This window comes from Eurosta solidaginis, chromosome 2 (genome assembly GCF_040869045.1).
Source record: "Eurosta solidaginis isolate ZX-2024a chromosome 2, ASM4086904v1, whole genome shotgun sequence".
Classification (NCBI taxonomy): domain Eukaryota; kingdom Metazoa; phylum Arthropoda; class Insecta; order Diptera; family Tephritidae; genus Eurosta; species Eurosta solidaginis.
This window is the reverse complement of record NC_090320.1, coordinates 296972148-297091801: the sequence shown is the minus strand read 5'-3', so window position 1 is coordinate 297091801 and position 119654 is coordinate 296972148. Positions and strand designations below refer to the sequence as shown.

Sequence of the window (119654 nt, the reverse complement as noted above, 5' to 3'; positions counted from 1 at the left end):
CACGCCCACTTTTTCGATATCGAAAATTTCAAAAACCGGAAAAGTGCGATAATTCATTACAAAAGACAGATAAAGCGACGAAACTTGGTAGATGAGTTGAACTTATGACGCAGAATAGAAAATTGGTAAAATTTTGGACAATGGGCGTGGCACCGCCCACTTTTAAAAGAAAGTAATTTAAAACTTTTGCAAGCTGTAATTTGGCAGTCGTTGAAGATATCATGATGAAATTTGGCAGGAATGTTACTCCTATTACTATATGTACGCTTAATAAAAATTAGAAAAATCGGAGAAGGACCACGTCCACTTAAAAAAAAAAAAAATTTTTAAGTAACATTTTAACAAAAAATTTAATATCTTTACAGTATATAAGTAAATTATGTCAACATTCAACTCCAGTAATGATATGGTGCAACAAAATACAAAAATAAAATAAAATTTCAAAATGGGCGTGGCTCCGCCCTTTTTCATTTAATTTGTCTAGGATACTTTTAACGCCATAAGTCGAACAAAAATTAACCAATCCTTTTGAAGTTAGGTAGGGGCATAGATCTTATGACGTTAACTGTTTTCTGTGAAAATGGGCGAAATCGGTTGATGCCTCGCCCAGTTTTTATACACAGTCGTCCGTCTGTCCTTCCGCATGGCCGTTAACACGATAAATTGAGCAAAAATCGACATATATTTAATGAACTTAGTTCACGTGCTTACCTGAACTCACTTTATCTTGGTATGAAAAATGAACGAAATCCGACTATGACCACGCCCACTTTTTCGATATCGAAAATTACGAAAAATGAAAAAATGCCAAAAATTCTATACCAAATACGAAAAAAGGGATGAAACATGGTAAGGTAATTGGATTGTTTTATTGACGCGAAATATAACTTTAGAAAAAATTTTATAAAATGGTTGTGACACCTACCATATTAAGTAGAAGAAAATGAAAATGTTCTGCAGGGCGAAATAAAAAACCCTTAAAATCTTGGCAGGTATTACATATATAAATAAATTAGCGGTACCCAACAGATGATGTTCTGGGTCACCCTGGTCCACATTTTGGTCGATATCTGGAAAACGCCTTCACACCACTCCTTTTAAAACTCTCATTAATACCTTTAATTTGATACCCATATCGTACAAACTCATTCTAGAGTCACCCCTTGTCCACCTTTATGGCGATATCTCGAAAAGGCGTCCACCTATGGAACTAAGGATTACTCCCGTTTAAAATACTCATTAACACCTTTCATTTGATACCCATATCGTACAAACGCATTCTAGAGTCAACCCTGATCCACCTTTATGGCTATATCCCTAAATGGCGTCCACCTATAGAACTATGGCCCACTCCCTCATAAAATACTCTTTAATGCCTTTCATTTGATACACATTCCAGGGTTTCCCTCGGTTCATTTTCCTACATGGTTATTTTCCCTTATGTTGTCACCATAGCTCTCAACTGAGTATGTAATGTTCGGCTACACCCGAACTTAACCTTCCTTACCTGTTTGTTTTGAAATTTGATACTCTTATAATTATATGTTCTTTTATTATTAGAAATAAATCAATAAATAATGCACAATCGGAAGCTGAGTGGAAGAAGTGAAATTCCTGTATTGCAGTAAATTTTATTTTTTAAGACAACGTATCAGTTGGCCAAGTTATCCATTGTGGACAAAGCAACGGTTTCAAAATGTTGAGCACCTCACTGAAACACGATTGGCTAAGACCCGACGCCCTTTTAAAATACTCATTAACGCCTTTCATTTGATACCCATATCGTACAAACATATTCTAAAGTCACCCCTGGTCCACCTTTATGGTGATATCTCGAAAAGGCGAACACCTATAGAACGAAGGCCCACTCCCTTTTAAAATGACTCATTAACACCTTTCATTTGACACCCAATCGTACAAACAAAGTCTAGAGTCACCCCTGGTCCACCTTTATTGCGATACCTCGAAAAGGCGTCCACCTATATAACTAAGGCCCACTCCCTTTTAAAATACTCATTAACTCCTTTCGTTTGATACCCATATTGCACAAACGAATTCTAGAGTCACCCCTGGCCCACCTTTATTGCGATATCTCGAAACGGCGTCCACCTATGGAACTAAGGATTACTCCCTTTTAAAATACTCATTAACACCTATCTTTTGATACCCATATTGTACAAACAAATTCTAGGGTCACCCCTGGTCCACCTTTATGGCGATATCTCGAAACGGCGTCCACCTATGGAACTAAGGATTACTCCCTTTTAAAATACTCATTAACACGTTAACACCTTTCGTTTGATGCCCATATTGTACAAACAAATTCTAGGGTCACCCCTGGTCCACCTTTATGGCGATATCTCGTAACGGCGTCCACCTATGGAACTAAGGATTACTCCCGTTTAAAATACTCATTAACACCTTTCATTTGATACCCATATCTTACAAACGCATTCTAGAGTCAACCCTGATCCACCTTTATGGCTATATCCCTAAATGGCGTCCACCTATAGAACTATGGCCCACTCCCTCATAAAATACTCTTTAATGCCTTTCATTTGATACACATTCCAGGGTTTCCCTCGGTTCATTTTCCTACATGGTTATTTTCCCTTATGTTGTCACCATAGCTCTCAACTGAGTATGTAATGTTCGGCTACACCCGAACTTAACCTTCCTTACCTGTTTGTTTTGAAATTTGATACTCTTATAATTATATGTTCTTTTATTATTAGAAATAAATCAATAAATAATGCACAATCGGAAGCTGAGTGGAAGAAGTGAAATTCCTGTATTGCAGTAAATTTTATTTTTTAAGACAACGTATCAGTTGGCCAAGTTATCCATTGTGGACAAAGCAACGGTTTCAAAATGTTGAGCACCTCACTGAAACACGATTGGCTAAGACCCGACGCCCTTTTAAAATACTCATTAACGCCTTTCATTTGATACCCATATCGTACAAACATATTCTAAAGTCACCCCTGGTCCACCTTTATGGTGATATCTCGAAAAGGCGAACACCTATAGAACGAAGGCCCACTCCCTTTTAAAATGACTCATTAACACCTTTCATTTGACACCCAATCGTACAAACAAAGTCTAGAGTCACCCCTGGTCCACCTTTATTGCGATACCTCGAAAAGGCGTCCACCTATATAACTAAGGCCCACTCCCTTTTAAAATACTCATTAACTCCTTTCGTTTGATACCCATATTGCACAAACGAATTCTAGAGTCACCCCTGACCCACCTTTATTGCGATATCTCGAAACGGCGTCCACCTATGGAACTAAGGATTACTCCCTTTTAAAATACTCATTAACACCTATCTTTTGATACCCATATTGTACAAACAAATTCTAGGGTCACCCCTGGTCCACCTTTATGGCGATATCTCGAAACGGCGTCCACCTATGGAACTAAGGATTACTCCCTTTTAAAATACTCATTAACACGTTAACACCTTTCGTTTGATGCCCATATTGTACAAACAAATTCTAGGGTCACCCCTGGTCCACCTTTATGGCGATATCTCGTAACGGCGTCCACCTATGGAACTAAGGATTACTCCCGTTTAAAATACTCATTAACACCTTTCATTTGATACCCATATCGTACAAACGCATTCTAGAGTCAACCCTGATCCACCTTTATGGCTATATCCCTAAATGGCGTCCACCTATAGAACTATGGCCCACTCCCTCATAAAATACTCTTTAATGCCTTTCATTTGATACACATTCCAGGGTTTCCCTCGGTTCATTTTCCTACATGGTTATTTTCCCTTATGTTGTCACCATAGCTCTCAACTGAGTATGTAATGTTCGGCTACACCCGAACTTAACCTTCCTTACCTGTTTGTTTTGAAATTTGATACTCTTATAATTATATGTTCTTTTATTATTAGAAATAAATCAATAAATAATGCACAATCGGAAGCTGAGTGGAAGAAGTGAAATTCCTGTATTGCAGTAAATTTTATTTTTTAAGACAACGTATCAGTTGGCCAAGTTATCCATTGTGGACAAAGCAACGGTTTCAAAATGTTGAGCACCTCACTGAAACACGATTGGCTAAGACCCACTTCATGGTCCTTTCCGACGCCTTTTCCCTATGCGAAAAAACGAAGATATGTACACAATTTTACAATTAGTGGAACTCCAAATTTTTGATTCAATGGTTGGTGGCGAGGAGTGGTAAGAATAACTAGCAAATATTAGAATGCCGACTTGTTTAGCCTGTAATATTGGCGAAAACTAATTGAAAAAAATTAACTTGTTATTCAAAAGTGGTGAAAATAGTAAATTTTAGCTTACAGTGAATCATTTAGCTCCAAAGATTTAGAACTGTCCCTTAATTGCCTCCGAACCGCTTTCACATTTATGTATATTCTCCTCACGCTCAATCAATACCAACCTAAGTGCAATACTAAACGTTATTTTATAAATTTTTTGTTTCTATTTTTGTTGTATTTTAAGGAAATATACATATGCTTGGTTACAAAATTTAAACAATTGTAAGTAAATTATTTGTTCACTGCCAATTCGCAATAGAGCATCAGCTGTTTCGAAGTGAACTTTTGTTCACCCGAAATTGTCGTTAGGCGGAAAAAGTTCACCCGAACAAAAGAAGTGAAGGCGAACACTTTTCCGCGTGAACTTCGCGATAAGTGTGAATATTTCAGTTTTTTTATTAATTATAAGAAAGAGTATGTATATATGTAGGTTAGGTTTGTGGATGCCCCCCATGTGTGTGTGTATGCATAATATCTGTAGTGGCTAATTTAGTTTTTTAAAGCTTTTTTGATGAAATATTTCACATGAATTTGTCTATTTCTAAAATAACTAAATAAAAATAAACTTTTTAAAATGGTATAAATGAAAATACATAATTTACTTTGCTGTTACCCTACCTTTGAATTGTACACTAAGTTGTACAGTGATTCTGTATTCAGAATTGAGCACCATTCTGTGGGTGCTCCACCTACACTGCCGATTACAATTGCATAAATGTACACTGCAGTGTGTTGACTATACTTTACCACTTCGATCACAAGTACACGAATTGGTGTAGTGGCTGTATTATAAGGTTCCTTACCCTTTAGAAACCGTGTATCGTTATGTGGAGTAATAAACATCCGAACATTGTTCGGAGATCCTTTGCTTACTCCATTACCAGTAATTATGTAAGTAATCAGTTCTGTCCACAAAGCGGTCATGCTTATGGAAAAGTAACATTGATTGTAATTGATTCTGGAAGGTCAGCTGCATTCGAAGTGTTTGAGAAGTATTGGATTTCGTAATGCAGACTTTCGCCGCTGGGATATCTCTGGCGTATAAATCAGATTGCACACTCTCAACTGTATACACCAAAACCAAAACCAAAATAGAAACAATGTCATATATGAAATTAAATGCAACGGAGGAGAGAACAACGACTGCAATAAAATATACATTGGAATGACAAAAAGACCACTGGGAGTGCTATTACAAGAACACGAATACATAAGAAGAAACAAAAGTGGTACAGCTCTTGCGCATACTAACACATGCGCATACAGCTGATATACAAAACGCTAGAATTTTAGACACAGAGAAAAGAGATAGAACAAGATACACACTGGAGAGCCTACATATATTGAAAAACAGAGAAAAAGCAATGAACAAAAAGGAAAATAGCGACGAAATCGCGGCAGCATATTTGTGATGTTTATGATAACAAATCAGTCTGACAAATGTACCTGACATTGATGGTACAGATAAATTATGTTATAAGTGACTCAAATTTATAAAAAAACAATTTTTTGGTATTGTTTAATGTTTTTATATTATATTTTTTCCAACTTTTTCAATGTACGTGACACTTATACATGTTTTTTATGATATTGTAACGAATTTACTGCAATTCCCCTTATTTGCAATCTTCTGCTAACATTCGAATCACTAAACTGTTGAATAAATAACTCCAATATTGAATAATGGAAAAATGGCCTTTATTAAAGTACTTCACAATAAATAATACTTCTTTTGCTCGCCAGATAGCGTCTTAATCAAAACTGCTTGTAGCGCCTCTATTGTTGAGGCCTTTTATACTCTTTGATTTCCTCGTTGCATCTTCTAGGCGCTTCTGTTCTAGAATCTACTAGTTGGTTATCTGTTATAATTATAACTACAGATGTACGTGTATAGCTCTCATATGCGTGTGTGTTTGTGAGCGACACTTCCACAATTATAATTGCATATCTCAGATAAGATATCTGCATGTGTTTGTGCGTTGCTGTGAGTACGTACATACATATGTGTAGGCATAATGATTGAATTATTGATGTGCATTCACGTCACTGTTTAGCATCGGGTTAGAGATGGCAGTACCCCTTAGTGTTGCTAATATTCGTAACAATATTGTCGCTTATATTTTTATTTTTACCATCATCAGGGGAATATTTATTAATTTATCTGTTACAAACAATATATAAAAATTATCAATTAGTTTCACAAAACAGACATGAAAACAACAAAGGAAACAATTTGGTAAATAGTTCAACATTTAACAAGATAAACTTACGTTATTTTGTCATTAAAGCAATAAACACTGTTGTAAAAAAGATTAAAAACATAAATCATACCAATATACTCAGTAACATCTGACTATCATGGTAGCTTTGTCAATACTAAAAATCTTGATTTTGTAAACATAACAATGTAAGCGGCCGCTATGTTTTCCTTATCTTCGCGTTTATTGATCGTCTTTTATCGTCTTTTATGATTGTATTGCTTTAATGGCAAAATAACGTAAGTTTATCTTGTTAAATGTTGAACTATTTATCAAATTGTTTCCTTTGTTGTTTTCATGTCTGTTTTGTGAAACTAATTGATAATTTTTATATATTGCTTGTAACAGATAAATTAATAAATATTCCTCTGATGATGCTAAAAATAAAAATATTAGCGAAACGTTGGGAAAACAGTGGAATAATTTAGTTTTATTCGCACACAAAAAATATAGATTGGAAAGCCTACTTACATATATATTTAATATCAAAGAAGAACCAATCGGAATATATATAAAATTGTCGCTTATGTATTATCTTTGTTTGTGTCTTATAAAATACAGATCCTGCCCCTGAGGATGCCAAGGAGATTGGCGAAACGTAGGGAGCCAAGTGGAGAAAAAGTTTTCTTTTTTGTTTTCTTGCACTAGCGCACATCAGACCGCATCAGCTTATTAAAAAACTAACATAAAAAATCCATAAAGCAGTCAGCAAATAATTTAAATTACTTTAATAATATGATTATTATAAATGCTTACTACAAAAATTTATTTATAACTTGTAGAAGACTATAATAAATGCTTTTCGCAAAAAAGTTATTCTTTTCCATTACAAACCATCATATTTGCTTTTGATTTATTTACTTCAATCTCAATGCTTACCTATTCGAGTTATTTAACAGCGCTTTTATTACCTTGATTCAATTTTATTGTATATATATATCGGCAATATGTATATAATACTTACTTAATAAATAAATAAGTACAAAGTTTTAAAGTAAAGTATTTGAAAACCAGTTTGATATGAGTAATGTCTTAAAAATATTCAATATCAGCGAAATTATTTATAATGTCGCGTCTCAAGAAGTCTCAAATCTGTATACACAAAAATATATGTATATTTTTTCAGCTTTAAACTTTTTATTCGATTTCGAGAGATACGATTTTTTTAGGGAGATACCTTTTTAACGATATGCCTAAAGAAAGCCATTTCCAACAAAACTCTTCAGTTGCGACCTTCCATTAGTTTAGGTCGATATGCACTTAATATTATTGATATAAAAGCATTCATCTTGTATGTATATGTATATTATTTACACGTTTACGTAAATATATATGAATGTAAAATTTACATTTATAGACATTTATTTGAAGTTTACGAAAGAAGAATAGATGCAGCTTTTTATTAATAAATATCTAAAAACTAATTTATAAGTAAGTATATAAACTGCTTAGTGAAATATCACAATCGGCTGCCGTTTCGAAAACGCCCTATCGCAGAAACTTTTGAATAACGGCCTATTTCAGAATTTTATTTTTTTTTTTTTTAAATTCCCAGTATGAGCGCAAGTCTAATACATTTTTACTGCTGCGTTTATGAAGAACAGCTGAAATACGGCATTCTTCAACCGAGTTCTGAGATGGGCCGTTTTGGAATCAAATTATGAAATAAGGCGTTATTCAAAAGTTTCCTTAAATAACGAATTTTTGAAAGAGCAGCTGAGATAGTGTGATATTCCACGCAGCAGTCGATATGTAGTTTAATTTTCTTAGAAACATGGGAGATGTATTTAACTTTGAACCATATGTATGTGTGTTAGACAAGGTCGATTTCAATACGAAATAAAAAACTTGCGAAAGACAGCCCTTAAATTTGAGATTTGCATGTATTTTCATTTTATTTTAACTTGGTTAAACTGTACAAGAATTTGAGGGTAAATGTTGGCGTGCGTATTAATTCCTGATGAGGGACCGAAGTACATTAGATTAGGCCTCAAAATAGTTTTGCATTGTTTGGCCGAAATTCTTTTCAGTTGTTATTTTAAATTTGCAATATTTTGCTTAAGATAATTTTACTATAAGTGAAAATAATAATGAAATAATTTTGTAGTGAAATACATAGTAAAGATTCATAGATTTGAATTTCAATATTTGTGCAACATTTTAATCCTTAAAATGTTTTACTAAGGGTACTGTCTGATAAAATCTTTAAACAAAGAGCATGAAAACGCTGAGACAAAAAAGGGCATTTGCGCCTTGGAATATGCAACGTATTCTCTGATTATACTTGCGTTCACTCTCTTTTCTATTAAGGTGTAGCAGTGATTAGACATGTCCCAAACATACATACCCGCAATGTTTGTTGTAAGGAAAATGCAAATTAAATAAAGCATACAAAGCTGTAGCATACTTCAAGAGGGTGAAATACCCTTTTTCTTCTTAGTGGTCTTCCATATTCTTTGTACAAAAATGTTTACCGATATGAGCTATCTCTCAAATACGTTTTATGCGATCTTCCTAAAAAAGGAGGCTAAAAAGCCTATCCTGAAGGGGTTAACGAGCCAAAATATTCTACAAAATCATTCGTCATAAAATTTTACCACTAGAACCATTAAAAAATTACTTATCAAAAAATATATTTTTTTAATCTGTTGTTGTTTTGTGCCAATATTTGGTAAAATGGGAAGCATACGTTAAGGGGTTACAACGCGTTAACAGACAAAATGACGTAAAAACTATTTAAGCACTCGAAAGAGCATTAAGTGGAAATATAGATACTCTCAAGACCAAAATTACGCTATATCAATTTTGAAAGACGAATTTCAAACTACATATTGTGCGAAAATACCGGTCTTCACTTTTTGAGTGATTCTTATACGAAATTTAACGCTCTTTCCACAACATGCAGTCTTCTATCTTTCTTTGTTTTTTCACAAATTGCTTTTAAAGCCAAATCGGACCTCAAATTCGATTTTTTTTAATTTTTCGATCCATGCGCCACCTATCTGAGCTTTTTTTTCTTATTATTGCATTGGTTCAAGTTTCAAGGTTGTAGTTTAATGGGAAGTTAAATAATTAAATTTTAATTTTCGAAATTCGTTCATAACGGCCAGCCTCTACACAGAGTCAAGCTAAACAAAAATTTTACACGCGTTTTTCTCGAAAACTTGTTTTCGCACAGTAGGGTCGTTTCATGATTCCAGGTCACATATGGTAATCGATTAATTAAATTTTATTGATTCTTTGCTATGGATCAAAAGGTTGACTTGTACACAAAAAGAGGGAAAAACAGTGAAACATTGATTTATTTGTTATTTACGGACAGTGATTAAGGAATCACTCTTGCAAAAGACTGGAAGATAATCGTATTGCTCGTTCCAGAGATGATTGGGCTAGTACCTTAATGGTGCTTTGTTACCGGAACGTACCGGATCTATATCCGGCAAAGGCCAATAACACTACCCAAAATATTCGGGGAGTGTTTTTGTTGTTGTTGTAGCAGTGCGTCGCCCCATCCAATAGATGCGACCGATTACAAATAGTCATCAATATCCTCTAACGGCAGTCCAAGGAAACTTGCTGTTTCAACAGGGGTGGACCATAATGAGAGGGGTGTTAGAGGCGTTGGTTCCACATTACAATTGAAGAGATGGTTCGTGTCATATGGAGACACATTGCAAGCAGGGCATACATTTTGTATGTCGGGTTTGATTCTGGATAGGTAAGAGTTTAACCTGTTACAGTATCCAGATCGAAGTTGACCTAGAGTGATTAGTGTTTCCCTGGGGAGTGTGCTTCCTCTTCTGCAAGTTTTGGGTAGTGTTTTTTGAGTACTGGATTCACCGGGCAATTCCTGGCATAAAGGTCTGACACTGCGTGAGTTTTTTGGCTTCATACGGCTGAGTTCTCAGGTGTGTCTTTATCGTTAATACAACAATAGCAACAACAACAACAACATAATCGTATTACGGATTACGAAACAATTTACTTTTCAGCTAAATTAGGTAAAAAAAACACAAACGAGAGGTAGGAAAATAATAACTTATTGGGAATATGATGCAGGCGGTAACTTAGTAAGCCCATTTGCAACAGTTTAATACAAAAAAACCTAAGCCGCAATAATAAAGTTTCATTTTTGCATAATAATCTATCCACTGTTATGAGTAATCTTTACACACTCGAAAGAAGTCAGTGTTAAACTCATTAACCACTGTTACGATATCTGCATCCTTTCAAAAATGAACTGGAAATAGGCACCTAAGAAAAATATAAAACTGCCAAGTGTAAGTAAAAAAAAGCTAAATACATGGAGCACAATATTACTTGTAATGTAGGCGACAACAAAGTTGTGTGAACACAATTGAAAAATTTGTACTACAATGCAAGTTACAAAAAAGACCCCCTTATGTTAAGCCTATAATTTGGGGGATGTAATTTACAGTTTTCCGACCTTGTCTCATGTACATATGTATGTATTTTTTTTTTTTTTTTTCCTTTTTTTTTTTTTTTGTATGTTCTAATGAGCAATTTGGCTAATTGTTGGACGTTTCACTGATGCGTGCATTTGTCCTTGGATTTCTTTTTACGATCGTCGCTCGAATTTGATCGGCGCGTACCTTGAATCGGCATATAAGGCGGAGTGGGGCTGGAGCTTTTATCTAAAAGAAAAAAATACAAAAATTAGCAAAACAAATTGAACGCGTTATTAGTTCTTCGATTTTTTATACATATATACCAAAGGTACTCGATTGAGAGTAGTTCATGCGTGTAGCCAAATCCTGTTGACGACTTAATGAATCATGCGAATCAATTGAATAGTTTTCAGATCTGTAAATAAAAAAATGGAAATTGGCAAGGATCAAAATCAAAAGTGTTGCGCACACTCACCTGGTCATTGAATTATGTTGTAACAAATGCGTTTCTGCTGTTGGACTTATATTTAATGACGCCGGGCGCTGACCTGGACGACAACTATCCACTGGCAATGTATAAATATCATCATCACCACGATTTAGAATGCCATTATTGCTGCTATGGTTGCTGCCATTTTGTTGTTGTTGATTATGATGTATGCGTCGTCCACCTTCACGTGTCAAACTGCCATTGGTTAGTGTTCCATTTTGTTGCTGTCGATGCTGATGATTATGTAGCACATCAATTGGATTCGAATACGCTTCTACATCGATGATGTCCACTTCCTCCTGCAAGTTGGCTTGTATGTTGGAGTTGGTAACGGTTGTTGGAGAGGGTGTTGTATGCGTTGATGAAGAATGCTTGCCAAAGGAAAGGCAATCTTGTGGTAGCGGTAGAAGCGGACCGCAATACAGCCCATTTGATGAGCTGCCATTGGAAGAGCAAAGTGTGGTGTTACCAACATCCTTTTGTTGGTGCTTGCGTAGACGAGCTTTTTCTTTAGCACGTTTTACTTTGGCGCGCTCCTGCGGAAATTTGTTTGCCAAAGATAAAATTAGTATTTAGTTTGAAAAAAAAAAATAAAAATTATACACTCTTACCCGCTCTTGCAACATTTTTGCTAATTCTTTGTCTTGCGCTTCAATCGCTAATAGTCGATCTCGTTCTTCCTGTGTCAGCCCATCATGCGCCTCCATTTGTTGCAATCGACGCGCCAACAACTGAAAATAATTTTTATGAATACCTATGAATTGTGAAAAATCTCAAAATACTTTTCGAGTTTTTTTTTCACCTAAAAAATTGTTGAAAAACTTGACTTAGAAGAGAATTTTCAAAACTCACCTCATCTTTCTGCTCCTGCTTAATTTTTTTGCTCATCTCTTTAATCTCCTCCATTGGCAGTCCAATCTCTTTCAAACTCGCATAATCACATGGGTCCACATAGAGCTCAATATCATCAGCATGTTCTTGCATATGCTGCTCAGTGGTGTGGCCACGTCCACTGCCATCATTACCCACCAGCTCGTCATATTTATCCGGTGAAAGTTTCTGAAATTTTAGGTCATTTCTAAGCAAATTTTCATTTGACACCGAATGTAGACGATTGCTTAAGGCAACATTTGGTAGTTTGGATTGATTATTACTGACGAAGGAGCTGTGTTGTGATGGTGATTCAGGTGTAAGGCTGCCACCACTACCACCACCTCCACCACCAGCACTCTTATTTAGTTGGCGTATGCTATCAACCACATCTGAGTACTCAATCAGTTCCTCAATTGAGTGCTGACGTTGGTGTAGTGAATGATGGTTTACACCACCACCAAGTTCATTTGGTGTTTGTGTTGGTGATTGTTCTTGATTAGTGTTAGATGCATGTGCAATATTATTTGGTTGCAGTGCTATTGGATTTTGAATGTGATTGTGCTGGTGCATGTGTTGGTGTGAGTATGGGTTTGGCAGTACCGATGATGCTGATGGTGATGCCGTTGCTAAAGTTGCTGCTGCTGCTGCTGAAGACGTCGATGCTGACGACCCAGATGAAACGGATGATAGTGAATGTTGATGCTGATGTAAAAATTATATAAATGTATTAGTTTGTTTAATAACTGCAAAATTTTTGGTATATTTTTATGGGAGCGATTTAAATTCAGCTCAGGATATAAGAAAAAACTCCGCTAGAGCACTCTTAAAAAATGGAAAACATATTAACACCTGATAATGTTCTCATCAGCGGAAGACCTTCTCTGTAGAAAACTCAGTAAGCTTTGTTTCTGGGAGTGTGTTAAGATATGGTATTTGTAGATATGCAGAAGTAGTTAAATGTTGCATACTTTTAGGTATATGTTTGATATTGTTATTGGTGCTTTTACAACTATTTTAGGTATTAAGTCTATATTAGTATTTGTACGACGGTGTCATTTTCAAATGTAATGAGCATAATTTACGAATGGCAGACCTACAATCCGAAGTGCTACTTAAAGTAGTTTGAGGATCGTATTACAGCCTTTTACTCTAGTCGTGTGGATCGTAATGGAGATCCTGCTGTCAAACGTTAGAATCGGTGGTGTGGACAAGAGTTCGAGTACCGTATCAAAGGCTTTTGACAGGCTTATCGTGCCGAAAGAGGACGTTTCGCGTGCTTTTGTCATTGAGTCCGCCGTTTATGTCGGTATTCATCACATTTTGCGCTGCAAGATGGGAAACTAAGGGAATTTTCTGGTATTCTACCAGCGGGTATGAAGCCAACCCAGTTCGAACCGATGATCGGGAATTAGTAGGAATATGAGCGTTTCGTATATGTTTGGAAGGAGTGCGCGACTCAGCTGGTCAGGAACGGTAGGTGGTGAAAGGCTTGACCGCCTGTACTGTCGTCATCCTGATACCTGCGAAACACGGATACTCGGGCCTAAAAGTATGTAATATTATTTCGGTGCGGCACGTATCACAGGCCGCCTCAGGTCGCCAACGGCAAGGAACCACAAATGTTTCGAAAAATCGCGGAAACGACGAGACACACGCGAGAGAGTGGACGTCTTATATAGATATTTTTCATCCAGACGCACCAATAACAGTCCCTGCTATTTAGTTTTTTGAACTCCATTGGTATTGACTCTCCTCAGGCATCAAATATTGGACTTGGCCTGCCATCGAAAATGACTAGATCTGTCCGCGGGATCTATCTTTGACAATGGTTTACATTTTTAATTGAATTATATTATATTCGCAGACGCTACAGCTGGAGCTCTACCGTTATTTGAGACACGCAACATTTGAAAGATAGGCAGGCATTCAAAACAAGTTTTTAACGATGAAGCTAAGGGATGGTTCTCGGATGCTAAAGAAATTTCAAAATGTGTTTTAAAAGTAAAAAAAAATTGGTTAGTGATCGATTGATTTAAACTCACCATCAAGTGCCCACCATGAGCAGAGTTGCCACTATTACCTAATGTATTTGAGTGTGATCTCGATTGTTGACGTGAGGACGATGTTGGAGGAGTTGATGAAGTGTTTGCAGAAATTGTTGAAGTAGATGCAGTTGTAGGTGAAGGTGTCTTTTGTACAGTTAGGCCAACATAAAAATCAGTTTGTGAAAAATGTTTTTGTTGTAACAGAAATGGTGTAGGCGATAGTTGTTGTTGTTGCTGAAACTCGTATTGATGCATATTGGATGGCAATTGCTGTACTGGTGTGGGTGGCGATTGTGACAGTTGCTGTTGTTGGTTTTGATGATGATGATGGTGATGATGATGATGATGATGATGATTTGGGTGTTGACTATTGATGTTGCTACCACTACTACTACTACCAAAATATCTACCGTTCGATTTTGAGGGTTCATTTGTATTCTGTTGCAAGATACTTGCTTTAGCTGGACGTGGAGGTGGCTGATGTGCACCCCTTGCGCGTGATGGTGGTGGCAAATTCACATAGAGCTCCTGAAAGAAGTAAGAAAAAAAAATTAAAGGAATATTGTTGGTATATACATGCATCACAGCTCACCTGCATTTGTTGTGCTACTTCTTCACTTTCTAGCAGTTCCCTTTCTCTTTGTTCCTGCAGGTCACGTTCCAATTTATCCGCAATCTCTTTTGCTACACGTTTATCATACGCTTCCCTATAACCATATCAAAATTTAATATGAGCTCCCTACACACAAAACTATTAATCCATATTGCGCTTACTGTTCCAACATTCGACGCCGATATATCTCCACTTGCTTCTCCGCCTCTTCTTTCTCTTTGATTTGTTCATTCAATGCGGTGGGAAAATCCTCACGTACCACAGCATTGCGCTGCCGATTGCCTTTGTAAAAGTCATTTACTAAGGAGGAAAATTAATGTTAAAGGATAAGATGGACATGCATTTGAACTATAAAGGATTGTTTTTAATTTTTGTACGGTTGTGCATACATACATGTGTTAGTTTTTATGTACTTTTGCAACTTACTTTCTTGAGACTGCAATTTATAGGCGAGCGCGCCATCTTCACGTACCAGCCATTCTTTGCACACTGCAGTGAAATGAAGAAATTGATGCTTATAAAAAATTTAATACATTTTTAAGAACTTAAGATATAGTGAAATGTGAAATAAGACCACAGAACTCATGGTTTGGAAACTCTTGTTATAGGTTTTTAAATATATTTCAACGTAGTTTGTGATTCAAAATGTCATCCAGTCCTTTGAATCTGAGATTGTAAGCAATATATAAAATGATCCCTATAAAGTTCCGAATCCCAAAATAGACCAATTAAAAATTACAAAACAGTCTCGAAATGATCTATAAATATTCGCAAATGATAACGCAAACAATCGCCAAAAAATCCGTAGATAGCCTCAAAATGATTCATAGATGGTCCTGAAATGAACTCGAAAGAGGCAAAGACTATCCCAAAACTAATATTTAAATGATTTAGATATTGGCCCGAAATAGTTCGCAGAAAGTTCAAGATTGGTCCTGAAATATCCCGTAAGCAATCCCAAAATTGTCCTGAAATGGGCGCGAAATTATCTTCAAACCTATCTTGAAGACAATCCAATAACCTGTAAAAAATCCCGACAAGGCCTAATAATCGATAGGAAAATAGTCCCCAAGCTAATTCCTGTTCTAATCCAGAGATAATCCCGAAAAGTTTTGGAAATGTTTCCGATATGAAACCGAAAACGAATTCTAAATTATCCTGAAATAGTCCCGAAGTGTACCAAATGCTCCTTTCCACTGGCAGGCTAGTGGAACTGTACACTTTCCCAAAATGTCTGGATCGATATGGTACATATGTATATCACATATACTTGGCGTAAGTCACATTGACTCACTGCCCACTTTCATTGATCAAGCAAAATATACTTAAAATTTTAACGATTCAAAATAATTATAACGTCCAGGAGGTCATAGGCCTTATGCACCCATTTTCGAAAAAAATATAGCCATTAGTGTCTTCAATTCCGTGAAACCCCTTTTTTCAAAACAATATAGCCCATAGATTCTTCTGCCAGTCAAATTTCATCGAAAACTGTTTCGTGGCGTAATTGAGTCACATAGACAAACATCCTTACATCCACACTTCCCCACATCCAAAACTTTCATATTTATGTGTAATATTAACGAGCGGTCCCGGCAGACTTTTATTCACCTTTCACGTATTTTAAATTTGTATAAATTTTAAATTTGTCCTTCTCCTCGATCATCCCCCACTCTTTCTTCCTACTCTTTTATTACCTCCTACACCGGCAGATGTAGGAAGTGCGGGTTAGAGGAGGAAATGATCGAGCACGTTTTGTGCTCGTGCCCTGCGCTTGCCAGACTAAAACTCCAGCTATTAGGAGTAATGCAGCTGTCAGATCTAGAAGCAGCAAGTAGCATAGGTCATACAGTTAACACAGGCACTGGGTTTTGATAATTTTATTTTGGTCGTTAAAAAAACTTCTGGTAGCACCTCGGCCTCATTCAGTCTATGTGAGGTCCTCATAGACGGGGCAGATCAACCTAACCTAATCTACTTAAGATTTATCAGACGTTATCCCCCAACAGACAAAAAAACTATATACATAACATTAAGAGCATATTATTAGCTCGAATTCAACGAATATGATTATAATGATCATTAACATACGTAATTAAAAACCCAAGAAATAGTTAAGGTAATTTACATACTTACGTTTCCCAGAAAAAGTAGCAGAAAAACAAGAGAAAATGAAAGCAATGTAAAGAAAAACATAAATATGAAAATTTTAAGGGCACCTCAAAGCCAAATAATAAGCGGTCTAGCAGCTTTGCGTCAGTGAGTTCACTCGAAGGATGATTAAAAAACAATGAAACACTTACTATTCGTCATTGGACAATTACAATGAATTTCCGTCAAAAAAGTGCGAGGCGGTTGAATGTAAGGAATTTATACATGTTTGTTACATTCTTTAAATTGTAAGTGGAGTAGGAGAAGAAAGCGTTAAGTAGTTGTAGATGATTACCAAATGATTGTGGTAAGATGAGCGCTGTAAGCTAGATGAGTCATTCGAATGCAGGAATGACATTAAAAAAGTTGGTTGTTGGTAGCAAAAGAAGCTATAAACATGCATTTTCGAATCGTAAATGAGGACAGTAAATCAGACAAAGAAATTCTTGAGCAATGATGAATAGAGCAGAGGATAGAAGTACGTACGTATGTATGTCGGTATGTTGGTAATACGAATTGACATAAAGAGAAAAACAAGAGAGATCGAACTATCAAACCAATCGCATGAAGTGACGCACCATGATATATAATCTCCATTAAAATGCATTCATTGGTATGTGAATATGTGGGCAAATCCACCTAAACTTAAATTATCTGATGAGAAGAAAATTGCAAGCGCGTATACGGCTTAAGACCCGAAGATATGAAATCAGGGTGAATAAGTGCGTAAAGTGTTTCGTATGTGCTCCACATCAGGAAGGGAAGAGGTTATGCAAATTATAAAGTCCAGTTCATGTTCGATTCAAACGAATTTACAAATGGACAAGATGTTGCTCAAATCAAGAAAACTTGAGCAACCCAGGGAGATTACCACTTTAAAAGAGTTAAGACCGTAACACAATGACATTTTTCATATAGATGCGTTTAACACAAGCTTATGCATTCCAATAACATCGCCACAATCAACCAAGATGTTGTGTTTGTAAATAAGAAGGAACTTCAGACTTGGCAATTGAAGTTTATTACGCCTTGCCCACACACATCCAAATTTCGCGTAGCACTGTTATAAACATTCTTCCTATACAACCAAAATACTTGCTAAAATATTTTGTGTCGTATTCGATTGTTATATTGCAGTTTTTAATTGTGAAAAATGTTAGAAAATTTACCAACCAGAGGGAAAAATAATTTCACTTGCAAAGTGTGCCAACACCCTTAGCCAAAGCAAATGTCAAATTCTTCTTCTTATGATTTGCTTGGAACAAAATTGGGGAGCTGGCTACTTTGCAATATCATGTGGCGCCAGTGTCGCTCATTCTACCATTCTTCATAAAAATACGTGCAATCTACTCATAGTGCATAAGCATGTGTTAAACTCATCTATATGAAAAACTGCTTATGTGTCGGAGCTATTAAGTGAATATTATAATAAATACATACATACATTAAAACTATGAAAGCAGAGGTAGAGGGCGGCCCCCTTTCCGTTGGAAGGACCAGGTGGAAAACAATTTAAACTCCCTTGGTGTGACCAATTGGCGCCGGTTGGCAGAGAGAAGGAGCGACTGGCGCGCCTTGTTGAACGGCCAAAACCGTTTAAACGGTTAAGCGCCAATTAAGTAAGTAAGTTATACTTTAAAACTAGCCCTCTAAGAAATTCCAAGGGCAAAGCAAAGCAAGCATGGTGAACCAAAGACCTAGAGATTTTTCGGAAGCAAATGAATAATATTTTTAAGCTCACTCTTGTTGTGCCGCGCGAGAAATGCTGAGAGGATTAGAGGAACTTTTGAGAATCTGTCATGGAACGATTGACATGATTGACAGAGGGAATACTTTTGTAAAGACATCGCATACTCTAGCAAAACAGCTAGATTAATAAAAGTCCAATGTAAGAGCGAAATGGTCGAGGGACACTTAATAGTAAAGAGACCGTTAACGCGTGATGGAGGACAAGGGATTGGAGATGTTTTGAATGCTTTATAATCTTCCATTTTGATTAGTCCTGAAAAGTATCGATAGTTGCTGTGTTCATCGGTTATAAATCCCTTCCCACAACAATACTAAAACAAATATATTTCACAAATAATATTGTTTATAAGAGCTGGAGTGGAGGGGTTGTAAGTGAACTAACATGAAATAAAACAAGATAAATATAGAGAAAGCCTTGCCCTACAAGGATTACATCTTATAATGTCTTTTTAACTCTAGAATATCATACTTATTTTTAATACGTAAACATCATACTTCGTCGAATCGACTACGGTAATATTTAAAAGGGTACGAAGGATGTCTCCTGTTTAAAAAAGATGTTTAAATTTGTATTAATAAATTCTTTTTAATGTATTTTAATGAAATAAGACAAAAACAGTTTAGCTTTTTAATATTATCTATGCAAAAAATCAGCAAAAAACAAGTAAGGAAGGTTAAGTTCGGGTGTAACCGAACATTACATACTCAGTTGAGAGCTATGGTGACAACATACGGGAAAATAACCATGTAGGAAAATGAACCGAGGGAAACCCTGGAATGTGTTTGTATGACATGTGTATCAAATGAAAGGCATTAAAGAGTATTTTATGAGGGAGTGGGCCATAGTTCTATAGGCAGGGCATTTTTTAAGGATTTTTCACTAGGTGGCCAAAAGAAAAATATCTCCTCGACATGACTGACCATACCGGTCAGCTTTTGAATATTGCCATTTTTGGTCAAAAAAAAAAAACATGCTGTGGCAACCGTGGTTGTGACTCACTCATACCAAAACATTTGCAATAAAACAAGTAATCCCAGGAATAGTTATTTTTCATATCCAACTTATTACATACTTGGCCAAAATTTTTTTATTATATGCTGACAAAAAACCCTCGAGCACGTGCAGAATTTGTAGAATTTATATATGTCACGGAAGTCGTGAGTACCTATGTTCTTTTCCATATAAATCCTCATTGATAGTATATTTGATGAACTATCATTAGAGTTGGGATTCTATCGGGTGTTTACCATTTTTATGGGTAAATACCGGGAAAATACCCGGAATATTCCTTTTTTGTATCTTTTTTTGCGTATTTAAAAATCGTTTGAATCGAGGCTGCTTGGAATTACAATTCAGCAATTAAATTTATACGCCATTTGAATTTAAAAAAATTTCGTTTTTATTTTAAACAAACAACCCAGCAAACACTCGGAGTCAACAATTAGTCTGAAAGGAGTCCAAACTTTGCATCGTTTGCACTCGTTATGAACTCATTTAGGAACCTGAAGCGAATGCTATATGCTTATATTTTGCCTCTAACATAAGTCTTATACAGACCTTCTTCCGATATCATATATGAGCCTTATTGGCGTCATATACTGCTAATTTTGAGCCTTTTAATGACACTACTTCAGGGCTTTTAGGAAGAATTTTTGACATATATCCGAAGCGGAAAACATAGGGGAGAATGTGATAAAACTCACATGAGGATAAGATAGAAATGAAATAAGTATTAGTTGAGTTAATTATTTATTTAGAATAAATTGTCGCAGAAAAATTTCAGAGTTTTTTTCCGGAGCTGCCTAGTTTACTAATTCTAATATTTTTCGTTTGTTTATAATTTCATCAAATCGGAGTCATAAAAGACTCTAAGGTGATAGCATTTTTGAAGCTTTTGAACCATATTAAACTCCAGAACTGTAAGAGAATATTTATAAGGGACACATATTTACCCAAACAAACAGGCTCACGGCGCTCATAATTTAAGAATCCGAAACGAATCCAAAATAAGTGGGCAATATAGGAATCAGAAAAGCGTCGAAACGCGTAGGAGGGTAAAAGAAAATTTAATTTTTGCCTTTTATTTAACGGCCTAAAAGCTCCTAATCTTGCATGCAAAAATTATCATTTATCAACTATTTATGTTCGTCACAGCGAGTTTGGAAAAAATTTTGAAACTTTGTTACGATCACTGTTCATTTTAATACAAAATGAATTACATTTGTACATTATTTTTACCCTTCCTATTCTTTTATTGTATAATAGGCCGGGTCGATTTATGGGGAGGCAAAAAAATCGCCCATTGATCTGTAAAAATCATATTCTAGGGATCAAAATAAGAAACTTTGCCGAAGGAACCATACCTCTAAAACGAATTCTGATGCCCCCCCCCCCTTTGGGTCGAACTTGCAAATTTTGAAAAATCCCACTTTGAAATGCCTATGTTTTTTTTTCTTTTTGGAGTTTATTTTTCTCTTTAGAAATTTATTTAGTCAGAACATATGTAAATGAAAAAATGAATTTAACTTAGTAATAGAAAAGAAATTAAAAAATTATTAGAAATTAGCGTTTTTACAACCCCCTTTTAAAAGCAAGGCATCACTGTGATGCATTTGCATGTCGTAAACATAGTTGTGTGGGTTTTTTATTCAACCGTTTTAAAAAATGAAGGTATCACTGTGATACAATTGCAGATCGTAAAATTACTTGTGTTGTTGTTTTTAAGCCACCACAAGACACAGCAGGTAGAATTAAAATTGCCCCTACCCAAAAGTTCGACCCAAAGGGGGGGACATCAGAATTCGTTTTAGAGGTATGGTTCCTTCGTCAAAGTTCCTTATTTTGTTCCCTAGAATACGATTTTCACAGAGCAATGAGCGATTTTTAAATCGACCCGCCCTATTGTATAAGCATCTTTTTTAGGCTCAAATGATTTACGTTAATAGGCTCATATAGGACGACCATTGCAAGAAGGAAATACATTGGTTTCGGCCTCCCAAATGAGCACATACCGGCTGTAAAGGCTTCAATTTAGATATTTTTCCGACTCTTTTTCGACTCAAAATGTTTACTGGGTAAACTTAAATATTTGCAACGGCATGCATTATTGGCTAAATATTTTTGAAAAACGCTGGATTACAGATTAAAACTAATTCAACCGATAGCATAATGGATAACTACCCACCAATATAGGACAAATTGGATACATTTTGGAATGAATTTGTGTGTTGGTTTGCCATATTTTCCAAAAGATTATTTTTACCCTTAAAAATAAATAAATAAATGTAAGGCGCGATAACCTCCGAAGAGATCTAAGGCCGAGCTTCTCTTCCAATTTGCGTCGTGCTCCTCTTGATTTTCCCTACAAATTGGCCGGACGGGACCTACATGATTTTATGCCGACTCCGAACGGCATCTGCAAGGCAGATGAGTTTTCACTGAGAGCTTTTCATGGCAGAAATACACCCGGAGCGCTTGCCAAACACTGCCGAGGGGCGACCCCGCTTAGAGAAATTTTCTTCTAATTGAAAAACCTTATTTCTAAAATGTTTGATGTTGCTTTGCCCGGGGTTTGAACCCAGGGCATCCGGTGTGGTAGGCGGAGCACGCTACCATCACACCACGGTGGCCGTCGTGGGTATTTATTTTGGGTAAATATTTGGGACTTACCCATTTTTACCATGTATAACCAATTTACCGTGTATTTACCATTTGGGTATTTACCCCTTTCCCATCTCTAACTATCATTCATTCGTTGATACATTTCTTCGATTAGTACCAAAAACTTCATTAGAATTAGCAAGTTATATATTTTTTGACATTTTGGGGAAATCATGTATGTTCAGAAAATTTCTGACATTATTTCAGTTAGGTGTTGTTCACGCATTTTCGAAATTTAGTTGTGTCCAGATTATGATTACTACGTGGCCACGGCGGACTACTACGTGGCCATTTGGCCACGTTCGTATTACTTAAAAAATGCCCTGTCTATAGGTGGACGCCATTTAGGGATATAGCCATAAAGGTGGATCAGGGTTGACTCTAGAATGCGTTTGTACGATATGGGAATCAAATGAAAGATGTTAATGAGCATCTTAAAAGGGAGTGGACCTTAGTTCTATAGGTGGATGCCGTTTCGAAATATCGCCATAAAGGTGGACCAGGGGTGACTCTAGAATGTGTTTGTACGATATGGGTATCAAATGAAAGGTGTTAATGAAGATTTTAAAAGGCAGTGGTGGTTGTTGTATAGGTGGTCGCATTTTCGAGATATCGCCATAAAGGTGGACCAGGGGTGACTCTAGAATGCGTTTGTACGATATGGGTATCAAATGAAAGATGTTAATGAGCATTTTAAAAGGGAGTAATCCTTAGTTCCATAGGTGGACGCCGTGTCGAGATATCGCCATAAAGGTGGACCAGGGGTGACCCTAGAATTTGTTTGCACAATATGGGCATCAAACGAAAGGTGTTAATGAGTATTTTAAAAGGGAGTGGGCCTTAGTTCTATAGGTGGACGCCGTTTCGAAATATCGCCATAAAGTGGACCAGGGGTAACTCTAGAATGTGTTTGTACAATATGGGTATCAAAAGAAAGGTGTTAATGAGTATTTTAAAAGGGAGTAATCCTTAGTTCATTAGGTGGACGCCGTTTCGAGATATCGCCATAAAGGTGGACCAGGGGTGACCCTAGAATTTGTTTGTACAATATGGGTATCAAAAGAAAGGTGTTAAAGAGTATTTTAAAAGGGAGTAATCCTTAGTTCCATAGGTGGACGCCGTTTCGAGATATCGCCATAAAGGTGGAGCAGGGGTGACCCTAGAATTTGTTTGTACAATATGGGCATCAAAAGAAAGGTGTTAACGAGTATTTTAAAAGGGAGTAATCCTTAGTTCCATAGGTGGACGCCGTTTCGAGATATCGCCATAAAGGTGGGCCAGGGGTGACTCTAGAATTCGTTTGTGCAATATGGGTATCAAACCAAAGGAGTTAATGAGTATTTTAAAAGGGAGTGGGCCTTAGTTCTATAGGTGGACGCCTTTTCGAGGTATCGCAATAAAGGTGGACCAGGGGTGACTCTAGACTTTGTTTGTATGATATGGGTATCAAATGAAAGGTGCTAATGAGTATTTTTAAAAGGGAGTGGGCCTTCGTTCTATAGGTGTTTGCCTTTTCGAGATATCACCATAAAGGTGGACCAGGGGTAACTTTAGAATATGTTTCTACGATATGAGTATCAAATGAAAGGTGTTAATGAGTATTTTAAAAGGGCGTGGGGCTTAGTTCTATAGGTGGGCGCTATATCAACATTCAAGTTGATACCTAAAAAATCTTTTATTTTGATCTTAAGTATAAAAATTTATTTTTGTTCACCTTTGAATTTAGATATTTTCCAACTAATTAGAATTTTCTTTTTTTGAAGTTATTCAAAATTTTAAGTTAACACGAAAACTCAATTAAAATTATTTTAAAAATTAAAGTAAAGAGTACAAAGTAGTTAACACTATAGGCGCCTTTTCGAGATATCGCCATAAAGGTGGGCCAGGGGTGACTCTAGAATTCGTTTGTGCAATATGGGTATCAAACCAAAGGAGTTAATGAGAGTTTTAAAAGGGAGTGGTTGTAGTTGTATATGTGAAGGCGTTTTCCAGATATCGACCAAAATGTGGACCAGGGTGACACAGAACATCATCTGTTGGATACCGCTAATTTATTTATATATGTAATACCTGCCAAGATTTTAAGGGGTTTTTATTTCGCCCTGCAGAACATTTTCATTTTCTTCTACTTAATATGGTAGGTGTCACAACCATTTTATAAAGTTCTTTCCAAAGTTATATTTTGCGTCAATAAACCAATACCATGTTTCATCCCTTTTTTCGTATTTGGTATAGAATTATGGAATTTTTTTCATTTTTCGTAATTTTCGATATCGAAAAAGTGGGCGTGGTCATAGTCGGATTTCGTTCATTTTTCATACCAAGATAAAGTGAGTTCAAGTAAGCACGTGAACTAAGTTCATTGTCGATTTTTGTTCAAGTTATCGTGTTAACGGTCATGCGGAAGGACAGACGGACGACTGTGTATAAAAACTGGGCGTGGCATCAACCGATTTCGCCCATTTTCACAGAAAACAGTTAACGTCATAAAATCTATGCCCCTACCAAATTTCAAAAGGATTGGTTAATTTTTGTTCGACTTATGGCGTTAAAAGTATTCTAGACAAATTAAATGAAAAAGGGCGGAGGCACGCCCATTTTGAAATTTTCTTTTATTTTTGTATTTTGTTGCACCATATCATTACTGGAGTTGAATGTTGACATAATTTACTTATATACTGTAAAGATATTAAATTTTTTGTAAAAATTTTACTTTAAAAAAAAATTTTTTTTTAAAGTGGGTCCTTCTCCGATTTTGCTAAATTTTTATTAAGCGTACATATAGTAACAGGAGTAACGTTCCTGCCAAATTTCATCATGATATCTTCAACGACTGCCAAATTACAGCTTGCAAAACTTTTAAATTACCTTCTTTTAAAAGTGGGCGGTGCCACGCCCATTGTCCAAAATTTTACTAATTTTCTATTCTGCGTCATAAGTTCAACTCATCTACCAAGTTTCGTCGCTTTATCGGTCTTTTGTAATGAATTATCGCACTTTTCGGTTTTTCGAAATTTTCGATATCGAAAAAGTGGGCGTGGTTATAGTCCGATATCGTTCATTTTAAATAGCGATCTGAGATGAGTGCTCAGGAACGTACATACCAAATTTCATCAAGATACCTCAAAATTTACTCAAGTTATCGTGTTAACGGACGGACGGACGGACGGACATGGCTCAATCAAATTTTTTTTCGATCCTGATTATTTTGATATATGGAAGGCTATATCTATCTCGATTCCTTTATATATGTACAACCAACCCATATCCAATCAAACTTAATATACTCTGTGAGCTCTGCTCAACTGAGTATAAAAACACATAATTTAAGGAGAAAAACCAAAAACAAAAACATGCGTCGTCGTTTCGACGAAGTATGATATTCTAGGGTTACAAAATGCTCAAGGTTTTCAATAAAGCCTTGAAATAATCCAGTTGATGGGCGGGTTGCTAGGTTGCACAAATATTACCTCGTCACGAAACTAGTGAACAGGCACATGCGCTCTGGCGGGTAGTGGTGGAAAACTATCGACGGCAGTATCGATTACCGATAGTTTTTACCTATCGATGGTACTATCTACGTTTTATGACTATCGATACTATCGTTTAAAGTATTGTAGTAGAGGAATTGTATGTTTATATATAATATAAAAACGCATTGGTAACTCATTTTATTCTGGCATGTTGGTAGCACTTATTTTGACTTTTTTAAATGAGCGGAAATTTCAGAAGTGATAGAAGTGTGTAAAACACGCGTATAAATTGGAACGAGTTTTCGCATTGTTATACTCTTATAAATTTAATGTTATATAGAAGAAGTTCACGATTCTTTATATAAATCCTCAACTTTCCCACATTCTGTCCCTCAAAAAAAGTAAAGATGTCTGCTATTTGGAATAATTTTTCCAAATCGAATAAAAATATACCCACGGCGATTTATTCCTATTGAAAAAAGGAGTTCAAATCAAGCCGCAACACAAGCAATTTGTGGGATCATCTCCACGTTGCGCTTTGTACTCGACCTCAAAAGAGAAACATGATGGCGAAAAAAGAAGCTTCCGCCCCAAAAGCTGGACTGACTTCGTTAGCAAGTGTGCTAATACACGTATAAAAAAATTTGTAAAAAATCTAGAACAGCGGTCGACTGCTAATACGCGTCCAAAAATATCTGAATGGGTATCAAACGACGGGTCTTGACACCAAGATGTAAGCTCTGTATGGAGATATTTTTATAGTTGAATTTAACAGTTTTCATGTGGTTTTTGTACATAGAAAGAAAATTGGGGAAGAAAAAGGTTTTGCTAGTATTTAATTTAAATCTCAAAAAGGTGTTGGCCGGCAAGTGTAATTGATTATAAGCGCGGCCGATGGACGCCAATGCAGAAAGATGTTCTGCACAAAAAACCTATGGATTCTATTTTGCTCAGATTCAATTTGATCTTTGATTTGTTTATCCAACCCGGTGTAATTTTTTATAAGCGCGGACAAAAACCGCTAATGCAGAAAAAGGTGTTCTGGATACCAAACCCGATTTCGGAGGGGTGCATGGTTATTTTTCGGTTTTGGAAAGGTGATACTGCTTTGGAATATTATACTGCTTTCTCTGAAGGTGTCGTCGACAAGAATAGGAACCTTAATTTTCCAAACTCCTCCAAAATCTTTACACACCTGCAATGACTTGAATTTCATATTTAAAAGAATTAATACGTATGTACAAGTTCTTTTCGCAGCCCCCCATTGCTTTGCGTCAATCTTTTTGAATATAAAAACCTATTTTTACAGGGAACTCGAAATTTTGGAATTGTTTTGAAAATTAGAATTCTTGTTTTAGTCGACGATAATTACAAAAATAACAGCATCAATTCCCAAATAGCTTCACTTTTGTCTTTTTGTAGAACTGAGGTGTGCTTCATAAGAGATTATATGCCGCTACGAAAATTTCTCCATAGTGCCCTTCGATACTATCGACTATATCGATAGTCAATACTATCGACAGTTTTCCACCTCTACTGGCGGGTACTATCACCTCCGCTATAGACGCTGACGACTAACCAACTACTCAGGTAGTTCGACGAGAGATCTGTCCAACTCATGATGAAATAATCATGAGTGGTAACGTTTTCTAATTAATCTGCGGTTAAGACATAAAAAACAATTTCGTACATGGCCAGTCATTAACTGTGCTCCGCTGTCATATAATTTGCGCAGAATTTTACAGATTCATGTCTATCAGCTAGAAGCTATTGCCACTGTCAAATATATATTGCATTCAAATAAAACACACAAGATAATTGTGCATCAGAGATCTGCTTAGAGTACTAATAAAATTAGTGCACTTAGTCATGAGCCAAAAAATTGTGTCTAAATGTGTACTTAGTCAAGTACAGAAAAATACTATGAGTGACTAGCACATCAAATAGAAAATACATACATACGAGTGCCCCACAACACATATGTCCGATACATATATGACATTGTTGAGTATAAACTGAAATCATAGTCACTTTAACTCAGTAGCCCGTTGGTTTCGGGTGTAATACACTGCATACTTCGTTTATTATCGGTTTTTCTTTAGCGCTGTATCCAGTTTAGTTTCGTGTACATCTTTGTGTTGCTAGCGTCAGAAGACTAATATGACTATATTCATTTTATTGCACTGTCAGTCTTACTTATTCCAATTAGTGTTTTCGTATAACACAGTTGACTTTCTTGCTCAATAAGACAATTGAGTACTGAACTGCTTCGTGGCTTATGAGCGGTTATTCATTTTACGAAGCATGGCTATGTAAATGTGTTTTAGTGGATATAAGTGCTTGATATTCTTTGTTTGTGTACGCACTAATACTCATTTTTTGGTTAGTCCACTAATAACTTTAAAAGATGAATAGTTGCAGCTCACTGTTGTGCATATAAAATGACAAGAAGAGGTTTTAACTTTTACACACTACTCTCCAGCAGCGTTTGCATTTTATCGAAGATCATCGCATTTATGTGGCCTATGCTCGTGTCATTTGTCATTAGTCACGTCATCTGTGAACATGAATTAATTTTTATATTTTCCGCGTTTTTACTTTATGAATAATTTTCATCTTATATACAAATATTCACATTTAAATATGTATGTATATATTTTTATTATGCAGTTGTATGCAACTATTCAGTTGCGTGCGCATGCCGTTCTTTTGATTTTTTGTTTTTTTTTTGCTTAAACTACACTATTGACATATTTTGTTCTCTATCTAAGCGACCAACTTTGCTTTTGGGGCTATAACTGTCCGATTTAACTGGTTAAAGATGAATAACAGGATGTGATGACACTTAATACTCGTATCAAGTACACTTTAGAAAGCATATAAGAAGACAGTCTCCCTATATTCCGGAATTCATAATGGATACCATGGAATTATTTACTTGAACGAATTCATAATACAAAATTCAGAAGAAGTATTTGTAAACTGAGTCGAACTTCGCACTATCTCGGCTGACAGTTAAAAAAAACCGGGACGCACAAGCTAATATAAACATTGACTTTAAAATTGTTCAGCTTGGAACCTTAATATGGTCTACACACAATGAGCCTGAATCAAGATTGCATTGTGTGCCATAATAAGTCTGTCAACTAAACGACAAAGTGAAATTTACAAACAGCCTCGCCTACCTGATCCAAATTTCAGGTCTAGAGTTGCATTTTTCGTACGTAAGACTACTTTAAACTGAGTAGCATTTAATAGCTTAGGCTGTGTGAGAGTTTGCCTAAATTGCCACCTAAATAGAGAAAAAACCTAAATCACTGGAAATTGTCGGCAAAGCAGTACAAATAAAAAATTTAGAATTTTTATGAGCACACTTTTCAACCTAAATTAAAATGTCAAACTTTAAAAACAAAAACATTTACATACATTTTTCATTCTATTGCTCTTAAATTTCTGATGTGCAAAAAAAAATGCGCATGAATGGACCATTTAAAGTACCACATAATAGATAAGAGGGCGATGATCAATGTCCGATCCATTGTTGAGTATGGCGTAAAGGGGATCTGAAATTGCTTCTTGCTGACGCCCCCATCATAAGAATTGAATCTGGGCTATTTGGATTGCGGTGGGCTCATTGGGGAAAAATAAGTTATTGGCGCATTGCCCAATGGAAGTCACAGGCGTATTCATGCCTTGAGATGGTGGTAAACGTCTATTTGCATGTCCTCCACGACGTCTGGTATAAAAGGCTGTATAGTCTGGAGCCGCTACACTTTCTTTCACTGCTATGTATACATATTTATTTCTCCGTCAACCCCTGTCCAGCACAGACACTGCAAATAACCATATAAGTCTCAAATTTCTATTTTTGGGAATAATTTCACGCATAAACACAATTTAGTTTGTCAAATCAACTCGCACAGTTTTTACAATTTTTTCCTAAATTGTTGCAGTGCTGGAAAGTTCCAGTGGAATATTAGTTTAGGTACCTAAAATTTTGGCGAACTCGCACCCAGCCTTAATAAGTATTTTCTGCAATAAAATTCTTGTTTTTTATTTAAAAACTGTCTACTATTACACAAATATAATGAACAATTTGAAAAACTATGTTTTTTAATGAAAATCAGCGACTCTGAACTGAAGAATTTTTACCACAACATAAAATTAAATTTAGTGGAACACAGCAACACTTTTTTGACTAAATAAACCCTGTTTCAATGTTTTAAGGGCCGTTTAAACTTGACGTATCCATAAAAACAGCTGATCCAACCAACCTTATGGAAATCAATGTAATTGGTCAATGGTGCTATACCATAACGCCCTAGCCATAACCAATAGACTGGGTCGATTTATTAACCGATATCGCGCCGTCGATTTTTCGATAGGATTTGGGCTCAGGAAAAAAGTTCCACTACGCATACCCAAAATATAATTTTCGAGCCTTCGAAAAAAAAATGGCGAAAGGGTCAATTTATCGACCCAAACACTCGCAGAAACCCAAAAAATATTGTTATACTCAGCTGAGCAGAGCTCACAGAGTATACTAACTTTGTTCGCATAACGGTAATCCGTAACGGCATAAACTAATCGAGATAGATATAGACTTCTATATATCAAAATGATCTGGGTGAAAAAAGAAATTCATTTAGCCATGTCCGTCCGTCCGTCCGTCTGTCCGCCCGTGAACACGATAACTTGAGTAAATTTTGAGCTTTCTTGATGAAATTTGGTATGTAGGTTCCTGGGAACTCATCTCAGATCGCTATTTAAAATGAACGAAATCGGACTATAACCACGCCCACTTTTTCGATATAGAAAATTTCGAAAAACCGAAAAAGTGCGATAATTCATTACCAAAGACGGATAAAGCGATGAAACTTGGTAGGTGAGTTGAACTTATGACGCAGAATAGAAAATTAGTAAAATTTTGGACAACGGGCGTGGCACTGCCCACTTTTAAAAGAAGGTAATTTAAAAGTTTTGCAAGCTGTAATTTCGCAGTCGTTGAAGATATCATGATGAAATTTGGCAGGCACGTTACTCCTATTACTATATGTGTGCTAAATAAAAATTAGCGAAATCGAATGACGAACACGCCCACTTTTTAAAAAATTTTTTTTAAAGTCAAATTTTAACAAAAAATTCAATATCTTTACAGTATAAAAGTAAATTATGTCAACATTCGACTCCAGCAATGATATGGTGCAACAAAATACGAAGATAAAAGAAAATTTCAAAATGGGCGTAACTCCGCCCTTTTTCATTTAATTTGTCTAGGATACTTTTAATGCCATAAGTCGAACAAAAATTTACCAATCCTTGAGAAATTTGGTAGGGACATAGATTCTATGACGATAACTGTTTTCTGTGAAAATGGACGAAATCGGTTGAAGCCGCGCCCAGTTTTTATACACCGTCGACCGTCTGTCCTTTCGCTCGGCCGTTAACACGATAACTTGCGCAAAAAACGATATATCTTAACTAAACTTAGTTCATTACTTATCTGAAGTCACTTTAACTTGATACAAAATATGGCCGAAATCCCACTTTTCCGATATCGAAAATTACGAAAAATGAAAAAAATGCTATAAATCTGTACCAAATATGAAAAAAGAGATGAAACATGCTAATTGGATTGGTTTATTGACTCAAAATATAACTTTAGAAAAAACTTTGTAATATGGGTGTGACACCTACCATATTAAGTAGAAGAAAATGAAAAAGTTCTGCAGGGCGAAATCAAAAGCCCTTGGAATCTTGGCAGGAATACTGTTCGTGGTATGACATATATAAATAAATTAGCGGTACCCGACAGAAGATGTTCTGGGTCACCCCGGTCCACATTTTTGTCGTAATCTCGAAAAAGTCTTCACATGTACAACTAAGGGCTACTCCCTTTTAAAATCCTCATTATTACTTTTAATTTGATACACATATCGTACAAAAATATTCTAGAGTCACCCCTGGTCTACCCTTATTGCGATATCTCGAAAAGGCGTCCACCTATAGAACTAAGGCCCACTACGTTTTAAATAATCATTAACACCTTTCATTTGATACACATGTTATACAAACACATTCCAGGGTTACCCTAGGTTCATTTTGCTAAATGGTGATTTTCCCTTATTTTGTCTCCAAAGCTCTCAACTGAGTATGTAATGTTCGGTTACACCCGAACTTAGCCTTCTTTACTTGTTTTTTTTTTTTTTACTGTTATCGCCAACGTTTTTAAAAAAGTTTTTTTTTAAAAAATATATTGTTTGGGTTTTGGAGAGTGTTTTGATCGAAAAACTGACCCTTTCGCCATTGATTTTTCGCAGGCTCGAAAATTACTTTTTTTTTTTGCCATCCGTAGTGGAACTTTTTTTCCTGAGCCCAAATTCTATCGAAAAATCTTTCGTCCATACAAATCGATCCAGGTTAATAACCATACCATAGCAAACCAATTGGTTTTTAATTTTTCCATATCCATGACCTAAAAATATTTCAGTTAGAGAATTTATTAACTTTTTGTAGATTTTATTTATTCTTTTGGACACGTTTTGACTAAGGACACATATTTTATTTTTATGTTTTTTTGGTATATGTGTGTAATTTTTGCGTTTTCTTAATTTTTATGAAAATTTCACCATTTTTAGGTTAAGGCACCAGTAATTGATGCCAATTGGATAAGTAAAAATATGTTTATGACTATGGCGTTATGCCTATATCAACTTTGCCAGGCCCTCTACGTCCCTGCACAGAACCTTAATTGAACATTTTCAACCGAAACAACAAAGGCAACCCACAGTTTCCCATTATGCTAACTTAACCGAGTGCCTGTCAGAAATAAGTCAACACACTTGTACTAACCAGCAATGTCAAGAGTCAGTTTCGATATCGTAGTGAAAATATTTTAGTTGCGGTCACACCGACATGTCTCTAGCTGATTCGTAGAAATTCAAGAGTTTGCGATTCAACACGTGCACAGAAGACTTGTGGATCAGATGCACCGAAGGGAGACCATATAAGAGCTTGGAAATGTATAAAAAAATGAAAATAAAAATAAACATTTCCTTAAAGCCTAGAATTCAGGTCTAATATGCATCTTTATAAATATTCTTCCCTTCTTTCAACTTTTAGATTTCATTATCTTCCACGTCCCTTTTTAATGAGATATTTTCAGATCTGGTGTATTCTCTTAATTGCATAGCCCTTTTAAAATACAAAGTGGCTAATCGACCGGAAAATTTTGTACATGAAGAATGACTGCAAAACCAAAAAAAAAGTTTTAATCTGGAAATTTCAGTAAAATAAATTGCAATGCATAGGAACATTCCTTATATTAATATGGAGAGTTGCATCCAACAAAAAGGCTAGTAAAATATTTCTTAGTGGTTTTTATGCAGCATTCTGTTTTACTGAAGACCTATATAGGTACTAAGCTTTATGTGACCCACAGCAAGACCAAATAAATAATTACCTTTTACGATATAATTTCGTAAACAAGGCTCATACGAATGGCGATTCCAGCAGAGAAACAAACAAACAAAAATTTTGTGAACATAATAAAATTATTAAAGAGCAAAACTGCAACCATAAAAAAAATTGCAATTCTCGTCAAATAATCTTACTTGGACAATGAAAAACTCAAAGCGAAGGCAAACAGAAATCGATGACAAAAGACAATACAAATGAGTTTTTTAGACTTGAAATGTGAATGCGCAGCAAAAATTGTGCATAAGCTGTAACTGTAATGTGAATATGGGTAATTAAAATAAGGAAAAAATATTCTTAAGTTATTCACACATGCACATACTAGGGTGGACTATTTATGTATCTGGTATCGACTTACTGAAAACTATAAACGCAATCTTGAGTATTAGTTGCCAAATAATTGCCTGGGCTTCGAACTATATTCGACCTTTACACTTATATAAATGACATTTTACACGTATTGTATACAACCCGTTGTTGGAATTTAAATTATGTCAGTGCTTTATCGTAAAAAAATTTCTTGAAACCAATAACCTGTCACAATTAGGAAGCGTTTTTCAATGCCATATCCCGGAACGATCTCGAAAACGGTTCACCCGATTTGATTTTATTCCTCTTTCAAATGAAACGCATTTAACGTTGTATTACAACAAAAATATTTCTTAGTGGGGCTGCGACCTATGGTAGCCACCTAACCGTATTAAATTTCTTTCTTTATACATATGTACTAGAACACCCGGCAGACGTTGTCCTGCCCTAAATTTGGCCTACCTGCATACATTTTAATAAGCTTTTTCCGTCTGACTTTACCCTCCCCCCTCTTCACTTCTCCCTAATCCTTTTATTCACTCCTCCCTCCGTATTTTTCGCTTCATCTATCTCCATCTTCGTCTCATTCTATCTTTTTCTCAATCTCCTTCTCTCTTTTCTCTTCTCTCAATTTCTTCTCATTCTTCTGCATCCCTTATTGCCTGTCCCAGAGGGTGGTATGTATTTCATTCCAGTCCAGGTCCCAGTCCCACTCCGAGTCTCAGTCCCAGTCCCACTCCGAGTCTCAGTCCCATTCCTAGTCCTAATCCCAGTCCAAGTCCGTCTCTGGCTAATATACTACTCTGTACTAAAGCACTCATCAACAGCTTTCATTTGATATCCACATTGTATAAACACTGTCTAGGCATTCACTGGCCCACGTTTTGGCCTATATCTCGAGACCCTAGTCACCCAGGGGTATGAAAATTACCCTCTACACAACTAAAGACTCTCCTGAATTAAAAAAAAAATGTCATAGTACCTATAAATCGCGGGCCCCCTCAGAAACTCCCCCGCCCCCTCTCGACGGGCCTGGTGATGTGCTATACTTGATATCAATCGCTATAATATTTTTTATTGTTAAGAAGGTTGTTTAATTAAACACCAAGCAATTACACGGAAGTGTATCCGCACCACCTGAAAATATGAGTGCCACTGCGTATACGTAAAATTTTATAATTACGTATAAACAAAAAAAAAAAAAAAATTGCAATAAAATAATATTGCGACCATAAACTGAGATATAACCTATCCTATCTCTCAAGTTAGATCAAACTACACACGGGGTGCAAAACAAATTCAAAATCGGTTCAGTAGTTTAGGAGTCCATCGCGGTCAAAAATGTTGTGACACGTGTTTTTTATATATTAAGATATGTATTTGCCACAAAAACGCCTTGAATCATTTGGTTGGCATGTTTTTGCATTAGCTATATGCTGCAATTTAAACTTTCTTATTGCAAGTTTTCCACTAAGGATATATTTATTTATAAGGTTGCCATATATTTTACATTTACCAGAGAGATTCCACCCTGCGTTTTCGAAGACCTTCTTTGTTTTTCAGTAATGGTATATGTGTAAGCTGAGTAGAATATGTAATTATTATGCTGAATATCTGGAACAAAGTACATTTTGGGTAGAATCACGTCTGCCTAGTATGCTAATACTTAAACAGTTAGTCCTAATATTCACGACGTTCACTGTACTCGATTAGCGTACAATAACCTGAATTTCAAATTTACGCCATCGCCTACATCATGGTTATAACATACACACATATATATGGTATGTACATTTCTACTAAGCAAATAGTTCGGAGTAATAAAAAACAAAAACGTAACCTTTGATGTAATTTGTGCAATTTTGCATTCTAAAACCACAAGAAATTGCTTACTTATATGTACATATAGACACACACACATATGTAAGTATGCAGGTCACTTGAATGTATTTATTGTTGCATTCAAAGGTATGGAATTATCCGGGACGTTGACCGGTTTTGAACTAAACTGGTTTTGAATCGGAAAACTACTCTTTCCTAGGCATTAACCAAACCGAAATACATATATACAAATAAATATATATAAAAATATTTGATCTGAACGGAAAACCGAACCACTTTCAAAAATAGTTTTTAATAAGTTATCGACATTTGTTATCGAAATTGTATCGATTTGTTATCGTTTGTCGAGAATTAATCAAAAAATGTTTGATTGGTGATCGGAATGTTATTTGCTATCGGCGTTTTATTGAGAAGTAATTAATTTGTTATCAAATAGTTCTCGATTAGTTATAAAAAATTTAACGATTTATTTTCCAACAGTCAGCGATTTATTATCGGATTGTTACCAATTTGTTATCGGCGTGTTATCGAGTGTATTATCTACGAACTACCGTTATGTTATGAAATAGGTACCGATAAAATTCAGTTTTGATGAGAAAATTTATGATATTACAAATTGGAGCGGAATGAACGAGCCCAAGCCAAAAAACTTTATAAATCAAATTGTTTCTAAATAGATACAATAAACTTTTGGAATAACTCAGGTTTACGTAGAGAGAACGTTTTCCACTTAAAACTTATTCTTTCGGATCTACGAGAAAAAATCGAAGAAGGTTTACTATTCTTGTGATTAACATCAATTAGCTATAGCAAATCAAAGAAAATCCAGGAATTTCCACTATTTATATTGTACATACACGTTTTCGTACATACCTGTGGTATTTATTATTTCGTATGGTCGACACGAACCGAAAATCCGGTTAAGAGAGCCAAAACCCCGCTTTGAATAGTCAATCCAAAAGTGCGGAAACGGTTCGAGTAGGTGAAAAATGATATTTATGTACATAGAGCGTTTCAAAATAATAATTTTCTTTTATTTTTGATTTGCATCAAGATTCCGAATATTTGGTGAAAAAAATGAGGCTTCGCTCAAGATGGGCACGAAAAAACTTAACTACCTGCGCTCAAAAATTCAGTTTTGCGCAATCTTGATGCAAATCAGAATTGCGAAATTTTTTTTTTTTTTGGGAATACTCTAATGTACAAACATATTGTAACCCAGCCAGCATTTTTTGAAAATTTTGATCAAAAAATATTTAAATATCATACCCCAAGATGATTAAAAACGTTCAAATTTAAAAGCATTTTCTGTTCGAAAATTAACGTATCGTCGGGATTCTTGAATAATCATTTATGATTCCTATTTCAAAACGCTTTTTATTCATATTTGATATCATTGTAAAATTGAGCTTTAAAAGTTTTAGAGTAATATTTGACTGCTTTTCACAGTCATTTTCTGATCATATTCGTGAATAAATTTCAATCGTTTTGGTAGAGATTTTTGAATACCATTATAGTGCATTTATTCTTCATATCTCATTCAAAATAGGATACTACATAATAATCTTATTTCATCAGGGGAAGAAAGCATGGAAAAGTGAGCTATTCGAACCACAGCTAACTCGCAAACAAACTTGACCGATATACACCTGCGACTACAACATCCAACATCAGCATTATCGTCTGCATCTTAAAATACGGATACGATACGGGATGTTGTAGCCGTATACAGGTATGTATGTCAGGATAGTTTCACTTACCTGGGGTTCAAATAGGTCACAACCTATGTATTGTCCAATCATTATGTATTTTCTGGGAAGCTGAAGGAGAGAAATGGTTGGGGAAATATTCGTTCACGAGCAGCATTACATTATTTTTGTCTTTGAAGAATATCTTTTGCATAAATAATAAAATTTTTATATATTTTTTCTTAGCTTCACGATTGTAAAAATATGTGTATGTGAAAAAAAATAAAATTTTTAATGAAAAGTAATATTTTAACAAGTATAAAATTCATTACTCAGTCAACAAATATATTAATAAAAGATTCAGAACGCTGAATGAAAAATGATTATAAATTTTTGATCACCTAAAGTAAACACATTTGATTCAAATATGATTCCAAAATGTGATTGAAAGACTATATTCAGTTTTTGATCATCAAAGGTAAGCATATTTGATTATTCTCTTTGTAGGTTTTTGTGAAATATTAAAACTTAGTCATTAAAGGACTTCAAAAATGATTCCAAAAAGTGATCGAAAAATGCTTTTTAGTTTTTCATCATCAAAAGTATTCATATTTGATTATTTCTTTTGTTCAATTATATGATAACTCTTTATTTAGTCAGAAAGAGTAATCAAATTGTATTGATATTTAGGGAAACTCAAAATTTAATCATCTAAATGCTGAGTGGGAATGAGCTTAGGGAATTCCGCTTATTTGAAACCTTCTGCTAACGTTCGAATCGCTAAACTGTTGAATAAATCACTCCAATATTGCAGTATTGCAAACTGTTCTTTATTTAAATTACTTTGGAAGTAGTACTTCACAATTATACTTCATAACCAATTGCGTGTTTAAATCAAAACTGATTAGTTATTATTACTCAGCTTGCACTGCTTTTATACTCTCGGATCCTCGTTCACCCATTTCTCCTAAGGTATAGTAATTTCGCGAACAGTGGTATCTCATGCTTGGTTAGTTACCAGCTATATAAATGTATATCCTAAGTCCGCGCCTCTCACACAGTCATATGCGTATGTATGTGTGAGTAAGTACTTCGGCTGATAACTACATATATTTGTGTGTGTGAGATATCTCCTCGTCGCCTTCTACATAAGAGTGGCTACTTCATTGTTGTTGTGCATTTATTTAGTAGCAGCTTAGTGATTATAATATTCGTCACAATATGTGTATAAGGGTAGCACCTAGCTTTTTAAAAAACCGAAGGTTCGAGTTCAAGAAAAAGGAACATCAAAATTGTGCAAAAGTTTTTCCAAAGAGTTCGCCCATTTCACAGTGGTAAAAAAATAAGGTATCACAGTTAGTACAGTATCTAACTTAACCTAGACTGCAGTTTTTATACTCAGCGTGCTTTGCACACAGAGTATATTAACTTTTATTGGATAACGGTTGGTTGTATAGGTATAAGGGTCGAGATAGATATAGACATCAATATATCAAAATCATCAGTATCGAAAAAAACATTTGATTGAGCCATGTCCGTCCGTCCGTCCGTCCGTTAACACGATAACTTGAGTAAATATTGAGATATCTTCACCAAATTTGGTACACGAGCTTACCTGGACCCAGAATAGATTGGTATTGAAAATTAGCGAATTCGGATGATAACCACGCCCACTTTTTATATATATAACATTATGGAAAACAAAAAAAACCTGATTATTATAAATAATACACCTAGATTGTTGAAATTTGACGTGTGGACTGATATTGAGACTCTTGATAAAATTTTGAAACAAAAAATTTAAAAGGGGCGTGGCACCGCCCACTTGTGATAAAATAAATTTTACAAATATTATTAATCATAAATCAAAAATCGTTAAACCTATCGTAACAAAATTCGGCACAGAGGTTGCCTTTACTATAAGGAATGCTTTGAAGAAAAATTAACGAAATCGGTAAAGGACCACGCCCACTTTTGTATAAAAGATTTTTAAAAGGGTCGTGGACGAATAAAGTAAGCTATATCTTTACAAAAAAGAGCTTTATATCAATGGTATTTCATTTCCCAAGTGGATTTATAACAATAAATAAGAAAAACTTCAAATTTAAAAAAATGGGCGTGGCGTGGCCCCTTTTATGACTAAGCAATTTTCTATGTTCCGGGAGCCATAACTCAAAGAAAACTTTACATATCGTAACAAAATTGGGTACACATATTTTCCTTATAGCAGGAAATATTTCTAGAAAAAATGGACGAGATCGGTTAAAGACCGCGAACACTTTTATATAAAAGATTTTTGAAAGGGTCGTAGACGAAAATAATAAGCCATATCTTAGCAAAAAAGAGTTTGTATCAATAGAATTTTACTTTCTAAATTGAATTATAACATTAAATTGAAAAAAAAATAATTTTTTTTTAAATGGGCGTGGCACCGCCCCTTTTATGACTAAGCAATTTTCTATGTTTCGGGAGCCATAACTCGAAGAAAACTTTACATATAGTAACAAAATTGGGTACACATATTTTCCTTATAGCAGGAAATATTTCTAGTAAAAATGGACGGGATCGGTTAAAGACCACGGCAACTTAGATATAAAATGAGTTTAAAAGGGTCGTAGACTATAATAATAAGCTATAACTTAGCAAAAAAAAAGTTTTGAATCAATGATATTTCACTTATCAAGTTTTATTGTAAGAGGAAATGTGGAGACATTTTTTTTTTAAACGGGCGGTGCCACGTGTTGTGTATAAAAGTAATTTATCTGAAATGAAATGTACAATTGAAGCTCACGCTGAGTATATAATGTTCGGTTACACCCGAACTTAAACACCTTTTTTTTTTGAAAGTTGTTAGCATTTCAATATTTAAAAGCAAACTGTGTATAAGAGGTTTCGGGTCTGCTTTAATTTTTTTTTTTTTTTTTTTTTTTTTTTGAGACCAGAACGGGTTTAGTTTCGAAAAACGAAGTTTAACGGTAAGAATATCGGTTTCATTCCTTGAATTATTCTCACGCAAGTGTGTAGTTATGCGTTAACTCCTTTACTTTGTTTTATAAGGCATATATTTTGACACACAAATACTTATAAGTAAGCACATATGAGTGTTTGTACATATTTAAATAGGTAAGTATGGATGGCGTCATGGCGAATAATACGAACTTGGTAATTTTATGTATGGCAGGCAGCAATTGGAGTGGTCAGCGTGGGAACAAGCAATTGTTGCTGCAAAATAAGCAACTGAAAAAACCTTTAATCCAGCAATTTAATGTTTGCCCATAGAGATTCTTAAAATTGTGTATGAAATGAATCCAAGCTTAGTATTGCGAGTGCGAGTTTAAAATTGTTACCGGAAATGCCGCATTTTTGTGATTTCAGTTTTTATTTTGTAACGCAACCAAAGCGCAAGATGTTATTTTCTTATGCACAAATACGTGCTGGTACATAAAAAAAAATTAAAAAGGAAAATTCATAAAAAGAAGATAAAATACAAAAAATATGTGCATGACCATTTACACGTTTACTTGTGCATTCGAAAGCCTGATTTCAACCTGAACCACTTGTTAGGTTTCCACATCGTTCATATATTCATATATATAAATATGCATGCATATGTTTTTATATTCAAATTTGTTCATGCTATATATATATGTATATACATTTTTATACTCAGCTGAGCAGACCTCACAGAAAAGGCGTCCACCTATAGAACTAAGGCCCACTCCCTTTTAAAATACTCATTAACACATTTCATTTGATACCCATATCGTACAAACACATTATAGAGTCACCCCTGGTCCATCTTAATGGCGATATCTCGAAAAGGCGTCCACCTATACAACTATGGCCCACTCCCTTCTGAAATACTCTTTAATACCTTCCATTTGATACCCATGTCATACAAACACATTCCAGGGTTACCCTATGTTAATTTTCCTACATGGTGATTTTCCCGTATTTTGTCTCCAAAGCTCTCAGCTGAGTATGTAATGTTCGGTTACACCCGAACTTAGCCTTCCTTACTTGTTTTTTGTAAATTTTATACGGTGTATGCGCTTCATTCAACCAAAAAGCGCTGAGTGTCCGCTTTTATGTTTCGTATAATGAAAACTGAAACTATAGACAATAACAAATAAACAAAATTAATGGCAATTTATGTACATTATATAGAGTACAACTAAATAGCAAGTGTATTGAGGCGCAACCGGTCCACTGCTGATACTGTTTATGAAACACGAATAACGATTGATATGCACAGTAGAGTAATTTAAGTTGTACATAGATAAAATATTTGAGAAGCAAAATAAGTTAAACTAAAACTTAAAAAATTAAATTAAATTAAGTAAGCTAAACTGCTCAACACTTAAACTAAATTGTTCACTTAAAAGTTGAGGGCCAGTTTCAAAAATGTACTACGGTTTGTGTATTTCAAAATTTTACAGTAGGTACTGCTATAACACAAATTTGAATCAATGCACACAGTTAAAATTTTAAAATTCAAAATGGCAGCTCAAATTAAACCACAAATTCTTGCATTCCAAAAAAAATTTCAAATTTTTCTTCAGCCGGTTAAAGCCTACCGGGTCAGACACGCATGCTTCGCCCCTGACAACAAGCAACATACTAGTTGACAGATTTTCGTAAAACAATAGATTCAATGATGGGACGTAGTTTTCGCAAATAAAATTGAACGAAACAGCTTGCATACCTAAAACTTGTTGAAGTTTTTGAAACCCCATTTTAAGATTCTGATCTTTTTATTCATATCAGTTGTATGAAAACTTTGTTTTCATATAAAGCTCTAGATTGGATATTACTAAGAGAGAACTATGTAGTAAAAGTTTAAATTCTAGAGCATGCAACCTTCTTGAACCATTCAAACAGTTTGCGAAGCTTCGAACTTTAAACGTCCGAATAATAAAGTAGCAAACTTAAACTGAAGGCATACAGCAAGTGTTCTTACAAGTGTCTTTATTGAGTACTAGGTTCTGTGATGTAGAACAAACATGTCGACAAAGTTTTTATCAAAAAACTTTGGAATCACTTTTAAGAACATTTTTCTGACTACCTTTTTTGGTACATAAGAGAACTGTTGAGACATTTCGTAAGATAATATCTTTGTTGCTAATTATCTTTGTTGCTATTTCTCGAAGAAACGAGAGATAATGCGAGTTTGCAAATATAACTGGATAGCGTATTGAACGATATGTGTATTGAAAAGAAATAAGAAACTGTCTATTACATTAAAATGTGAGAATTAAAATTATGTCTAAATCAGGGCTCTTCAAAACTGTTAAAGCTTGTAAACAGATGTAACCTAAAATTTAAATTTTTCGAGATTTTATAATATTCCCAAACAGCCGCCTGATGAGATTATGTTCACATACATAAAATATTCCTAGGGGCAAATATGATCGGACCTGTGTTCTTTGAATAAAATTTGTATAATGGAGCTATATGAAAATATTCAACTTTTTTAACAACCAACTAAAATTTTGAATTACATCTGTTTACAAAAAACGGGCAATATGTTATGAAAATTGTGTTTCATTACATGGGAGTACCAAAAAATTAAAATTAAATAAAATGTTAACGTTAAAAACTTTTGAGGTTTTTTTTGCAAAGTATGCAATTTTTTAGTCGTTCACTGAAAGAAAGACTGGTAAAATCAACCGAAATACAGGTCAATCCATCGCAACAAGATGTTGAATCAACTGCGCACAAATCGTTAGTTCGTAATTGACCGTTTCAGTAGTCAAATGAACATAAAAAGTTGTTGCGACAGCTTTGTATGAAAGTACCTATGTTGCCATATAAATAAATAAATGTAAGGCGCGATAACCTCCGAAGAGATTTTAGGCCAAATTTCTCTTCCAATTTGCGTCGTGCTCCTTTTGAATTTTTCTTACAAATTGGCGGGACGCGACCTACTTATTTTATGCCGACTCCGAACGGCATCTGCAAGACACATGAGTTTTCACTGAGAGCATTTCATGGCAGAAATACACTCGGAGTGCTTGCCCAACACTGCCGAGGGGCGACTCCGCTTAGAAAAGTTGTCTTCTAATTGAAAAATCTTGTTTCTAAAATTTTGATGTTGCTTTTCCCGGGGTGTGAACCCAGGGCCTTCGGTGTGGTAGGCGGAGCACGCTACAATCACACCAAGGCGGCCGCCATATAAATACGTAAATATGTGAATACATAAATACGTATGCTTGCTACGTATGCATATATATGAATATAGAAATGAAAATTGATTCTCAACTCTTTCAGTTGCAGCTCAGCTCATTCTCAATTTCTTCTCTCGCATTGTAGTATAAATGTTTGACGTAACAGTTTAAAAAGAGAACTTGTAAGTTATAGAAAAGTAAAGAATCAAATCGCAGGAAGGTAATTCACCACTGGAGTAAATTTACATGTAATTCGGCAAGTTTAGTTTTCGTAACACTTTAAGTTGAAACGATTCCAAAACAACTCAAACTTTTATTTTGTCGGAAACAACAACATTTGTGGATGTTTTTTTATTATCTTATTAGAATCGTTCGCATGAGTGAAAATTCATAAAAAGTTGAACAAAATGTTGCTAACTTTGGCAAAAAAAACCCTGTTCGTTCAAGCAAAACGTTTGCAACAAGAGGGCACAATTTTGCATTTCGCTTGGACGAGAAGTTGCAAAAGTGTACCCGATAAATAGGTGTCCCGGTATATCATAACTTTTTCCACAGTAAATTCAAAAAAGGGTTTTCGTTTTGTATTGATACCTGAAAAACTACTTTTTTATTGTTTTCCCATTTTGTGTGTTTTTTCGATTTGATGGTTTTCTTATTTTGGTGTTTTTTTTAATAAGTTGCACCATCGTCATAAATACAAATTATAGTGCGGAGTGAGCTTAAAATTCTCTTTGAAATTTGCTCATGTATTGACTGTTTAGCGCTGTTGAAATGACCTGTAAGATCAGTTGTGTTAACAGAATAATCAATTAGATTGATTAGGAATATGTCAATTTTACATAATTTTGTTAACTTAAGAGCGACAATTTCTCTTCTGTTGAAATTACTAAACTAATTTGTTCGCTTGACAAAGAACTCGGTCGAAGTAACCATAATTCGATCAATTTCACCGAATCTCCGTTAAGTCAAGAACAACAGAACCGATTTGTTGATTTTACTAGCACCATTTCTTTCAGGCAATTTGCCTGAATCTGATTAGCGCAAGTGTGCTATAAAATTACAACCCCTGGTTTAAATCAATACTGAATGCATATTAATGAGATATTAACGGATAAAATTGTGCTCACAGATAGAGAGATACCTACCAAGTGTTAACTTTGCCACCAACCTGTGTATATAAATTACTATGTATTAGTACTTTTGTTATATGAAGATAAAACATTACAGCACACTGTGCTCTTGATAAAAGTGGCGAAAAATTATCAAAAGCTTTAAGGTTACAGTAACATATTTCCATGCATACAAATATGCCTACATTGATGAATGTGTCTGACAAACATTAAGGTGAATCGAAGTATTAAAATGTGGGTAACTGATGCTCACTCCTCGCATTTGTCAACTATATCTAATATTCAGCATATTATCTCTAGCTGTCTCTGTCAAACCTAAGTAATACTCAGGATGTTCTTCCAAAGCTGTAACTTAATTAATGCAAGGCGCAATAACCTCCGAAGAGAGGCCGAGCTCTCTTCCAATTTACATCGTGCTACCTGTAATTCTCCTACAAATTGGCGGAATGGGACCTACATGTTTCAAGCAGACTCCGAACGGCATCTGCAAAACAGATGAATTTTCACTGATTAGCTTTTAATGGCAGAAATACACTCGGAGGGCTTGCCGAGAAGCGACACCCAACAGAAAAACTTGTTTCTAGTTGCAAAACACTTGTTTCTAAAATTTTATTGTTGCTTTGCCCAGGAACTGACCCCACACCACGACGACCGCAATTGCTGTAACTTTACCATGTAAATACACCACGCATCAGGGCAGACATGATAACACCTATAAAGCGCGAACTTTGTTTGACCATTGGGTTAGCAGATCTTTCGGATTTCGAGAAACAACGTGATATGTGGCAATTTTTATCCCCGACTGTGCTTGATCATTATTCATAGGAGATGCATATACATATATTATCTAAATCGCAGTTCAAAATCACGCCTACCAATAATTACAATAACAAACTCAACCGCAAGTCTCCTAAGATCCGGTCAACTAGCTGCTGTAAGTGATTCATTTTGTCACAGGTGAGCTGTGAACACAGATTTTTGGACAGCTGCTAAAATAGCAGATCACTGCAGCATTTAGTGCAAAAATCGTAAGTTTATTGATTAGTATTATCTCAGTTAATTGCTCCATTAACAAGCGCTGTGATTAGATCTGTTTTCGCTCAAGATTTCGTTACTATCAGTGAGTCACGGCAGTTTTGTTCAAGATGCCGTTGCGACTTACTGTGTTTTTTAAGTCCCTGTAACATAAAAGATTTGCCAACCCTAGTCGAGAGAGCGCTTCACTTCTCATTAGCCCGATTTAACATTATAGGTGCTGTTTACGATGCTTCCTAAAGGGACAAACTACATAGCAATTTCAGACAAAGTGCTTGTCCTCCTTCACCAGAAGACCTACTATTTTCGCTTCTTTTTTAGGGAAGAAACAACAAGAAAGCTGGTGACGGATTTGTTAACGTTGTTGTTGTTGTAGCATTGGTTAACGTTGTTATCAATGATATCAATATACGACATCAATTAAACGCTTCTTTAGTAGATTGTACCTGGCATCGAATGATTTAGGGAAGTATTTCAGGCATCCGGTGTTAGGTTTACATTTCCCTAACGGGCGAATCTTTTCCTCGTTCGCGTCATGTTAGGGCCTACTTACATTACTCGTTATGATGGCGCTGCTTCGAGCATGTTTAAGAGAGTATGCATATCTGTAGAATTTATTTAACATTTTTTTGCGAAAATGCGCTGACCCAACTTAATGTATCAATACTAAACAAGGCATTCGCATGCTCGGCATGCTTCGTTGCATTGTGACTTAAAAATAATAAATTTTTAGCGTCAAATTACTACAAAAAAATACAATTTTAATTAGAGCGCTAAAACATTTAAGAAAAACGATGTAAACATCTAAGAAATATGAAATGTAATAAAATATGAAAAATTTGTGATAGACCATGCAAGCATGTATAAGAATGGCATGGAAATTTAGAAAGTTGCACTTCAATGCAAGTTTTGAGTAGACAAAGAAAACAAATTCAGCATGAAATTGTGGATCACCACAGGTGATGGAAAAAAATTAATAATAGAAATTACAACGAAAAGGAAGAAGAAACTAAAGATATGTATCTACATAGACAAAGTTTGCCAATGAATTATTTAAAGTCATTGGCGTCGACAACATGAATACAAATGCTGTTGTCAAATATCGAAAGTGGAAAAACCTGACTCAAGGTTGATGTAAGAGTCAACAAATACTTTCGCATAATACATACATTTAACCTCTCATATACACAGAAATATTTTATTTACAACGCCAAAAAACCGGCTGATAGAACTAGTGAATGCGCTTTTGAGTCTTCCGACGAAGCTGCATTGTCTGCCAACACCAATACATTCAAACATATTTAACAGAATTGGAATCACACTAGGCTGTCTAACAATGACCTTAACAATGATGAAGGCGGATGATTGCGCATTGAAAATAGTAAAACAACACTAGCTTAGACACAGCAGCAACTGAATATGCCGCCTTCCTGCCAATGTCGTACGACAGTTTTACTGCACACAAAATGTTAATCAAATAAATTTTACAAAATGTTCATACAGCAGTATGCTGCACATAAAAAATCTAATTTATTGTTTGCTATGAAATTCCCGCAAGCCGCACGTTCCAACCTCATGTCGCTTTTTGGTATCATTGCATTGTCACACTGCTAAAGGGCGTTGTGTTCAAGTGTCGTACGAATACTGAAATGCGTTCAACGAGAATACCCCTTCTCTACATTTTGTAGTAGTAATTTTTTATACTCAGCTGAGCAGAGCTCAGATAGTATATTAATTTTGTTCGCATAACGGTACCCCGTAACGGCATAAACTAATCGAGATAGATATAGACTTGTATATATCAAAATGATCTGGACGAAAAAAGAAATCCATTTAGCCATGTCCGTCCGTCCGTCTGTCTCTCCGTGAACACGATAACTTGAGTAAATTTTGAGCTTTCTTGATGAAATTTGGTATGTAGGTTCCTGGGCACTCATCTCAAATCGCTATTTAAAATGAACGAAATCAGACTATAACCACGCCCTATTTTTCGATATCGAAAAACCGAAAAAGTGCGATAATTAATTACCAAAGACGGATGAAGCGATGAAACTTGGTAGGTGGGTTGACCTTATGACGCAGAAAAGAAAATTGTTTAAATTTTGGACAATGGGCGTGGCACCGCCCACTTTTAAAAGAAGGTAATTTAAAAGTTTTTCAAGCTGTAATTTGGCTAAGATATCGTGATGAAATTTGGCAGGAACCTTACCCCTATTACTATATGTGTGCCAAATAAAACTTAGCAAAATAGGTTGACGAACACGCCCACTTAAAAAAAAAATTTTTTAAAGTCAAATTTTAGCAAAAAATTTAATATATTTAAAGTATATAAGTAATTTATGTCAAAATTCAACTCCAGTAATGATATGGTGCAACAAAATACAAAAATAAAAGAAAAGTTCCAAATGGGCGTGTCTCCGCCCTTTTTCATTTAATTTGTCTAGAATATTTTTAATGCCATAAGTCGAATAAAAATTTACCAATCCATGTGAAATTTGGTAAGAGCATTACTTCTATGATGATAACTGTTTTCTGTGAAAATGGGCGAAATCGGTTGAAGCCACGCCCAGTTTTTATACACAGTCGACCGCCTGTCCTTCCGCTCGGCCGTTAACTTGGCCGATAACTTGAACAAAAATAGATATATCTTTACTACACTTAGTTCACGTACTCATCTGAACTCACTTTATCTTGGTATTAAAAATGGGCTAAATCCGACTATGACCACGCCCACTTTTTCGATATCGAAAATTTCGAAAAATGAAAAAAATGCCATAATTCTATACCAAATACGAAAAGAGGGATTGGATTGGTTGTATAGAACTAAGGCCCACTCCCTTTTAAAATACTCATTAACACCTTTCATTTGATACCCATATCGTAAAAACAAATTCTAGAGTCACCCCTGGTCCACCTTTATGGCGATATCTCGAGGCGTCCACCTATAGAACTATGGCCCACTCCCTTTTAAAATACTCTCTAATACCTTCCATTTGATACCCATATTGTACAAACACATTCCAGGGTTACCCTAGGTTCATTTTCCTACATGGCTCCCTTATTTTGTCTCCAAAGCTCTCAGCTGAGTATGTAATGTTCGGTTACACCGGAACTTAGACTTCCTTACTTGTTTTCTATTTCGCTTTTGTCTTATCTTTATGTGGTCGATAATGCGTCCTTCTGCTAATTTTCAATGCGCTGCAATGCAACATAAAAGTCCGAGTTAAAATAAATTACCAAAGGCTGCAATAATTGCCGGCACTTAGTTGAGCTATACATACCTATACAAAATATTTCGCTTTAATATATTACAAGGTAGACGGGACCAACTGTCAAGTACAGGTTAATAGCCATGACAAGAATTTCAATGAAATGGGTTAGTGAGAAATGATTCATGCATATTTTCAATGCATTCTTATATAATCCAATGTAGTTTGTATGGTGAAGGCATTTGCTATTATGAGACAACTAACTAAACAAACTACAGCTATCGGATAATATTTACGTAGCTGGTTCGAAGTAGAAGCACATACATATATAACAGCTACTCTTTACTTTGTAATATTTGTTAAAAAAAAACAAGCTTTGTTTTAACAGCCACAGTTAAGCTGAAATGAAAAAACTTTAAAGACTTCGTACGCTACGAGACGCGGGCGGATGTCAGACTATGCGAAAACATTTTTGTCAAGAAATAGCGATCAGCTAAATTTTGTTTTACCTTATGTATCAGTGTCTTGCAAACAGATATTTCCGCATTAGGCTGACAGCAGAATGGAAGCGAGACGAGTTGCTATAATATAAAGATAGAAAGATCTTCAGGTTACTTCTAATGGAAAATTCTACAAGTTGTCAGAGTGCCAGAAACGCTTGTAAAATATATGGAAATAAAAATCGCTTCTCGCCTAGCAAAGCTTAAAGCGAGCGCTCTGCTGTCAACCTAATTCTAGCACTCAATAATATTTAATGTTTTATTAACCGGCCATGCTCTAGTTCTGTATTGTTCTAGTATTTCACCACTTGATAGGCAAAGTGCCAGTCTTTGCTGATAACTCACACATTGCGAGGCAGGAAGACAAAAGGGCATCGCGGTGGCTTCGCCAGTAATCCGGTCCGCATAAAGGCGAGGTGTTTTAATATGACGTTTATTTGTGCCTACGCATCAATAGATGATGTGGCTGATGGATAAGAACTTTTTCTATGAGAATATAGGGCACGCCAGTCTGAAGATCAGGATCACAGATGTACGACCAAATATCGACTCGGATCATTTATTTGAGAAAGCCAAGCTATGCAAACGCCTCTATACAGCTAGTGAGGTCGGACGCACTCCGCTGGATGGACCAGGTGAAAAAAGATTCAAATTACCTTCGTGTGACCAATTGGCGCTAGATAGCAGAACGAAGAAGCGACTGACGCACCTTGCTGGACGCCCATAACCGTTTAAACGGTTAAGCGCCAATTAGTTAATTAAGTAAAAGGCTGCTCATGGATCAGAAATTGGATGATAACTTTCAATGCTCACTGAGACCTATCTTCGACTTGACGATGCAAACGGGCAATCATAGGTTTGCGAAGAGTCCGTCAAAAAACTGAAACGATGAGGAATGATGTCCGATAATTCTACAGGAAAATCCGTTGGTTGAAGGAACATTTCAGGATATGGCGCATATTCCGGCATATAAAGCATATTATAAGGTAAGAAACACTACTCCTCATCGCTAGAAAGGGAAGGAAATGAGAAAGTCTATATCTCTATTCCTGGTGGCTGACGTTCCTCCATCATATGGTCGGACGAGTACATACATCCAGATCGCAAGTATGCTCTGCCCTATTTGTGGAAAAGTAATCCTGCAAACTGCCCTCATTGTTGCGGAATCAACCTTTTTATTCTATGCATGCGTATTGTGCGTTGACTGAAGCCCGAAATGCAGGTTCAGATTTGGGACATTGCGCAATTCTTCACGGCACGTGAAATCCTGGATAAAACTTACGTTAAAAGAATGCATATTTCCGTCGACATCAGAGCGGTTTTCGGCAGCGCAAAAATAAGTTCCTTGCATGCTGCCGTGATTGACATACTTCTGCGAACCGTTTGAAACCAGACGGAGCTTCAGACAAGGCCTGATTATGGAAAAGACAACTCTAGCAGCAGCTCTAAACTGGGATCATACAAACTATTATAAGAGCGTACAATTGATGTTATTGATATCATTGGTCTTAATAAACATGACTTAAGTTTTGCTCTCTCGGCAAGAAGGGAAAATAGTGAGTCATGCAATAAACGAGAATATGACTAGAAATCAAACGGATACTCACTCATGCCAATAAGATCTTCTTTGGACTGAAAAGGTAATTGAAAAACAATGAGAAGGCTTTGCAATGGCAAACACAAAAGTCTCTCGTTATACGACGTTCTGAACCGGAACGTATTCCCATTGATACCTGTATTTGAAAGCAGATCAACGGGGGGAACTTTCGTTAGTTGCAACTGACAGATGGAGAATGACTATATCGCCCATGGCATCAGTTGGCACGAAATAGGCCATCAGTTAGCACGAAATAGCTGACGTGACTAGGTGTTGAGCTGGGCATTAATGACGAGGATGATGGATATAATTTTAATCCATTCCTGCTCTCTCACCGTGTTATTTCGACTATCACCCTTCTAACGGTTATTTATACATGAGGCCATTTTATGTTAGATGTCATTCGCTCTTAGAATTTCTTTACTTGAAACACCAAGAAGAGTGGTGGCCTATGATCGTCTGCATAACTGTGGCCTTAGTGTCTTAGTCTCTCGTAAATCATAATTGGTTCAATTGAACTACATGCGATTGCTCCTAAGAAATGTGAGTAGTAGCAAAGCAAAATGATGGATGTATGTTGGGCTAGTTTAAAGAAAAAATTTCAGTTTTTCTTACAACCAAAAGTAAATGCAATATAAAAAAAATTATCTAAAGTTGGAGTGTTGAAATGATTCATTCGTTGGAGAACATATGTTTGTAGATATGTATGACATAAATTTCCATGTTGCACTTGCATAGCTCATAGCTGAATCCAACTATAAGCACGAGGGACTGTCAATCAGCCGTTAAGCCAATGTAGCTTTCGCTCAACGCATGAAATGAATTAAAGCAATACCAACAACATCTACAAATGACTAAGGAATATAGCAGCAGCTACTGAAAGGTGGCGGTGGAAGAAGCAATGCATTTGATCCAACACAACAAAAACAAAAATTTTTAAAATAAAATAATAATAGGGGACATAAGAGGAAAATAAAAGTAATAATTGCTGTAGTTACAGCAGCAACAATGCAGGGAAACAACAGATGCTGTGCCAACTACTGTGCAATGCACTGTATGTATTTTTGTTGTTGGTTTTGTTGCCATCACTACTACAACAATAGCATATCGCAACGTTGTTGGCTGCTGTTAGTGGAAATAGCAATTATTGGCATTGTTTGTAGCAACGAAGCGTCAGTTGGCAATGTTTGGCGGCATACACGCTAGCTTGGCAGCAAATCAAGCATTTGTTGCAGCGACATCCAACTTGCAATTTTCCCAATAACAAAAGCAACAACGGCTATAATAATAACGACGACAATGCCATCAATAGCAAAACTGAGGCAGCTGCGTACATCATCGTCATCTCGTGCCACTGCACTTTCGTATAGTGAACTGTAGAATAAGCAGCGATGGCAACAACAACAACAATTGCAACAGTAGCATCAGCGGTAAGTTACATGCACAAAACTGTTGCATTAAAACAAAATGATGCATAAAATGCCAGCACGCAGTTGGAGTTACTGGTGGATGTGTGTGTCTGCGTTTGATGCAGTTGATTGGCGCCTTCATCGCACGACTTCATTAATTTAAAAATAACATTCCACTTTGTTTCGAGCGATGTGTGCTTTCTCAAAATGGACTTGATGTCTTAAGTGATTTGAACTTTAACTGCAAGTGTATGAGCGTAGGTAGGTATATGTAGGTATCTGTGTGGGTAATTTTCATCTTTACATAGGATGAGGCATCAGAAAGCCAGGGTGACATATCTTAACTTGCCTAGGTACCGAACTTTGGTACAAGTTTTAAGAACGCGCGTCAGAAAATGTCACCACAAAAGTTTGATTTAGTCAATAATTGTTGATATAGTTTGGCCAAGGAACTTTAATGTCAAAGCTGGGAAATCCGTCCCATAGCCACCTAAAGATGGGAGAACTATATTACAAATCGCAACATACATATTGGGTTATTTGGCATAAATTATATAAATTATTAAAGTCGACATAAAAACAAATCGGCCGACCTCTGAAGACTACAACTATAACTACTATTAAAAATATGGGGAGACATTTTGATCCCAATAAATAGCAAAACAAATTTTCTCCTACCTTTGAGAAGTTTTTAGTTCTTAATTTGTTATCAAACATCCAGTTATTCTATCTTTGAGAAATCTTTTGTTCTCAAGTTGACATCCAACATGAGTCTCCGATTATTCTCCAACCTTTGATATATTTCGCAATAGAACTTTTTCTCTATACGATCTCCAAGTTGAACAAACAAGAATGAAATTTATACTCCAACTGAAATTTATAGCAAAGGTAGGCCAAATATTCATTCAATGGCCTACCTTTGAGAAATTAGTAAGTACATAGTTCTCAAGCCGATATCCGAAGTCGATATCGATATCGAAAATAAAAATGTTCTCCAGGGTGGCATTACCAAAGTTGTTTAATGTTTAGAGAAAAAAACAAGTGGTTGGTAATATTTATGAAGCTTTAACGCTTGGAAATAATTATTTAGGTACATATATTTTATTTTATATACATAAATGAAAATACTCCATTATTGGAGTTTGGCATTTGGATGAAGCAGTTAGAGAACCACATTTGACTACAAATTGAGAACTAACTCTTTTTCATATGAAATAAAAAGATGATAAAAAACTCTAAGGACTACCAAAAAATAGAAGGCAATTTTTCCTTTAATACAGACATAGTCTTGTTGAATTTTGACTAAAAACTTTAACAATAGCTCTTGTAAAAGAATTTTGGGATTAAAAACTATAAAGGTGGAGCGCAATCTTTCAATTTAAGGCAAACCATGTACTTGGGATTAACCAATTGATTATTTAAAATTAAAACACGCGCTCCACCTTTATAGTTTTAAATCTCAAAATTCTTTTACAAGAGCTATTGTTAAAGTTTTTTAGTCAAAATTCAACAAGACTATGTCTGTATTAAAGGAAAAATTGCCTTCTATTTTTACGTCCATTTATATAAAGGGAGTCCTTAAAGTTTTTTTATCATCTTTTTATTTTCAATTTTTTAGTACTGCCTACAAAAAGGCAATTGCAACTTTGATTAGTAATTTAAGTAATTACTAAGTGAAAATTCTTATCTTTATTTATTTGTTCAAAATAGCTACCCGTTCTTTGGCGTTGCTCGGACGCACTACGTCTATATCTATATTCGGCTTAGGTGACTGTAGAAAGATGTATGTGTGCTACATATAAATCGGTGAATTATTATAGCTGTTCGATGTTCTTGATATTGGTGGAGCGGGTGAGTTGGACAAAGAGGTTGAATGTGGTGAATGATTATTGTTGGCGATTATTCTCATAATTGGCGAAGCCGGATAGTGCAACGCAACCGCTGTTGCTGAATATGATCACAATTGTTGAGGAAGTAAGTTCAACACAATTGATGATGTGGTGAATTTTCATTGCTGGTGAATGTGCATCATAACAAGAGAATTCCACCACGTTTGTCAGCTACTTAATTTGCACAGCTGAAAGTCGTGGTAAAATTCGCATACGCCTGAAAGTCTAAATGAATCGTGGTGAAAGTCGCGTACGCCTAAAAGTATGCAAGGACGTGCATTGAGTGGGGTCTTCAACGAGGTGGAATTCTTTAACGCCTGCAACACTCAGGAGGCTAGCCATGAAGTTCGACTTGTGCGTTACGTAGCTCAAATTTTTTGATCAAACATTGCACTGTCACCGAGTTTTAAACTATATTTCAGGTTTCAAGTCTCTAGATATCCAGGAAGTTAGTTAAAAATCGATTGCATCTCGATCCATTCGTCACCTAGCGGAATTTTTTTGATAAAATATTGCATTGTCACCGGGTTCTGACTTACGACCTAAGTTTCATGTCTCTAGGTCACCGGCAAGTTACTCAAAAATCGATCGCAAGATACCCCTCGTTTTTCAGGGATTTGTAGTTATCTCAATTAGCACGCCACCTAGCGGAACTTTGTTAAGTTGTATTGTCACCGGGTCTCGAACTATGTGCTAAGTTACAAGTCTCTAGGTAACCGGGAAGTTAGTTAAAAATGGAGTGAAAGATTCCCAAATTAAAATTAATTTTCCTAATATCTCGATCCATGCGCCTTCTAACGGAATTTTTTTGACCAAATGTAGCATTGTCACCGGGTTCTTACCCACGGCCCATGTTTCAAGTCTCTAGCTCACCGGCAAGTTACTCAAAAATCGATCGCAAGATTCCCCTCGTTTTTCAGGGATTTGTAGTTATATAAATTAGCACGCCACCTAGTGGAACTTTGTTTTCAATAAATTGTATTGTCACCGGGTCTCGAACTATGTGCTAAGTTAAAAGTCTCTAGGTAACCGGGAAGTTAGTTAAAAATGGATTGAAAGATTCCCAATTTAAAATTAATTTTCCTAATATCTCGATCCATGCGCCACCTAGCGGAATTTTTTTGATAAAATATTGCATTGTCACCGGGTTCTGACTTACGGCTCAAGTTTCATATCTCCAGCTCACCGGGAAGTTACTCAAAAATCGATTGCAAGATTCCCTCCTTTTTCAAGGATTTGTAGTTATCTTACTTATCGTGCCACCTAGCGGAATTTTGTTTTCTGTAAATTGTATTGTCACCAAGTCTCGAACTCTGTGCCAAGTTTCAAGTCTGTAGGTCACCGGGAAGTTAGTTAAAAATGCATTGAAAGATTCCCAAATCAAAACTAATTTTCTTAATATCTCGATCCATGCGCCACCTAGCGAAATTTTTTTGATCAAATATTGCATACTCACCGGGAAGTTACTTAAAAATCGATGGCAGGGAATCTGCGTTTTTTCAGGGATTTTCATGGATTTTCGTTAATCTCGATTCGTCTGCCACTTGGCGGCATTTTGTTTTCCACGAATTGTAGTGCCATCGACTCGCAAACTATGTGTTAAGTTTCAAGTCTCTGGATCACCGAGAAGTTAGTTAAAAGTGGATCGCAAAATTTCCATTTTAAAATGAATGTTCTGTATATCTCGTTCCGTGCACCACCTGACGGTTTTTTTTACTTGCACTGTAATGTCTCCCTGAAATGAACTATGTTCTAAGTATCAAGTGTCTAGCTCAACGGGAAGTTACCGAAAAATACTTTTCCGTGGGTCAAAAATTCGTATGGAATTTAAGGTAGAAAAATAATTGATGATTTTCAAGACACTGTTGAGATACAATGCTTGAGTTTTGAGACGTACTTTAGTCCTCGACTTGGGCTCAAATGTGACTCAAGTCTAGTGCTTACTAGAACGTTTAGAGTAGTGAAGTTCTTGAAATCCGTAGTATTCCTTCTCAAGGCTAGCCACCCAAATTATGAAAGCAATATATTCCAAATTATTGATTTAATTTTTGAAGACAATACAATTACAATTACGACAAAAATGGCGGGAACACTTTACATGCAAGACAAATATAGGGGTTGATTCTGGATAGACACAAGTTTAACCCTTAAAAGACGTAGATTAAAGGTAAGCTAGGATGACGCGCGGCTCTCTAAGAAGTCTGATTAGCTATACTGCAAGACCATTTCTTGAATTGAGAACTCTGAGATATACTGGTATACTGGTCATAAATCGGCATATGAATGGATTAGGCTCATGGCCTCCGTAAAGCTATTGCATGTCGAATCTCTTGCTTCAGTGCTTACGAAGGCTACCCCTCATTTGCCTGGGAAGAGCTGCAACAACAACAACATTACCGGCATGGGTGCTCAGGTTTCTGCCAATTTAACAGAAGCTGTCTATTTCTTTGTTTCGCTGTTTTGTGTGGAGTGATTTCGCCTCAATTGGTAAATGATGTTCAGACATTTTTGAGCGCAATTTATTTCTCCAATGCCCAACGTCCAAGGCCCATACCGATTGCCTTATAAGTGATTAGCAGCGTTTCTTTACCCTTGCCCCAGCGAGAGACTACATTATTTTATTGCTTAAAGTTTTTGGGTATCTGCCAGCCTGCTTCGTCCACGCCGTGAACAAATTCGCTATTGACATGTCGGTGATAATATAAAATTACGGGAGGCGAATAAATTTTAAAAAGGAAGATAATCGTTAATTTTGAAGCATAGCTCATCTATGTAACGGCTCCGGCGCGGAAAGTTAACATTATAATGCAGTCATGCACAACGGAAACAATAGAGGGATGTGAAAGGAAGCTTCGTTATGCAGAAATTGAACAAAGGAGGTGATGCTTGCTGGCTTTGATGTTTGATTCCTAAATTGCACCGACGCGTGCCGAAAATGTATGTCATTCGCAGTCCATTCGCGGATGAAATAAATAATGTCAGGCAAGAGAAACCATCAACGCACGTTTTTCAGCCATCGGCATATAAGAGGAGTCAGCTCTTTTCAAAGAAAATATTCAGATATTATTTCTGATTTGTTTATTTGCCTTATTTAACTCCAACTCTATTTAACTTGTAGTTAGATTGTTTTCCTGCTGAGGTGTTGTGAAAAAATGTTTAAATAGAAAGTTGCGATTATTTGCACGCTTGATTAAGTAATTGGTTGAAATTTATGATACATTTTCTTAAAGAGTTGGGCGCATAGGGTAGATACATATTCGAACCTGATGGGAATATTTTAAAATTGTTTCCTCCATACTCTTTGAAGATCATTTTTAATAGCCACTGCTCAATTTAGACATAAACTAAACTCCTCAGGTGTTTTCAATTTGATTGCAACTTCCATCTTCAGAAGTTGTGAAATCAAAAATTGTGTAAATAATTATACGCCCCACTCGTAAGAGTATCGCTTCAGTTTCCGCTGAGTGTATGTTGTTATTATTTCTTTTAATACATTTTCAAGGAAAAATTAATAATTAAAAGCTGTTTATTAGCTACCGCACTGGCGGAAAGGCAAAAAGTACCGAGTGTTAAAAGCCACTTTTGAAGTGAAATTTGTGCCGATGGCATTGTAGTGTTACATTTGTGCTATCGCCCATCTACTGGCTGTTGAATGACTCTTTCGTCTTATACTTTCTCTCTTATTCAAATTGCAAAATTTGCTTTATAAATTATCAACCTGTGTCTTTACTTCAACAAATTTAGTATATCTACTAGGCGATGAATGTGATTTTGTAAGCAGAGCTTAAATAATTCTGCCAATAAGCACCATCGAGATCTAAAGTGAAAACCTGTTGTTTCGTTGATACATTTATTTCAAGTTTCTATAAGGCATTATTTTTCGTCATCGTTCATAGTTGTTGATGTTGTTTTTAATCACAGTAATTGTAACTATGTGGTAACTTTTAATTGGTCTATACCGTGGCTACTGCCATAAGAGTGTTTTAATTATGACCGTAATCAAGGTTTTTTATGGGCAGAGCACATTCCTCGGAATTAAAACAAAAATCATGTATTACGCTAAAATTTAGAGCTTATACAGTTAAACTCTTACTAGGATTTTAAATACATTAAAAGCGTTTGCATATATCAATATATGGACTATCTGTTTCCCAAAGAGTTCTGTCCACAATGGATACCTCAAAGTTCCGTGAGAAGCTAAGCGTAGGCACCATTGCATCACGTAGTTGCAATATGGAATTTTGTATGCATATTTTTTATTATTTTTTTTTTTTTATCTTCTTATTTCTATAATAGCATTCAGATTACTTAGGCCGGGTTTTTCAGTACAAGTTCAACTCAGTTTGTCAGTAAAACTACGCTTCAACATACTCTGCAGTTCATCGGTCTACTTTAACTGAAGTTTAAGCTGAGCTGAAGTTAACCTATCAGTTATTTGCATTCGTTCGAAATGGCGTCGAATATAGCCAACAGGCATTTAGGCTTGAGTACCATTAGAGCTCATGTTGATAATCAGGCATACTTCTAAAATCTCAAGAGTTGTTTCGAAACAGTGGCTCAACTCGAGAATCATAGCGTACTCAGCAAAAGAGGGAATTTTTTATAAAGCAAAAAATGCTATTACTTAAGTTGAAAAAATGTAATTAGCAACTTGTGGGGGTTCTATAACTGTACTCAAATGTAAGATTCCATTATGTTGGTGTTGGAACTTCGGTGTGGTAGGCTGAGCACGCTACCATCACACCACGGCGGCCGCCTATATAATTTATTTTTGATTAAAGGGCAAATTAATGCTGACGGATCCACAACAAGATAAAACAGCTGATCGAACCAGCCTTATGGAAATCAATGTAATCGATTAATGGTGCCATACCATAACGCTAAAGCCATAACCATACCATAGCCAACCAATTGGTTTTTAGTTTTTCGCCATATCCATAATCTAAAAATATTTGAGTTGGTGAATTTATTAACTTTTTGTATATTTTATTTATTGTTATGGATACGTTTTGACTAAGAGACTTATTGTTTGTGGATAATGTTTGCAATTTTTTGCGTTTTCCTCATTTTTATGAAAATGTCAGCTGTTTAAGGTTATGGCACTATTAGTCGATCACAATGGAGATGGTTAAGCTGCAGAGATTGGTGCTTTATCGGTAACCGTATCGGTAACCTTATTACAGCTGATTCGACCAACTTTATGGGAATCAATGCAATCGATTATTGGGCCGCTAAGGTCGTAACCGTATCGTAGCCAACCAATTGGTTTTTGGTTTACCGTCGTAACGATAAACAGCTGATTACGTTAGGGATACGACTACAGCGATACGACACACGGGACCAATGACTCCCGCTTTATGGATATGGGTATGGTTACGACTATGGCGTTAGTGTTAAGGAAGTTCAACTGGCCCTTAACTACGCTTCATTACTGCTATCAACCAGGTGTTTATTTCTCACAATAAACATCTGTTGGTTTTGGTGGTACCACCTTGGAGATTTTTTTCAAATCCACCTCAACTCGATTTGCAATGTACGATATCAACTGGAGAAATGTGTTGAATATTCATTTGGGAACTTTACATTTCTCAAGATATCTCGAAATTAGGATAATAATTAAAAAAAAAAAAAAATAAATGATTGGAGAATGAAGTTGGATATTAAGTCGAGAATTTATCTGGTTTAAAAATAATTAAATAACGATGTTGAATATTACTTCCGGAACTGAATATATATTTTGCTGGAGAATTTTTTTTATGTTTATTGGGTAAACAAAATCCAACTGTTGGCGTATCTACAAATTATCTAGATAATAAAAAAGCCAATTTTGCCGCACATAAAAGCATACCGCAGAGGCGGCCCTAAACTGTGACTGAAAAACTGCTCAGTAGTTTAACTGAAGTTTAAATTTGACTAGAGTTTAAGCAAACTTAGTTTAAGCGTAGCTTAACAAACTACTGAAAACCCGGACCTTAGTAATCTGCATACCTTTGTGTGTCAAGCGCATTGGTTTTCAGAATATGGTCCATAAGAGAGGAAAGAGTACATCCCTTGAGGCATCCTCCAATGGCCACAATTGGCTTAGTTGTCCCTCCCCTGTGTTTCCTCAGCGAATAATCATTGAGTTTATGTCCAACCAATTATATAGCTTTCTCTAAAGCTTGTTGTGTCGTGCTATCGAAAGCCCATGAGATGCCAATAAGGCTTTAACTTTAGACTACAGAGGGCCTTATTTATCTACTTAACTGGAGGTATTAGAAATATGAGCAACTTATACCCGGGGTTCATAATTCGTCAATCACGTAAGGCACAAGGAAAATTTGGAAGGAAAAAAGCAGGCATGCTTAACGAACGAAACGATATCATTTCGTTACGATAATCAACGTTAATAAACGAAACGAAGTCATTTCGTTTCGTTTATTAACGTTAAGAACGTCAAATTAACGTTAATTTGACGATCTTAACGTTAATATACGAAACGAAGTGACTTCGTTTCGTTTATTAGCGTTGATTATCGTAACGAAATGATATCGTTTCGTTCGTTAAGCATGCCTGGAAAAAAGAAAAGTCACTTATTGTCTCAATTTTACTGGCTGAACAATGCACACTCAAATTGTATAGTAATTCCGGTTATTATACCTATTAATCTTCCAAACTAATTAGCACAGCTTGTGTTAAATATTTCTTTAAATAAATAAGTTAACTTTCAACATTTACTTACCTTCATTAACATGTCCAGACTTTGGTACAGCTTCAGTGTTTGTTAAATTATTCATTTTTCACTTCTCGGCTTTACTTCTTCAATCGCAAAAACTTTCATTGGTGATGAGCGATTAAGCTAAGTATATACGAGTTTGCTAATATATATATATATATATATATATATGTATGTTGATAGATATGTAGTGGTATTAGGTTTTTGCATTTGTTATCGATACAAAATAAAATTCATAAAATTTTGCGTGTTCGTATTTTACACAAAAACAACAAATAGGTTAAGAACTGGAATAGAAAAATGTAAGTGGTTAGGAATTAAAAAAAAAAAACATAAACTTTGGAGCAGCATTCATCAAGAAATTCAATATATAACACAAGTATAATCATATACACATAGTACAGCTATCGACACCGAAAGAGCGCATCCAACAACTAAGTAAAAATTCATTCTTAGTAGAGCTGGATTCGATTCGATTTTTGGAAAATCGATTTTTTCGATTCGATTCTCAAAAAAAATCTATTTAGTCGATTAAATCGAGCTGGAAATGGTTGATTGCTACTCAGTTGTTTTTACCGCTAAAAAAGCTCGCCAGTTTCTTTCTCGTTTCGTTGACTGAGGATCTTTGGCAACATCAAGGAGTACCACAGGGTTATTCACTTGTTTCTCCCATCGGAGTCAGATTGGTAGTGTATTCGATAAATAAATAGCATGTTTTCTGTGTTTTTCCAGGTATTCCAATTTTGTGCGCAGACGCTTCATCAGTTATTTCTGCCTTCTTTGCAATGTTAGCTTAGAAATAACAAGGAGAACAACTTTTGGCTATAACCCTCTAATAATCACTCATCATAGCTGCGGTATCGAGAGTCGATGGTATGGCCCTTTTCTAGAGAAAAGTTATGCCGATGAAGTATGATCATCTCCGTCGAACCAGCCAGTTATAGGAATTCATGAAAAGGTTTCGGCATAGCAAGTATTCCTATCGGCATCCGTATTTGGAAACAGACGAAGCGGAAGACCTCCGCCAAGAATGCTTGATCTCCCTTGGTGCTCGCAATTGGTGTCAGTTATGTTGAAGCCGAGATGGCTAAGCTGACTTGCGCAACTGCAATGCCAAAATCTCCTAGGCGGCTAAGCGCTAATTGTTGGTGATGATAAGATTTCTTCATATTTCTACTTTTACTCATAGCCACCATCATAAGTCGAGCTTCTTAAAAATTTGAACACTATTTCATTTGTTCTGTGAATATGCGAATAAAGCTAAATTTATAAAAAATTACAACAAATATATTTTCTGCACGTTTTTATTGATATACATATATGGTACATTTACTCAAAGATGATCAAAACTTCGAAGGCTAAAAAAATCGAAGTTTTCTAATAGAAAAATCGATTCTCCATTTCTTAAAAAAAAGATCGATTGAATATATTAAAAATCGAATCGAAATCCAGCTCTAATTCTTAGCATTCCCTTGTGAGTCGTGTTCTGAAAATCGCGTGGTTTAGCATTGTAATCGAAATATAAATCGGGCAAATTCCTTTTAAGTGTTTTTAAGACTTTTCTATAATCGAAACCGTTTTTCTTCTCGAGGTTGTAGAGCAATTTTCATATAGTTACTAGCAGAACCGGCAACGTTGTTCTGCCCTAAATTTGGTCTATCTGCATACATTTTAATAAGCTTTTTCCGTCTAACTCTGCCCTCCCCCCTCTACACTTTTTCCTAATCCTTTTATTTACTCCTCCCTCCGTCTTTTTCGCTTCATCTATCTCCATCTTTGTCTCATTCTATCTCTTTCTCATTCTCCTTCTCTCCTTTCTCTTCTCTCTTCTCTCAAGTTCTTCTTACTCTTCTTCATCCCTTAATTCCAGTCCCAGAGGGTGGTATGTATTTTGTTCCAATCCCCTTCCGAGGCTCAGTCCCAGTCCTAGTCCTAATCCCAGTCACAGTCCGTCTCTGGTCTACTTCCCGAAAAAAACGATCGTAAATACTAGTATAGGCAAATTTATATACCAAACTAAAAATTCCATGGCAAAATTTCTATCCGTTCTCGAGTTAGGAGTGACAATGAAAATGTACACTTTTTATTTTTTTTTTTTTCAAATTTTGAATTTTTCTAAAAAAAAATCATAACTCAAAAATGGCTAAACCGATTTGGGATTTCAAAATCAACTAACCATCATATCTCCTTCCTGTATCTTTCCTAAAAATTTCATGGCAATCTTTCTATCCGTTCTCGAGTTATGGAGTGACAATCAAAATGTACACTTCTTTTTATATATATAGATTTAAAAAATGTAATTTCAAATATAATTGGTTTAAGCGCTTTTGAAGCCGGCTTCCTCCTCATGAGGCCTAAGCTAAGCCGTACAGTAATTTTGAATCTGATTGTAGTTTTCTTCACTTAGTTTTAGATCTCTGCATATATCCGTTACCATATGTCTGTATTTGGCTGAGCATCTCACAATTATTTTCAATAACTCTCTGGGCACTGAGCTTTTTACGGACGACTCTCTTATGTATATTCAAGAGTGCCAACAAAAACGATGCCTAACATTATAAGCCGATTTCATATTCGGAGCGCTCCGGGGCCATTTTTCGGTTTTTTGGAAATAACTTTTGACAGAAATAAAATTTTGAATTTCCGCTTTCGGATTCATGGTCCTGGGATCAAAACGCGTCCTTTGACACATATTTCATGTTTATAGAATTAAAAAAAAACTTCTCGAAGCATTCAGTGAGTTGTTGCACCTAAAGTTTTAGTTGAAGTTGACTTCTATGAGCTTTCACTCTACCATTTTGGTGTTGATCACGTCTTACTTGTCTTATTACTCTACACTGCTAATGCCAAATCTTGGCTCTTTATTTCACCAGCAGGGCTGCAGCAAGGCAGCATTCTAAAGGCTTGTCTTCTAAATACATTTTTTCAAATGACATTAGATCAATATTTCTAACGCGTAAGAAATCAGTCGTTTGAACCTGATGAATATAAACAACAACCAGTCGCATTCACTATGAGTCGGCAAAATACTATGCAGATAAGGGCACGACGAACCCCGTTTTCAGAGCCCTATACCCGAAACTCGCTGTTGAAGAAAGCAGATTACCCAGGGAGACACGCGTCATTCTGGCACAACTTCGATCTGGATACTGTTACAGGTTAAACTTTTACTCATCCCGAATCAACCCCGACATACGCAATTTATGTCCGACATGTAATATGTGGCTACATGACACCCATCATCTTTTCAACTTCATTGTGGAATCAACGTCTCTAACACGCATATCTCTCTAGTCCAACCTTATTGAAACTGCTAGTGTCCTTGCACTTCCGTAAAAGGACATCGATGACGATTGATGAAGTGGTGATAGCCCCTATTGGATAGAAGCGAAGCACTGTTACAAAAAAGATGTATGAGTTTAATTTGTTGTATCTTCTCTTAACGAAAGCGTTCAAAATCTTTAAGTAAACTCGAAAGATTTTTTTCATTCTTTTGGTTTGGTAAGATTTTATTTAAATTCAAAGTTACTTTTAAATTTTGAATTTGAGAAATATTTATTTGCCTATCGCTGTAAATTCCACAGTTGGTGGCTGAGTTCGGTTAGAGCAGATTAGCTCAAGGACGAACGAAAATTAAAAAAAAAAATTTACTTTTACTAGTACGAGGGTTGTTATTTATATTTTGAGCCTTGCCAACACTAATTGTTTGCCGGCATCATCTGACGACGTTTTCAATTGAAAGTTTGACGTTTTTAAGCATAACCTTCTTCAGAAAATTTTGAAATTTGAGCACAACTTGTGTTGTTTACAGTAACTTAAAAATTGTATCTCAGCGAAAAAATGGAATTAACTCGTGAATACTCGTCATGAACATATAGCTGTGAAAAAAATTTGTTCGCGTTGGATCCCGCATAATTTGACAAAAGCTCAATCCTCAATACCTCAATCGGAGTGGAAAAAGTGTTACGAAAATTGGTTTGAACGCATGCAAAAGTGTATTGATTATTATGGAGAATACTTCGAAAAACAATAAAGCCATTTTCGATAATAAATTACTGTCTTTTCATTATTAGGCTCAAAATATAAATGGCAACCCTCGTAAGTACTTCCAGTTTCGGTGTTAAGGAGAGTGAATATATCCGACTTGTTAAAAGCTCTTACTCACAAGATAAAAGAAATACGGTGGGTAAAAGAAAAAGCAGGCCGGTTTTAACGGGGAGCAATGGCTTGGAATAAATATAAAACTACGGATTCATGGTAGTATTTTTGTTTTCAATGAACACGTTTGTGTGAGTCCGACTGTGTACATTGTCTTCGTTGAGAACTTGTGTTTGCTGGAAGCCGCAACTCAAGTGTTTTAACTTTTTGTTGTTGTTTGTTCGAACGCTTTGCGAGTTGTGGGCCAAAGGTAGTGGCAGTGTTGTTCATCTAAAATTTTTATTGTAAATCGCTTCTAAAATGCCGCATGTGTGTGTACCTACACATATACATACATGGCTATGGTCATTTACTTTAAGTGTACGTGGAGGCAGGTACATAAAATGCTAGAACCCTGCAGAGAATCAAAAAAAAAAAAAAAATAAGGATTAGTGTCAACTGCTCTTCAAAGATTTCAGAGAATACTGAAGTATCCATAATAAGTAAAAATAATTTGTAATTTTCTTGCCGGCTTGAGGTCCAATTTTGTAAATAAAATTTTTCAAAAATTGTTGTTTTTTTTTTTTTTTCTTCAATATATTTCGGTTACCTACTGTAACCGTCTTCAGGATTAAATTATTTTACGCGTCTTCACTGCTTAACAAAACTCCGCGTTAAGCAGTGAAGACGCGTAAAATAATTTAATCCTGAAGACGGTTACAGTAGGTAACCGAAATATATTGAAGAAAAAAAAAAACAAAACTCAACAATTTTTGAAAAATTTTATTTACAAAATTGGACCTCAAGCCGGCAAGAAAATTATTTATTTAAAAAAGAAAGGTCGCTAAAAACTTATAATAAAAATAATTTGGCGCAATGTACCTTCGCGGAGGTTAAGATTGAGCTTCGCTTTCAATTTGTAATATAGTGCAATAAATTTTTTATGTAGGCCGTAAATGGCATCTGCTAAGGCAGTCACCATTTTCTGAATAGCTTCTCATAGCAGAAATACACTCAGAAGTCTTGGGATTTCTAAATGCCATTTGGCAAACAGCAGTATTTCTTATTCTCCCATCCCGAGTGCTGCCAGCAAGTGGCTTGAGGATGTTGTTGCAACTCTATATTTGGGACGCAACTACGAATGAATATGTGTTTAAGCTGAGACTGTGATTGTCTAAATGTTTTGGCGGCTCTACAGTTGGTAACGATATTTCTTCAACGTGGATGTCCAATTGTTGTGTCATCTTCGAGGTCTATGCCGTGAGTAATATAGCCGTAGATTTAGTTGGTGACAGTGCCAAGTCACGTAAGGTGTAGAAACGGTTTCTTCCGTAAATTACATAGCACCGTCTTAGCGCTAAACCCCATCAATAAAAACAAATTGTGGATAGACTTATTTAAAACCGTTTGACTCAGTCAATCACAGAACGTTGTTATAAGACTGGGAAGGGTCTACCCTTTCATTTCTTCTCAAAAGGGGAACCGCAAATTATCTGCGTGGTCGGCGGGCCACCATCCAGTCCAGGAATGTACGTAATTTATCGCACCTATTGTGCTTCGCTACAAGAAGAAGAAAGGCATGGACCCGTTACCTTTATGACCCAGTCGTCTGCATAAGAAACTATGGAGATTCCTCCTTGTAGCTAAGGGAGATTGTATATGTGGGGTAAGGGGATTCAGAAGGGATAAGACACCACCCTGAGGTATTCCCTTTTTATTTCGGCTTGATTGAATTTTGGTCCTTCTAACATACACATATAGTTGGTTTTCCATCTCTTGAGAAATAATTTCTCTATTCCTTGGAATAGGATGTGTTGTTTGACCTTGTCAACGGCTTTTGACAGGTCGATTAACATGATCATTGTCCAATGGTATGGTTCTTTATTGAATCAATTGTTTTTCTAGATATTTATGACATTTTACATGGTGATAGTGTTATGAAATAAGCAACTGTCATCATCACCATTAACTCAAGCTTAACATCCTAGGCCATTTTGGCTGTTGTAAACAAGTCGCGCCATCCCTGTGTCGCGATAACTGACGCCAACTGGGACCACTAAGGGAGATAAAGTCTTGCTTCAGTACACGAGAAGAATACTTTTTGAGCTGGAGCCTTTTGTTGGTTCTCATAACACGATATAGCCAGCGAAACCGTAGCATTATGTTCATGTCACTATGCGCAACCAACAACCTACTCAATCCAAAGTAGCACTTGTTGCTTTGATTTCTAGACTTAGGGGCTTGTTGTTGTTGTAGTAGCAGTGAGACTTATAGCCGGAGTCATTGGTGCCGTATGTCGTATCGCTGTATCCGTATCCCTAACGTAATCAGCTGTTTATCATTACGACGGTAAACCAAAACCCAATTGGTTGGCTACGATACGGTTACGACCTTAGCGGCACCAATAATTGAGTGCATTGAATCTCATAAGGTTGGTCGAATCAGTTGTTATAAGGTTACCAATACGGTTACCGATAAAGCACCAATGTCTCCAGCTTATACTCTATTACGTTCGTTTCGCCGCAAAGGAAAATCGCCAGTGTATTTCCACTATGTTAAACGTTGCCAACATATCATTTGACACTTGCTTTCGCCTTCCTGTTTAATATAAAATACGAACGTAGACGAAGTCGTTTGGAGGCGAATCGTTCGTTAGAGCTATCGTTCGCAATACAGAATTAAGCCCTTGTATTGTTTTTGTCGTTAATACTGGTTTCTACTTCGACGAAGTCCTTCACAGCCTCGAATTTATGTATATCTGTACGGAGTGACATGACATTTTTTTAACTCTTTCCAATTCACAGATTTCCTTCAGGGTACTTAATTATATTTATACATACTCGTGTAATCATGTGTTAGAATATGTATATATGTATATTTGTAAAGCAAGAGCGTGTTTTACTTCTTCGCCATTCGAGTGGCGATTATTTTATGTTTTTATACTCAGTTGAGCCTAACTCACAGAACTTTGATTGGATAACGTTTGGTTGTGCACATATAAAGGAATCGAGATAGATATAGACTTCCATATATCAAAATCATCAGTATCGAAAAAAAATTGTATTGAGCCATGTCCGTCCGTCCGTCTGTCCGCTAACACGATAACTTGAGTAAATTTTGAGGTATCCTGATGAAATTTGGTACGTAGCTTCCTGGACACTCATGTCAGATCGCTATTTAAAATGAGCAATATCGGACTATAACCACGCCCACTTTTACGATATCGAAAATTTCGAAAAACCGAAAAAGTGCGATAATTCATCACCAAAGGCGGATAAAGCGATGAAACTTGGTAGGTGAGTTGAGCTTATGACGCTGAATAGAAAATTAGTACAATTTTGGACCATGGGCGTGGCACCGCCCAGTTTTAAAAGAAGGTAATTTAAAAGTTTTGAAAGCTGTAATTTGGCAGTCGTTGAAGATATCATGATGAAATTTGGCAAGAACGTTCCTCCTATTACTATATGCATGCTTAATAAAAATTAGCAACATCGGACACGACCACGCCCACTTTTAAAAAACAAATTTTTTAAAATAAAATTTTAACAAAAAATTTAATATCTTTACAGTTTATAAGTAAATTATGTCAACATTCAACTCCAGTAATGATATGGTGCAACAAAATACAAAAATAAAAGAAAATTTCAAAATGGGCGTGGCTCCGCCCTTTTTCATTTAATTTGTCTAGGATGCTTTTAATGCCATAAGTCGAACAAAAATTTACCAATCCTTGTGAAATTTGGTAGGGGGTTAGATTCTAGGACGATAACTGTTTTCTGTGAAAAAGGGCGAAATCGGTTGAAGCCACGCACAGTTTTTATACACAGTCTACCATCTGCCCTTCCGCTCAGCCGATAACACGATAACTTGAGCAAAAATCGATATATCTTTACTCAACTATGTTCACGCACTTATCTGAACTCACTTTGTATTGGTATAAAAAATGGTAGAAATACGACTATGACCACGCCTACTTTTTCGATATCGAATATTACGAAAAATTAAAAAGATGCCATAATTCTATACCAAATATGAAAAAAGAGATGAAACATGGTAATTGGATTGGGTTATTGACGCAAAATATAACTTTAGAAAAAAGCTTTTTAAAATGAGTGTCACACCTACCATATTCAGTAGAAGAAAATGAAAAAGTTCTGCAGGGCGAAATTAAAAGCCTTTGGAATCTTGGCAGGAATACTGTTCGTGGTATCTATATCTATTTATCTATAAATCTTATAAAATAAAGTCGCTAAATGCCATGTATGCACATAACGTCACACAGAATACTCCGATTTTAAAACGGTTTTTTGCATTTGAAAGCTTAGCTACGTGAAATGGTACAGTTAATATAATTTGAAGATATATATTATAGGGGCGTGGCAAATTGCCAAAATGTAGCAAAAAATCATAAAATTTTTGTTTACACAGCTATAACTCATAAACGGATGGATGGATTTCAAAAATTCTACTTTTCAGTAAAACTTTGAAATATTTACCTTCGATCTGCATCAAAAAAAAATACATGATTCCTTTCTTATATCAGCCAAATTGTTTAAACAAAAGTAACATTTTTATCAAAAAATGCGTATGTGTGTTTGTTCGCTGTGAACTGTCCGCGCTAATTGCTTTTGAGGTCGTAGGTTTATAGGTATGTGTGGATGTACATCACTACATAGTATAAAACAAAGTCGCTTTTTCTGTCCCTATGTCCCTTTGAATGCTTAAACCTTTAAAAATACGCATCGGATTTTGATGCGCTTTTTTTAATAGATAAAGAGTGATTGAAGAGGAAGTAACGGATGAACATATTTGGCTGAAAATTGGTGGAGGGGTAGCTTAGAACCAGGAGACAGGCATAGGCTAATTTTTATCCCGTTCTGGATAGGGTCTTGAGATCAAAGCGTGGACGTGGGTAATCCTGGGATATGTTTGTACAATATGGGTATCGAATGAGTACTTTGATACGGGGTATTTTTCGTACCCGCGGGGGTAACTAGGGTCTCGAGATATAAGCGAAAACGTGGACGCGGGTACCCCTAGAATGTGTTTATAGAATATGGATAACGAATGAAAGCTGTTGATGAGTGCTTTAGTACAGGGTAGTTTTCATACCTATTGGTGCCTAGGGTCTCGAGATTGAGGTCAAAACGTGGACCCGGGTACCCCTAGAAAGTGTTTATACATGGATAAGAAATGAAAGCTGTTGATGAGTGCTTTAGTACAGGGTAGTTTTCATACCTATTAGCATCAGGGTAACACTAGGATGTGTTTTTACATTATGGGTATCAAATTGAAGCTGTTGATGAGTGCTTTAGTACAGAGTAATTTTTATACCGCTGGGTGACTAGGGTCTCAAGATATGGACAAAACCTGGACCCGGATACCCCTAGAGCTAGACGGAAAAAGCTTATTAAAATGTATGGAGATAGACCAAATTTAGGGCAGAACAACGTCTGACGGGTCTGCTAATTACATATACATATAAATAAATTGGCGGTATCCGACAGATGATGTTCTGTGCCACCCTGGTCCACATGTTGGTCGCTATCTCGAAAACGCCCTCACATATACAACTAAGGGCCACTCCATTTTAAAACCCTCATTAATACCTTTAATTTGAAACCCATATCGTACAATCACATTCTAGAGTAACCCCTGGTCCACCTTTATGGCGATTTCTCGAAAAGGCGTGTCCACCTATAAAACTAAGGCCCACGCTCTTTTAAAATACTCATTAACACCTTTCATTTGATACCCATATCGTACAAACGCATTCCCGGGTTACCCTAGGTTAATTTTCCTACATGGTGATTTTCTCTAATTTTGTCTCCATAATTCTCAGCTGAGTATGTAATGTTCGGTTACACCCGAACTTAGCCTTCCTTACTTGTTTTTAATGACATGCTGTTAACATAGGCATACATACATATATGTACATATATATGTACATATGCATCTATGCATGTATTAATGAACATCCCTGCAAAAAATGCGATTAGTCTAGGTTGAATCCGGGATGAGTCGCAAAGGAATATGCGACTATAGCCAGTTCTGACCTCTTTATATGGGTTGGAGTGATCCCATTTGTTTGAGCATGTCCTATGGAGAGACCAATTGTACCTGTTTATGCCTGAACGGGTAGTATCGGACTGGTCCTCATTATACCCCTACGAGTACTGTCGGACAGATCCCTCTTGTACTGTTCCGACACTTCCTCTTTGTACCCCTTTTGGTACTGTTCGACACGCCCTCTTTGTACCCATACGGGTAGTGTCGGACAGGTCCTCTTCGAACCTCTATGGGCACTGTCAGACAAGTCTCTTTTGTTCACCTATGGGTACTGCCGGACAAGACGTACGGGAATTCTTACGGATTTTATAGTTTTTTTCAGTTTTTCAGTCTAATACAATATTCTAAATTTTTTTTCGTATTGTTGTTGTACAATAATAAAAACAAAACAAATATTACGATAATGGAACATATGGTCCTAGTATCTTAGGTTTTCATAAATAATTATACTCAATCACATTTAATCTTTTTATTTTATTTATTTCGTTGCTGTTCGTTTTTCAATGTTTTTTTCAATTGGCTTCATAAATTTCACAATGACTGATGTCAAATATACCCAAAAGGGACTAGAAGGGATCAATTATACACTAATGTGGACAAAAGAGATCTATCGCCGACGGCTCTCTTTAGGCATTAATCGCACGATTGTTTGCGGGGATATTTAAAAACAATTGAAAAATTTAGGTGCTCTCTTTCGCAAATTGCATGAGCTTCTATTTCAAAAATATTAATATGTACATACATATGTATGTATGTAGCATGTTTCAGTCCACGCCCGTGTATAACTTTGCACTTAACGCTTCTTATGCGGCAGTTACCCACCGACGTGTGCCGTACGTAAGGACGTTTGTCGTACGAAGCTCGTTTGACCGAACTCTCAAGCCCGTAGGAATCAATGTGTGCGTCTGTGTACATGTACATAACATATTTGTGTGTGTATTGTTTACAGATAAGCACTGTTGCCATTGACCATTTTGCATGTATGCTTATGGAAACATCAACTTTTTCCAATTTAATTTTTGATATTGTAAAAGGCCGGAATACATATTAAATAAGTATAAATAGATAAAATATTTATAATCAGCACTTTTACATAATTATTTCGAATTATTTTCACAATTTTTCAAACTTTAATTAGGCGTTTTTGCTTAAAATTGCAAACGGTCAAAAATTAGCGTACAAAAATTTACTAGGCAACTCTGTCTAGTGAGAGAGCGATCAGCTGACACGTTCTTACGGAAAAAATCAAAATTGTTTTGATTTCTACGTTCCGGGCTACGTACGTACGGGCGTTGCACGTCGGTGAGTTTTCGTTTACATTGCACACTCATAAGATAGGTCGTGTCAGCTGACACGTTTTTGGTACGTACGTTCGTGAGTAACTGCCGCATTACACTTTCGCCACAAAATGTCTCATATTATTTTCTAATTTATTTTTAGTTTAACGTTCTAACGGTATCAAGTTTTATTTACTATTTTCTACCATCGCCAAAACCAAACTTCCACAAACACTATCACAACCAACAATCACTTGTTTGTTAAAATGAAAGACTTCAAGAGACGATAACAATACTATGCACCAATATTCTGTTCAATGAACTGAATATGATTATCAATTATTTTAGTTGCACCCCTATTTTTTTAAGGTATTATATTTAATTAGTTTTTGCACTCACTGTAAACGCCCTTTATTTTCATTAAAACAATTGTTTTCTTTATAAACTCAAATAAAATCAGTTGTAATTTTTTTTCACAGCTGCATCAGGCAGCAGCTGCATTCTTCGTTGTGTTGCGTCCGTCGCTCAAATGCACTTTATTCTACTCGGCACCATGAGCTACTATTTCTGTGTGTGGCAGCAAGCAGCCACTTCACTCACACGTTCATAAACCAATGATTCGGAGCGTTGGACGTTTGCTGGTTGGAATGTATCGTACATAGCAATTGCTTTTATTTGCTCTTGTAGAGACCCTAGTTCCACTGGAAAACACCCTTCGTTAACCGATAACAAACGCGTACATATGTACCTAACTCAACATAACACTCAATACGTGTAGACTCGAAGTGATTTTATAAACAAAGCAAATGGGCATTTCCTGAAAATCGTCAAATAAAATCATAGTTAAAGTTTTGCTTAAATAAAAAAATTTCAGTCTTTTGGCCAAATATCAAAGCCAACGGAGTATTTGGAAAATGAGATTAAACGCCTAAGAGTATGCTACCACTTTGGAGCTTTCTAATCTTGTGTTGTTGGTATATAAAGCAGTGTATAGATGTTTAGTCCACAGTTGCCTCTGTGATCTAGTAGCACCAAATGTGAGGCTTTATGTTTAGACTTGATACCCTGTTACCCTCTACACCATTGTGGATAAAACAAGTGTAATATCTTCGGCATCATGTTAAAATTACAAATAGAACAGATCACCTAACTTTTAAAGTGACTAGTGTGGATTCATGCTGTATCTCTTTTTATCACCCTCTGAAGATAGCCTCTTTCAAAGCAAATTTGCAGCTAGCCTGTCATCAGCAGATCTTTAGAAAACCTCACAGCACCACCAGGGCGCTAAATGCCATTACCACCCCGATAAATTGCGATTTAAATCAAAACGCCCACCATAGAATAGTACTCGTTGCGCTAGACCTATCAAAAGCTTTTGATACGGTCAACCATGGCACGACCTGGAAGGGTCTACCCTTCCCCCATCCGTGTCTTAAAAGGTGGACCGCAAATTATCTGGGTGGCCGGCAGGCATCGGTGCAATTTAGAAACGAAACTTCAAAACCAATAAGAATTAAACAAGGGGTGCCACAGGGTGGTGTCCTATACTCACTTGTGTTTAACTTCTACATATCAAAGCTACCTTTGCCACCAGAAGGAGTTACTATGTTGTTGTTGTAGCGATAAGGGTGCTGCCCGAAGGCTTTGGGGAGTGTTATCGATGTGATGGTCCTTTGCCGGATACAGATCCTGTACGCTCCGGTAACACAGCATCATTAAGGTGCTAGCCCGACCATCTCGGGAACGATTTATATGGGTACATTAAACCTTCAGTCCATCCCTACCTCCCTCTCCTGGGGTCGCCAGAGCCTCGTCTATTAGTGAAACAGGATTCGCCGCGGATAGGTGGGGTTGATAATTGCGTTTGGAGAAGCTATATATTGCGCTGGCAACCTGAAGGGCTGCGCTGCACATCCCCTTGAATCTGGTACTTTAGTCGCCTCTTACGACAGGCATCCTACCGCGGCTATATCCTAACCCCCTAACACGCGTGTGGTAAGGAGTTACTATCGTTTCCTATGCCGATGACTGCACAATAATGGCCACAGGCCCAGGCGCACAGATCGACGAGCTTTGCAACAAAATAAACGGCTACCTCCCTGATCTATCGGGTTTCTTCACCTCGCGAAACCTGACATTATCACCGACTAAATCATCGGTGACCTTATTTACAACATGGACGTCCCAAATGTCGACCATTTTGAACATCCGCGTCAATGGCACTACGCTACCGACTGTCTTACACCCCAAAATCTTGGGTGTGACGTTCGATCAGGATCTATATTTTGGTGGGCATGCAGCCGCAATTGTACCGAAAATCCAGAGCCGTAATAAAATCTTAAAATCTCTAGCTGGCAGTACTTGGGGAAAAGATAAAAAACGCTAATTACCACTTACAAAGCAATTGGCCAGCAGATTGCACGTTACGCGTCCCCGATATGGTCGCCAAGCCTAAAGACTACTCACTGGAAGACGCTACGGGCCTGCCAAAATACTGCCCTCAGAACCGCCACGGGTTGTCTTCTTATGTCCCCAGAACACCACCTACATATTGAGGCGAGAATACTCCACATCAAGGAGAGAAATGATATGCTCACCAAATAGTTCCTATTGAATACCCAGAAACCTGGCCATCCCAACAGACATCTGATTGAGGAGCCAACACCGCCCAGGGGCTTAAGGAGTCATCTCCGTAAGCATTATGAGGAATACGTCACCTAAGAACACAGCCGTATGAAGCCAAAAAACATAAGCATGTCCTCAGTGAGCTCCACAAGCAGGCGTCGTATCTTTATGTCAGGAATTTCCCGGCGAATCCTGTACTCAAAGAACAATACTCTAAACTTGCAGAAGAGGAACGCACACTCCCTAGGGAAACGCGAGTCACTCTAGCTCAATTTCGATCTGGATACTGTAACAGGTTAAACTCTTACCTATCCAGAATCAACTCCGATTTACAAAATGTATGCACCGCTTGCAATGTGTCCCCACATGACACCAACCATCTCTTCAATTGTAATGTGGAACCAACGCCTCTAACACCCCTCTTATTATGGTCCACCCCTGTTGAAACATCAAGTTTCCTTGGACTCCCGTTAGAGGACATTGATGACAATTTGTGATCAGTCACACCTATTGGATGGAGCGAAGCACTGCTACAACAACAACAACAGCCGGCCGTATGCGCCGACATATTGAACATCCAGTCAAACCGCTGTCAAAACGCTATCTTGAACATCTTGTCAGGCAGTTGACGGATAAGATATCACACTATTTTTGTCCATAATGCTGTACGCATTCATGGAAGTGTCTGCAATTGTGGTAAAAAAAAGTATTTTTGTGCTACTTAACTTTAAATGGCTTTTATTCAACGACCTGATTATAATCCTTGATTTTTCCAAATATATCAGCAGCTCCAAATGAAAGAAAACCGTGTTAAATATCCTTTTTTGGTTGCTTGTGAGGTATGATGGAGTGCGGAAAATTCCTTTTGACTTTATGGTTACATTGCTCGTCTGATGGAGTCATGGATCACCTGATGGAGCCCTATCTACATATATATGGATCATCTAGATTAATAAGGAGTCAACTTGAAAACCATAAATTTCGAAGTTATACATATGTACCTCCAGGCTTACCAATTCAATACCTACCGAAGTGTGTACTTGATTTACTAATACCTCCACTTATTCGTATTGTATATTATGTATTAAAAAATAAAAGTTCATTGACGGATACAGGGGAGGCAGTTTTTGGTGTTCTGAGCATTGAGATTTTTTGAACTAATCACTCTCTTTATCTTAGAGTGCCATATATAAAAAAAGATGTTTGTATAGATATGCACATTATCATTGGGGCGTCAAAAATAATTATATTGTAACTAATTTAGGGGAATTCTCCTTATTTGCAACCTTCTGCTTACGTTCGTATCGCTAAACTGTTGAATAAAACACTCCAATATTCTGTATTACAAAATGGTCTTTATTAGACTACTCTAATGCGGCAGTTACTCACGAACGTACGTACCAAAAACGTGTCAGCTGACACGACCTATCTAATGAGTGTGCAATGTAAACGAAAACTCACCGACGTGCAACGCCCGTACGTACGTAGCCCGGAACGTAGAAATCAACACAATTTTGATTTTTTCCGTAAGAACGTGTCATTGATTCCTACGGGCTTGAGAGTTCGGTCAAACGTGTTTCGTACGACAAACGTCCGTACGTACGGCACACGTCGGTGGGTAACTGCCGCATAAAGCAGGCATCGGCATTTAGTGGCACAATTGTGCACACTCAATTCACACATATTCTTATTCTCTTTAGTTTAGTAGTCACTGAGCATTTGGCACAGCAACATCGATTGTGTGCGTCGCTCGCAATGTTGACGAATGTTATTAACAAGCAACAAGCAAAGATGGTTTGTTAATTTTTCCAATATGCACAAGCGAAAAATATTTAATGTTGACCAACCCTTTTGCGCAAATACAAGGTATTTAATTGTATAAAGCTTTTGCTTCCCCTTGTGCACATTAAAAATATAATAACAAACGATCTTGTGTTATTGCTTGCTAATAAGCGAATGAACTAAGCAAACCAATGCATCAAGTGATGTGCGCAATTATCGCGCTCTCACTAACACATCTGCATTTCCAATTTGCTGATGCCTGCTTTAAAGGTACTTCGCTATTAAACTTCACTTCGCAACTGATAGCGTGCTTAAAAATCTAACTGAGCTCTTGACTACTCAGCTTGCGCTCTTTTATACTCTCTGCTTCTTTATTCGCATATTTCTACTACAGTCTCGACCAGGCATCGGCAAAATCGAAATGCAGATATGTTAGTAAGAGCGCGATAATCGCGCACATTACTTCATGCATCGGTTTGCGTAGTTCATTCGCTTATTAGCAGCGGTGGGTACCACTACATTTACACGGTTACCAAATTGAGAATGCGCTAGTATACACGAACTCGTAGCGTGCACGAAAGCAAAATCAATTATTTATTTAGTTTGATTTCAATGCTTGAACGGTGAGGACGTGTCACGCACTTTTTGGTACTCTGTTTTAAGCGCGCGTGCGACACCTCCTTACTGTACGACCATCGAAATCATTGTTTACTATATAGTTTGGCTGCTTAAATTGAGGTTATGTTGCAAATAGAGTGGAAGGCACTCGAATTCAGTGAAAGAGACACTCGAGTAGGGTGGAATGAAGAACATTAGGAAGACCAGACCTGCACTGGATCAATATAACTTCAATCATTGCATCAATATTAAAGATAAATTTAGAAAAAATAATTAAATACTTGAGAATAAGCAAACATTTTCTTTCAATTACTGTAATTAAAGTGTCCTAGATGCTATATATTCCAAAATTATAACATTTTATGTCTGTTTAAAAATGTAACTTCAATTTCCCTAAGTTTTCCGTAATATGGCTATTAGTGATGTTTGTGTGTGTGTGCAAATTTTGAGCGATCTGCTGTTAGTTGCGCTACTTGGTAAAATTTACAAATTGCAAAATGGTTCTATATGTCCCACTTATTTTGCCATTGTAGTAAAATGGATTTTGTAAATGATCACATTGTGCGTTGACCAAATAGAGTAAATTGTGGATATTTTTTGTTGAAGCGGCTTTGGGAGTTATCGAGAGAAAAGTTCTTCGAAAGATTTATGGACTTGTACGCGCTGGCGATGGCGAGAACCGAAGAAGGTTTAATGATGAGCTGTACGAGCTATATGCAGACATCAACATAGTCCAGTGACGGCCATAACCGTTTAGACGGTTAAGGGCGAATTAATGGTGACTTATAACCATAAAGCCATAACCAGATAAATCAGCTGATCGAACCTACCTTATGGAAAGGAATGTAATCGATTAATGGTGCCATACCATAACGCTAACGCCATAGCGAATCAATTGGTTTTTGGTTTCTCGCCATATCCATAACCTAAAAATATTTGAGTTGGTGAATTTAATAACTTTTTTTAGATTTTCTTCATTGTTTTGGATACGTTATGACTAAGATACTTATTTTTTGTGGAATATGTTTGTAATTTTTTGCGTTTTCATCATTTTTATGAAATTTTCACGATTTTTAGGTTAAGGCACCATTAATCGATCACATTGAGATGGTTATGGATATGGGTATGGTTACGACTATGGCGTTTGGGTTAAGGAAGTTTAATTTGGCTTTTAAGCGCCAATTAAGTAAGTAAGTAATATAACAAAAACAGATACTTGAGTTTAAGTAATTTAAATTTAAATACCTCAAAATACATAGGTCCATGGGCGATTTCGTTGGAGCTTCCTAATTCCGAGAATTTTTATAAATATATGTCTAATTCCATGGCATCGTCCTACAGCGATTCAGGCTTTTTCTATTCACCTGAGTCACCTTCCCAGTTTTCTTTCATATGTGCCACACAAAAAAAAATGTTTCATTGGGAGAAACTCTTCAGAGTTTATTAATTTTCCTCCCCACAAAGAGATTGACTGGCTCCATCGGAGTACAGTTTTTTACAGCTAATGTTTTGACAGTGTTTGACGGAATATAAATACAGGACCCGAGTGATTGAGAAGGACCATTAGTCTCTGCCTATTTGCATGGCATTTGTAGGTTGAATTCTATCTTACTTGAGCAGATTTGTATTCAAAATTAATTTTCTTTGCTATCAAAAAAGCTACAACTACCTATAGGACCTATTTTATATTACTGTAATTACAAACTATTGTGTTTAGAAGAATATTTTTCTTAGAAAATAGAGAAAAATAGTGTATTGCTATAGCAATTTGGAAACTCACAAACCAGTATAAATACAGTATTTGCCCTTAAACCGCTAGGAAGAATATATGAAGGAACTTAAGAGCTTTTATAATATATAACTTTCAATTGTTTAATCAATAATTGAGGACGTTCAAATGTAGATCAGTACTTTTTCGTGCAAGCCTTTTATATGCCACATTGGCAACACTTATTTAGAACGATGACAATTTTCGGAACAGATATGTTGAAATCTTTGTCATTTGCTTTTTTTGTTATTAAATTTTAGGAAAATTTCAATAATACTTTTCCAGTTAACTTCTTCGTGCTTTATTACTATTTAAATATCGAAAAAAAGCTGGTCATTACGGATAATAATTAAATTTTTGTGTAGATATTTTGAAGTGGCTTTAATTAAATGCTACCATGTGATATTTGAGCGGTTTTTGTGCATGTACGACATTTTTCATAATTGATTGGTACTAGAAGTGTGCACAGTCAGCAAAGGCTGCATTCATTTGAATGCTTATTCTGTGTTTAATAATGTTTGTGTTTCATTCAATTACTTCATTCTTTCTTCGAATGAGTTCAGGAGTGCATTCTTTTTTTCCAATACTAAATGAAGAATGGGTTAACTTTTAAGACACATTCCTTAACAAGGAATGAATGAATGAAGGGCAAGCATTCTTAAACCATTGATTTAAAATTTCAAATGATTGCACAGTTTTACAACTCTGATACACATGAACAAGTAACCTGTATTCGATTCCGGAACCAAGCTGTTCTGCTGAAGATATAATTCATCGCAAACACCCTGTGCCCAAGTTGCTGTCACAACAAGCAACGAGATTGAATTTGACAGCTCGTTTCTTTATGGCTCGTATATGTGATTACTAAAATACAAAAAAAAAAACTATTTGATTTTACGATGGAAACTGTTCTTTGTGGTGATTGGATGAGCTGGTGCCGCCTGTGTGCAGTATCTATTGGAAATAACATCTACATAACTGAACCGGTGCCTGGTGACAGTAGTCTACCGAATACAGACCTAGCCACTGCCATAGCAGATTTCTTGCAAACACAGGTAAGTAAAGTCTTCGTGTAATCTTGGATCTGCTTGGAATAGTTTATATTTGTGATTCATCCAGGTAAAATATGACGAGATACTGCCCCAGCAAGTATGTGCAAAGTGCCATCAAGAACTCATAGCGTCATTGAAGTTCCGGAATCGTGCCATTAAAGTGCAGCAAATGTACGATTGCCTAATAAATTGCTATTATCAAGGCAAGGTGAATTTAAAAATGTTGTTTGAAAAGTTTGGTCTTTTCGAAAATGCGTCGTTTTACGAAAATCAATCAATAGATGAATTACACGTGCCTGATTTACCGTTAGACCAAAAGCCGACCATGCAGATGACTGATGAAAGCGTTATGATAGAATTGCACGACGCTGTTCCTTTAAGTGGAAACGAAACCTGCAATAATTTCATAGCTGCTCAGGAAAATAAAAAATGCAGTTCCAGACCTATAAATGCATTTGAAAGTAATAGCAGGTGTCACAGTAAAAACATTAAGCGCACAACAGGAAGAAGGAAGAAAAGGATTCCCAAAATTCAAAAAAATCAAGCGCAAGTATCAAACTACTCTTGCAACACTTGTTCCAAACATTTTAAACGCATACAAAATTTTTATGGGCATATGAAAAAAGTACACGGCGAAGATACTACAGTCCAAACTAAAGCGTTGCCTGAAAGCTGCTTGAAAAATGAGTCTAAGTGGTTTATCTGTAAACATTGTGATAAGAAATTGGAAAGTAAAGAAATATTAACGGAACACTTGAAGAGTAATCATGAGGACATTTTAAAGCAAACATTTGTTTGTGAGATATGTGGCGAAATTTTTTCTGCAAGAGGACAGCTCAAAGAACACATGTTAATGCACACAGACGTTACACCCTTCGAATGTAAGACCTGTGGTATGGGCTTCAAAATGGCAAATCGGTTGAAGGTATTAAAAGTTATATCAGGACTTTATTTTATCAACCTTGTTCAAAAATGGTTTGTTTTGTTGAAACTTTCCAGCGCCATATGGAAATACATGAAGGGAAGCACAATTGTAAGATATGTGGAAAGCAATTAAACTCACGAACCACATTAAATAGTCATTTGCTAGTACATTCTAATTCAATGCCACACAAATGTGATTATTGTGGTCGTGCCTTTAAGCGTGTTAAAACATTAAAAGTTCATTTGATTGCCCATACTGGTATAAGGCCTTTTATATGTAACTTTTGCGATAAAACTTTTTCAAGTGGCTCGAGTTGTCGCTCCCATAAAAAGCAAGTGCATCCGAAGGAGTTATCAGCCATGGATGAAGAGGGAAAGAAATCGTACACGAAAAATTTACCTAAATTAGGAGAATTAAAGGCAGTGTAGGTTTTTTATGTTAGGAAAAGAATTGAAACTTTACTTAATTGTTGTTTTTATATTTCCAAACAGTGTGAAAAAAGGTGAAAATCTGAAGCCATTACGGAGATGGAATTGAAAGTTCACAAGATGTAATATATATTCAGCTGAATAAACGCAATTCTCAAGAAATTGTTTTGTATATAACTATTAAATATGCGAGGTAATTCTTTACTTTAGCTCTCAACAATATAGCGATTTTATATGACTAAAAAATGTGTCATGAATTGTCTGCAGAGTATGAAAAATTTATTTAGAAAACTCATTGATAAATCTATGAAATTTTATATGTTATGTTTTGTAGCAACGATAAAATTTCCTTAAAGACTGCTCACTACGCTGAATAAATCCACTGGGAGGGCCTTGATGATTCCACTTCGTGATCCTTCATGCAGCTGTAGGAGGATGTGTTTTCCAGTATTTTGAGACATACCGTATTGATTTCCTTAAAAACCACCTGCCATCCCATTCCTGCCAGAGGGACCTCGCTTCCACGCAAAAGGTTGTTGTTCTTGTATTAACGATAAAACACTCCAAGAAGGGTTTGGGGATGTTATCGATGTTGATGGCAATTTGCGGGATATAGATCCTGTACGTTCCTGTGTTGTAGCGATAAGGACACTCCCCGAAGTCCTATGGGAGTGTTATCGATGGTTTCTGGTCCTTTGCCGGATGCAGATCCGGTATGTTCCGGTACCAAGCCCGACCATCTCGGGAACGATTTGTTATGACCACATGCGACCGTCTAGGCTATACCGCCCTCCCACCCTCTAGATCCATGACTAAATCCATGAGGAAATCGGGGTCGCCAGAGGCTCAGCTGTTAATGAAACGGGATTCGCCACGGATTGGTGAGGTTGAAAACTAGGTTTGGAGAAGCTAGATATTGCGAAAAGGTTGCGCTACACAACCCCTTGAATTTATTTGGTATTTTAGTCGGCTCTTACGACAGGCATACCTACCGCGGGTATATTCTAAATCCCTAATACGCTGGGTTAGGTACGTTCCGGTAACAAAGCACCATTAAGGTACTAGCAAGACCATCTCAGGAACGACTAATCGGACCACATTAAAACTTTAGGCAAATATGTGTCTGCAAAATATTACTTCGCAGTAGAAAAGAACCTACCTAAATCTCCGTTAGAATTACATACTTTTATAATCTAGTATGGAGCAGATATTTTTCCAAACTTCACTATCTCAGTATCGAGCAGTTTCAATATGGGTTTAGCAACAAAAAAGTTGCTTTACAGATTTTTGTTCCATTTTACATACGAATACATGTTTTGTGCTATACACCAGGCTGGGGCTATACATAGCGATCGTAGTTGGGGCAGAGTAACGCGCATATCCTTCGGAAGTGTGCTTTGTTGTTGTAGCAATGCTCGCCCCACCTAACAGCCGCGACCGATCACAAATTGTTATCAATATCCTCTAACGGTAGTCCAAGGAAACTTGCCGTTTCAACAGGGCTGGACCGTAAGGAAAGGGGTGTTAGAGGCTTTCTTTTTCGGCGATGTCTGCAGTGGTGGGAGCCTGAGTTTGAAGGGAATGACAGACTCTGCGTCGTCTTGCTCTGGACCATACTACTCGTCATAGGGCTTATGCAGACGTTTCTGCTTAATCGATTCAGTGGCGCTGCCAGAGACACAAAATTTGGTATAAACCGTCTGTAATAGTTTGCAAACGTGACGAATCGTCGTACCGCGTCTTTGTCGGTCGGTTTTGTATACTTTTTAACTGCGTTTATTTTAGAGTCGTCTGGCAACAAACCTTTGGCTGAACATTTGTGACCTAAAAATGTAACTTCTGGTCGTAAAAAGTTGCATTTATTTGGGTTAAGTTTGAGATTAAAAGACCTACAAGTATCGAAGACTTTTGAAAGATTTTTAATATGGTGTGCTTCGCTACAACCTATGACGATAATATCGTCGACGTATAAAAATGCGACATTGGGTGGTATACCCGAAAAAGCTATTGTCATCATTCGCGAGAATGAATTAGGTGATATATTTATGCCGAATGGAAGCACTTTCCATCTAAATGCGCCACGGTCAGTGCTGAAAGACGTAATGTCACGAGAGTCAGGATGCAAGGGGATTTGATGAAATCCTGAAAAAGGATCTAATGTGGAAAAATACTTTGCTCTACCGAGATTGTCTAAAATATCGTCAACTCTCGCTAGTGGGAATTTATCAGCAACGAGTTTTTTGTTAACTGCGCGAAAATCTACGCACACACGATAAGCTTTTTGACCATTAGTATCTTTCTTTGGGACTACAATCAAAGGACTATTGTAATTCGAATAACTGGGTTCAATCAAATCGTTATCTAACAATTTATTTACTTGGCGATTTATTTCTTCGCGTTGAGAGTATGGTAATCGATAGTTTTTAACATATATCGCCTCGTTGTCTGTCAATCCTAATTTTTGCTCGTAGAAGTTATTTAAAGTCATTTTGTCCGTGTCAGGAGCGAAAATGTCGGCATAGTCAATGCAAAGGTCAAGTAATTTACTTGGAGCATGTTGAGGTATTTGATTTTTTAAAATCGAAATTAGTTTTTTCGTACGTTGGTTTCTGTTTCTGTCTTGTTAATTGTATAAACATTATAATTTGAAAGTTTTTCTGTCCGAATACTTTTCTTTTCACATACTTTATATCATCCGTGGTATTTATAACTTTAATTATTGGGTTACTGTTATTAACAATGCACCTAGCTGTGAAAACACCTTTTTCAATTTCCTGCGAGTCCACGAAAAGTGGTTCGGGTGAATCTCCTAAATCAAAAAGTCTGAATATTTCACATCTTGGTGGAATGATACAACTGTCGCTTTCTGTTCCGTGCAGGATTGGTATCGCGACTTTTTCATTACCTACCCAAAAGGAAATACTATTTCTTTCATAATTAATAATGCATTTGTTAATTTTCAGAAAATCTTTATCCAGTATGCCATCGGATGGAATATTAAAGTCTTCATTTACTACATGTAAAGTATGTTTAATAGAAAAGTTAGAAAAATTTAAATTTACGGTAATTTTACCTAAAGTGGAAACTGAATTGGAAGTGACACCGGTAATGTTAATAATGTCGTTCGTATTTAAGGAAATATTTCTGTCTAAATATGACATCTTTATTAAAGAAATGTCCGCTTGAGTGTCTACTAGGAAAGAACAAAATTTTTGTGACTCGTTAATGAAATCTGAGTAATTTAAATTTAAACAATAGATGGCTATTGGTGAGGGAAGTTCGCTTACTCGCTTAATTCGTCCTCCCTCAGTGTTCGCGCCTGAGGGGCACTGGCGTTTAAAGCGCGAACGTTTGCGTTTCTACCTCTACCGTTGGATGATCTAGAATTGTTACCTCTATTGTTACTGCTGTTTGTATTTGAATTGGAATTTGGACGTATAATAGTATTGTTGTTATTTTGGTATCTATTTCTGTTATCATAGCGATATCTCTGATTATTGTTACCGTTATAGTTACTATTATATGAAAATGAATTATTATTTCTATAACCAAACCGCGGTTTGGGTAAAATCCTCGATAAATACCACGTGGATTTCTTAATGTACTGTTACCACGTGATCGAAAAGCTAGAACCTGACGTTCAGTTACTTCGTTGTTTTGTTCTACAATTAATTTTGCTACTACGTCTTTCGGATCAGTAAATGCTGTTGAGGCTAAAATGGTTTTTACTAAATTTGATTTTGCATTTAGACGACACACGTTAACAGTTTGTTCGACTGCCATTTCATGAGCTTTCGCTTTAGTGATCCCTTCAATAATAGGAGACCGCTCAAGTGAGTCAGCTAAATCTTCAACTTTTTTGGCAAAATCTTAATTGTTACCGTTAACATGCAACGCTGCAATTCTCCCTGCTACAACTTTGTAGTTGTCTGGTTTGATCCTATTACGTAGAGCTGTTTTAATATCATTGACTGAAGTTACTTGTGTTGGTATTGCTTCAAGGGCTTTACCCTCTAATTTTGATTTTAAGAACGCCATAAAAGTATCAGTTAAACCTGCAGTAATGCAATTTTGTCTATAAAAGAATCAAGTACTGGAGGATCACCACTGTAGTTTTCTCTAATAGAATTAGCACATGTGTTGATGAAAATTCCCTTTTGCTCAGGTGTTGCCATGATTTGATCGTTAAGATCTGGAGATGAATTAGCAGAAGATGAGGCCACGTTTGTACTAATTGGATCGTTAAGATCTGGGTTTACGTTAGAAGAAGGGTTAACTAAGTTTGTACTATTTGGGTCGTTAAGATCTGATTTTAAAGAAGAAGTTGAAGTTAATGTTTCACTATTTGAATCGTTAGGATTTGAAACTAAATTAGAAGTTAGATTTTCCCTGGAAGAATCTTCGAAGCCTGGAAAATCTGCTAACAACGATAATTGATTTTCCTGTTTGGTGACTTTTCCGGTCGAAGATGAAGTTAAACTTTCGTAGCTTGAGGCTGATTTATCGGAATCGGATTCTGAATCTGAAGTTTTTTTGCACTTGCTTACCACTTCTAAGGTTGCACATATGAAATTAATGAAGCACTTGTTTGAATGTTGAATTTATATTTGAAGTTGAATTGTTGAGTAAGAGAGAAGAAAAAAAATTTTATAAAAGGGAACTGATGTGCAGGTGAATAGTCGCTAAAGAAATATTTAACAATTTATTTGAAGAATTAATGAAAACTGCATTATAATTATATAGAAAAATCTTTAAGAAGTAATTGAATTTAAACTTTGCACAAAAGTATATAGGTATTAGTTGGTAAAAATTTCAAAATTGTTGTAAATTGTTCAAAAGATCCATTTATATTCACGCGTTGTAAAAAAAAATTCGTATATTTTCACGGACGCACCGCTTTATATAAAAAAATCTCACTTGGTTTTTCACGTAACCACCGCTTATATAAAAAATTTTTAATTGATTTTTAACGGAACCGCCGCATATTTCAAAAAAATTTTAATTGGTTTTTAACGGAACCACCGCATATTTCAAAAAAATTTTAATTGGTTTTTAACGGAACCACCGCATATATCAAAAAGATTTTAATTGGTTTTTAACGGAACCAAAATTTACACGTTACAACAGTCTTATATGGTGAAAATTAATATTATGTTGGAAAATGGGCGTATCTAAAAAAATTTTCCTTTTACATGTATTAAATAAAAGTCTAAAAAATGGAAACTCCGAAATTTGAAATTTTAAATAGAAGGTTTGTGAAATGAATTCCAAATTTGAAGAATGGAAGCTTGAAAATATGTGAATTCGTAAAATAGATTGATGAATTTTTAATTTAGAATTTTGAAAACATGAAAAATTTGAAGAAATTGGTGAAAATGTTGGAATTTATAAAATGCTTCGAAAATTTAAAAATTGTTGGAAACTGAAATAGTTAAACTTAGAACTATGGTGCGTTCTAAGTTTAACTATTTCAGTTTCCAACAATTTTTAAATTTTCGCATCACTTTATCGTTTTAGTAAAAAAATCCAAAATGTGTATATATTGTAACGCACCGCATAAAAGAAATTTTCTGTTTTCTATACCTACATTTAAGTTATAAAAAAACCGTAAGCAAAAATTATTAATACATATCTATATAAGTAATACTTGTTTCGCTGCTGGCGTTGCTGCCTATTTCTTCTATTGCTGCTGTTGCTGCTAGTGTCCGCTGTTGTCGCTGCTGCTGATGTTAAATGCTGCTGGACTTTTCTGTTGATGGTGTTCGCCGCTGCTGGTGTTCCCTGCCGCTGGCGGTGGTACAGTTTATGATGCCGTTATTGGAGTGGCGTGGGTTTTCGCATACCGTTATTATACATGTTAGTTAAATAATTGGAAATTTTGTAGAAAGTAGAATTTATGTAGTTATTTTTATTAACTCCGCAGTTTTAGATAATTTGTTGTATTAGAAAATAGTATTTTGTAGACTTTTTGTTATTTCCGAATTTTTAGTTTTTAGAAAATTGTTGTTTTAAGTTTGAATTATTTTATTTTGAAAACTGTCTTTAATAATTTTCCACACCGCACGCACTTAACTTCCTGTACTACCACCAAAGACCATCACGGTCGCAATGTAAGGTTCATTTTTCAAACCTCCGAAAAATGGACGTGCGCTTGCACATCGCAACGCACTCCACATAAAACAAACACGTCTTCCTTGTCTTAGCTTTTAAGTTTTATTTATGTTGTTTTTAATTTGTAGCACAATAAATGTTTGTACGTCTTTATGTTTTTTTATTTATTAAATAGCTTAGTTTTGTCTGCGATTTAATTTAATCTTTTACGCCACACTTGAAGCCGGTCCCAATTATAATTGAATTATCCAGAGCCGAATTCATAGTGTACCTATACCAAGTGTGTTCACTAAGCGATAAACGTCAAAACTACAAACAGCCTCGCTCACCTGATGGAAATCTCAGGTCTAGAGTCGCATTTTTGGTCTCAACGACAACATTTTTGACTACCAATCGTATCGACTTTTTCAATTTTTCAATCATTCGGCGCACTCGGTAATGGTATCCATTTTGAATTCGCTGTCATTCCGAATCCAGCGAGTGCCTGTCAGAATGCTTGACAGATAAGTCAACACACTTGTACTTGTACACTATGGCCGAATTGCTCTGTGTTCAAGTTGTTCCACACCCGTGGGTAGACAACGGGTGTTGCAGAAACTTGAACACAGGGTGACATTTTATTATTTATTATGGCTCTGTTACGCGTCTTAACGGCCGAGCGGAAGGACAGACGGTCGACTGTGTATAAAAACTGGGCGTGGCTTCAACCGATTTCACCCATTTTAACAGAAAACAGTTATCGTCATAGAATCTATGCCTCTACCAAATTTCACAAGGATTGGTAAATTTTTGTTCGACTTATGGCATTAAAAGTATCCTAGACAAATTAAATGAAAAAGGGTGGAGCCACGCCCATTTTGAAATTTTCTTTTATTTTTGCATTTTGTTGCACCATATCATTACTGGAGTTGAATTTTGACATAATTTACTTATATACTGTAAAGATATTAAATTTTTTGTTAAAATTTGACTTAAAAAAAATTTTTTTTTAGTAGTGGGCGTGTTCTTTCTGCGATTTTGCTAAGTTTTATTAAGCATACATATAGTAATAGGAGTAATGTTCCTGCCAAATTTCATCATGATATCTTCAACGACTGCCAAATTACAGCTTGCAAAAATTTTAAATTACCTTCTTTTAAAAGTAGGCGGTGCCACGCCCATTGTCCAAAATTTTACTAATTTTCTATTCTACGTCATAAGTTCAACTCACCTACCAGGTTTCATAGCTTTATTCGTCTTTGGTAATGAATTATCGCACTTTTTCGGTTTTTCGAAATTTTCGATATCGAAAAAGTGGGCGTGGTTATAGTCCGATATTGTTCATTTTAAATAGCGATCTGAGATGAGTGTTCAGGAACCTACATACCAAATTTCATTAAGATAACTCAAAATTTACTCAAGTTATGGTGTTAACGGACGGACGGACGGACGGACATGGCTCAATCAAATTTTTTTTCGATCCTGATGATTTTGATATATGGAAGTCTATATCTATCTCGATTCCTTTATACCTGTACAACCAACCGTTATCCAATCAAAGTTAATATACTCTGTGAGCTCTGCTCAACTGAGTATAAAAATAAAATCGATGTTGCTAGATTTCGAAGACCTTCAAAATCTATACAACCCTAGTAATTATAATTTGAGAATGGTTAAATAAACAAGAAAGTTATATGTATGATTAAAACAATTGTTATAATAAAATTTATACTTTATAATATTTCTTAAAAAAATGAAAAAAGGTTTTAAATTTGATAATTGTAATTCTTATTTGAATGTTACACACGTTCAAATTGAAAATATGGATTCAAAATATATTTAATTATGTGAAAATTTGTTTTATTTTTTGTTAAATTTCGCGTTTCAATTTTCACGTATAAAGATAAATGATTCGATGGGACTCGATTCTTAAGGAGGGGCGAGTTATATTAGAGATGTAAATTGTACTTTGTGTTCTTTGTGCTGTATTTTATGTTCATGTAATTTCATTCAGTAGAATTTGAATTACCTTTTGTATTTGAAATGAAATGTAAAATAGTTTTTCAGTTTTTTCAAGAATCTATAAAAGAATTGAAAATTCTGTTTTAACAAATAAATTTATTTTACGGAATATAACCCTTTTAAAACTCATTTGCGGAATATAATCCTTCTGCGTTAAGTTGCGTGTTAGAATTAAGCAGTATCTGGATAGAATCGGGACAGGGAGAAGCATATATCTAGATTGGGTCCCAGGGCACATGAGAATAGATGGGAATGAAAAAGCAGATGAACTAGCTAAAATCGGCGCATCCCTTGAAGCTTGCTCCGTAGGCGTCCGAATTAGACTGGGCGATATTAGCGAAGGCGAGAGGTGCACATGATCGACCAATCGAGAAAGGCGTGGGTTGTTGTTGTTGAAGCGATAAGGTTGCTCCCCGAAAGCTTTGGGAAGTGTTATCGATGTGATGATCCTTTGCCGGATACAGATCCTCTACGCTCCGGTACCACAGCACCATTAAGGTGCTAGCACGACCATCTCGGGAAGGATTTATGAGGCCACATTAAACCTTCAGGCCATCCCCTCCCTCCCCACCCCCAAGCTCCAGAGCCCCGGTGCTGTAATGTGTCCAAAATTATGTGTTGGTTTTACAACCTTATACTAACAAAGTTGATTCTATCATTAAAAAGAGAGCACTGTAGATTCATGACGGGAATTCTGACTGGATACTGCCTTCTTGCGTCACGTGCCCAGGAAGCGCGGGTTGGTTGGGTTTTTCAGTTTGGTGGTTAAAACAAACTTCTGGTAACACTGCGGACTTATTCATTCTATGTGAGGTTCTCATGGACGGTCAGTTCAACCTAACCTAACCTAAAGGCTCATACTGGTATCGACGGAAATGAGCAAGCAGATAAAGCAGCCAAGGAAGAGGCAGGTCTGACTACAAGTCCTGTTTACAAAAAGTTTCCAATGAGCTATACTAAAGCAATTATACAACAAGAAACGCAAGAAGCATGGCGTCGTGAATACACAGATGAATCGACAGGCAGTACCACAAAAATGTTCTTCCAGGCGCCAAAAGAAGCAGAGATATACAGTGAAAGATTTGGAATTTCATTCGAAATGATGCAGTGCTTAACTGGTCACAGTTTCTGCAAAGCCTACTTGAAGCGCTTCCATATTATTGATACAGACTTATGTTCATGCAACGAAGGAGAAGCACAGTCAATTAGTCACTTAATCTACTCGTGTCCCAGGTACCAGAATGCGAGAAGAATTCATGAAACCCTTTGCAAGGAGCTCAACATACAACCATACAACATAATAGATATTTCACAGAATCAAGAATTGATCGAGTCTTTCAAGAAATTTATTAGTAATATATTTAGTACACTAAAAATCTTTAATTCATTGCAATAACAAATATTCATTACTGTATGCTAAGTTAAATACCTGAAATTTAAACTCACGTCTGTATCCAGTTGCAGACAGTATTGTTTCATAAAATCATATCACCAACTATACTCACATGCATGTATATATTAAGTTATAATAATTTTAAATTCAAGTTATGTACATGAAAAGATACAAGAAAAGAAATAATACATTTTCTCGAAGCGCGGCTAGCGTGGAGAGACCTAAAAAAAAAAAAAACCTGCGCCCAGGATATTTTCCCAAGCTGGGAGTGCAACACATCCTCAGATTCCGTATTAATTTGGAGGATGAAGTACTGGCCTGCCTCCACGGGTCGTTCCAATCGCGTGTTGCTATATTCGGGGTTTGACGCTGCAGCATGTAAACCGTGTCCTCCGTCTTTACCACTCGGGATATCCAAACCTAGACCTTTGGTATCGTGGGGTTCAGCGCTCTATCAAACACCTTTAACCTTGCACCGTCTTATTTTTGAAGAACTCTCTGCACTCTAAAGTCGTATTATTGGTGCAGGTCATTAGCTTTACCCCATTGTGCCATCCAGCTGTTGCGAAGGATGGTAGCGATTTACTTGGTGCATTATGCTTCATTTTGATCATGATACTCATCAGCTCCCCTTCTACGGATCTCAACCTTTCTGATGACACCAGCCCATTGGGGTTGTTTAAATCTAGTAGTGCCATAATCAAGACCTGCTTCGCAACTTCGTTCAACTTCTTCTCGGTGAAAACTGGAGTCTCATCGTTAGCTCCCGTTAGTATCACCGAATAAGCTGGAGTTGGTAGTTACCTCCCTTTAGCTTATTTGCATTTACGTCTTTATAACTTATTTCCTCCTCCTGTACTACAGCTTTTAGGGTATATGGCTTTCTAGAACTTCCCACTTCTCTCCGCTTTGCAGAATTTGAGGTTCTGGGACTGAGGCGTTTGCCTGCCTCCTAAAAGCAGGCTTGTCAGGATCAGCCAATTGCTGCCCCTTGCCTATCAGTATTCTTCCTCTTCGATGCGTTTGCAAAATTGAGGATTGCTGCGAGCAAAGTTTTTGTCAGTAAAGTGTCTTCGACATTCTTTCACTGTCTCTCTGGACTATGCCAAGCGATCGCTCTGGTCGTTCGTTGGGGTAACGTTAGTTCTTTGTCCGGGCTTGTAGACTACTCCTCTACCGAGCGTACTGACTGCATACTATCATCGATATCCACGTCGAAACATCGCTGATGGCGATTTCTTCGTCCCGGGCTTGCGACGCCATAGCTTTTTACTTCTCATCCTTACTTACTTTGGAGGTTTTTGAGTTCACTTGGTCGTGCGGTACGACCACCTGCCCAACAAGGCGGGCTCAGCGGTATAATGTTAAAAGTGGGGATAAAAACCGCCCGCTACAACAGCACCCCTTGCTGTGGTACGGTCATCATTACTTCCCGAGGGGGAGCGGTATGGAGAAGACTCCGTTTAAATACAGCCGAGAATACGCCATGGCTGCAATTCATCTAATAGGGACCGTACATAGCACCCTGGGTTAGGAGGTTGGAGAGATGTAAATTTAACCTTGTTTAATACTATAAAAAGCGATAAATATTTGAATGAGTTTTTTTTGTTATCCGATAATTGGTGAAGTAGAAATAAATTTATAATGAGTTTGTTTCAAGTCAGTAAAGAAAATAACTTTATCATACTTTCAATGAATATAAACAAAATTTTTTTTTAATTAAATCGCAGTTATCAACATTTCTTTGTATATAATACATAAAAATATCGGCATTTCGACTGCTGAGTGGAATTTCACCCTATCTTAGCCACCGTTTGGAAAACGCCCAATTTAAAATATTTTGACGTGAGTTGGTGCATTTATACAAACAATTGTGAAATGGGGGTTCACTCGAAATAGGCCGATGTTCCACTCAGCAGTCGTATATGTAATACTCCCATATTGCTACAACAACATGTGCGCAATGAGTTCTTAATTCACTAAGCGTTTTATTGTGGCAGCTTAAGTTTTACAATTAAAAACTATAATTTTAGGTACATTTCTTCATGGACAAGAAAAACGAAAACATTTTCATAGAAATATATCAGCACTCTGATGTTTGCGAGTATGATCTCTCTGCACTATTAATTTAGAAGTATTACATATATATATGACAGAATTTGATATACATCAACACTTAATTTAATCCCGTAAGCTCTTTTATATACCTTCGAGCTTCACTTCCAACAGATAAATCTGTATAAAAATTTGAATTATATATTGATCCCGTCACAGCACAAAGATTTCCGTCCACAACTCCAGGTGCTCCAGGACCTGCCAACCTGCCATTCGTACGTTTTAAGCTATTTTCAGTACAAATCGTTGTTTTTTTAAAACTTTTCCATTGCCCAGAGAAAAAACCGTCACAATTGTTAAACGGTATTATTCTATCGACACTACAACTCATACCAGGCTGAAATCCAGACCATCCAATAACATGCATTTCAATGACCTCGTCTTTTTTCTTGTCCGGTGTTAATGTAGTAGTAGGACTGCAAAGTGTTATTGGTTTTATTTTATCACATTGCCCAAACGGAGCCACTCGAATTAAACCTATATCCAAATCCATATTAGATTCGTGGCGTCCAATGTATTCTTTATTATGTACTATATACGCTGGGTTAACTTGCCCCGCGTCTTCTATATGTTCTATACCAGCTTTAACACTGAGAACATCAGCTAGCTTACCCCTCACGCAATCTAAACCTGTAATCACTACATCCATACTGAGCAATGCACCATCGCAAATATGGTTAACAAGGTTTTCATATATTGCCACGAGATATGGTGCTGGAACGTTAGGTTCCGCATGCGTGAAGGTCAAAATACAACTAAGCACCACCAACAGGAGCACGATATAATTTCCAAAATTCATATTAATTTAAATCTTTTTCAGACGCTTGCTAAGTTTTAAGTAAATCAAGATAAGCTTTGTTAGCGCTATTTATACATTAGTGGATTGTGTGAATAAAAAATAAGTAGAAACTTCTAGAGTTCAAGAAATGGACACAATGAAAATATTTTGAGACATTTGGCTTTTTCAACATATTGTCATTTGTTTATATATTTGCTTGGTTAATTAGTGCTATTGAATTGAGAAAGGCTTTGTGATATTTGTAAAATAAGTAGAAAGTTCTAGATTTCAGGAAATGGGCACAATGAGAATATTTTGACACATTTGGCTTTTTCAACAGATTGTCATGTGTTTATATATTTGCTTGGTTAATTTGTGCTATTGAATTGAGAAAGGCTTTGTGATATTTGTAAAATAAGTAGAAAGTTCTAGATTTCAGGAAATGGGCACAATGAGAATATTTTGACACATTTGGCTTTTTCAACATATTGTCATTTGTTTATATATTTGCTTGGTTAATTTGTGCTATTGAATTGAGAAAGGCTTTGTGATATTTGTAAAATAAGTAGAAAGTTCTAGATTTCAGGAAATGGGCACAATGAGAATAATTTGACACATTTGGCTTTTTCAACAGATTGTTATGTGTTTATATATTTGCTTAGTTAATTTGTGCTATTGAATTGAGAAAGGCTTTGTGATATTTCTACAATAAGTAGAAAGTTCTAGATTTCAGGAAATGGGCACAATGAGAATATTTTGACACGTTTGGCTTTTTCAACAGATTGTCATGTGTTTATATATTTGCTTGGTTAATTTGTGCTATTGAATTGAGAAAGGCTTTGTGATATTTCCACAATAAGTAGAAAGTTCTAGATTTTACGAAATGGGCGCAATGAGAATATTTTGACACGTTTGGCTTTTCAACAGGTTGTCATGTGTTTATATATTTGCTTGGTTAATTTGTGCTATTGAATTGAGAAAGGCTTTGTGATATTTGTAAAATAAGTAGAAAGTTCTAGATTTCAGGAAATGGGCACAATGAGAATATTTTGACACATTTGGCTTTTTCAACATATTGTCATTTGTTTATATATTTGCTTGGTTAATTTGTGCTATTGAATTGAGAAAGGCTTTGTGATATTTGTAAAATAAGTAGAAAGTTCTAGATTTCAGGAAATGGGCACAATGAGAATATTTTGACACATTTGGCTTTTTCAACAGATTGTCATGTGTTTATATATTTGCTTAGTTAATTTGTGCTATTGAATTGAGAAAGGCTTTGTGATATTTGTAAAATAAGTAGAAAGTTCTAGATTTCAGGAAATGGGCACAATGAGAATATTTTGACACGTTTGGCTTTTTCAACAGATTGTCATGTGTTTATATATTTGCTTGGTTAATTTGTGCTATTGAATTGAGAAAGGCTTTGTGATATTTCCACAATAAGAAAGTTCTAGATTTTACGAAATGGGCGCAATGAGAATATTTTGACACGTTTGGCTTTTCAACAGGTTGTCATGTGTTTATATATTTGCTTGGTTAATTTGTGCTATTGAATTGAGAAAGGCTTTGTGATATTTGTAAAATAAGTAGAAAGTTCTAGATTTCAGGAAATGGGCACAATGAGAATATTTTGACACATTTGGCTTTTTCAACATATTGTCATTTGTTTATATATTTGCTTGGTTAATTTGTGCTATTGAATTGAGAAAGGCTTTGTGATATTTGTAAAATAAGTAGAAAGTTCTAGATTTCAGGAAATGGGCACAATGAGAATATTTTGACACATTTGGCTTTTTCAACAGATTGTCATGTGTTTATATATTTGCTTAGTTAATTTGTGCTATTGAATTGAGAAAGGCTTTGTGATATTTGTAAAATAAGTAGAAAGTTCTAGATTTCAGGAAATGGGCACAATGAGAATATTTTGACACATTTGGCTTTTTCAACATATTGTCATTTGTTTATATATTTGCTTGGTTAATTTGTGCTATTGAATTGAGAAAGGCTTTGTGATATTTGTAAAATAAGTAGAAAGTTCTAGATTTCAGGAAATGGGCACAATGAGAATAATTTGGCACATTTGGCTTTTTCAACAGATTGTCATGTGTTTATATATTTGCTTAGTTAATTTGTGCTATTGAATTGAGAAAGGCTTTGTGATATTTCTACAATAAGTAGAAAGTTCTAGATTTCAGGAAATGGGCACAATGAGAATATTTTGACACGTTTGGCTTTTTCAACAGATTGTCATGTGTTTATATATTTGCTTGGTTAATTTGTGCTATTGAATTGAGAAAGGCTTTGTGATATTTCCACAATAAGTAGAAAGTTCTAGATTTTACGAAATGGGCGCAATGAGAATATTTTGACACGTTTGGCTTTTCAACAGGTTGTCATGTGTTTATATATTTGCTTGGTTAATTTGTGCTATTGAATTGAGAAAGGCTTTGTGATATTTGTAAAATAAGTAGAAAGTTCTAGATTTCAGGAAATGGGCACAATGAGAATAATTTGACACATTTGGCTTTTTCAACAGATTGTCATGTGTTTATATATTTGCTTAGTTAATTTGTGCTATTGAATTGAGAAAGGCTTTGTGATATTTCTACAATAAGTAGAAAGTTCTAGATTTCAGGAAATGGGCACAATGAGAATATTTTGACACGTTTGGCTTTTTCAACAGATTGTCATGTGTTTATATATTTGCTTGGTTAATTTGTGCTATTGAATTGAGAAAGGCTTTGTGATATTTCCACAATAAGTAGAAAGTTCTAGATTTTACGAAATGGGCGCAATGAGAATATTTTGACACGTTTGGCTTTTCAACAGGTTGTCATGTGTTTATATATTTGCTTGGTTAATTTGTGCTATTGAAAGGCTTTGTGATATTTGTAAAATAAGTAGAAAGTTCTAGATTTCAGGAAATGGGCACAATGAGAATAATTTGACACATTTGGCTTTTTCAACAGATTGTCATGTGTTTATATATTTGCTTGGTTAATTTGTGCTATTGAATTGAGAAAGGCTTTGTGATATTTCTACAATAAGTAGAAAGTTCTGGATTTCAGGAAATGGGCATAATGAGAATATTTTGACACGTTTGGCTTTTTCAACAGATTGTCATGTGTTTATATATTTGCTTGGTTAATTTGTGCTATTGAATTGAGAAAGGCTTTGTGATATTTCCACAATAAGTAGAAAGTTCTAGATTTTACGAAATGGGCGCAATGAGAATATTTTGACACGTTTGGCTTTTCAACAGGTTGTCATGTGTTTATATATTTGCTTGGTTAATTTGTGCTATTGAATTGAGAAAGGCTTTGTGATATTTGTAAAATAAGTAGAAAGTTCTAGATTTCAGGAAATGGGCACACTGAGAATATTTTGACACATTTGGCTTTTTCAACAGATTGTCATGTGTTTATATATTTGCTTAGTTAATTTTTGCTATTGAATTGAGAAAGGCTTTGTGATATTTCTACAATAAGTAGAAAGTTCTAGATTTCAGGAAATGGGCACAATGAGAATATTTTGACACGTTTGGCTTTTTCAACAGATTGTCATGTGCTTGGTTAATTTGTGCTATTGAATTGAGAAAGGCTTTGTGATATTTCCACAATAAGTAGAAAGTTCTAGATTTTACGAAATGGGCGCAATGAGAATATTTTGACACATTTGGCAATTTCAACAGGTTGTCATGTGTTTATATATTTGCTTGGTTAATTTGTGCTATTGAATTGAGAAAGGCTTTGTGATATTTGTAAAATAAGTAGAAATTTCTAGATTTCAGGAAATGGTCACAATGAGAATATTTTGACACATTTCGCTTTTTCAACAGATTGTTATGTGTTTATATATATATATTTATTTTTTTTTTAACTCCGACGTTGTGGCAGCGCACTGCCCTCAAGTGGCCCGATGAAACCAGGCTAATCCTGTTTTTTTTTTTTTTTTTTTTTTAATTCATTCATACTTTTTTTGTTTTTTTTGTTTTTTTTTGTTTTTTTTTATTTTTTTTTGTATCCTAATTCTTATTTATGTGTTACTTATAATTTTTTTGTTACCGAGTCTTTGAGAGGCAGTGGCTTCTTAAGCGCCGAGATCCAAAACCGCTCAGCTACACAGAAACTCATCAGCTGAGAAATATAGATTCACAAAATACAATAGACTAAAAGTATAAATATAATTTTTTAATTATTAAGAGAAGATAGAACCGTCTTTTTTATGGCAAAGAGCGAGTCCGAAACATCAATTATTCTCGAGTGAGAGTTATAATCTTCACACAAACATCGAAAAGGTTCGTGTAGTTGGAAATTGCTTCTGCATTGTTTAAGAATTATAGGTTTATAATGCCTTGAAACTCGGCATGGAACATTCAAGTTTACTTCGTTCAATAGAAATGGGCTTGAAATCGATCCATTTAAAAGTCTAGCCATAAATAGTACACCTAGCATTTCTCTACGACTTGCAAGGGTAGGAAGATTTATTAGTATTAATCGATTAGTGTAAGGAGGAAGATTATACGGAGAGTCCCATTGAAGATTTCTAAAGGCGAAAAGTAAAAACTGTTTTTGAATTGATTCTAGTCTATCCACATGAACTTGATAACGCGGATTCCAAATTATCGATCCATATTCTAATATCGGCCTCACCAATGATGTAAAAAGGGTTTTTGTAACGTAAGGATCACTAAACTCCTTTGCCCATCTTTTCACAAATGATAAAACTCCTCTCGCTTTATTGACTGTGGCATTAATATGAGTGTTGAAACTAAGTTTGCAATTCATTGTAACTCCCAAGTCGACAAAAACATCAACGCTTTCCAGAGTTTGGCCATTAATTGTGTAGGAAGCTGGCTGTATGTTCCCATGTGAAAAACACATGGATTTACATTTTTCTATGTTGAGAGGCATAAAATTCGCATTACACCAACCGACGCGTATGACTTAAAAAGTTTTACGTCGTCGGCATACATTAAAATTTTAGAATATTTTATAGTTGTGGAAACATCGTTTATAAAGATCAAAAACAGAATAGGACCGAGATGGCTGCCCTGAGGCACACCGGAGGGAACATCGATGACATTCGAACAAATTTTTTTAAAAATGACTCTTTGAGTTCTACCGCAAAGATAGGAGGAGATCCAGCGAGTTAGGCCAGGTTGAAAACCAAGCAATTCGAGTTTATAAACAAGTAATGAGTGGCGTACTTTGTCGAATGCTTTGCTGAAATCAGTGTATATAACGTCGGTATGATGATTGTTTCTAAACCCATTAAAGACGTGAGTTGTAAATTCAAGCAAATTGGTTGTGGTTGATTTGGTTCTACAAAAGCCATGCTGAGAACTATCTATCAATGTAGAAATCGAAAATGTAAGGTGATTAGTAACGATTGCTTCGAAAAGCTTAGGGATAGCGGAGAGCTTTGCTATTCCACGATAGTTTTCAATAGACGACTTGCTTCCTTTTTTATGGAGTGGGATAAGAAAAGATTCCTTCCAAGCCGTCGGGAAAATGCCATTTTTTAAAGAGAGGTTAAACAGATCAGTAAGGGGTTGGTAAATGTATTCCGCACATTTTTTAAGAAAACATGTTGGGATCAAAATCCGGACCGTATTTGAAGGATTCTTTTAGGGTCTTTAGATGTAGTAGAACATCTTCAGGCAGCAAATGTGGGGCATATATTGAGTTACTAGAATGGAGCTCATACGGATAATTTGTAGGGGATGAATCAACCACAGCAGAGTAATTAGAGTGAAAGAATTGAGCGAAGAAGTTTGCAATCTCTTGATCGTCGCTGGAAATGCTATTTCTAAACTTCATGGCAGAAGGAAATCCGTTAGTTCTGCGCTTAGAATTTACGAAATCATAAAAAGACTTCGGGTGGCATATAATGTTTCTTTTAATTTTACATATGTAAGCTTTATAACACTTTTTATTAAGTTCAAAATACTTATGACGGATTATAGCGTACTGTGCATAATGAGAATGTAAACCGGTTCTCTTATATAATTTGAATAAACGTGATTTCTTATTTTTTAAAGCTTTTAAATCTTTAGTAAACCAGGCTTGCACTGGTTCAATGTACGAGCATTTGCGTTTGGGCACATGTTTTTCAAATAAAGTATAAATGGTTTTATTAAAATGTAAAACGTTTTCCTCTACATCTTCTTTATATCGAGGCCAAGTTATCTCAGAAAGCTCTTTATTTAAATTGTTGAAATTAGTTTTGGAAAAATCAAAGCATCTGGTAGAGACACATGTTTTGTTAGTGCAGCCGACCTCGTTGCTTATGATTTCGTAAGTTATCTCAAGAGAAGGATGGTAAGCGTCTTCTGGCAAAACAAGAGGTTCACACCGATTTATAGAGAATTTAGATATGTCGTCAACAAATGCTAAGTCTAAGAATTTTCCATACTTATTCGGAAAGAAGTTGATCTGATTAAGGCAAAGATCAGTAATTCCATCCAAAAAGACATTGTTATGCATCTTGGATGATACGGGGACAATATTGTGATCAACGGTATTCCAAGATATATGTGGCAGGTTAAAGTCGCCTAAAACAATCATTGAGTCCGTGGACTTTATCATCGAATTGACTGATTGTAACAGTGAAATATGGTGCATATACACTGATAGATCAGAAGACGGTGGAATATAGCAAACGGCTAAGTAAATATGACCCCGGTCTAGTAAGATTCGGATGCATTTAAACTCGATGGAATCAACTTCGGCTAAATTAACATCTTCAGATGGAATTGAAGAATGTACAGCTAGCAAAACACCACCTCCGGTCCTATTTAAGCGATCATTTCTATAGGTCTGATACTCACCACAAAAAATTTCGGAATTTAAAACATTGGGTTTCAGCCATGTTTCGGTAAAAGCAATAATATTATAGTTACAGTGAATGGTTTTCAAATATAAGTCAGTTAATTTAGTATTTAAGCCTCTAACGTTTTGATAGTAAATGCTTAAGCAAGATATTAAATTAAGTTTTTTGGATCGGAACTTTGAGGAGGAATTTTTGCTACATTTTGAGTAATCTCAATAGTCTTATGCACAAATTCGCGAACAAAAGCCCCTGGCGGCCAAAATGCGCTGTCCAAAAGTTTATCAAAATCTTCTGGGTAGACATCAATTCTAAATGAAGAAATGTTCCTTTCGTAATTAAATTAAAATTTTCTTAAAGTCATGCCGTCAGCCTTAATTTTCGAAGTGACATAAAACTTGATATCCTCAACGGAAGTGTCTTTGTCAAAGCGAGATACAAAAATCGATTTTTTGAGCGGGACTACAACCAGCTTCTTAGCCGGTGCTACTGAATAAGAAGTCACAGATTGAGAAGTTACAGTTCCAGAAGTTACAGTTTGAGGCTCTAAGGTTTTTTCCGCGGCCTTAGAAGTGGATAGAACCACAGCTTGCGGATTAGGGGAAGCCAAGTCTATGAGCTCCACTTGCGGAAGATTAATGTTCTGAGCAGGATTAAGATTCAAAGCATTAGGTGAGTCTTCAGAATGTTTTTGATTATTATCGCGGTTGTCTTTATTTCTATTTGCTTAGTTAATTTGTGCTATTGAATTGCGAAAGGCTTTGTGATATTTCTACAATAAGTAGAAACTTCTAGATTTCGAGAAATGGCCACAATGAGAATATTTTGACACGTTTGGCTTTTTCAACAGATTGTCATGTGTTTATATATTTGCTTGGTTAATTTGTGCTATTGAATTGAGAAAGGCTTTGTGATATTTGTAAAATAAGTAGAAAGTTCTAGATTTCAGGAAATGGGCACAATGAGAATATTTTGACACATTTGGCTTTTTCAACAGATTGTCATGTGTTTGTATATTTGCTTAGTTAATTTGTGCTATTGAATTGAGAAAGGCTTTGTGATATTTCTACAATAAGTAGAAAGTTCTAGATTTCAGGAAATGGGCACAATGAGAATATTTTGACACGTTTGGCTTTTTAACAGATTGTCATGTGTTTATATATTTGCTTGGTTAATTTGTGCTATTGAATTGAGAAAGGCTTTGTGATATTTCCACAATAAGTAGAAAGTTCTAGATTTTAGGAAATGGACACAATGGGAATATTTTGACACGTTTGGCTTTTTCAACAGATTGCCATGTGTTTATATATTTGCTTGGTTAATTTGTGCTATTGAATTGAGAAAGGCTTTGTGATATTTCCATAATAAGTAGAAACTTCTAGATTTCAGGAAATGGGCACAATGAGAATATTTTGACACGTTTGGCTTTTTCAACAGATTGTCATGTGTTTATATATCTGCTTGGTTAATTTGTGCTATTGAATTGAGAAAGGCTTTGTGATATTTCTACAATAAGTAGACAGTTCTAGAATGAGAATATTTTGACACGTTTGGCTTCTTCAACGGATTGTCATCTATACATATTTTAAAAAGTAAACACTCTTTTTCCTGTCGCCGGTTGACGCTCAAACGCGTGGACGGATTTAACCCAACTTACACACATGTCAGGTACATGGCCCCGCATGGTTCTTATGTACTTTTTTTTTTCTAATCGGAAAAGGGGGCGTGGCACCTCCCATACAAATGAGATCTTTCATACTTAATATCTTTGGAATATTAATGCTAGACTACTGAAAATTGGTAAGGCGTTATACAAGGTAAATCCCTATCCCTATCCATTTCCCTATTGAACAAACCGTATACTTAATCTATACATATTCAGCCCAATTCTAAATGTTCCCTCGGAATTTTGTTCTCGCGGATTTTTTTATTCCCCCGGAAAAGTTCCTCCAATTCTTTTCTCCTAGGGAGAACAATAATTGGGGAATAGGAATTTCGAATTTTCGAAGTCAACTGTTTTGTCAATTGAAATTTCGTTGTTCATTTCTTATTTTGTTTAAAATATTCACTGAAGTGAGTAACGAATTGGTGCCACAGCAGGAGCAAAAGAAAAAAAAAAAAAAAAAAAAATGGCGGGTTAACACAAAGCCGCAGTTGATTGCTTCCATTCAGCAAACCAATTTTCTGGCTTTCAAATTGAGTTGAATTCGTCTTTCGTCCAAAAATCTATTTAATCCTTCTTAAAAAATATTTGCGCAATTTCTGGATGGCTGCTTCAAATATACCAAGAGCTCTTCCGTTGCTTATGATATACTTTTCGATTTAAAGTAAATAATATTGTGGTAGAATGTACATATTTTAGCACAAATTTGTACAAATAAGTGTTCTTTCTTAAAAGAACCAATTTACATTAACTATTTTGATGCATTCCCTTTAATTTAACAAGTGAAAAAACTCCTATGAAATGGCAGAGAAATCTCCCTCGCACTCAAATTCATAATACCTACTTTTCTCCCATAACCGGTTTCCGCTTTTTCGAACATTGTTCAGAATAGGAGGAAAGGGAGAAGTGAAAAAACTCACAAGCAATTTTTATTTAGAATACGAGGAATAGGAGAAGGGAAAAAACTCGCACGGAATTTTTGTTTAGAATTTTAAAAAGTAAACACTTTTTTTCCTGTCGCCGCTTGACGCTCAAACGCGTGGACGGATTTTAACCAAACTTACACACACGTCTGGTACATGGCCCCGCATGGTTCTTATGTACTTTTTTTAAAATCGGAAAAGGGGGCGTGGCATCTCCCATACAAATGGGATTTTCATACTCAATATCTTTGGAAGTGTTATTGCTAGACTACTGAAATTTGGTAAGGCGTTATGTAAGGTAAGTCCCTATCCCTATACCTATCCCTTTTTGAAATCAGAAAAGAGGGCGTGGCACCTCCCATACAAATGGAATTTTTCATACTCAATATCTATGGAAGTATTAATGTTAGACTACTGAAAATTGGTAAGGCGTTATACAAGGTAAGTCCCTATCCCTATCCCTATCCATTTCCCTATTGAACAAACATATTTTTTGCCTTTTCCGCACTTTTTTTTATACCGTATACTTAATTTACAATAAGAAATTTCCTACACATCACTTATGTATATGTACCATCAAATATTTCAAATTTCAAAATTGTTTCCAAACAATTTTGTGTTATGAATATTTTCGGTTCTACCTGTTCAGGAGGTAGCCGTCTGCGATTTCAAATTAAGAAAACTCATTCAAATACATACAATGTATGTCATACATACATATGTACATAGAAATATTTAAAATTACAAATTTTTAATTGCGCTTTACTTTTTGCAATCTATACTATAATAAATCTCTAGAAAATCGTGTCTGTACATCCAAGATTTCTAAAAAAAAAAATGAGTGTACTTGACGTTTGGAATGTCGTAGAATCCATCGGCACCACTTTTTTCTGTTTGTCGGTTTGTCTGTTTGTCTGTATGATATCGATAATCTCGGAAACTAACGAATGGATTTTTATGAAACCTTCACAGATGGATAGCCTGTAATCCAGAAAGGAATCTAGAACTTATTTCATTAAAATCGCATGAGAAACAAAAAAGATATAGTTGTTTAAGCTATAATTAAGCTACTTTTAAGGATTTTTTTTTTGAAAAACGAAGGAAAATGCACTTAGTTTCCAAACAAATATCAAAGAATGCCTTTGCAAAGTTTTTTTCAATTTCATATAAATTAAAAATCAAATTCATGAATAGATACAGTGGCGTACCAAAAAAAATTATTTCACGCTGCCATATTACGATAATCGGTTAAAATGAGGTTACCTAAAACCTCTAAATATGCGTACAATATGGGCATCAAACAATAGAGAAAGGTCACAGGTTTCATTTGAATTTTGTGATATTTCGATAAATTAATCGATAACTGAGTTATCGGTCAAAATGTATTTGCTCCAAAATCTATAAATTTACCTACAATATGAAATACTTTTAGCTAAGATTTTAACCATTTACACGCGTTAATCAGGGACTCAAACCTTTTGGTGCAATTCGATTTATCTATTCGCTGACAGGTGGCGCAAAGTTTTCGTGTGTACTGCGATGCTTTGGTAGGTGTGCGATTGGTTGTCGTACACGACATACACTAAATAAAATTTTCGTAAATGCTGTAATGCCAAATGTCGGAAAGGTTATTTGTTATGTGCCCATTTAATTTTCATTGCATTATTTTTAGAAACACTATGCCCAAAAAGCGTTCAAATTTATCTAAACGCACTAAAGCTGCTAAGAGGTTAAGACTAATGCGATCACAAGAATCGAGTGAAAATTATGAAACGAGGCTTTCGGCAAATAGAGAACGTATAGCATTTATCAGGTCTATGGAAACTCCTGCCGAAAGTGATGCGCGCCGAAATATTGATAGGGAACGCCATGCTTTGTCGCGCGAATTGGAAGCACCGCACGAAAGAGAAATTCGTCTTAGTTTGCAGCAAGTTAGGACTAATTTAAATCGATTTTTTGAAAGCAGTGAAGGTCGACATACACGACTCAGCACTGACCGAGAGCACCATGTATTGTCTCGAAGTTCTGAACCTGTTGTCGAGGGAGAGTCCCGGCTAAATGATCAGCGTATCCGCTCCGCAAACTTAATGTCACAGGGAACAAGTGACCAAAGGGACAATAGGCAGATAGATGGCTGATCGTGAAAGTCACGCGCTGTCTCACGAATTAGAAACCTCCCTTAGAGAGAAATTCGTTTAAGTACGCAGCAAGTTAGGACAAATTTAAATCGCTTCTTTGAAAATGAAGAAGAACAACTTATACGACTCAGCAATGACCGAGAGCGCCACATATTGTCTCGAGGTTCTGAACCTGTTGTCGAAAGAAAATGCCGTTTAAATGATCAACGCATCCGCTCAGCAAACTTAAAGTCAAAGGAAACAAGTGACCAAAGGGCCAATATGCAGATGGCTGATCGTGAAAGTCACGCCCTGTCTCGCGAATTAGAAACCTCCCCTGAGAGAGAAATTGTTTAAGTACGCAGCAAGTTAGGACAAATTTAAATCGCTTCTTTGAAAATGAAGAAGAACAACTTATACGACTCAGAAATGACCGAGAGCGCCACATATTGTCTCGAGGTTCTGAACCTGTTGTCGAAAGAGAATGCCGTTTAAATGATCAACGCATCCGCTCAGCAAACTTAAAGTCAAAGGAAACAAGTGACCAAAGGGCCAATAGGCAGATGGCTGATCGTGAAAGTCACGCCCTGTCTCGCGAATTAGAAACCTCCCCTGAGAGAGAAATTGTTTAAGTACGCAGCAAGTTAGGACAAATTTAAATCGCTTCTTTGAAAATGAAGAAGAACAACATATACGACTCAGCAATGACTGAGAGCACCACATATTGTCTCGAGGTTCTGAACCTGTTGTCGAAAGGGAGTCCCGGTTAAATGAGCAGCGCATCCGCTCAGCATGTCCAAGGTTATGCCAAACAACTAATGAAAGGGTCGATATGCTGAACGCCGATTGTGAGCATAGGACATCCGAAAGGTTTTCGCATCGTGAGGAACGTTTGATAAATGATCGACATCGCCATAACATTACTAGAATGCTGGAAAGTAGAAACCAACAACGCAACAGTATAGTTATGACTGCAGAAAATTACGAACGCCTACGTGAAGATCAAGAAACATACAGGGCCAACGAGAGGGAAAGAATACGCGGAATACGGCAGTTGGAGGCAGAGGAAAATCGCCAAGTTCGCCTGCATGTTGACCGCGTGCGACATACGCTAAATAGGGAACAAAATGACTCTGAAGAGCTTCCCACAAATATTGATGTAGGTAACGGCTTACTCTCCTGGATTAATAAGACAAAAAGTGCTTTTGCATATAACCCTTTAGTAGATTATGCTAAATACTCATTAATTGGCGAAATGAATTTGAAATGCAGATTTTGTGAAGCCCTTAAATTCCACCGCCCACGGTGGCGGCCACCGTGGTGTGATGGTAGCGTGCTCCGCCTATCACACCGTATGCTCTGGGTTCAACTCCCGGGCAAAGCAACATCAAAATTTTACAAATAAGGTTTTTCAATTAGAAGAAAATTTTTCTAAGCGGGGTCGCCCTTCGGCAGTGTTTGGCAAGCGCTCCGGGTGTATTTCTGCCATGAAAAGCTCTCAGTGAAAACTCATCTGCCTTGCAGATGCCGTTCGGAGTCGGCATAAAACATGTAGGTCCCGTCCGGCCAATTTGTAGGGAAAATCAAGAGGAGCACGACGCAAATTGGAAGAGAAGCTCGGCCTTAGATCTCTTCGGAGGTTATCGCGCCTTACATTTATTTTTATTTTTATAAATTCCAAAAAGAAACGGTTGGATTGTGTTGTTCCAATGGAAAGGTCAGTTACGAAATTTTCCTAAATCCGCCTGAAGTTTTGAAAGCTCTGCTCAACGGTGATCACTCGCAGTCAAAGCACTTTTTAGAAAACATTCGTGCGTATAACAGTGCATTTCAAATTACATCTCTTGGAGCAAAACAAGTGACGGAAAGACCTTTTATGCCTACCTTCAAAGTCCAAGGGCAGGTTTATCACCTTATTGGTTCATTGTTATCCGAGAATGAGCCAAAGTTCCTGCAAATATAACTCGTAGCGAATTATGAATATCAGGCGGCTATTAGAAACGAAAACTTTCCACAACTTAATCGTAGTCTGATATCTATTCTGCAAAATATGCTACATTATGTAAATCCACACGTTCGCGATTTTAAAAATGCCCTTGATTTCGTTCCCGAAGAGGAAAATAATAATTATAAATTTGTAATATGTGCTGATAAAAGGCCAACAGAACATCCAAGAAGGTACAATCCTCCTACTACAAATGAAGTTGCAGTTGTTTTAGTTGACCAAGAGTGTGAAAGGCGCGATATTGTTTTGCGCACTCATGACGATCGTCTTCATCGTATATACGAGACACATCGATCAAACGGTGCGCTTCAATACCCATTAATTTTTTGTCATGGGGAAGATGGATATAACTTTGAATTACATCAAATTAACCCTACTACTAGATTGCCAAACCCACATAAAAAGTTGTCGTCACAACAATTTTATGCATACATGCTACAGATAAGAGCAAACAGTTTTGTATACTTGCAAAGATTTCGTGGACTATTTAATCAGTTTATCGTCGATATGTATGCTAAAATTAAACCGAGCGTGTGGTTTACATACGGACTAATAAAAGACGGTTGCGTGCTGAGGAGTATGTGCACTTACGTGATGCTATGCAACAAGATGGAGGTACAGAAAATTTGGGCAGATTAGTAATACTTCCGTCCAGTTTTACGGGAGGTGTTCCACTTAAAACTTAAAGCTCTAATATGCCTAATTACAAAGGAGAATCTGTTTGGGTCAGCTTTGTGCTTTATGTACAGCGTTGAGTGGCAAAAACGAGGTGTACCACATGCACATATACTTCTCTGGTTGGAAGACAAAATACGCCCTAACGAAATTGATAATGTGATAAGTGCCGAATTTCCAGACAGCAACACAGATTCCACACTATTTGGCATAGTAAGAACACACATGGTCCATGGTCCTTGCGGGATATTAAATAGCTACAAATAGCATGCATGCAGGACGGCCGATGCTCAAAAGATTATCCACGGGCACTTATAGAACACACCATAACGGGAGAGGATGGATATCCCTCTTATCGGTGACGGTCCCCGGAAAAAGGTGGGTTTACTGCCACTTTAAGATTACGTGGTGAAGATCTAATTTTGGACAATAGATGGGTCGTACCATATTCACCTGTACTCTCTAAAACGTTTCAGGCCCACATCAACGTGGAAGTGTGCAGTAGTGTATCATCCATTAAATATATATGCAAGTATATAAATAAGGGCAGTGATCAGGCAACGTGTGCGTTAAGGAATGAGAATGATCAAATAACTAGATTTCAATCATGGCGTTATATAAGCTCTTCAGAGGCCGTTTGGAGAATATTGAGCTTCCCCATTCATGAGCGATATCCCCCTGTAGTGCATTTGGAGGTTCATCTAGAAGGAGGGCAAAGGATATACTTCAATTGCGAAAACGTGACAGATCGAGTAGAAAACCCGAGGCAAACCACTTTACTGGCATACTTTCGGCTTTGCGAAAGAGACAGGTTTGCGAGGACATTAATGTATGAGGAGGTTCCCTCTTATTACACGTATGATAAGCAAAGAGTGTTTTTAACCGCAGGAAACGGGGCAGATCTGTAGATGGGGAGCCCGGCATTTTTAAGGAACATGTCATTGGACGTGTATATATGGTTCATCCGAACAATGCGAGTGTTTTTACTTGCGGTTGTTGTTGCATTCAGTACGAGGACCTACTTCCTTTTCGGACCTTCGCACTTTTTTGGGAGTTGAATATCCCACTTTCCGCGATGCTTGCCGAGAACGCCACTTGCTTGACGATGACAAGCATTGGGATGATGCTATATCCGAAGCAAGCATTAGTGACAGTCCAAGCCGGTTGCCACATTTGTTTTGCGTTTTAGTGGTATTTTGTTCTCTATCGAATCCTATGGCTCTGTGGGTAAAACACAAGGATAAGCTGTCAGAAGACTATCTCAGAAGCATGCGACGCCATATTGAAGGGGAAATTGACAACGTAAGGGGAATTGACAATGCTTAATCGAACTTCAGAATACCGTTTTGTCAATGGGGGGAGGGGGGGGGGGGGGGGGAAGTTACTATCCCAATACGGCTTACCCGAACCATCTATAGACGGTGAACGCGTGAACAGGGAATAAATAAAAAAAAGGGAACAGGGAATACGCAAGCGAAATTTCGTATAATTCTACAGAACTTGCGGTCACTCTACGTAATGGCATTCAACGTTTAACGTATGAGCAAAGAGGAGTATTCGAACGCGTTTGTTATAGTGTCGATAATGAAGTAGGTGAGATTTTGTTTTTAGATTCCCCTGGTGGGACAGGAAAAACTTTCCTAGCTAAAATTGTTTTGGCAAAGGTGCGAGCTCAAGGCAAAATAGCTCTGGCAGTGGCTGCATCTGGTATAGCTGCAACTTTATTACCTGGTGGTAAAACTGCCCAGATACTACCGGTCATACCACGCGGTACAAGAGCAGATGAAATACGAGCGTGTTTGAAGAGCTCATATTTATGGTGTAACATTAAAAGAATGCATTTAACAGAAAATATGCGCGCTCGAATCGGAGGCAACATAAATGCGCAGAACTTCTCCGAAACTTTGCTAAAGATTGGAAATGGTACATACCCCGAAGAAGAGGACAAAATTACACTGCCCGATAATTTATGCCGTACCGTACATTCTTTGCAAGAACTAATTTCTACTGTTTATAATGATCTAGGAGTCTGTCATGATAACTTTTGGCTTTGCGAGAGGGCTATCCTGACGCCACGAAATGACCAGGTTTTGAAAATCAATTCGTATATACTCAACGATATTCAGGGAGAGGAGGTCGAATACTTTTCAATCAACAGAGTTTTGGAGCAAGATGACTCAACAAATTTCCCTGTGAAGTTTTTAAATAGCCTTAGTGCACCTGGACTTCCATCCCATAAAATTATTTTGAAAATCGGCGCACCAATTATTCTGTTGCGTAACCTAAGCCCACCAAAATTGTGCAATGGAACGAGGCTCAAAGTTGTTTCTCTAAAACAAAATATAATTGAAGCAGAAATTTTGACAGGCAGTGGCAGAGGAGAGAGAGTATTTATACCACCTATCCCCTTATACCAAACAACTTTCCCTTTAGATTTAAACGTGTTCTATTCCCGGTGAGCCTTTGCTATGCTATGACAATCAACAAAGCACAAGGCCAGACGATGAGTGTTGTGGGCGTTGATCTGAGATGTGGCCAGCTTTGCGTGGCGCTCTCACGTGTTAGTGAAGCAGACAAATTAATCGTCTATGTTCCTAACACTTCCACATCAAACGTTGTTTATAAGAAAGCATTATAAAACAATTCTTTTTTTTTTAAATAAGCATTAAAAATGTTAAATTTTGTATTACAAGTTAACTCTCCACACATACACATACATTCGCACTGAAGAGCTTGGAATAATTTTGTTTTATGTGTGCTAAGTATGTAAGCATTCACTTTTATAACAATCATAATGCTATATATGTCTATGTATGCGCATAAGTTATTCTATAACAGTTTTATATAATTCGCCTTAATGTATGCAATAATTAAAAATTATAAAGTCGTAAAAAGCTATCAAAATGAATTCTTTTAAAATTATTCACTCAACAAAAAAGTATTATTTTTTCCAACCTAAAACTAACAATTTTAAAAATGTGTACGTAGTTTTTTTTTTATCAAACTCAACGATTTTGCAAGCGAAATAAACATGTATGTACCCATATAAAAAAAAACTTTCTTTTATTCTCTGGTATATCAACAGGATCTGTAAGTATTTTCTGTTTTATATTTTGAATGTGTATGTATATCCATATATGTATGTAAGTTACGGCTTATAACTTTTAACCGATTGAAGCAATATTTACTGATTTTATTGCATGCTTTAGCGGTAAGCTTAGACAAAAGAACTGAAAATAAGATATGGTAATAGAAATGTGGGGGAAGAGTGAAGAAAATACCGAAAAGATGTTGAGCGCGAGATAAGAAGAATGGGATCGCCAGAAAAAGGCACAGAGTAAAGTAAGTGGGATGGGCCAGGCAATAAAAGGGGAGGAGGGATAATGTGGGAAAATAAATATTGTTTTATATAAACGGAGCCTGCACATGGTTTCGTGATTTAGGTTAGCAGAAATGTTTTGAAATTTGTTAAGTTAAAGACCCAAGATATCGATATTTAAAAAAAAAAATAAGGGCCACTTTAATATAAATACGCATCCCGAACAACGTCGGATACCCTGCTAGTAGTAATTAAAATTTATTTCACGAAGTCACTCTTAAAGTTTTCTTGCTTCTACAAACGTGTTTATTTTAGTGAAAAGTGCTGTGATAAAAAAGAGCATTTATTCCACCAATCTTTTTTTAAAGTTTTGGGCTGTTAGTGTTCGTGAAAAGTGGAGTGAATTACAAAATGCCTTCCAGGCGACGTCGGTCGCGGAGAACACAAAATAGATCCAACGGAAGAGAACGTAGATCAGACGAACAACGGGTACATTACAATGCCATTGACAGGGAACGATATGCCATGTCACGTCCAGGTCGACGCAACATTAATATTCCTTTGAGTGGTGCCGCATTTCAATATAACAACGATATCGATTATACTTTGCATAAATTTGTGGTAATAGGCATTAGGAATTATTTGTTTCTATCATTAAAAAGAGAGGACTGTAGACTTATGGCGGGTATTCTGACTGGACACTGCCTTCTGGCGTCACATGCCTTTAAATTAGGCTTGGTCAGTGATAGCATATATAGGAAGTGCGGGTTGATGGAGGAAACAATCGGCCACGTTCTGTGCTCGTGCCGTGCACTTGACAGGCTAAGACTCCAGTTATTAGTAGTGATACAACTGTCAGATCTAGAAGCAGCAAGTGGCTTAAGTCCTAGGAAGCTTCTAGTATTTGTCAAGAGGACGGAGTTATTTTATAACATAGGTCCTGGTTTTTGATAGCGTTTTTCAGTTTGGTCGTTAAAACAAACTTCTGATAACACTACGGACTCAATCAGTCTATGTGAGGTCCTCATGGAACGGCCAGTTCAACCTAACCTAACCTGGCATTAGGAACAATGTATGTCCATTTTTCTGTGCACTAAAATTTAAAAGCGAAACGCCTGGAATCTGTTGCGCCTCAGGAAAAGTTCGGCTGGAGGAATTGCAATGCCCACCAGAACCATTAGCAACACTAATTTCTGGTGCAACAGCGGAATCAAGACATTTTCTAGCCAATATACAAATGTACAATTCAAGTTTCCGAATGACTTCGTTTGGAACTACCAATATAATAAGAGACAACTACATGCCCACGTTCAAGTTAATTTCAGTGTACATAAAACATTTAAGATGAAACTTTTCAAAGGATATCGGAAACGTTTTTTTTCCACTTTTTGCATTACTTTTACCTTTGACAAAGACAAAACTTTCACACTAAAACTTTTTCTCTAAGTGCTAAGTGGAGACATACGAGAAAAACCTCCAACTTTACTCAGCGTAAGAAGTTTGTTACATAAACATTACATAAACTATTTCAAATTAATAAAATTTGTCCAATTGGGAAAATTTAAAATTATAGTTTTTTCATGAAATATTTTTCAATATTTTTTTGTCAAACAAAACCTGCGAATATTAAATATTTCCTAAGCTAAACTTAACTTGCAGTAAATAATTTTCTAAAATCATCGTAAATAACGATTGCGTAGAAGATTTTAAATGTATAAAAGTTATTATTCCAAATAAAAGGGTGGAGCTTTGTCACAACGGATTTTATTTAGATGTGGGAGTGTGGTTCAGTGTAGTATACACAAGGAAACAAGTAAGGAAGGCTAAGTTCGGGTGTAACCGAACATTACATACTCAGTTGAGAGCTATGGAGACAAAATAAGGAAAATCACCATGTAGGAAAATGAACCTAGGGTAACCCTGGAATGTGGTTGTATGACATGTGTATCAAATGGAAGGTATTAAAGAGTATTTTAAGAGAGAGTAGGCCATAGTTCTATGGATGGACGCCATTTAGGGATATCGCCATAAAGGTGGACCAGGGCTGACTCTAGAATTTGTTTGTACGATATGGGTATCAAATGAAAGGTGTTACGGAGCATTTTAAGAGGGAGTGGGCCTTAGGTCTATCGGTAGACGCCTTTTCGAGATATCGCCATTAAGGTGGACCAGGGGTGACTCTAGAATGTGTTTGTACGATATGGGTATCAAATGAAAGGTGGTAATGAGTATTTTAAAAGGGAATGTGCTTTAGTTCTATAGGTGAACGCCTTTTCGCGAAATCGCCATAAAGGTGGACCAGGGGTGACTCTAGAATATGTTTGTACGATATGGGTATCAAATGAAAGCTGTTAATGAGTATTTTGGAAAGGAGTGATCCTTAGTTCCATAGGTGGACGCCGTTTCGAGATATCGCCATAAAGGTGGACCAGGGGTGTCTCTAGAATGTGTTTGTACGATATGGGAATCAAATGAAAGGTGTTATTGAGCATTTTAAGAGGGAGTGGGCATTAGGTCTATAGGTGGACGCCTTTTCGAGATATCGCCATTAGGGTGGGCCAGGGGTGACTCTAGAATGTTTGTACGATATGGGTATCAAACGAAAAGTGTTACTGAGTATTTTAAGAGGGAGTGGGCATTAGGTCTATAGGTGAACGCCTTTTCGAAATGTCGCCATTAGGGTGGGCCAGGGGTGACTCTAGAATGTGTTTGTACGATATGGGTATCAAATGAAAGGTGGTAATGAGTATTTTAAAAGGTAGTAATCCTTATTTCTATAGGTGGACGCCTTTTCGAGATATCGCCATAAATGTGGACCAAGGGTGACTCTAGAATGTTTGTACGATATGGGTATCAAACGAATAGTGTTACTGAGCATTTTAAGAGGGAGTGGGCATTAGGTCTATAGGTGGACGCCTTTTCGAGATATCGCCATTAGGGTGGGCCAGGGGTGACTCTAGAATGTGTTTGTATGATATGGGTATCAAATGAAAGTTGGTAATGAGTATTTTAAAAGGGAGTAATACTTAGTTCTATAGGTGGACGCCTTTTCGAGATATCGCCATAAAGGTGGACCAAGGGTGACTCTAGAATGTTTGTACGATATGGGTATCAAAAGAAAGGTGTTACTGAGCATTTTAAGAGGGAGTGGGCATGAGGTCTATAGGTGGACGCCTTTTCGAGATATCGTCATTAGGGTGGGCCAGGGGTGACTCTAGAATGTGTTTGTACGATATGGGTATCAAACGAAAGGTGTTACTGAGCATTTTAAGAGAGAGTGGGCGTAAGGTCTATAGGTGGACGCCTTTTCGAGATATCGCCATTAGGGTGGGCTAGGGGTGACTCTAGAATGTTTGTACGATATGGGTATCAAACGAAAGGTGTTTCTGAGCATTTTAAGAGGGAGTGGGCATTAGGTCTATAGGTGGACGCTTTTCGAGATGTCGGCATTAGGGTGGGCCAGCGGTGACTCTAGAATGTGTTTGTACGATATGGGTATCAAATGAAAGGTGGTAATGAGTATTTTAAAAGGTAGTAATCCTTAGTTCTATAGGTGGACGCCTTTTCGAGATATCGCCATAAAGGTGGACCAAGGGTGACTCTAGAATGTTTGTACGATATGGGTATCAAACGAAAGGTGTTACTGAGCATTTTAAGAGGGAGTGGGCATTAGGTCTATAGGTGGACGCCTTTTCGAGATATCGCCATTAGGGTGGGCCAGGGGTCCAAGGGTGACTCTAGAATGTTTGTACGATATGGGTATCAAACGAAAGGTGTTACTGAGCATTTTAAGAGGGAGTGAGCATTAGGTCTATAGGTGGACGCCTTTTCGAGATATCTCCATTAGGGTGGGCCAGGGGTGACTCTAGAATGTGTTTGTATGATATGGGTATCAAATGAAAGTTGGTAATGAGTATTTTAAAAGGGAGTAATCCTTAGTTCTATAGGTGGACGCCTTTTCGAGATATCGCCATAAAGGTGGACCAAGGGTGACTCTAGAATGTTTGTACGATATGGGTATCAAACGAAAGGTGTTACTGAGCATTTTAAGAGGGAGTGGGCATGAGGTCTATAGGTGGACGCCTTTTCGAGATATCGTCATTAGGGTGGGCCAGGGGTGACTCTAGAATGTGTTTGTACGATATGGGTATCAAACGAAAGGTGTTACTGAGCATTTTAAGAGAGAGTGGGCGTAAGGTCTATAGGTGGACGCCTTTTCGAGATATCGCCATTAGGGTGGGCTAGGGTGACTCTAGAATGTTTGTACGATATGGGTATCAAACGAAAGGTGTTACTGAGCATTTTAAGAGGGAGTGGGCATTAGGTCTATAGGTGGACGCCTTTTCGAGATGTCGCCATTAGGGTGGGCCAGGGGTGACTCTAGAATGTGTTTGTACGATATGGGTATCAAATGAAAGGTGGTAATGAGTATTTTAAAAGGTAGTAATCCTTAGTTCTATAGGTGGACGCCTTTTCGAGATATCGCCATAAAGGTGGACCAAGGGTGACTCTAGAATGTTTGTACGATATGGGTATCAAACGAAAGGTGTTACTGAGCATTTTAAGAGGGAGTGGGCATTAGGTCTATAGGTGGACGCCTTTTCGAGATATCGCCATTAGGGTGGGCCAGGGGTCCAAGGGTGACTCTAGAATGTTTGTACGATATGGGTATCAAACGAAAGGTGTTACTGAGCATTTTAAGAGGGAGTGGGCATTAGGTCTATAGGTGGACGCCTTTTCGAGATATCGCCATTAGGGTGGGCCAGGGTGACTCTAGAATATGTTTGTACGATATGGCTATCAAATGAAAGGTGGTAGTTAGTATTTTAAAAGGGAGTAATCCTTAGTTCTATAGGTGGACGCCTTTTCGAGATATCGCCATAAAGGTGGACCAAGGGTGACTCTAGAATGTTTGTACGATATGGGTATCAAACGAAAGGTGTTGCTGAGCATTTTAAGAGGGAGTGGGCATTAGGTCTATAGGTGGACGCCTTTTCGAGATATCGCCATTAGGGTGGGCCAGGGGTGACTCTAGAATGTTTGTACGATATGGGTATCAAACGAAAGGTGTTACAGAGCATTTTAAGAGGGAGTGGGCATTAGGTCTATAGGTGGACGCCTTTTCGAGATATCGCCATTAGGGTGGGCCAGGGGTGACTCTAGAATGTTTGTACGATATGGGTATCAAACGAAAGGTGTTACTGAGCATTTTAAGAGGGAGTGGAAATTAGGTCTATAGGTAGACGCCTTTTCGAGATATCGCCATTAGCGTGGGCCAGGGGTGACTCTAGAATGTTTGTACGATATGGGTATCAAACGAAAGGTGTTACAGAGCATTTTAAGAGGGAGTGGGCATTAGGTCTATAGGTGGACGCCTTTTCGAGATATCGCCATTAGGGTGGGCCAGGGGTGACTCTAGAATGTTTGTACGATATGGGTATCAAACGAAAGGTGTTACAGAGCATTTTAAGAGGGAGTGGGCATTAGGTCTATAGGTGGACGCCTTTTCGAGATATCGCCATTAGGGTGGGCCAGGGGTGACTCTAGAATGTTTGTACGATATGGGTATCAAACGAAAGGTGTTACAGAGCATTTTAAGAGGGAGTGGGCATTAGGTCTATAGGTGGACGCCTTTTCGAGATATCGCCATTAGGGTGGGCCAGGGGTGACTCTAGAATGTTTGTACGATATGGGTATCAAACGAAAGGTGTTACTGAGCATTTTAAGAGGGAGTGGAAATTAGGTCTATAGGTAGACGCCTTTTCGAGATATCGCCATTAGCGTGGGCCAGGGTGACTCTAGAATATGTTTGTACGATATGGCTATCAAATGAAAGGTGGTAGTTAGTATTTTAAAAGGGAGTAATCCTTAGTTCTATAGGTGGACGCCTTTTCGAGATATCGCCATAAAGGTGGACCAAGGGTGACTCTAGAATGTTTGTACGATATGGGTATCAAACGAAAGGTGTTGCTGAGCATTTTAAGAGGGAGTGGGCATTAGGTCTATAGGTGGACGCCTTTTCGAGATATCGCCATTAGGGTGGGCCAGGGGTGACTCTAGAATGTTTGTACGATATGGGTATCAAACGAAAGGTGTTGCTGAGCATTTTAAGAGGGAGTGGGCATTAGGTCTATAGGTGGACGCCTTTTCGAGATATCGCCATTAGGGTGGGCCAGGGGTGACTCTAGAATGTTTGTACGATATGGGTATCAAACGAAAGGTGTTACAGAGCATTTTAAGAGGGAGTGGGCATTAGGTCTATAGGTGGACGCCTTTTCGAGATATCGCCATTAGGGTGGGCCAGGGGTGACTCTAGAATGTTTGTACGATATGTGTATCAAACGAAAGGTGTTACTGAGCATTTTAAGAGGGAGTGGGCATTAGGTCTATAGGTGGACGCCTTTTCGAGATATCGCCAATAGGGTGGGCCAGGGGTGACTCTAGAATGTGTTTGTACGGTATGGATATCAAACTAAAGGTATTAATGAGGGTTTTAAAAGCGAGTGGCCCTTAGATATATATGTGAAGGCGTTCTCGCGATATCGACCAAAATGTGGACCAGGTGATCCAGAAAATCATCTGTCGGATGCTGCTAATTTATTTATATATGCAATATCACTAACAGTATTCCTGCCAAGATTCCAAGGGCTGTTGATTTCGCCTTGTAGAACTTTTTAATTTTCTTCTACTTAATATGGTTGGTGTCACACCCATTTTACAAAGTTTTTTCCAAAGTTATATTTTGCGTCAATAAACCAATACCATGTTTCGTCCCTTTTTTCGTATTTGGTATAGAATTATGGCATTTTTTTCATTTTTCGTAATTTTCGATATCGATAAAGTGGGCGTGGTTATGGTCGGATTTCGGCCATTTTTTATACCAAGATAAAGTGAGTTCAGATAAGTACGTGGGCTAAGTTTAGTAAAGATATATCGGCTTTTGCTCAAGTTATTGTGTTAACGGCCGAGCGGAAGGACAGACGGTGGACTGTGTATAAAACTGGGCGGGCTTCAACCGATTTCGCCCATTTTCACAGAGAAAAGTTACCGTCATAGAATCTATGCCCCTACGAAATTTGAGAAGGATTGGTAAATTTTTGTTCGAATTATGGCATTAAAAGTATTATAGACAAACTAAATGAAAATGGGCGGAGCCACGACCATTTTGAAATTTTCTCATATTTTTGTATTTTGTTGCATCACATCATTACTGGAGTTGAATTTTGACTTAATTTACTTATATACAGTAAAGATATTAAATTTTTTGTTAAAATTTGAATTTAAAAAAAATTTTTTTTAAAAAGTGGGCGTATTCTTCATCCAATTTTGCTAATTTTTTTTTTGGCACATGTATAGTGATAGTAGTAACGTTCCTGCCAAATTTCATCATCATATCTTCAACGACTGCCAAATTACAGCTTGCAAAACTTTTAAATTCCCTTCTTGTAAAAGTGGGCGGTGCCACGCCCATTATCCAAAATCTTACTAATTTCCTATTCTGCGTAATAACGTCAACCCATCTACCGAGTTTCATCGCTTTAACCGCCTTTGGCAATGAATTATCGCATTTTTCGGTTTTTCGAAATTTTCGATATCGAAAAAGTGGGCGTGGTTATAGTCCGATATCGTTCATTTTAAATAGCGATCTGAGATGAGTGCCCAGGAATCTACATACCAAATTTCATCAAGATACCTCAAAATTTACTCACGTTATCGTGTTAACGGACAGACGGACGGACGGACGGACGGACGGACATGGCTCAATCAAATTTTTTTTCGATACTGATGATTTCGATATATGGAAGTCTATATCTATCTCGATTCCTTTATACCTGTACAACCAACCGTTATTCAATCAAAGTTAATATACTCTGTGAGCTCTGCTCAACTGAGTATAAAAAACCTTAAATGACAAGGGTTACAAAAAGTATGGTTATAGCTAGATAATGTTGATAAATTAATTTATTGTTAACAATTCTAGCAACCAGTTTATCACTGTTCAACTAGTTATTGTTAATATTATTTATTTATGTAGGTTGAACAATATTAGCGAC

At 36.5% G+C, this 119654-nt stretch overlaps 2 protein-coding genes and 1 long non-coding RNA gene across 10 annotated transcripts; 2 read left to right on the top strand and 1 right to left on the bottom strand.

Annotated features, from left to right (window-relative positions):
* Positions 1 to 8081: 8081 nt before the first annotated feature.
* On the bottom strand, positions 8082 to 88028 carry LOC137241261 (AF4/FMR2 family member lilli). 8 transcript variants are annotated; one of them, XM_067768677.1, is made up of 11 exons: positions 87314 to 88028; positions 60992 to 61272; positions 15412 to 15474; positions 15147 to 15285; positions 14965 to 15079; positions 14370 to 14900; positions 12307 to 13029; positions 12066 to 12185; positions 11440 to 11990; positions 11280 to 11379; positions 8082 to 11210 (listed from the first exon to the last, which is right to left on the bottom strand). In XM_067768677.1, the coding sequence occupies exons 2-11, from the start codon at positions 61044 to 61046 to the stop codon at positions 11085 to 11087; spliced, it is 2523 nt and encodes an 840-aa protein (XP_067624778.1). In that variant the 5' UTR covers positions 61047 to 61272; positions 87314 to 88028; the 3' UTR covers positions 8082 to 11084. The 8 variants fall into 8 exon arrangements, with proteins under 8 accessions (XP_067624778.1, XP_067624777.1, XP_067624783.1 ...); XM_067768676.1 differs by lacking the exon at positions 87314 to 88028 and adding an exon at positions 72868 to 73078; XM_067768682.1 differs by lacking the exon at positions 60992 to 61272.
* Positions 32796 to 34369, top strand: LOC137242873 (uncharacterized). Its single transcript, XR_010950392.1, has 3 exons — positions 32796 to 33093; positions 33185 to 33377; positions 33436 to 34369. It is a non-coding gene; the product is annotated as an uncharacterized lncRNA (long non-coding RNA).
* Positions 80061 to 81851, top strand: LOC137241262 (zinc finger protein weckle-like). The gene is made up of 4 exons (XM_067768684.1): positions 80061 to 80316; positions 80381 to 81238; positions 81313 to 81662; positions 81730 to 81851. Exons 1-4 carry the CDS (start codon positions 80161 to 80163, stop codon positions 81773 to 81775), a joined length of 1410 nt encoding a protein of 469 aa, XP_067624785.1. The 5' UTR covers positions 80061 to 80160; the 3' UTR covers positions 81776 to 81851.
* Positions 88029 to 119654: the final 31626 nt, after the last annotated feature.

What these genes read in the sequence shown, in the direction of transcription:
- LOC137241262 (XM_067768684.1), top strand. Translation starts at nt 80,161, where the DNA reads ATGGAAACTGTTCTTTGTGGTGATTGGATGAGCTGGTGCCGCCTGTGT. An exon ending in CAGATTTCTTGCAAACACAG is followed by an intron (nt 80,317 to 80,380) that starts GTAAGTAAAGTC and finishes TGATTCATCCAG; the next exon opens with GTAAAATATGACGAGATACT. An exon ending in AAATGGCAAATCGGTTGAAG is followed by an intron (nt 81,239 to 81,312) that starts GTATTAAAAGTT and finishes GAAACTTTCCAG; the next exon opens with CGCCATATGGAAATACATGA.
- LOC137241261 (XM_067768677.1), bottom strand. Translation starts at nt 61,046, where the DNA reads ATGAATAATTTAACAAACACTGAAGCTGTACCAAAGTCTGGACATGTT. An exon ending in TAAATTGCAGTCTCAAGAAA is followed by an intron (nt 15,286 to 15,411) that starts GTAAGTTGCAAA and finishes TTTCCTCCTTAG; the next exon opens with TAAATGACTTTTACAAAGGC. An exon ending in AGCAGGAGCAGAAAGATGAG is followed by an intron (nt 12,186 to 12,306) that starts GTGAGTTTTGAA and finishes AATTATTTTCAG; the next exon opens with TTGTTGGCGCGTCGATTGCA.